The sequence below is a fragment of the Molossus molossus genome, unplaced genomic scaffold (assembly GCF_014108415.1).
Source record: "Molossus molossus isolate mMolMol1 unplaced genomic scaffold, mMolMol1.p scaffold_m16_p_8, whole genome shotgun sequence".
Classification (NCBI taxonomy): domain Eukaryota; kingdom Metazoa; phylum Chordata; class Mammalia; order Chiroptera; family Molossidae; genus Molossus; species Molossus molossus.
In genome coordinates, this window is record NW_023425402.1 from 8,792,874 (window position 1) to 8,934,994 (window position 142,121).

Consider the following 142,121-nt stretch of genomic DNA (forward strand, 5'->3'; position numbering starts at 1 on the left):
AATTCTTTAGGTATAATTTTCTTTTATTCTTTAGACATATTATAATTTAAAACCATTGTCTACTAGGTTCAACTTCTGGGCTTCCTCAGGGACAGTTTCTATTGACTGTTCCCCCCACCACTTCTCATGTATGGAACATACTTTATCATTTCTTTGTGTGTTGAAAACTGAATATTTTAAATAATGTGGAAACCATGGATATAAGACCCCCTCACACCCAGTAATCAGTGAAACAGTAGATAGAAATCAGCAAGGATATAGAAAAACTAAACAACATCATCTATAAACTAGATCTAATTGACAATTGTAGAATACTTCACCCAACAACAGAAGAACACACATTCTTTTCAAGTACAGTTTGGTTTTGCTATTTTTTAGTGATTTTCCTGAACTAATTCTGCAAAGTCTATATTCTTTGTCATGCATGGCCACTGAAGTTTCTGCTTGGTTAGCTTAATGATCAGCTAATGACTAGACAAATTTTCTTAGATGTCTCAAACCAATAAATCTCCAAGCCTTTATCAAGAGTCTGTAAGTTGGGATATGGCTTCAGTGCTCTGACAGGCTGTTTACAACTCTGCCTTTGTCAGCCCAGCCGGTGTGGCTCAGTGGTTGAGCATTGACCCATGCACCAAGAGGTCACTGGTTCGATTCCCGGTCAGGACACATGCCCAGGTGGTGGGCCAAATTCCCAGTGGGGGGCATGCAGGAGGCAGCCAATCGATGTTCTCTCTCATCAATGTTTCTATCTCTCTCTCCCTCTCTCTTTCTCTCTCTCTAAAATAAAAAACAAAAAACAACTCTGCCTTTGTGTTGTATAGAGCCTCAAAGTCAATCAGAGGTGAGATATTAGGGCCTTCTCACGTCTTTCCTGGGCATGTGTATAGCCCTGCACATTCATGTGACCTTCTAACTACCTAGGAATATTCTGGGACTCTTTGGAAACTTCTATGGGCAACTCACTCCAAATATTTCTCTCAAGGTTTTTGTTAGCTCCATTTGGTAATGCTGCTGCAGGCAGCTGCAATGTTAAACAACTACCACTTATTATTTTTGACATTGTCTTTCAAATAGCATTTTTTTGTACAGAGTGACCTCTGAGTCAGGTAAAATAAAGATAAGCTCTGAGAATGGAGCTTTTCAGTTGATCTTCCAGATAGGTCAGATAGTGACGTCTTGGGGAGGGGGGTGGGGCAGTTCCGAGCCTGTTTTGTCCTCTTCAGTGTTTACTGTTTTTTTCAGCTACCATAGTTGCAAGGCTGTTGGTTTTCGAGTCTACCACAACTGATAAGGAAATAGGATTGGGGCACATTAAAAACCACAAAGTTCATTGTTCTTACTGAGACCATTTTTCTTGAAGAAACACTCCTTGGAATGTTGCAAGTCTTTGTTTATTTCCAGAGTTCTAAAAAAGTTGATTTTCACAGTTTTGTCCATGTTTTCATTGCTTTTATGGAGAACTGTATTTCAGAGGTCTTTACTCTCACGTTATAGAAGTTGGAATTCCTAAATCTTTTTTTTTTTATCCTTACTTGAGGACATTTTTCCATTTTTTGTTCAGATAGAGTGGGAGGGAGGGAGGGAGGGAGGGAGGGAGGGAGGAAAGAGAGAAACATCGACGTGAAAGGGACACATCGAGTGGCTGCCACCCGCACAACCCAACCAGGGCCTAAATCTTTTTTTTAAATTATTGATTTTAGAGAGAGAGGAAAGGAGAGGGAGAGAGAGATAGAAAAATCGATGGGAGAGAAACACTGATCAGCTTCCTCCTGCACACCCCTCACTGGGGATCGAGCCCGAAACTGGGCATGTGCCCTGACTGGGAATCGAACCAGCTACCCCTTGGTGCGTGGGTTAACACTCAGCCAACTGAGCCACATCAGCCGAGCTCTTATTCTTTTTCAAGCGGTTGCTCTAGGGATTGCAATACAGGCATAACTCAGAGATTTTGCAAGTTTGGTTCAAGACCACTACAATAAAACAAGTCATAATCTTTTTGCTGGTGGAGGGTCTTGCCTTCACTTTGTGAAAAACACAACATCTGTAAAGTGCAATAAAGCAAAGTGCAATAAAATAAGGTATGCATACACACACACACACACATACATATATATTTAACTTTTCACAGGTTATTTAGAATTAGTATTTTACTACTTTAAGTGCAATGTGGAAACCATAACACTGTATAGGTTATTTTGCCCCATTTATTGTAGTTGTCATATGTAGTACATCTACATATATTGAAAATTCCATCAGACGGTGTCATACTTTTTTGCTTTCAGCTGTCTGATATATTTTAAAGAATGTAAGAGGAGGAAAATATTTACCTAGATATTAACCATTTTTATCGTTCTTTCTTAATTCCTGATATATATATATATATATATATATATATATATATAATATATATATGTATTTTTTTATCCTCACCCAAGGACATTTTTCCATTTTTTGTTCAGATAGAGGGGGAGGGGGGAAAGAGAGAGAGAGAGAAACATTGCGTGAAAGAGACACATCAAGTGGCTGCCACCTGCACAACCAACCAGGGCCGGGGACAAACTGCAACCGAGGTACACGCCCTTAGCAGGAACCAAACCCGGGTCTCTCTGGACCACAGGCTGACTCTCTAGCCACTGAGCCAAACTGGCCAGGGCTATTCCTGATATTTTTGATGGGAAATCTAAAGTAGTTCTAATCATTCTTTCTTTACATAGGGTGCATAGTTTTCTTCAGCTGTTATGAAAATATTTTCTTTAGTTTTCATCAGTTTTGTTTATTATAGGTTTGGGAATAGATTTCTTTCGAGTTTTCTCTGTTTGGAAATGGCTGAACTTCTTGAATCCGTAAGTTTCTGTCTTTTGCCGACTTTTGGAAGTTTGCAACAACTATTTCTTTAAATAGTTTATCTGCCTCAAGTATTTTTTCTTTTCCCTTTCCTTCTGAAACTGTTTTCTTGAGTGTTAGACCTTTAGGGTTTTTTTTCCCTCCACAGATCCTTGAAGTTCTGTTCAGTTTTCCCCCCCTCATTTTTACTCTTTGTTTTTCATATTTTATACTTTACACTGATCTATCTTCAAGTTCAGTGACTTTCCCTCTGTCATCTCCATTCTGCTCTCAAGATCACCTAGTGAAATTTTTGTTTTTGAAACTGTATTTCTCAATTCTAAAATTCCCATTTGGTTCTTTTTATATATTTTTTTCTTTCTCTGATGATACTTACTATCTTTCTACTCATTTAAAAAGTCTTCACTGCTTCTTGGATTATGATTATAATAGCTATTCTTTTCGATTGCGGTAAAAAAACATACAACATGCCCTGCCGGTTTGGCTCAGCGGTTAGAGCGTCGGCCTGCGGTCCTGAGAGACCCAGGTTCGGTTCCCGCTAAGGGCGCGTACCTCGGTTGCAGTTTGTCCCCGGCCCTGGTCGGTTGTGCGGGTGGCAGCCACTCGATGTGTTCCTTTCACGTCGATGTTTCTCTCTCTCTCTCTCTGTTCCTCTCTCTCCCTCCCACTCTACCTGAACAAAAAATGGAAAAATGTCCTCGGGTGAGGATAAAAAAAAACAAAAAAAACATACAACATAAAATTTACCATCTTAACCATTTTAAGGTGTACAGTTTAGTAGTGTTAACTAGATTTACATTGCTGTGCAACCGATCTTTAGAAACTTTTCATCTTGAAAAACTGAACCTCTGCCTATTGAACAATAACTTTCCATTTCCCCTCCCTCAGTTCTTGGCAAGAATAAGTCTACTCTCTGTTTCTATGATTTTTTACTACTATAGATACCACAGAATTTGTCTTTTTGTGACTAGCTTATTTCACTTAGCATAATTCCTTCAAGGTTCATTGATGGACACTTGGGTTGCTTCTACATCTTGGCTATCATAAAATGCTGCATTGAACATGGATATACAAATATATCTTTGAGATCCTGCTTTCAGTTCTTTTTAATATATACCCAGAAGTGGAATTGCTGGATTGTATGGTAATTCTGTGTTTGACTATGGCTGCACCATTTTATATTCCCATCAACAATGCACCAGGGTTCCAATTTCTCCACTCCCTCACCAACACTTGCTATTTTCTTTCCTTTTTTTTTTTTTTTTTTTTTTTACAGTGGCCATCCTAATGAATATAAGGTGATATCTCATTGACATTTGGATTTACATTTCTCTAATGTTTTGTGATGTTGAGCATATGTCCTTATGCTTGTTGGCAATTTGTTTTATCTTCTTTGGAGAAATGTCTGTTCAAGTCTTTTGCCCATTTAAAAATTGGTATATGTGATTTTGTTCTTGTTTTTGTTGTATAATAGCTGTTATCAAAACATTTGTCTCTTGTAAGATACAAGGTTAACATACAAAAGTCAATCACTTTCCTATGTACCAGTAATGAACAAGTGGAGTTTGAAATAAAAAACAATGCTATTTACATTAGCACCCATAAAAATGCAATATTTAGGTATATATCTAACAAAATATGTACAGGAGCTACATGAGGAGAACTATAAAATGTTGATGAATGAAATCAAAGATGAAATAAATAAATGGAGAGACATTCCATATTCATGGATAGGAAGACTCAATATTGTCAAGTTGTCAGTTTTTCCTAAATTCATCTATACATTTAATGCAATCCAAATCAACATGCCAGCAAGTTATTCTGTGGATATGGACAAAGTGGTTCTAAAGTTGATATGGAGAGACAAAAGACCCAGAATAACCAGGACATTATTGAAGGAGAAGCCACTCGACTTCAAGACTTATTATAAAGCTATAGTGATCAAGACAGTGTGGTATTGGCAAAATAGACAAAATCAATAGAACAGAATAGAGAGCCCAGAAACAGACTCTCATAAATATGGTCAACTGATCTTTGACAAAGGAGCAGAGTCAATACAATGGAACAAAGATAGTCTTTTCAACAAATGGCGCGAGAATAACTGGATATCCACATTAAAAAAATTAGTCTAGACACAACCTTATACAAAATTTAACTCACCCTTCACAAAAATGGATAACATAACTAAATGTAAAATGCAACAGTATAAATTCCTAGAAGAGAACATAGGAGAAAATCTAGATGACCTTGGGTATGATGACTTTTTAGAACACCAAAGGCATGATCCGCGAAAGAAATAATTTATATGCTAGGCATCATTAAAATTAAAAACTTATGCTCTGTGAAAGACAATGTCAAGAGAATAAGAAGCAAGTCAAAGACTGGGAGAAAAATATCTGCAAAAGACACATCTGATAAATAACTTATCCAAAATATATAAAGAGCTTTAGAACTTAACTGTAAAATAACAAACAACCCAATTAAGAAATGTACCAAAGACCTTAACAGACACCTCACCAAAAGGGAAAAAATACTTCATATCATATGTCATCAGGGAAATGCAAATTAAAACAAGGAAGGGGGCAGAATAGATGAGAGCCGCAGTTGGGAACTCCCAGAGGCGCCCTGTGATGGGGAAAGAAGCAATGAATGAGGAAGGACAGCAGAACTGCATTGCGTTGGGCGTGCTCAGTTGCACATACAAAAACTGTTGAATTCTTGCTGCCAGAGAATGATAAAGATGATGCCAGTTGGTCTCCTCTTCATATTGCTGCTTCTGCTGGCTGGGATGAGATGGTAAAAGCCCTTCTGGGAAGAGGTGCTTAAGTGAATGCTGTCATTCAAAACAGCTGTGATACCCTACACTAGGCAGCTTCCAAAAACAGGCACAAGATCCTGTCATGTTACTGGAAGGTGGGGCTAACCAGGATGCTAAGGCCCATTATGAGGCTACAGCAATGCACCAGGCAGAAGCCAAGGACACTAAACCTGTGATGAGGAGAGAGTGGAAGAAGCAAAACTGCTCGTGTCCCAGGGAGCAAGTATTTACATTGAGAAAAAAGAAGAAAAGACACCCTTTCAAGTGGCCAAAGGTGGTCTGGGTTTAACACTCAAGGGAATGGTGGAAGGTTAAGCAGTTTGGATTTATTCTTACTGTGTATGTTTTGTGGTTGTCCCCAGTGTCCTGGAAACAAATGTATTCTGTGCACAAGATATCATCTATGAATGATGAGGTTTTTTTTCACCTTTAAAGTCTTATAAACATTTTGAATATTGCTCCTGCTGAGATATTTGTTCTATGCTTACAATTTGCTTTCCAGGCATTGAATAACTGTTGAAATTGTTCAACTATTGTTGTGTATACAGTTTATACAAAACTTTGGTTAATTTTTTAAAATCCTCACCCGAGGCTATTTCTCCATTTATCTTCAGATAAAGTGGGAGGGAGCGGGAGAAAGAGAGAGAGAGAGAGGGAGAGAGAGAAGCATTGATGTGAGAGAAACATATCGACTGTTTGCTTCCTGCACCACCCTGACTAGGGCTGGGGACAACTGCAACCAAGGTACGTGGCCTTGACTGGAATCAAACCTGCTACTCCTTGATCTGCGGGCCGACGCTCTAACTGCTGAGCCAAACTGGCCAGGGCTAAAATATTTTTATTTATTTTATTAAAAAATATATTTTTATTGACATTTTTAAAGAGGGAGAAGGACACAGAGAGAAACATTGATGTGAGAGCCATTGGCTGCCTCCTGCATGACCCCTAGTAGGGATCAAGGCCGAAGCCCCAGGCATGTGCCCTGACTCGGAATTGAACCAGCAACCTTTTGGTGCATGGGACATAGCCCAACCCACCGAACCACACAGGCCAGGGCAATAAAACCAATTAAAAAACATCACTTTGGTTTTATGGAGAATGTACTAGAGGGATCACGACTGGAGATAGGCACCATGAGTTGGAGATTATTAGAGAAATCCTAGTAAGAGAGGGTAGTGGCAATGGGGTGTGAGAAGAATGGATAGGTCTGAGAAGTAATTAGGAGGTAAATTCAATGAAGTGGATATTGGAGGCTCTGGAAAATAAGATGGAGTCTCCTCTGATTTCTGTTTGGACCAACAGAATGAATGGTGGGAAAAGAGTAGGCTTAGGCTCCTGTAAGGTCATATTTGCATAATGGATGTGAAGTGACTGAGGATGTTGCCCACACTTTTGGTTATATTGGCCTGAAACTTGGGAGAGGGGTTGGGATGGGAAGCCATCTGTGTCCATATGGTGAGCTGCCAAAGAGGTGGTTCCTTCTACCTTCCCACCTTCGTTCAACATTAGTTGAGGATGTTGGGGGATACATCGGTGAATATGAAGACTGGGTTTCTGCCCTCAACCAGTTTACCTGCTACCTCTTTAAATGTGTTCTTAATTTGTAAAATGGATATAATGAGATTAGGTGAGAGGAGGAGATGTGACGGCACCTGTGTCTTTTAATTTTTGTTTTTCGAGCCGGAAGAGAAGATACTTAGTTACTTTCGCTTTTGTATCGTTTCCCAGAGGGCGCTCCTGCGCAGGCGCCCTGGACTGCCCGGGGTGGGGGTGGGGGTGGGGTGGGGTGGGGTGGGGTGGGGTGGGGGTGGGGTGGGCCAGAACCCTAGAGGTCTTCCCGAGGCCAGGACCCAGCCGGGCGGAGGGAGCGGCTGCCTCGTGACGTCATCAAGCTGCGCTGCCCGTAGGGCGGGACCTGAGCGCGACAGCGGGGCCGGCGCACCCCGACTGGCTTGGGAAACGAAAGTGAGGGAGGAGCCGGCAGCTTTGGCAACGGCAGGGCCGGGCCCGGTAGCGGCGGCGGCAGCGGTGGCCTGACACCCCCCCTCTCTGCTCCCTGGCAGCTTGCCCTCTCCCCTCAGTGTGAGTGCCGACGCGCGGCCCGGGGGGAGCGAGCGGGCGGGAGCGGGGCGCAGCATCCTTCTCCCCACCGCCGCCTCGGCCCCCCCACCCACGCGCGGTCTGACCCTCGCCGCCTCCTCGCCCCTTCTCCCTTCCCCTCCCCCCCCTCCAGCTCCCGGGAACCCGAGCTGCCGCTGACTTCGTCTCTGCGCACACGTTCACACATTCATGTTATCCTCAAATGAAAAGACTGTCCGGGGAGTTGGGAGCTCATCTCTCCCCTTGTGAAGAGGGTGGCGGTGGGAATCCGAGGCCCAGGGAGAGAATACAGTAGAGGGGACTATGAAGCCCTTCCCTGGGGAAGCAGCAGGTAGAAGCAGGCCTTCTACTCAGAAGTTCCTGCCAGAGCACATTCCGGCCTGTGTAGGTCACTTGAGCTGGGCACCAGCTAGCTGTGCGGCCTTACCTTCTCGGGCCTGAGTTTTTTCCAGTGGAAAAATCAGAGGGTTGGATTAGATGGTTTGGAAGGCCCTACCTAGTCTAAGGTGGTTTGGAGAGGAGCGTTAGCATCTCCTGCCTTTCACACACACAACTGTTTCCTCGCCTTTTCTTGCACCTACACAACACTTTCCACGTTGGGTTTCCCCTGCTCCCAGTGTCACCCAGAGTCACCAAGAACCAGAGGGGCCTTTTTGCTTTTGTATGGACCTCTTTTTGGTGGTAGTGGTGGGGATTTAAGATGGGTTTAAAGTGAAATATGGCTCAGGTTGGTCCTGCTTTCTGTTTGTTCAGTGTCTTCTGTTCGTCCTAAGGCCCCAGGATAGCCCCAACCTGCTCCTGGTTAAAGACTGCCTCCCTGGGAAGGACGAGATTATGCTTTGGGTTGACTAGCTCATCTTTGAGCTGGAGAAAAGTGAAACATGTGATTCAGGGTTTTGAGAAGTTGACAGGATCCCTGGTATCCTTGGATTTTGTTGCTCTCTTGCTGCTGTGACCCATACTAAGAAGCCTGTTCTTGTGCCTCTGCACCTCCCCTTCCCCAAGGATTGCAGCCCTGTTTGCTCCTGTTTTGAGTCCCTTTCCTGAGTCCTCTTACAGCCACTCGGTTGTGTATAAACTACACTGTATTTACTAGTACTCTTGCTTGCTCTTTAACTTGACCATTTAGTAAGATTTCAGGGTCTTCTTAATCTCTTTGTTCCATCTCATTTTTTTCTCATGCTTACCTCTCATGTACCTCTTGGCATGGATGAAGGTGGCATGGTGCCTGCTTGTGTTCATTCTTTTTTGTGGAGGTGGGTTCCTGTTCTTAAAATTACTGCTTTTGTACTTGAATCCTATGCTGTGGCTACATCCAGTTCCAATAACTCTCCCACTCTTTCATTTCCTCAGTCCTAAGCCAACCAGTGTTTCAATTCCTTACTCTGGTGAAAAACTTTCCCAATTTTTCATGTTTTCAAACATCTTTAAGTAAGCCAAAAACCACTATTTGTATCATATGTGATGTCTTAATTGTCTTGGTAAAATAATAACACTGATGGAACAATCATTCTGGGACGGTCTCTTCACCTTGGAAATTATTGGTTAATATTCATTAGGTTTTATAATAAATTTCCAGTGTACATTGTTGTTACTCATGGCCAGTGTTGCATCAAAAGTATAGACTAACAAGTCCCCAAGGCCTTAACTAAACCCTGTGGCGTGTGGAGTTGATCCATGACTTTTTGGTATCTGACAGCAGTGGCCCAGAGTACCACATTTTTCAGTGAAACTAACAGCTATTTTTGAAAACCAGAGCTTGGCTAGCATCCTTACTGGACCTCTTTGAGGAAGAGGCTGTTCAAGTGCTGGCACTGGAAGTTGTTTGGAGTTGCCAAATCCCATCCCATTTATGATTTGTACTTTAGAATCCTTACTCTGATCCTAGTGACTCTAACATAGAGCAGCTGATTGTTTTGTCTGGATTTATGGTTGCAGTAACAATGAAGAGGAGAAGTGATCCAGAATGCACTGCCCCTATCAAGAAACAGAAGAAAAGAGTTGCAGAGCTTGCCCTGAGCCTCAGCTCTACATCTGATGATGAACCTCCCTCCTCTGTCAATCATGCAGCAAAAGGTATGCTTGCCTGTGTGGTCTGAGGCCACTGGTCATCTGGTTATTTGAATCCCTGGAGCCTGATTTAGACAGAATACAGTCCACTGCTTCTTGAGGAAAATTAGACAAATTCTGCAGAGATGTGTTGACGGTAGACTCTCTTCCCAGGAATGCTGCCATTCTCCTAATAGGAATTGGGGACTTGTTTAAAATAAAACATTGGAGTTTTTACAGAAGTGCATTAGTTTTGTTGCTGGTCCTTCAGTAGGTGGCAGTCTTTTGCTGCCATAAACCAGGTGGAAGTATAGGCATACCTTGGAGATACTGCGAGTTTGGTTTTAGACTGCTGCAATAAAGTGAGTTGTAATCATTTTGCTGGTGGAGGGTCTTGCCTTCAATTTGTAAAAAAACATAGCATCCAGGGAGCGCAATAAAGCTGAGTGCAATAAAGCGAGGTGTCCCTTGCTCTTAATAGTTGTTAGTAATCCTGAGGCTCTTTGCTGCAGTGATCTGGCCTAATTCCTCTTTGTTTTTTGCATTGTTTTCTCAATTCCCTCAGCAGTTGTGATCAGAGATACCCAAATGAATTGGAACATTCCAGTATTCACTGTTTACATTAAGCTCAAAGGATTTGCTCATCTGGTTGAAAGTAGCATTTTACTTTGCTTGTTTCTTGGGGTTATGGACATTTACAGTTTACACAGATGCTTTCTATGAGAAATTGTAAAGTGTCTAGGAGCCTGCCTTAAATACCAAGCAATTAGCTCTCACTGGTGTGCTCAGTGGTTAGAGCGTCAGCCCTTGCGTGGAAGGGTCTCAGGTTCTATTTCTGGTCAAGGGCACATACTTGAGTTGCAGGTTCGATTTTCAGCCCCAGGTTGAGGCACATTTGGGAGGCAACCAATTCATATGTCTCTCTCACATCAATGTTTCTCCCTCCGCCCCACCCTCCATTCCCTCCCTTCCACTTTCTCTAAAAATCAATGGAAAAAATATCCTTGGGTGAGGATTTTTTTTTTTTTTTTTTTTATTATCCTCATCCGAGGACATTTTTCCATTTTTTGTACAGACAGAGTGGGAGGGAGAGAGAGAGAGAAACATCGATGTGAAAGGGACACATCGAGTGGCTGCCACCCGCACGACCAACCAGGGCCAGGGACAAACTGCAACCGAGGCACGTGCCCTTAGCGGGAACCGAACCCGGGTCTCTCGGGACCTCAGGCAGACGCTCTAACTGCTGAGCCAAACCGGCCAGGGCTCCTTGGGTGAGGATTAACAAAACAAAACAAAACCAAGCAATTAGAAGTAGCTGCATTTGCATTTACCTTGACTTGTATTAATTTCCTCTAACTGCTGTTACAAATTACAAATTGGGTGGCTTATAACAACAGAAATTTACTCTTCACAGTTCCGGAGGTCAGAAGTCTGAAATCAAGGTGTCAGCCGGGCCATTTTCCTCCTAAGGCTCTTGAGAAGAAGGCTTTTTTTTGCCTCTTTTAGCTTCTAGTGGTTGCTGGCAGTCCTTGCTGTTCCTTGGCGTATAGCAGCATAACTCCAGTCTTGGCCTCTGTGCCCGTGTTCAAATTTCTCTCTTCTTATAAAGACACCACTGGCACCACTTCTTCTTTTTTTTCTTATCCTCACCTGAGGACCGCAGGCCGATGCTCTAACCGCTGAGCCAAACTGGCCAGGGCGGCACCACTTCTTATAAAGACATCAGTAATTGGGTTGGGGGCCCACCCAAATATAGTATGACCTCATTTAATTTGATTACATCTAAAGATCCTATTTCCAAATGTCATGTTCCCAGACTAGGTGACATGACCTTTTGGGAGACACTATTTAACCAGCTGTCTTGCATTTGGGATCATCTTCGGATCACTGGTAAATTGGAATGAAATGTGGTAACAGGTAACCGTCAGGGTGCGAAGCACCCACTGAGGGTGGTAGAAAATAAAGGTTATTCATAGTGGTAAGCTCATTGAAGGGCACTTACTCCTCAGCTGTACTGAGAAGCTGGTCCAGGGAGAAGCTTGACAAGTGGTGTAGCACATTTGGTGTGTTCTAGCTGGAAAACAGACTTACAAACTTTTGTGTGGAGATATATGTGCCTTTAAAGTTCTCACAGTGGCCCCGGCTGGTTTGGCTCAACAGTTAGAGTGCTGACCCTTGGACCGAGGGTCTCGGGTTTGATTCCCGGTCAAGGTCACGTACCTGGTTGCAGGTTTGGTCCCTGGCCCTGGTTGGGGTCATGCAGGAGGCAGCCAATTGGTGTGTCTCTCTCTCTTTCCCTCCCTTCCACTCTATCTAAAAATATTAAAAAAATAAAGTTGTCACAGTGAATTCCAGGGTAGGTAAGAACTGCTATATGTAACTGAGGTCACTAAGTAGGAAGGTAGAAAACATATTGGATGCATTTGTTCTAGGGACTATTAAGGAAAGGGAGTTTTGGTTCTCATCTGGGATTTGAGCAAGTTGGTGAAGGTAAAGGGTCTCCTTGGGTAAGGCTCTGGGGTATTAAGAGAGAGAGGCCTACAAGAGGAAAAGGGAGAGTGTGTCTGGGAGAATAAATGACACTCAGGTGGTGGTGGTATCTAGTTCCAAGGAGATCTTGGGGAACATTGCTCTCAAGTAACATCTTTTTGAAGTAAAGAGAGGACCACTTCCAGGTAGAAGAAGGTAGGTGTATATGGTTAAGGATCTCTCAAGGGAACCAGTCTGATTTAAATTTCAAGCTTTTTAAAATTAATTAATTATTTTTATTATTATTTATTTATTTATCCTCACCCGAGGACATTTTTCCATTTTTTTGTTCAGATAGAGTGTGAGGGAGAGAGAGGAAGAGAAGGAAACATTGACGTGAAAGGGACACATCGAGTGGCTGTCACCTGCACGACCCAACCAGGGCTGGGGACAAACTGCATCTGAGGTACATGCCCTTAGCGGGAACCAAACCCGGGTCTCTCTGGACCGCAGGCTGATGCTCTAACCGCTGAGCAAAACCAGCCAGGGCTAAACTTCAAGCTTTTGAAAATATGACTGAATTGAGATTCTCTTCCTCCCCCTCACAGACTCCCTTTAATTGTACCAAATAGCTTTAACCTTTTCTGGAAGTAACACCATATGACTCAGGATTGACTGTTGCTGTCCTATATGCAGAATGGAAATCTAGAGGTGGCCAGTACGGTATATGCTTCTGGCAATAGGCCATTTGATCCCTTTCATTTGCAGAAAATGAGGCAGGAGACGGAGGCAAGCAAACATTGCTAGATTTTCTTTGGTCAACTTATTTTATGAAGGGTCAGCTCCACAATGACACAAAACTCTGAGGGCTAGTCTAGTGTCTTCAGAAAGATTGCTCCCTGTCTCCCCACCCTCCCCACCTTCCAATCCTATATGCTTGGCATGGAGTAAATGCTCAGTAAATATTTACTGAATAGAATTGATAGAAGGCAGCAGTAGTAGTATCTTTTCCAAGAATCTTAAAATGCTTCACCTCTTTCACTTTGCCTGCCCCCTCTTCCATTGTACAGAAGATCATTTCATTAAATACTTATACTCACTCATGTAACTTCTGTTCTGTATTGGCTCCTCTGAGGCATCCATCCCCTGGACGGTGTGCCCTGGCAGTTTACTGTCTCGCCAGAAACGACACATCCATTCAAGTCAAAGCAGCTGTGTTTCTTTTTGTTCCAACCACTTCTACCTGGACGTACTGTTCAAATGGATGATTGAAAAATGCTCTTTAGGGAGTACAATTAGAAAAACAAAAAACACTAGTTACTATTTCTGTCTGGGCCTTGTTTGTGCTGCTTCTGCTCGATCAATGAGATGACTCATTAATAGATCTATTTAGTTTGATCAGTTTATTTTACATTATTGACAAAGTAGCTGTATTGCCAGGTCAGAGACTGACATCATCTGACCAGAGTAAAGAAGAAAAGGGATGTTGTCATGGTCACCATAGCAGCCTGTGATTTATTTTTATTTTAAGAGTTTGAAGGCATTTTTTAAGTCTGAACTCTTGGATATTTTCTATTAAATAACACCCTTTTGAAGTAAGGAGAGACAGGTGGAAGTAATTTTGTTCTTTTTTGATTGTTTCTCACTGGGAAGCAGGTATAGACCCTAAGACGGTTTCCTTCTCTCCTCAGCTGTGTGCCCATTCTGGGCTTCTGGCCCTCCGACAGTGTGTTGCTTTGGAAGTTGCCAGGGTCCTTCACCAGCACCATGCTGAAAGTGTCTTCCCTTTACCAGGTTTAATTCTTCCCTAAATAGGCTATTTTCCCAAAAACACCATTGCTTTCCTGTCAGTTCAGATTCATGACCTTAATCAAAAACTTCCTTTATCGGTATCTGTTTAAATTGCTCTAACGTGTTACCATTTGTCTGGCATGAAGGAGAAGTTGAGTCTTTAAACAGGAATGAGTGTATTCCACAGCAATTGTTAGGCAGGATGGGATGTTTATTAAAATCCATAGTTTATTCTTTTATATCTTTGTGCTGCTCACCTTGGCCACTAGTGGTTGGATCTGCCCTTCCTTATGTGTTGCTGTCTTTTCTAATCTTGGTATGTTTACCCTACTGTTCTGTTGTCATGTGAAACATTTGCTAGTAGCTGGAAAACCTGATTCTTCTATAAAGTGAACCTTTCTTTAAAATGACTAAAGAGTAATGACCTCTATCAGGTAGGGAAGAAATCTTAAATGAAAACTCTACATAATGTTTTGGGCTCTCTGGTAGGTTTTAGAAGGGGAGCTCCTAGGAGGTAAATGGGAATGCCACCCAGCTTTGGCAAGTTCTTAATGAAACTAATGATTTTAATAGACTGACCTTATTACTCCCGTTAATTTATATCCTCATTACAAGAGTGTCTGTTCAGTGTTTGCTAAATTTTTATCAGTCTTGGGAGGCTAAATCTTCTCTTTAGTTTCTGCTGCAGCCATGACAATGGTCTCCTTTTCATCTGAAAAGAGTGGCACCAAAGGCCTGGGGTAAAAATGAGTAGTGGCTGTGATAGTCTGTGGACATTAGGACTGATCTGTGGAACTTTGTCTTAAATCATGTCAGGCTAAGAATTGGCTTCAAATACCACATGAAATAAAAGAGAATTAAGGTTTGTCTGTTTATCCATCACACTTCTTTTTATTTATTTTTTGTTAATCCTCATCTGAGGATATTTTTTCCAATGATTTTTTTAGAGAGAGTGGAAGGGAGGGATGGAGGGGGATGGGAGAGAGAGACATGAATTTGAGAGAGACACACCTGTTGGTTGCCTCATGCACGCTCCCCAACTAGGGCTAGGGATTGAATCTGCAACCCAGGTATGTGTACTTGACCAGAAGTTGAACCCTTGACCTTTTGGTTCGATGTTTTAACCACTGAGCTATCCTGACCAGGGTCCATCATACTTCTCGATATCACAAAGAAATGTGTAGTAGGGTGGTATTTTAGCTTCTATCAACCTCACTCTCAGGACAGGGCAGATAGATATTAGGTAACACCGAGGGAAGAGGAATGGAGTGGAAAGATCTTTGTACCAGAGTCATCACTGATTTGCCTAATGAACCTTCCACCCATTTGGTTCTTTCTGTCATTTTGGTCCAAAATGTTATGAAAACAAAGAAAACAAAAGATCTCTGTCTTAGATCTGAGGGTAGCAGGAACCCAGTATGCTCAGGAATGATATTTGTATCATTGATGGATGTACATCATCCTGACATCCTGACAAACCCCTAGAGCTGGACCAAGGGCACACTCTCCTTTGAGGCTACCAGGTTTTCCTAAACTTTTCATAGATAGAACTATGAATCCCCAGACAGCTGGTGAAAGAAATAATAACTGACTTAACATTATAGCTTCTGGTTAGTCAGGACCCTGGGTCCCTGGACTGCCCCGAAGGATACTATAGGACTAGCAGGGAGCTGCCCATATTCCTGGCACCACTTCTTTCTGCAGTAAGTAGTATACAGGTTAAAGGCATGGAGGCAACTGAGTGAAGAGAATCTGAATCTTTGGAAGGGTGGTTCTTAGCATGTGGGCACTCTGTTACAGAGTGTCTCTCTCTCTCCTCCTAGTGGGAGAGAATAGATGAAAGGCCCAAGCTCAGTCTTCAGCTGTTCAGGAGGTCTTTTTTCTCAGATCTGCTATCCTCTGAAGATTTCTCTGGAAAGGAACTAAACTCTTTCCAGGGCTTAGAATGGTACTTTATTTCTCTATAGTTCTATTATTATTTCTAAACCTAATTTTCAAATGGATATATTCTTATTTCTCCCATAGAAAAGTGCAAAACAAAATAAATATCACTTCATTTCTCAGTTTCCATGGTTACTCATTGTTAATGTTCTGGGTCTTTCCTTCTGAGTGGCACTCTGGCACTCTGTGATTGGTCCATGTTAGCAAGTCAGCTCCTGCCCTGGCTGGGGTGGCTCAGTTGGTTGGAATGTTGTCCCATACACCAAAAGGTGGTGGGTTTGATTTCTGGTCTGGGCACATGGTTTCGGGTTCTTTCCCCGGTCAAAGTGCATACGGGAAGCAACTGATCAATGTTTCTCTCTCTCCTCTCTTCCCCTTCCTTTCTTCCTCTTCCCCTTCCTTTCTCCCTCTTCCTCCCTAAAATCAATAAAAAAACAAAAACAAGTTGGCTCCTTATTAAGGGACTTGGATAGCCACCCGAAGGGGAAGTGGCAAATTTGATGCCTCATACAGAAATGTTCTCAACCAAAATTCCTCCTTGCTAACTGCTTAGGAGCCAGGATTTTGGTTTTAAGTTTAATTTGATTTTTTAAAATAAGTTCACCTGCCTTTTCTTTCTTTTAAAAAAAATTTTTTCCCTTTATTGATTTTAGAGAGAAAGTGAGAGGGAGAGAGAGATAGAAACATCAACGAGAGAGAACATCAATTGGCCACCTCTTGCATGCCCCCTACTGGGTACTGGGCCCACAACCTGTGCTTGTGTTCTGACCGGGAATCGAACCAGCGACCTCCTGGTGCATGGGTCGACGCTCAACCGCTGAGCCACACTGGCTGGACTGCCTTTTCTTTCTTTTGCAAAACATTATGTCCTTTAAAAATGTATATTTATCTTAACTATTAGATTTTTAAGCTTCTTAGGGTAGGAGTGTCACTTTTGGATAGTACCTCATTGTGTATAGCATGGATCTTTTATAGAACAGGTCCTGGCCCTGGCTGGTTTGGCTCAGCGGTTAGAGCGTCGGCCTGCGGTCCGGAGAGACCCGGGTTCGGTTCCCGCTAAGGGCACGTACTTCGGTTGCAGTTTGTCCCCGGCCCTGGTTGGTCGTGCGGGTGGCAGCCACTCGATGTGTCCCTTCACGTCGATGTTTCTCTCGCTCTCTCCCTTCCTCTCTCTCCCTCCCACTCTATCTGTACAAAAAATGGAAAAATATCCTCAGGTGCGAATAAAAATAAAAAAAAAAATAGAACAGGTCCTGAACCAAAGTTGTTGTCTATCTATTAAACAGTATCAATATTTTGGACTTTGGTGGATCTGACAGATTCTATATTTCAGCCTGCTGGTAGTGATGAGGTGGGACTACTAAATAATATAGTCTAATAGGATTCAGTTCTCTTTTAGGGTATACATATTTCATCTTCATGTTCAAACATTTTGTTAGTGTTTTATTTTTTAAAAATGTTTTTAAAGACATCATTATTTTTTTAGAGCAGTTTAAGGTTCACAGCAAAATTCAGAGGAAAGTACAAAACCGTCTCCTGCACCCCTGCCCCTACACATGCATAGCCTCCTGCATTATCAGCAAGGAACATCTGTCACCATTAATGAGCCTACATTGACACATCATTCACTCAGAGCCCATAGTTTACTTGAGGGTTCCCTCTTGGTGCTGTGTACTCTGTGGGTTTGAACAAATGTAATGACATGTATCCTTCTGCTTCAGAGGGCTGAATGCCTTACACTACTAGTACTTGGATTACGTATATGAGGTGGTAAAAAAGGAAATAACTTTAAAAAATTTATTGATTGAGTTTGTTAGAGAGAGAAAGGAAGGGAGAGAGAGAGATTTGTTGTTCCACTTATTTATGCATTCATTGGTTGATTTTTGTATGTGCCCTGACCAGGGATCAAACCTGCAATCTTGGCATATCGGGATGATGCACTAACCAACTGAACTACTTGGCCAGGGCAAGAGGAAATAGTTAAAAAAAAATTTTTTTTTCCTTTATTGATTTTAGAGAGAGAGGCAGCTATAGAAACATCAATGAGAGAGAATATCGATCAGCTGCCTTCTGCATTCCCCACACTGGGAATTGGGCCCACAACCTGGGCATGTGCCCTGACCGGGAATCAAACTGGTGACTTCTTTGTGCATGGGTTGATGCTAAACCACTGAGCCATATCGACCAGGCAAGAGGAAATATCTTAAGGAGCTGTACACTCAGTAGGTGCTTAGCAAAGATGGCAGCTGGATGAGAGTTTGCTTAAATTCCCTACAGTGAGGACTTAATTTCTGTTAAGTAGAAAGCCTCAGTCCAGGTATGGGAGATAGAAAGTTGACTGCCACAGCTCCTGATCTTCAGGAATGACCCTGTCTAAATAACTGGCTCTCCTGCAATGTGATGAGTCTGTGCTGATGATGTGAATACTGGTGCTGCTGGAGCACAGTGGAAGGGAGAATCAGGCCTGGGCGCTGGAGAAGGCTTCATTCTTCTCAACCCTTAGCAAGTTTGTGTTCTCCTAGGGAAATGGATGGATCAGTACACAGGAGTTAGGATGCCATGCTCATGCACATGGTCTCGCTTTTCTGTTGTTCATTTGACAGTGTGTCTGGGTGAGCTATTCTTTCTAATACATAGAGCAGAAGTTCCCAAATTTTGGCTGTCTTGTACCCTTAGTGTCACCCTAACTTTTTTCACCATGCTCTTAGGCCAAAAGAAATACCTAATAGTTCAGTTTATTAAGTATTTAGGTCTAAATAATAAGCATTTATAGCCTTATAACTAATAGATATTTGGATGAATAATACACATAAGTTGAAAAGCTATTTTATTCTTAAACAAGCACAATAACTTATTAAAGAGCTATGTATACTATTGAGCTCTATATAACTTCTCAAACCTTTGGTTCAGATTGGATACCACCACCCTAATTTCCTGTTTTGCATTTCTCATTGCTTGCAGTTTATACCATTGTCAATGGGAATATGCAGAAATTTAACCAAATATTTTAGATGTAGTCTATTTCCAAATTGGGATGGGTTTGTCAAAGAAACTATCTGAGTAAAATTACATTGGGTTGAAATAGCTTTCAAGTTAAGGGGTCATGTATCTATAAAAGAGTGAAAGAGCCAGTCACAGTGACTTTTGGCCAGGAGACCTGTAACCCACCACTCTGACAGCTGCTAAGGTGGGTCTTATTTGGAGTCCTTTGGCAACAAGGTTGTTTACAGGGAAACAGTGGCTTAGCTCACCTAGGCCACCAGCTCCCTCCAGCAACTCCTCTCCTCTCCACCTTAGTTGGTGCTGCTGCCTGAGCATCTCCCTCTTCTCTGTCCTTCCTCTCTTTCCTCCTCTTCCTTCTGTTTTTTCTTCCTTCTCTTTATTCCCTTCTCCCTTCTCTTCTCCCTTGCTCTTCCCCCTGTGAGCCAGCTCTTCTCTGGGGCTGTGCTATAGGACCCACCCTCTTACCTATAAATTTAAAGGACTGCGAAGACAAAGGAAATTAGGAGATTAGACAATCAGAAACTGTTCGTCTGACCATTATATCTTCAATAAATACATTTTATATTTAGCAATGTCCTTTTTGTTTTTTTTGGTTAATCCTCACCTGAGGATTTTTTTTCCATTGATTTTTAGATAGAGTGGAAGGGAGGGAGGGAGGGAGGGAAGGAAAGAGAGAGAAAGAAAGAGAGAGAGAGAGAAACATCAATGTTATCAGTGTGAGAGAGGCACATTGGTTGCCTCCTGTAGGACCCCGACTGGAGCTGGGAATCGAACCCACGACTCTTTGGTCTGCAGGCCAGCACTCTATAACTGCTGAGCCAAACAGGCCAGGGCTGCAATGACCTTTAAATACATTATTTCATCCTCTTGTGAGGAAGGTATTACCATCCTAGTTTATAGTGGAAGAAATTGAAAAGGTGGGAAAGGAAAACATATTTTTGAGTCCCCATTGTATGTCAAGTACCATTATGAACTTGTAATGACTTGTCCAAGATTACACAGTTAGTAAGAGGTAGAGAATACATTTGACCCTGGGTCATTTAATGAACTTTATGTGTGCAATGCATATATTAAACAATAGTTGAATAAATGAAATTGGACTTCTAGAGGTTATTTTGTGCCGTAAACTCACCTAATTATTTTCCTTTTTTCTTTTCTAGTATCTACCACGAGCCTCAGTGGGTCTGATAGTGAGACTGAAGGGAAGCAACGCAGCTCTGATTCTTTTGATGATGCATTCAAAGCAGACTCTCTTGTGGAGGGAACTTCCTCCCGCTATTCCATGTATAACAGCGTCTCCCAGAAACTTATGGTATGTCAGCACTTTGGTTGGGTTTCTAAAGCTCCACCAGCAGAGTGAGAGAAGGGAATTGGTTTTGATTGGTGTGAAAAGAAGAAATGCTAGAGTGTGAGTTTTTCCTTTGTTTTTCAGCTACTGATATGTAGTAGAGTGTGGCCCCCTTCTCAACAGAAGTATCAATCACATTGGAGTCATCCATGGGAAGTGGCTGCTCAGGCCTGCTTCTCCTGTCCCATCCAGAGCTTGATCTCCCTTTGGTCTTCTGAGTAATGAATTCTATTTTATTTTATTTATTTATTATTTTTTATTAGCATGAAGGAGAGAGGGAGAAAGAGAGAGAGAGAGAAACATCAAAGTGAGAGAAACACATCGAGTGGTTGCTACCCACACGACCCCAACTGGAGCCGGGGACAAACCACAACCGAGGTTTGTGTCCTTATTGGGAACTGAACCCGGGTCCCTCTGGTCCATGGGCTGACACTCTAACCGCTGAGCCAAACTGGCCAGGACCTGAGTAATGAATTCTTATTATGAGCACAAGTGAACATACTTCCCTACATGTAGATGTGTGTGGATGGGTAAAGAGGCTTCATGCTATGAATTTTTGTTCTAGTGAATGATCTCAAAAGAAATGACTAAAATCCTGCTCACTCCCAGGTGCCTAAAGTAAACGGGAGTAGTATAGTCTTCTGTATTGCTTCGAGAGGTGACCTGTTCTCCTTCTCAGCTTCCATACACCATTGAAGGTGAATGGGAAGACCTGCTTACTTTCTTCCTCAAACTTGAGTGTATGTGCCAAGGTTAGAGAAATCCAAGTTTGCCTTCCGACTAGGTTCAGGGATATTATAGGTGAGTCCTTCATTTTATGTTATATTCATTTAAGAATGAGAACCACTTCTGAAGCCATAGTCTGGATTCTAGTTTTGGTGCCATAAACTTTGGGGCAGTAGAAGATGGGGAGGTTTGTGACTCAGCCTCTAACCTGGGGAAAGATTTGTTGCTACTGTAGGAATTCCATCCAGCTCTTGAGCTGGTAATGCCCCTTCCTGAGGAAATACAGACCCTCTAGGGGGAATCAAATCTTCTTAGGATTTGTCTTCCTATTAGAGACAAATAGGAGATCCTTGTCTCCTATTAGACAAGGATCTTTGGGGTTTGGGATTTAGATCTCTGATTTTTGGGGTATATAAGTGGACCCAGTGACTCTAGAGTTCAGTATGAGCTTATAGACAGTTGTGACATTTAAAAATGATTCTGTCCGACATCTTATAGTACCTCTCATACCTCAGTTTTACACAAAGGGATTTTTCAGTTAATCTCTTGATTTGGGCTCCTATAGGCCCTCATTGTCCTTGCATAGTAAGGCTCTTTGAGTAGCTGAGGGTAAGGCAGAGAAGTAGCTGTTTGAAGTGGTTCCATTATTTTTTTCTTTTTTGCCTTTTTTTTTTTTTATTGTTGACAGAATTATAGATGTCCCCCATTCCTCCCTCTTTGTCCCCTTCCACCCCATCCCCACCCCACCCCAGGTCTTTATCACACTATTGTCTATATGTCCATGAGCTTGCATATATGCATATATGTTCTTTGGTTAATCTTTTCTGTCTACCCCCACACCCCTCCCCTCTGAGATCTGTCAGTCTGTTCCATGTATCCATGTCTCTGGACCTATTTTGATCATCAGTTTATTTTGTTCATTAGATTCCACATTAAGTGAGATCATGTGATATTTGTCTTTCTCTGACTGGCTTATTTCGCTTAGCATAATATCTCCAGGTTGATCCATGCTGTCACAAAGGGTAAGAGAGTCTTTTTTTATTACAGTTGCATAGTATTCCATTGTATTAATGTACTACAGCTATTTTATCCATGTATCTACTGATGGGCACGTTGGCTGTTTCCACATCTTAACTATTATAAATAACACTGCTATGAACATAAGGGTGCATATGTTCTTTCTGATTGTTGTTTCAGGATTCTTAGGACATATTGACATATCCCAGAAGTGGGATCACTGGGTCAGATGGCAGTTCCATTTTTAATTTTTTGAGGACCCTCCATACTGTTTTCTACAGTAGCTGCACCAGTGTGCATCTCCACCAGCAGTGTACTAAGGTTCCTTTTATCCATATCCTCGCCTGTACTTGTTGTCAATTTATTGATGATAGTCATTCTGGCAGGTATGTGTTAATACCTCATTGTAGTTTATTTATTTAAAAAAAAAACACTTTTTTTCTTTATTGGTTTTACAGAGAGAGAAAGTGAGAGGGAGAGAGAGAGAAGCGTCTAAGAGAGAACATCGATTGTCAACCTCCTGCATGCTGCACACTGGGGATCAGGCCCACAGCCTGGGCATGTGTCCTGACCAGGAATTGAACTGGCAACCTCTTGGTGCATGGGTTGATGCTCAACCACTGAGCCACACCATCTGGACTCACTGTAATTTTAATTTGCATGTCTCTGATGATTAGTGACAAGTATTTTTTAATATGTTTATTGGCCATCTGTACGTCCTCTCTAGAAAAGTGTCTATTTAAATTCAATTTTTTTATTGGATTGTTTGTTTTTCTGGGGTTTCAGTTGTATAAGTTATTTATATGTTTTGGAAATTAACCCTTATCAGGTGTATCATTGGTGAATTTGTTCTCCCCTGTAGTGGGTTTCCTTTTCATTTTCTTGGTGTTCTCTTTGCTGTGCAGAAACTTTTTAGTTTGATATTGTCCCATTTGCTTATTTTTTTCTTTGTTTCTCTTGCTCTAGAAGATATATCAGTGAAAATTGTGCTATGTGAGATGTCTGAAATTTTACTGTCTATATTTTATTCTAAGATTTTTATGGTTTTGTGACTTACCTTTAAGTCTTTTATTCCATTTTGAGTTTATTCTTGTGTATGGTGTAAGTTGGTGGTTTAGTTTCATTTTTAAAAGTGTACCTGTCCAGTTTTTCTAACACCATTTATTAGAGAGACAGTCTTTTTTTTTTTTTTTATCCTCACCCGAGGACATTTTTTCATTTTTTGTTCAGATAGAGTGGGAGGGAGAGAGTGGAGAGAGAGAAACATCGACGTGAAAGGGACACATCGAGTGGCTGCCACCTGCACGACCCAACCGGGGCTGGGGACAAACTGCAACCAAGGTACGTGCCCTTAGTGGGAACCGAACCCGGGTCTCTGGACCGCAGGCCGACGCTCTAACTGCTGATCCAAACCAGGGCTAAAGAGACATTCTTTACTCCATTGTATGCTCTTGCCTCCTTTGTCAAATATCAGTTGATCATAATGGCGTGGGTTGGTTTCTGGAGTCTCTGTTCTGTTCCGTTCCATTCATCTATATGCCTGTTCTTGCTCCAGTACCAGGTTGTTTTGATTACAGTGGCTTTGTAGCATAGTTTGATATCTGGTATTGTGATCCTTCCAACTTTGTTTTTCTTTTTTTTAATCCTCACTCGAAGATATTTTTCTGTTTATCTTCAGATAGAGTGGGAGGGAGGGAGGGAGGGAGAAATATTGATGTGAGAGGGACACATCAACTGGTTGCCTCCCACATGACCCTGGCCAGGGCCTGGGTCGAACCGCAACTGAGGTACGTGCTCTTTGCTGGAATCGAACCCGTGACTCATTGGTCTGCAGCCTGACACTTTACCACTGAGCCCGATGGGCAAGGGCCCAACTTTCTTTTTCATTCTCAAGATTACTGAGGCTAGTCCAGCTGGTGTGGCTCAGTGGTTGAGCATTGACCCATGCACCAAGAGGTTGCCGGTTCGATTCCCTGTCAGGACATATGCCCAGGTTGTGAGCCCGATCCCCAGTGGGGGGGCATGCAAAAGGCAACCAGTCGATGTTCTCGCTCATTGATATTTCTCTCTCTCTCTCCCTCTTACTTTCTCTCTCTCTCAAATCAATAAAGGACAGAAAATTAAAAAAAAAAAAGGTACTGAGGCTATTCAGGGTCTATTTTGGTTCCATATAAATTTTTGGAATATTTGTTCTAGATCTGTGAAATATACCATTGGTATTTTTTTTTTATCCTCACCCAAGGACATTTTTTTTCACTTTTTGTTCAGATAGAGTGGGAGGGAGGGAGGGAGGGAGGGAGGGAGAGAGAGAGAGAGAGAGAGAGAGAGAGAGAGAGACATTAATGTGAAAGGGACACATCGAGTGGTTGCCACGGCTGCCACCCACATGACCACCTATGGCTGGGGACAAACTGCAACCGAGGTACATGCCCTTAGCGGGAACCGAACCTGGGTCTTTCTGGACCGCAGGCCAACGCTCTAACCGCTGAGTCAAACCAGCCAGGGCTGTATCATTGGTATTTTAATAGTGATTGCATTGAATCTATAGATTGCTTTCGTTAGTATAGTCATTTCAGTGATGTTAATTCTTCTAATCCATAAACATGGCTTATGCTTCCACTTGTCTGTATCTTCCTCTATTTCTATTTTTTTCTTTTTAAATTATATCTTTATTGTTGAATGTAGAATATATTACAGATGTTCCTCATTTTTCCCCCATTGACCCCCTCCTCCCCACTCCCGCCCCCTCTTGTCTTTTCCCACACTGTTGTCTGTGTCCATTGGTTATGCATATATGCATATAAGTTCTTTGGTTTATTTCTTCCCACCCCCCAAACCTCCCTTCCCTTTGAGGTTTGTCAGTCTAGCAACCAATTTGTTCTTCTTAATCCCTTCACCTTTTTCACCCATTCCTCCAATCCCCCTTCCACCTGGCAACCAACAAAGTGTTCTCTATCTATGAGAATGTTTCTGTTCTGCCTGTTCATTTTGTTTGTAGATTCCATTGTCGATAGATATGTATTCATTGCCATTTTGTTTGTTCATATATTTTATCTTTTTCTTCTAAAAGACCCTTCAACATTTCATTTAATAACGGTTTGGTGGTGACGAACTCCTTTAACTTTTTCTTGTCTGGGGAACTTTTTATATGGCCATCGATTCTAAATGACAGCTTTGCAGGATAGAGTAATCTTGGTTGTAGGTTCTTGCTTTTCATTACTCTGATAATTCTTGCCACTCCCTTCTGGCCTGCAAAGTTTCTTTTGAGAAATCAGCTGACAGTCTTATGGAAACTCCCTTGTAGGTAACTAACTGCTTTTCTCTTGCTGCTTTTAAGATTCTCTCTTTGTCTTGAACCATTTGCATTTTGATGATGTGTCTTGGTGTGGGCCTCTTGGGGTTCATCTTGTTTGGGTCTCTCTGTGCTTCCTGGACTTGTATGTCTGTTTCCTTCACTAAGTTAGGGAAGTTTTCTGCTATTATTGTTTGAAATAGGTTTTCGATTTCTTGTTCTCTCTCTTCTCCTTCTTGCACCCCCAAGATGTGAATGTTGGCACGGTTGAAGTGGTCCCAGAGGCTCCTTACACTATCCTCATTTTTTTGGATTCTTTTTTCTTTTTGCTGTTCTGATTGGGTGTTTTTTGCTTCCTTATATTCCAAATCGATGGTTTGCTTCTTGGCTTTACTTACTCTACTATTGAATCTGTGTAAATTATTCTTTATTTCAGTTAGTGCCTCCTTCATTTCTGACTGGTCCTTTTTTATGCTCTTGAGGCCCTCACTAAGTTCGCTGAGGTTCTCACTAAGTTCATTGAGCATCTTTATAAGCAGTATTTTGAACTCAGCATCTGTTAGGTTGCTTATCTCCATTTCGCTTAGTTCTTTTCCTGGAGATTTTTTCTGTTCTTTCATTTGGGACCTGTTTCTTTGTCTCCTCATTTTGGCTTTTTCCCTGTGTTTGTTTCTATGTATTACTTAATGGGAGGTATGGGGCTATTTGAGACCAGATGCTGCTAGTTTGAAAGAATTTAGGAAAACCTGAAGCAGGATCCAAGATAGGCCAATCCTATGCTTAAGCAACTGGCAAGAGCTTGGGTGGGGCGGGGCCTCAGGGAATCACCAGGGCGGGGCTACTAGTGTGAGCCAGGTTGCTGGAGTCCCAGATATGGCAGCTGTCTGCCACCCCAGGGAAGGGCTCACCAAAGGAGCAAAGGCCTCTGACAGCATGTTTGTCCAGTAGAAAGCCCCCTCTCCAGCCCTCGCTCCAGTGCCAAACAGCTCAGTTCTTCCCTGTATGTCTCTGGTGCCCCTCGAGCTGCCTCCCCTCCAAGCTTAGAGGGAGAGAGTCCGATAAGTCCGTGCGCGGGCCCTTTAAGGAGCTGCCTGGGGCTCCAGCCGCCTCAGCCTCCCTGAGCCTCAGTTCCCGCTGGTTTTTCCAGCCAGAAGGTATGGGGACTTTTCCTGGCACTGGAACCCTGAGCTGGGGCACCTGGTGTGAGATGGGGACCCCTCAGTCCTCAGGGAGGACCTTCCCAGCTGAGGTGTCCTCCTGATTTTTATCCGCCACACATGGGTGTGGGACCAGCCTGTCCGCCTCCTCCCTCCTACCAGTCTTGATGCAGCTGCTGCTTTAATTCCGTAGTTGTAGGACTTCCATTCAGCTCGATCTCAGGTGGTTTTGAATGATGGTTGTTCTGAGGTTTAGTTGTAACTTTGATGTGGTTGTGGGAGGATGCGATACAGCGTTTACCTATCCGCCATCTTGACCGGAAGTCCTCTCTATTTCTATTTTTAATGTCCTATAGTTTTCTGAGTACAGGTCTTTTTACCTCCTTGGTTAAGTTTATTCCTAGGTCTCTTATTGTTTTGCAATGGTAAATGGGATTATTAATTTTTTTCTCTCTGAGAGTTCATTATTGATATATTAGAATCCCATCAAGCCCTGGCTGGTTTGACCAGCGATAGAGTGTTGGCCCAGGGACCAATGAGTCGTGGGTTTGATTGCAGCCAAGGGCACCTTCCTCAGTTGTGCTTTGTCCCCGGTCCTGGTTGGGGTTGTGCAGGAGGCAACCAGTCAATATGTCCCTCTCACGTCATTGTTTCTCTCTCTCCCTTTCTCTCCCTCCCATTCTGTCTGAAGATAAATAGAAAAATATTCTCAGGTGAGGATTAAAAAAAAAAAAATGCCATCAATTTTTGGATATTAATTTTGCATCCTGTTACTTTGCCGAATTTATTTATTAATTAGTAGTTTTTTGGTGGAATCTTTAGGGTTCTCTATATACAGCATCATGTCATCTGTGAGTAATGACAGTTTGGATGCCATTTATTTTTTCTTCTTGTCTGATCTCTGTGGCTCGGACTTCCAGTACTATGTTGAATAAGAGTAGTGAAAGCAGACATCCCTGTCTTATTCCTGATCTTAAGGGAAATGCTTTTAGGTTTTGCCCATTGAGTTTTTGCCATTTGTCATATATGGCTTTTATTATGTTGAGGTATAATCCTTTTATTCCTACTTTGCTGAGAGTTTTTATCATAAATTGGTGCTGGATTTTATTGAATGCTTTTTCTGTGTCTATCGATATGATCTTATGATTTTCGTCTTTTATTTTGTTTATGTGATGTATCACATTTATTGATTTGTGAATATTGTACCAGCCTTGCATCCCCAGAATAAATCTCACTTGGTCATGGTGTATAATCTTTTTAAAAAAATTTTTTTATTACTCATCCGAGGATACTTTTCTATTTATCATCAGATAGAGTGTGGGAGGGAGAGAGAGAGAGAGACAGAGAGAAACATCGATGTGATAGAGCCACATCGACTGGTTACACGATCTGAGCAGGGCTGGGGATGAACTGCAACCAAGGTACATGCCCCTGACCAGAATCGAACGTGGGACTCATTGGTCCACGGGCCGACGCTCTCACTGCTGAGCCAAACCTGCCAGGGCGTGTATGATCTTTTTAAAAAATAATCTTTATTGACTTTATTTTTTTTCCTTGATTGATTTTAGAGAGAGAGGAAGGGAGAGAGAGAGATAGAAACATTGATGAGAGAGAACATCGATTGGCTGCCTTCTGTATGCCCCCAATGGGGATTTGGCCCACGACCTGGACATGCACCCGCAATGGGAATTGAACAGGCGACCTCCGAGTGCATGGGTTAATGCTCAACCACTGAGCCACACCAGCTGTGCTATATAATCTTTTTAATGTATTGCTGGATCTATTTGCTAATATATGTGTTTTTAAATGTGTTTTCATTGTTTTTTTTAGAAAGAGAGGAAGGGAGAGAGAGAGAGGGAGACATTGTTGTGAGAGACACATCGATTGGTAGCCTCCTGGACAACCCCAACCAGGGCTGGGGACCCTACTGCAACCAAGGTAGTGCCCTTGACCTGAATCGAACCCACGACTCTTTGGTCCATGGGTGGACGCTTTTACCACTGAGCCAAACCAGCCAGGACTGTTTTTTTTTTAATCCTCACCTAAGGCTATTTTTTCCAGTGATTTTTAGAGAGTGTAAAGGAAGGAGGGAGAGACAGAGAGATAAAGAAACATTGATGTGAGAGAAACACATTGATATTTTTGCCTCCCTCATGTGCCATGACTAGGGCTGAGGATTGAACCTATGACCCAGGTATGTGCCCTTGACTGGGAATTGAACCCGTTACCCTTTGGTGTGTGGGCTGATGTTCTTAACCACTAAGTCACACCAGCCAGGGCTGCCGGGAGTTTTTTATTACTGCTTCAATTTCATTAGTTGTTATTTGTCTATTCAGGTTTTCCAATTCTTTCTGATTGAGTTTTGGAAGATTGTATGTTTGTAGGAATTTGTTTATTTCACCCAGGTTGTCCAATTTATTGACATATAGTTGTTCATAGTATTTTTATTTTTATCCTCACCCGAGGACATTTTTCCATTTTTTGTTCAGATAGAGTGGGAGGGAGAGACAGGAAGAGAGAGAGAGAGAGAAACATCAACGTAAAAGGGACACATCGAGTGGCTGCCATCCGCACCACCAACCATGGCTGGGAACAAACTGCAACCAAGGTACGCGCCCCCAGCGGCCCCCAGCGGGAACCGAACCCGGGTCTCTGGACCGCAGGCCGATGCTCTAACTGCTGAGCCAAACCAGCCAGGGCCATTGTATTTTTTTATAATCATTTGTATTTCTGTGATGTCAGTTGTTACTTCGCCATTTTCATTTCTGGTTTTATTTATTTGGGTCCTCTTTGTTTCTTGATGAGTCTGGCTAAAGGTTCATTAGTCTAGTTTTTTTTTTTTTAATATTTTTTTTTAGAGAGTGAAAAGTTGATATGAGAGAGAAACATCTGTTGGCTGCCTCCTGCACACCCCCTACTGGGGATTGAGTCTGCAACCTGAGCATGTGCCCTGACCAGGAATCAAACTGGAATCTCTCAGTCCATGGGATGATGCTCAATTCACTGAGCCACACTGGCTGGGCTCATCAGTCTAGTTTATGTTTTCAAAGAACTGGCTCTTCGTTTCATTGATGTGTTGTATTTTGTTTGTTTGTTTGTTTCTATCTATATCACTTATTTCTGCTCTGATCTTTATTTTCTTCTACTTAATCGGGCTTTTCTTGTTGTTCTTTTGCTAATTCTTTTAGTTGTATGATTAGATTGTTTGAGATTTTTCTTATTTCTTGAGATAGGCCTGTAATGCTATGAACTTCCCTCTTTGGACTGATTTCACTGTGTCCCATAGATGTTGGGTTGTTGTGTGTTCATTTTCATTTGTTTCCAGGAAGTTTTTGATTTGTTCGTTGAGCTCATTGGTAAGATATTCATTGTCTAATAACATGTTATTTAGCCTCCGTGTGTTTGAATGTTTTTGAGGTGGTTTTTTTTTTTTTAATCCTCACCCAAGGACATTTTTCCATTTTTTGTTCAGATAGAGTGGGAGGGAGGGAGGGAGGGAGGAAGAGAGAGAGAGAGAGAGAGAGAGAGAGAGAGAGAGAGAGAGAGAGACATCAACGTGAAAGGGACACATTGAGTGGCTGCCTCCCCGCACAACCAACCAGGGCCGGGGACAAACTGCAACCAAGGTACATGCCCTTAGCGGGAACCAAACCCAGGTCTCTCTGGACCACAGGCCAGCACTCTAACCGGTGAGCCAAACTGGCCAGGGCGAGGTTTTTTTTTCTATTGTACAGTCGTCCCTCATTTATCGCGGTTAATCTGTTCCAGACTCTAGTGGTTATACCTGGCGTTGAAGGATTCCTGGGGTGCTCGAATACATAGGCCTACGGTCCATACGTACAGTCATTTTCATTTTAATTGTAATACAGGGTGTATAATTGACTCAGACAACTGAGTGCACGCTGTATCATTTTCACTGTCTCAATCAACTTTTTAATGAATATATTTGAAAAAACCACGATAGAGTGAAGCTGCAAACGAGATGAAGTGTGAAGTGGTGAGGGACAACTGTAGTTGATTTCTAGTTTCATTGTCATTGTAATCCAAGAAGATACTTGATATGATTTCCGTCTTCTTGAATTTGTTAAGATTTACTTTGTGTCCTAACATGTGGTCTGACTTTGAGAATGATCCATGTGCACTTGAGAAGAATGTATATTCTGCTGTTTTGGAATGAAATGTTCTCTAAATATCAATTAAATCTATCTGATCTAGTGTGTCATTTAAGGTCACTGTTTCCTTGTTGATTTTTTGTCTGGAGGTTCTATCCAGTGATGATAGTGGGGTATTAAAGTTCCCTACTATGACTGTATTGCTGTCAATCTCTCCCTTCAAGTCCTCCAAGAACTTTTTTATATATTTTGGTGCTCTTGTATTGGGTGTATATATGCTTACCAGATTTATATCCTATTGTTGGATTGATCCTTTTATTATTATGTAGTGACTTTCTCTTTCTCTTAGAAAATTTTGTTTTTGGCATTGAAAAATGTTTTTAAATTTTTTTACTTTCATCCTATGTGAGTCTTTTGTTGAGGTGGGTTTTTTTGTGGACAGCATATATGTGGGTCATGCTTTTTTATCCATTCAGCTACCTTATATCTTTTGATTGGAGCATTTAATCTATTTACGTTTAAGGTTATTATTGATAGGTACTTATTTATTACCGTTCTAACTCTTTTTTTGTTTTTAATTCCTCACCCAAGGATATTTTTCTACTTATTAATCAGATTGACTGGGAGGGAGGGAGGGAGGGGGGAGAAAGAGAGAGAGAGAGAGAGAGAGAGAACGCGCGCAACATTGATGTGATAGAGCCACATTGACTGGTTGCCAACCGCACGACCCCACCAGGGCTGGGGATGAACCGTATCCGAGCTATGTACCCTTGAGTGGAATCAAACCCGTGACTCATTGGTCCACAGGCTGATGAGCCAGACTGGCCAGGGCTACTGTTTTAATTCTTTAGGCCAGCAGTTCTCAACCTGGGGAGTCGAATGACATTTTCACAGGGGTTGCCTAAGACCATCGGAAAATACATATTTCCAGTGGTCTTAGGAACTGAGACATCACTCCTCTATCCATCTCCAGACGGGTCTGCCCACATGCAGATACACCCACATACAGATTTGCCCACATATGAGTATCTGGCGTGATGACATCATCGCACCAACCCCATCACATACACCCCATATAAATACAGGTATATGTGACAGGGTTGGTGCCATAATGTACTTATGTGGACCAGTCACACGTGTGTAGAGAGAAGCTACTGTGTAGAGTGCAGTTACTCTGTTAAAAGCAGCTACTGTGTTGAGAGCAGCAGTATTGGAGGTAAAACGACACTTCATGAGTTATAATTACTGGGTAAATGTAAAATCATGTACTATAAAATCATAAACTACTGCAAAAAATATATCTGTACCTTGGGAACTTAATCTGGGTGCTGATTGGTCTTTTTATATTCAGCTGTGGTTGATGTGAATACTGTCCTCTTGTGATAGTAACAGGTATATAAAAAAAACAACACAGCCCTGGTCGGTTTGGCTCAGCGGTTAGAGCGTTGGCCTGCAGTCCTGAGAGACCTGGGTTCGGTTCCCGCTAAGGGTGCGTACCTCGGTTGCAGTTTGTCCCCGGCCCTGGTCGGTTGTGCGGGTGGCAGCCACTCGATGTGTTCCTTTCCCATCAATGTTTCTCTCTCTCTCTCTGTTCCTCTCTCTCCCTCCCACTCTACCTGAACAAAATATGGAAAAGTGTCCTCTGGTGAGGATTAAAAAAAACACAGACTGGTAAATCATAGGAAACTTTAATGAACTGTATTGACCAAACTATGCCATGTATTATCTTTTGTATTATTAAAGCTATTGTTATATATTTTCATTAGCAGTTCATCCCATGACAGTGGATCATGTAGAGAAGGACGTTAAGAAAAGAAAATATAGTGAGGATTTTTTACAGTATGGTTTTACCTCAATAATTACAGTGGGGATTGAGAAACCACAATGTGTTATTTGTTGTGAAGTTCTGTCAGCCAAATCTATGAAGCCAAACAAACTAAAATGCCATTTTGATAGCAAGCATCCGAGCTTTGCTGTCAAGGATACCAACTATTTTAGAAGCAAAGCTGATGGACTCAAGAAAGCTAGACTTGACACTGCAAACAAAACGTAGCAGCCGTTGAAGCTTCATATTTGGTGGCACTCAGAATGGCCAGAACTATGAAACCCCACACCATTGCTGAGGATTTACTGTTGCCAGCGGCCAAAGACATTGTTCGAGTTAAGATCGGAGACGAATTTGTTTCCAAATTGAGTGCAATTTTCTTATCTAATGACACTGTCCACAGAAGAATAGATGACATGTCTGCTTATGTTCTAGATGAGGTAATCCGAGAAATTAAATCTGCTCCACTTCCAATATTTAGCATCCAGCTTGATGAATCTACAGATGTTGCAATCGATTCACAGTTATTGGTTTATGTGAGGTATATTAATGATGGTGACTTTAAAGATAAGTTTCTTTTTTGAAAACCTCTTGAAATGACAACTACTGCACATGATGTATTTGACACAGTTGGTTCATTTCTGAAAGAGCATAAGATCTCTTGGGAAAAGGTTTGTGGTGTTTGCACAGATGGTGCTCCAGCTAGGCTAGGATGTCAATCTGGATTTCAACGTTTGGTACTGAATGAGTCACCAGAAGTTGTCAGAACTCACTGTATGATGCATCAGCAAATATTAGCAACAAAGACGCTGCCACAAGAGTTACAAGAAGTAATGAAAAGAGTTGTAAGTTCTGTCAATTTTGTAAAGGTGAGCACTTTAAACACTCGACTGTTTTTGCAACTGCAACGAGTTCGATGTGCCGAACAATGCTATTTCGCACTGAAGTGAGATGATTGTCGACAGGAAAAGTTTTAAAATGTGTTTTTGAGCTTCGTGATGAACTCAAAACGTTTTTTAATCAGAGAGCAGGACCGCAGTTCGAAGCACTTTTCAGTGATAAAAGTGAACTGTAGAAAATAGCTTACTTTGTTGCCATCTTTGCCATCTTGAATGAGTTAAATTTATCACTGCAGGGACCAAATGCAACATGCCTCAATTTGCCTGAAAAGATCCGATCATTCCAAATGTAACCTCACCTTTGGCAAAAATAATTGGATGAAAATAAAATTTACATGTTGCCTACCTTATCTGCTTTCTTTGAGGAACATGACATTGAACCAGAGAAAAGGATTATGATGATAATTTCTATGAAAGAAGACTTGCACATGCTTTCAGACGAAATTTCATTGTACTTTCCAAATCTACCTGACACCCCATTTGCACTTGCCAGAAGCCCATTCACAGTCAAAGTTGAAGATGTTTCTGAGACAGCACAAGAGGAGTTCATTGAACTTAGAACAGCGATGCAGCAAGAACTGATTTCTCTACAATGCCAGTTACAAAATTCTGGATCAAGTGTTTGCAGTCATATCTTGTTCTGTCTGAGACTGTGTTGTGCCTTCTTCTTCCATTTCCAACAAGATATCTTTGTGAAACACGGTTTTCCAGCTGTTGGTTATCAAGTCTAAATACAGAAGTAGACTTGTTGTGGAAGATGATCTTCGTTGTGCTCTTGCAAACACTGCCCTGAGAATTTTTGATCTGGTGAGAAAGAAGCAATCTCAACCTTTGCACTGACATTGGCTTTTTACGTATACTGTCACAAAATGTAGCAATGTAGTTTACTGTTGTTAATAATAAGACTGTTACCCATGCTACACCATACTTCAAGACAAAATTTCATTTATTTGTAATTAGAAATAAATATTTCACAATATATAAGTATATATTGTTTTTGTGATTAATCACTATGCCTTAATTCTGTTCAATTTGTAACAATGAAAATACATCCTGCATATCAGATATTTACATTACGATTCATAACAGTAGCAAAATTACAGTTATGAAGTAGCAATGAAAATAATTTTATGGTTGGGGTCACCACAACATGAGGAACTGTATTAAAGGATCGCAGCATTAGGAAGGTTGAGAACCACTGCTTTAGGCCTTTGTTCCCCTCTGTGTCTATCTCTTCCTCTTACAGCAGTCCCTTTAACATTTCTTGCAATACTGGTTTGGTGGTAATGAAGTCCTTTAGCCTTTTTATTTGGTCTGGGAAGTTCTTTATTTCACCTTCAATTTTGAATGATAGCCTTGATGGATAGAGTAGTTTTGGTTTCAGATCCTTGCTTTTCATTACTTTGCATATTTCTTGCCATTTCCATCTGGCCTGTAGTGTTTCTGTTGGGAGGTCAGCTGACAGCCTTATGGGAGTGCCCTTGTAGATAACTGACTGTCTCTCTTTTGCTACTCTTAAGATTCTCTTATGGGAGTGCCCTTGTAGATAACTGACTGTCTCTCTTTTGCTACTCTTAAGATTCTCTCTTTGTCTTTTATATTTTCCATTTTATTTATGATGTATCTTGGAACTCTCTGTGCTTCCTGAACCTGTGTGACATTTCCCTTCACTAGGTTAGGGATGATTTCAGTCATTATTTCTTCAAACCAGGTTCTCTATCCCTTGCTCACTTCTCCCTCTGGTGCCCCTGTGATATGAATGTTGTTATGTTTCATGGTGTCCCAAAGTTTCCTTACACTATCCCCTTGCTTTTTAATTACTTTTTCCCTTTGTTGTCCTGATTGATTTTTTTCTACCCTGTCTTATAATTTACCGATTCGATACTCTGCTTCCTCTGATGTACTGTTTATTCCTTCCAGTATGTTCTTTATTTCAGCTATGTCATTCTTCATTTTCAACTGGTTGTTTTTCATGGTTTCCATGTCCTTTATCATGCTGTTGAGTATTCTTTTTTTTTTTTTAATACTTACCTGAGGGTACATTTTTATTGATTTTAGAGGAAGGGAGAGAATTAAAGAGAAACATTGATCACATTATACCCACAACCTAGGTATGTTTTCCCGACCAAGAATTGAACCCATGACCTTTGAGTGTAGGGGACAATGCTCCAACTAACTGAGCCACACCAGCCAGGGCTGTTGAGCACTCTTAAAACCATTACTTTGAACTCTGTTTCTGATAACTTGCTTGCCTCTATTTCATTTAGCTCTTTCTGGATATTCCTCCTGTTCTTTTGTTTTGGGCCTGTTTCTTTGTTTCCCCATTTTTGCTGCTTCTTTATGTTTGTTTCTTTGTATTGGATGGGACTGCTATGACTCCCAGTTTTAGTGGGGTGGTCTTTTGTAGTGGGTGTCATGTGGGACCCAGTGGTGTAGTCTTTTTAATTCTGAGCTGGGTGCTGTAGGAATGCCCCTTGTGTGGGTTGTATGGGTCCTCCTAATGTATTTGGGTTTTGATTGCTGTTGACCCCTTTGTGGGTGGCCCCAGCCCTCGGGCTTGCTGACTGGGAGGCTCAACTGTAACCACGTTGTCCCAACTGTTATACAGGTGCTGACAGAACAAAACAAGACCAAACTGAAAACTTCTGAACAACTATTCCTTTTAGCAAGAATCTGAAGTGGTTCTGTTTTAAATTGCATTCTCTTTATCAACTCTGCTTAGATCTCCTTCTCACTTAATGAGACAAATTAGCTGGAAGGGTAGTTGTGCAAATGTCCAGTAATATTCATTAGGTACCCTTGGTACTTTTAATTACACCTGTGAGGTCCCTTTTTATCCAACTTCTGTCTGTCCTAGACTTTTGCCTCCAGAATAGACAGCCACTGGTCCCACAGTTCTACAGTTATTTATTTATGCTTTTTTTTATTAGGTTAGAAGGGAAACTTTAGGCCTTTTTTATTTTATTTTTTTAGAGTTTAGCACAATGTCTAGCACATGATAGGGCCTAAATAAATGCCTTTTTTATATAATTCTCCATTTTATCTGTTTATTTTTATAAATGCAACATTATTTCTTTCTTTCAGGCCAAGATGGGCTTCAAGGAAGGTGAAGGACTGGGTAAATACAGCCAGGGTCGGAAGGACATCGTTGAGGCCTCTAATCAGAAAGGTCGAAGAGGCTTGGGTCTGACATTGCAAGGCTTTGACCAGGAGTTGAATGTGGATTGGCGAGACGAGCCAGAGGTAACTGGTGTGGGGAGGAGGAGTCAGGGAAGCCACTTATGGTTTTGGGTACATGCCTTTAAATCATCATATTGATAAACTAGAAGCCTCCAGAGACAGTATTATCAGGGTGGTTAGTGGGGGTTGAACTAGTTTCTTTCATGGAAGATTCTGGCAATGTCTAGAATGGAAAACACTACTCAGGGAGGGGGAACTGATAGGATGTGGATTTGCTTCCTGGTGCTTCATAAATAGGACTAAGACCATTGAGTTGAAGATGCTGGAAGGCAGAGTTTGCCTCCACAAAGAACTTCCATAGATACAGTTTTCCACTAGTGACTAAGATGCTTTGCAAGGCAGAGAGTTTCCTCTGCTGAAAGGATCCAAGTGGTTAATGGGGACCCACTCTCCCATTGTATGAGTGACTGGATTAGGTGCCCTCTGAGGTCCTTGCACCTCTGCAGGTTTATGGCATCCTGGTTCTAAACAGGTGTTTGTTTATGCCATATGGCTTTTTTATTGTGGGTTTAGTCCGCTTACCTACTTGGCTACCAGTTTGTTTGAACCCTGAATACCAAATGAGACTCTTACTCCTTTTCATGGCACAGATAATGTTGAGATTTTATTTTTATTCATTTATATATGTCCTGCCTTATTCCACAAAGGATTTGAAGTAGGTATAATAAAAGCCCCTAAAAATAATGATGAAATATTACTATTATGGAGTTGAAACTGGAGAAAATAGAAATCAAATGTCTTCTACCTAGTTGCTGTAATTTAGCTTCAGGTATAGCTCTGAACTCTGGAAAATTGATATTTTATTTGTCTCTCTGATGTTTCTGTTCAGGAAAAACTCCCATGAAGCTGTGCATGATAAAAGCCTAATAAGGCTTCAGAGTAAGAAGCTGACAAGCCAAGAGCTAATGGGTTCTGGGGTGGTCCTGCTGTGTTGCTTCGTAGTTGTGAGGAGACGAGACCAGCAGAATAGCAGATGAGACAGTGCAGAATAGGGTAAATATTTGTAATTGGGTGCTAGATGTAGGTTTTTACCTCAGAAATGCTGGTGCTTTCTTGTCCTCATTTGTGTGAAAACAAGAAGTCCCGATCCTCTCAGTGAGGCAGAATTAGAACTAACTTTGCTAAACTTGAAATACGAAATTTGCCCATAAAATCTCTGCTTTTAATGGAGATAGGCTATTGAAATTTTTTTTTTGAGGCAAGGCTGTCCTAATTACCATCTACCATAATTCAGTGTTTTCTCTTATGAAAGATGCCTTATCTTTTTTGGTTAAGAGTTTGGCCTATTAAATGGTGGCCACTTTCTTAAGGTAGATGAATCTGGGTGGCCTGAGGTGAATATCCTATTCCTGGAGTCTCTGCTCAGTGACTTCTGTAGCCCAGGAGTGGAGAGTACGAGGTTAGAATCTTTGGACAAAGTCCACTTTGCAGGTAGCCTTATATTTAGACTTCCATGGGGAGATTGTCTGCTTTTTTCCTCCAGAGTGGTATCCAAAGTGTATATGAGCTTCTTTTTTATTTTCTTAAAGAGTTTATAATATAAATCACAGCTATTTATGCTTAAAGGTGATGGATTTGACCAAGGGGAGAAACCATGATTCACTGCCAGATTCATTGACAAAAGGCTTCAGTAGTTTTTCTTTTAAACTTTTTCTCTGTTGATGGTGGTTGGCTTGCCATCGAGACCTTGCATTGTGATCTATTCTATGCCTTTCAGAGCATGTAATACTACCTTTAGTCACATTGCTTCAGTTTACAACGCGAGTCTCTTCTCCACACTTGCTCCGGAGGGAATGAGCAAAGCTGCTCTGCAGGTTAACCACCTGTTTAGGTTCCATAATCCATGTCTCTAACCCAGAATCATATACTCTGAGGGCAGGGCCCAGGCATCAGTACTTTTTTAAAAGGACTACAGATGCTCTTAATGTATAGCTGTTTTAGCTTGATAAGGAATGTAATTGAAAAATTAAGAGGAAGCAGTACATTAGAGATACCAGTTTCTGCCCTATCTTAGAATGGGTGAGGAATCCTATTCATTTTGTGAGCAACACTTTGAAAAGCATCAGAAGGTGAGACTCATTGTTTTGTGTCTCCTGATGTAATTACCTTATCACACACATATCCTATCCCCACTTTTCTGTATCCCCACTGCCTCTTGGGTCAAGGACGTTGTCTTTTTAACTCTGCATTCTGAGCACATAGGCCATAGTAGGTATTCATCAAAAATATTGGAACAAATGAAAGACACTTTGAATGTTTGGGAAGTTTATAAGGACTCAAACCAGAATTGGACCTGGCCTTCAGAAATTAAACTTTAGCATTTTAGCTCTCAATATTCCTGTCTCACCACTGCCTTTGGCCTCAGCTTCCCAGACTCTTTCCACTCGGAGTTCGTCTTGATTGTTTTTGGGAAGCCCTGATGGAGTTGCAGCATAGCCCTGAGGGTCTATCTACCTGACTGACTTGCCTCTCTTTTGTTTGTAGCCCAGTGCCTGTGAGCAAGTGTCATGGTTCCCAGAGTGCACCACTGAGATTCCTGACACTCAGGAAATGAGCGATTGGATGGTTGTGGGAAAGGTAGGATTTCAGGAAAATGTGCCCTGAAATTGTCACTTACCTCCTAACTTTTCTCCTCTTCAAGTTGGTATGTCTGTCTTGGTATTCACCTATAAAAAGATGTGAATCTGACCATTCTGGCAGGAATGAAACTGTGTTAAGAGGATGTATCAAGGGCTTTATAGATAAGCCCCTGGGAGATGTGGCAGACAGAGTTTTTGTTTTTTTCTAGTCATTTAACTTGCAAGACAACACAAAATGCATAACGTTTATCTCCCTCACGGATGCTTTTTATGTTAGCTTATTATACATCTGTGTATATTTTGGTCATTGCTGGGCACTGTTCCAGGTAGATGAAAAGACACTGTACCTGTCCTCAGAAAGTAATGAGGGAGTTGTTACAGAGGGAATTTGTTTAATATCCTTCTGGAAAATTGTAAGAATAAAGTAGATAGCTACTAAATCAGTGTGGTCTAGAGAGCAGTTCTCAAAGTGTAGGGGCCCCTAGGGATCTCCAAGATACTTCCAGGGGGTCTGCAAGGTCAAAGTTATTTTCATAATGATACTGAAAAGTTTTTTCACTCTCATTCTCTCACACAGTGTCCAATAGAGTTTTCTAGAGGCTATGACATGACATGATGTCAAAACAAATCGAATGCAAAGGAGAATCTAGGTGTCTTCTAGTTAAGCCAGATATAAGAGATTTGCAAAACTGGATAACAGTGCCATTTTTTTCACTAAATTATTTTTGGAAATATAGTTATTTTTCATAAAAATGTGTTATTTATGTTAAAACATATTGTTCTTTTACACTGAATAAATATTTTAAATTTTCTCAGTTTTAATTTCTAGTGATAAACCTATCTTAGTTTCTAATAATAAGTTTGAATATTTTTAAATTTTCTCAATTCTCATTTCTAATAATTACACACATCTCCCACCTAAATTAAAAGCTCTTTGGTGTCCTCAGCGATTTTGAAGAGTGTAAAACCTGAGAACTCCCAAGTTTGAGCAACGCTGGTTTAGAGGTAGCCTAACTTGGAGATGAGGTTGGACTTGACATCTGTGCGCTGCTCTCTTGAGCCCTTGTTTTCTGTGACGCGGTCGGGTCAGTGCCTCGTGCTATGCATTCACACTCGTCACCAAGCAAGAGGCTCACGGTTGAAGGACAGGCTTCTGTCATTTGGGGTAGTCCCATCCTTCTGCCTCCTCCCCAGGGACAGAGAGCTTGAATGCCTCCTTCCTGTTTGCTTTTCTCAGCCTCAGCTTTCATGAGTCTTGTATCCATATGGTGCTCTAGTCAGAGCACCCAAGGGACTGCTTCATCTCATAGCCATCTGGAGTATAGCCAGAGGGATTCAGGATGTTCTCATTCTGCCCCTCAGAGATTGATGTTCTTGGGCAGGGACTCGAGCCCTTCTCTACTCACTCGGAACCCTAGTTTCCTCCTTTCATTCCCCCAAAATGCAGTCACACGTGGTCATTATTGACTGTTTCTTCTCCTTGTAGAGAAAGATGATTATTGAAGATGAAACAGAGTTTTGTGGGGAAGATCTGCTTCACAATGTGCTGCAGTGCAAGGTAAGGCCTTGTGGCTAGAGCTGGAGCTGAGGGGCTGTGCTGGCCTTTTCCATTTCTCTTGAGTCATGTGGGGAACTGAAGTTTAGCTCATGTTTTCCTGGAGATCAGATGTATAGCTGGTACATTTCTTCAAGATGTCCTTTTACCTGGTGACTGCCCCACCTTGTAATGTTGTGCTGTCCCTGTGGTCAGTAGCCAGGAAAGGATTCATTTAACCTCAGTGGGTAGGTTCATTGTAATCCTGGGGGAGGAGGGGAGGGCTAGTGTAATGAAAGGTTTGGAATCATGCTTTAGCATCACGTAGACCTAAATTCAAATCCTAGTTTTGCAACTTTATTTGTTGTGTGACCTTGGTGTAGTTGCTTTAGTGTCACTGAGTTTGATAGGAAGAAAATACGTCCCAGGGTTCCTGTGAGAATTAAATGAAATACTGTGAGGCTTTTAAATTTTTTTGTTGTTAATCCTCACCCAAGGATATTTTTTTCCATTGATATTTAGAGAGAATGGAAGGGAGGGCTGGGGGGGCGGGGGGCAGGGGGTAGTGGTGAGAGAGAGAGAGAAACATCGATGTGAGAGAGACATATCAGTTGGTTGCCTCCTGTACAGGGATTGAACCTGCAACTCAGGTATGTGCCCCTGATTAGGAATCAAACCTGTGACCCTTTGACATTCTAACCACTGAGCAAAACCATCCAGGGCTATTTATTATTATTATTTTTTAATTGATTTTAGAGAGAGGAAGGAAAGAGAAAGAGAAACATTGATATGATAGAGAAACACTGATTGGGGATTGAACCCACAACCTGGGTATGTGTCCTGACTCAGAATCAAACTTGCAGCCTTTTGGAGTATGGGGACGATGTTCCAACCAACTGAGCCACACCAGCCAGGGCTCGGAGCTTTTTTTTTTTTTTTTGACAGGCAGAGGGCTGGAAATATTCTTACAGTGACTGGTGCTCATGTGAAGTGAGGCTGGTTTTTTGTGTTTTTTTTTTATCAGAGAGGAATTTGGAGGACAGAGAAGGGATCCCTACTGTGTGGTGGGTGCCATCAGAAAACCCTGGTTTGGTTTATTTACCCTCTCTCAGTTAGGCCCAGTCTAGAACTCTGGTTCTTTGGAAAGTTGCTGCTGGAGTGGAGAAACAGATTTGCAGTGAGGATTAGCAATGCCAAGAGGTGGCCCTGTGCATAATTACAGGTGCCATTTATTAACCACTTACCATGTGCCAGGGACATGCTTACATTATATTTTTTACCATTTTACAGGTGATGTAATTGAGGTTCAGAGTCATTGAGTAACTTGTCTAGGGTCACACAACTGGTCATTTTAGGGTTGGGATACAGCAGGAGCCTTGCTCTTTGGAGGCCTGTTAGTTGGGCTCCTTAGGCTCTAAAGAGCCCTGCCCCATCCTGGAAGGTGATGCTCACCTTGAGGTTCTGATTCTCTCTGGGCAGAGTGTTTTTGATGTCCTGGATGGGGAGGAGATGCGGCGAGCTCGGACCCGGGCCAATCCCTACGAGATGATCCGAGGAGTCTTCTTCCTCAACAGGTTTGCTGACATTTCTCTCTCCTCCCCTTACATGTGCACCCTTCCACCTTTTCTTTGAGCCTCAGCTTTCCATACGTCTGGTACTGAGTTGAGCTTCTCTGTCTGTCTTTGTTGCAGGGCGGCAATGAAGATGGCCAATATGGATTTTGTATTTGATCGCATTTTTACAAATCCGCGGGACTCTTGTGGGGTGAGAACAAGTTTCTGCTTCTGAATTCATGATGTGAAATGGGCTTAAGCTTCATTGGCCCAGAAATTGACATTTGTACAATGTAATTATACCTGCTATGTGTTAGAGATACATTTTATGTTAGAGTTGTGTTTTGCTTTGAGCTCCTCAGATAGGGCCCCACAGTGCTTCCTTTGGCCCCAGGAGGGCCCCAATAAGCATTGTCTTTAGGGCTTCAGGCCCAAAGTCCCAGCCCCCAACTCTGCAGATCCTGTTGCTCATTCCAAATGGAGGCGGGCAGGGCTTGCAGCAGTGGAGAAGGGACATTCCTGGGCAAAATCAGTAACTGCGGCCTCTACAGGCCTAGGGAACAGGGAGGTGAGGCCACGAGTTAGAGTGTGGCCCCTCCTGCTTTCATTAAACATATATTTATCTAGCCCCCACTTTGTGCCAGGCACAGTGCTGGGCACCCGAATATAAGTTTGAATGAGATAGATGTGATCCCCTTCCCCATGGAACTTGGGTTCTGAACATTCTGGTGGACTTGAGAGCTGGTAAGGGTGCAGGGCTGGGATGTTTGTAAAGCCTTTCTGTGCTCAGACGTGTGGAGGCCAGTTGCCTCCAAGGGCGTTAGCCTGTCCTCGTTCTGCCATGGATGAGGTAGAGTAGGAGGGTAAATGCATAGTCCTTACAGTGAGCTTGTTTTTCTTTTCGAAACTGACATCGGATTTGGGTGCTGTTGCTGGTATGAGAGGGGAGTGCTTTGGGAAATGTTTGAAAGGAATGAAATGTGGGTATCTGGAGTCTTCCATTGGTCCATTTAAAATTGGTGTCGTGGCTCTGTTGTTCAGTGAGGTGGGCAGGGAGTGGACCACTTACATTGCAGGTGGTGTCATTTAAGTTCACACTTTTGGATCTCAGCTGCCTTCCCTCTGAAACTAGCCTTACTGACCTATGAGAGGGCCAGGGTAGGACCAAAAGGCTAACAGTTGTTCCAGCTCTCAGATTTCAGATGTGGCACTTCCCCTTCCTGCCTCTTAGAACAAGCTTTATGTGGGACCATAGTTATCAGGCTTTGGCCCTTCTCAAGAAATGGTAAAGCAAAATGATTTTCTACTCTGCTGCATCTCATTTCTCTGAACACAGACCCTCCATGATGATAGAGAAAGAATAAAGGAAATTTCAATTCTAGCATTCCCTTCAGGGTTTCAAAGCATTTTTATCCAGTTCTAGAAAGTTAGTTCTCTTTGCCTGTTTCTGCTTCACTTACCCTCCTTCTGATTATCCACTCACTAAAGAAACTTCTTTTTCAAATTCTTTAATGCTTCAGCTCCACCTACCTCACTGTCTTCTCCTTGCTGGCAAAACTGGCGTGTAGACCCTCCAGCTTTTAGTCATTTCTCTCTCCTATGTCTCCCTCCCCATTTTCCATATCAGCAGGCAGCACAAAAGGGCTCTTGGAATTAGCATCTTGAGAAAATTAGGTTGATATAACGTTGATTTAATTTTCTGAGCTCCAAATGATTTTAAACCCCTGCCTGGCAGAAGAGCTCTGTCAAGCTGATGGGAAGTCGCAGCGTCATTTTGGGCTTTTGAATGAAAATGCCTCCAGCAGCTAGTGTCTGGTTATTGTCTTTTGCTGTCAGGAAAATGAAGAAGGCACCAGGGTTGTACCGTTCAGGTCGAGGGTGGAGATGGTAGTTACATAGGAAAAGGCAGCTGTGTTTGTAATGCTTCAGGCAGCTTTTTGACCTGAATTGATTGTTAGTGGCCATGGAGAATTCCTTTTTCAGAGATGTTTCTCTACACTCCACTATAAAAAGTGATTTTTCTCCAGCCCCTCGTGTTTTCTTCTCTCTTTTCATCTCTGTTTCCCCCTGAGGACCAGAGTGACAGCCAAGGCCAGCAGCCTTGGCATGTTTTTCAGGTGAGCAGAGATGCTCTAGAGCAGTTTCCAGGAGAGAGGGGAGTGGCTGAAGCCCCAGCACACGCTGGGTTGTTAGGGTCTCTGGCTTTTAGATCAGGCAGATCACAGAACACAGGTGGATGCAGAGCTTGAAGCTTGGGGTGGTGTGGAGAGGTTAGTGGTGGGAAGTGGAGGGGACCTGACTCAGGTTTTTCCATGTGCTGGCTCTGCAGGTTGTGGTGAAAGTTGAAAAGAGACTGGGGTAGGGAAGTAAAGACATCATAAACAAGGATTAGAAGAGACAAGGGAAAGAAGGGAATTCAGATTCTTTGGGTATATGGAAGTATATTTCAAACCATAACATTATGTGAGGGATCTGTGTGCCTGGGGATATTGTTGAGGTAAGAAAACATGTTTTGAAGTGTAACAGGAGACAAAAACTGACTGTAGATCTTTAAGTTTCAGTGCTGTCTTAGAGGGAATTAGTTAGTACTTACAAAGTGCCCACCGAGGCATTGGAAAGAGAAAAAGATGGAAAAGGACAAAAGTTTTGACTCCAAGATAGTTCATCTAGTTGAATATGATATCTTACATTTGTTTAGTATTTTATAGTTTATAAAGGTTTTTGATGTAAGAAATAACCTACAGCCCTGGCCAGTTGCTCAGTGGTTAGAGCATCGACCTGAGGACCAATAAATCGTGGGTTCGATTCCAGTCAAGGGCATGTACCTCGGTTGCAATTTGTCCCCGGACCTGGTTGGGGTCGTGCAGGAGGCAACCAGTCGATGTGTCCCTCTCACGTCGATGTTTCTCTCTCTCTCCCTCCCTCCCTCCCACTCTATCTGAAGATAAATAGAAAAATATTCTTAGGTGAAGATTTAAAAAAAAAAAAAATAACCTACAGCCCTGGCCTGATGGCTCAGTTGGTTAGAGCGTTGTCACATACAACAGAAGGTTGCAGGTTCAATTCCTGGTCAGGGCACATTCTAGGTTGTGGATTTGATTCCTGGTTAGGGTGCGTACGGGAGGCAAGCAATTGATGTTTCTCTCATATCGATGTTTCTCTCTTCTTATTGTCTCTCTAAAATCAATAAAAACATATCCCGGGGTGAGGATTTTTTAATTTTATTTAAAAAATTTTTTTCTTTATTAATTTTAGAGAGAGAGAAAGGGAGAAGGAGAGAGAAATAGAAACATCGATGAGAGAGAACATTGATTGACCCCCTTCTGCATGCCTCCCACTGGGGATTTGGCCCACAACCTGGGCATGTGTCCTGACCGGGAATCCAACCGGTGACCTCTTGGTGCATGGGTTGACGCTCAACCACTCAGCCACACCAGCCGGGCGGGTGAGGATTTCTTTTTTATTTATTTATTTTTATTTTTATTTTTTTTATCCTCACCCGAGGACATTTTTCCATTTTTTGCACAGATAGAGTGGGAGGGAGAGAGAGGAAGAGAGAGAGAGAAACATCGACGTGAAAGAGACACATCGAGTGGCTGCCACCCGCACGACCAACCAGGGCCAGGGACAAACTGCAACCGAGGTACATGCCCTTAGCGGGAACCGAACCCGGGTCTCTCCGGACTGCAGGCCGATGCTCTAACCGCTGAGCCAAACCGGCCAGGGCAGGATTTCTTTTTTAAAGAAATAACCTACATTAGTACCAGTTTACAGTTGAGGGAGTGTGAGCTTAAAGACATAAATTGTGTGCTCGCCCTTGACTGCACAAGCAGCAGGTGGAGTAGGTGAGAACCCCAGCTGTCCTTTCTGTGAAAGGACCTTCTAGCCATGGCCTGTGAGGGCCACATGTCTTGAAATCACAAAATGAAATGCCTTCTTTTTGGAGGTGAGATATTTTCATTGATTCTTTCCTCTTCCTTCCCCTAGTCTTCCTTTGGGCCAGCAGCTCACTGGGAGAGGCTGGAGTCTGGGGGAACGGGGCTAGGGCATGCCCTGTGGTGAGGAACATTATTTTCCCATTTTCTAGCCTGTGCAGGCCTTAAACTTGTGACCCCTGCCTCATTACCACCGCAGTGTCAGGAAAGTGCTACATAATGTTCTTGGGCAAATGCCATTAGGTCTTTTTTTGTGTGCAAATAAATAGAATCCAAAAATATAAACAATTGATGGCTCAGGAACAAAGAATACTGGGCTGGAGTGGTGGGGAATGGGAAAAATAATTGATATATCCCAGCATGCCTGGGTGGGCTTGTCATAGGATGACGAAGTTTATTTTTAGCTAAAGCCACTTTATCCAGAAACTTTTTTCACTGTTTTGATAAAGCTAGACAGCCATCCTCAGAGGGAAGGGCCTTGTCACCTAGAAATGGACTGGACTGTGAACATTAGTTTTTCCATTTCTTTCTTATATCTGTTTTTCCTAAAGCTTTCTGACCTTTATCTAGCAGTTACAGAGCTCAGAGCGAGCACTCAGCCATGTCTGCCTGCAGAGAGCGAGGCCGAACTGCCTAAGCCCTCCTGCTGGGTGTTCATCAGGGTCCTCCTCTGTCACCCACATAGAGCTCAGCCTCTGGTTGTCACCAGGGTTGATGGCACCTCCTGTCTGCTCTGGAGGGTCAGGACAAATAGAATTCACCATCTAGGGCCCAGGTGTGTACCAGAGAGTTGTAAACACACAATGTAGGTCAGTGCTGCGTTCAGCATAAATTTTAGATTAAGAGGTAAAGTTGCTCGAGTGGCCAAAATGATAACACGAAAAAAATTCAAATAATTATTGTAATATAGTTATTCCTGAGGTGGGTGCTCTGAGGGCTGCCTGGAAGTTGCACGCAGGTGTCTGCTCTTCTTTCTGTCTTGTCAGTTCCCATCTGTACACCATCCCAGGTTCCCGCTAGTAGAGGGGCAAAGGCAGGAGAGGAAAGGGGTGTAGAAAGTAGGAGACTAAATGCACTGTGATATCTTGGATTGGATCCTGGAACAGAACAAGGACTCTAGTGAAATCTCAGTCAAGCCTGGAGTTTAGTTAATAGTAGTACACAAATGTTGGTTTCTTAGTTGTGACAAATGACAATTTAAGATATCAATAAAACTGGAACTGGGTGAAGGGTATATGAGAACTCTGTCTTTACAACTTTTCTGTAAATCTAAACTTATTCTAAAATGAAAAGTTAATTGAAAAAAAAAAAAAGGAACACCTAGGAGGAAGGGAGCAGGGGAGCAGAGGGTGTGGTCTGGTAACATAGGCACTGTGGCCCAGACGGGGTGATGTCAGAGCTCCCAGATGGGTTGGACCAGAGTCTAGCAATCAGGCTGACTGGACTCTGAGTTAGCTTTGTTGCAGACACTAGAAACAGGATGCTCTGTGTCTCCTTGTCTCTTTTTCCCTGTCTGTAATGTGAGGAGATATAGCATCTATTCTGCTCAGGAGGATTTGTTAGGCAGGATATGGTGAAGAAAAAATGCTGAGAAACAAAAAATGCACACCCAGGGTGCCCATTAAGATGTTTTTATTAGGAGTCTACGCTAGCTAGGCCTGGTGGTGCAAAAGGCCTCAGGGTATTTTGAGGTGGGATGGGCAGCTCCAGAGGGTGATGCTCACAGAAGATGCATTTCCTGGAGGTTGTGGTCCTGCTGGGAACTCTGCATTGTGCTGGGGAAAGGCTGATTTCACTCTCCATTTTCTCCTTCCTGTTCCCCATCTGAGCCATCTTTTTTCCCTTCCTCCCCTGTCCTCTACTTGCCTTTGCAGAAACCACTGGTGAAGGACCGGGAAGCTGAGCTTCTGTACTTTGCTGACGTCTGTGCAGGCCCAGGTGGCTTCTCGGAGTATGTGCTGTGGAGGAAGAAGTGGCACGCGAAGGGCTTTGGGATGACTCTGAAAGGCCCGAACGACTTTAAGCTGGAGGACTTCTACTCAGCCTCCAGTGAACTCTTTGAACCTTACTATGGTAGGGACACAGAGAAGGTTACTAGGGGCTGTGGGACAGTCTTCTGTGGGGACTTTAGGTCAGAAGCAGGTATTATCCACTTGCCATGTTTTCTTTGTTAATCCTTACCCAAGGATATTTTTCCATTGATTTTTTTTTTCCTTTTTGGAGAGAGTAGGGGTATGGAGGAGAAAGAGAAACATCAATGTGAGAGAGACACATTGATTGGTTGCCTCCCTCCTGTGCTCCAGCTGGGGCAAGGTATCTAACCTATAACCCAGTTACATACCCTTGACCAGGAATCGAACCCACAACCCTTTGGTGCACAGGCTGAGACTCTGTCCATTGAGCCACACGAGCCAGGGCCCACTTGCCATATTCTTTCCTAGGTCTCTCAGCCTGGGGTTCCCAGTCCATGTCATGAAGGTCGTGTTCCCCCTAGTCTGCGGGATACAGGTTAAACACTCCACTAGGCACACTTTCATCCAAGCCCTGTTCACCCCTCTTCTCCTGTCTGTGGTGGCAGGAGATAATGGAACTGCCTGATCTCTGGCTGAGAACCGGCAGAGTTGTTAACATACAAACCCCATGCCCATCTCCAGCCCTGTGTGGGGTGTGGAAAGTACTGGTAACAGGCAGCTCAGCTACCCCGCAGCAGTCCCCACCACTCTGTTTTGATTCTTGTGATTTGGCAGCAGGTCCCAAGTTCTTTCTTAACCATCCTTATTAAAAAGTTGATATTGGTTCTGAAAAGTAGGTGCTTTAAACACAACTTTGGTCTTGAGGAGGAAGGCCCTCTGTTTCAGTTGATAACTCTTGGCTGATTAACTCCTTTTCATTTCTGCTTTATTATGTATAGCAGGGCCTAGTGTTTGCCTCCTGGTCCATCACTGCAAGGCAGCCTTGCAGGAGGTGCTGCCATGAGTTGCTCCTTACAGGGGCTTTTCTGCTGGACCTCGAGAGCCACCTGGCACCTTTTTCACAGCCCCAGAGAGCTCATGTCCCAGCTGTTGGGATACACAGAACCAATGAGATTAATGTGAATCTTGTGTCCTGCAGGTGAGGGTGGGATTGATGGAGATGGAGACATCACCCGTCCAGAGAACATCACTGCTTTTCGGAATTTTGTCCTGGATAACACAGACCGCAAGGGTGTCCACTTTCTGATGGCTGATGGGGTAGGTGATCTGCTCTCCATAGGCAGATGCCTTAGGGATTTATCACATTAGAGACTTGAGAATTGGTTTTGTTTTGTTTCATTAGCCCTTTAGCTGCCCTGGAAGGTGCTGGCTCACTATTCAGATCTCAGGGGATGTATGATTTATGTTTTATTATTATTATTTATTTATTTATTTATTCATTTGTTCATTTATTTATTTATTTTAAATCCTCACCTGAAGATATTTTTTCATTTATTTTCAGAGCAAGTGGGAGGGAGGGACGGAGGGACAGAGAGAGAGGGGGAGGGAGAAAGAAACATCAGTGTGAGAGAGACATATTGATTAGTTGCCTCCCGCACTACCCTGACCAGGGCCAGGGCTCGGACCGAAACTGAGGTACATGCTCTTGACCTTCAGAATTGAACCTGCCACTCTTTGGTCCACGGGCTGATGCTCTAACCGCTGAGCCAAACTGGCCAGGGTGTTGTTATTTTTTTTCATCGTTACCTGAGGATAGTTTTCTATTGATTTTCAGATAGAATGCAAGGGAGGTAAGGAGGGAGAGAGACAAGAGAGAGAAAGAAACATTGATGTGAGAGAGACACATCAGTTGGTTGCCTCCCACACGACCCTGACCAGGACCAGGGCTCGAACTGAAACCAAGGTACATGCCCTTGACTGGAATCAAACCCATGACTCTGGTCTGAGGGTCGATGTGCTAATCACTGTGCAAAACCAGCCAGGGCTCTGTTATTCTTTTATACATATTTTCAATGATACTTTTGTCAAAGCAGTGATGTTGTGGACACCTTTGCTTGGAGCAGGTGGCCCTTCTCAGCTCACTTCTTCAAAGGGCCACAGTCGGCTCTGAGGACCATGACTAAGATGAACTAGGCGAAACTAACTGGGAAGAACATTTCCATCCTTTGTCACTTGAATGCTGCTCCTGGCAGAGGCTGTCTATACATGGCCACTTGCAGGCCTCTGGATGGGCTGAGCGATGACCATATAACCAAAGGCGGCAGCTCTGGGGAACCACGGGAGGCTCTGTTAGTGGCTGGGTGAAAGTGAGTGTTTGAGGAGCCTTATTCCTTGGGGAGCTGCTTGAGGCGCAGAGGGGAGCCCACTGCAGCTTTCTCACCCAGTGGTCTGATGTGGCAGGTAGTCTTTTTTGGAGTGAGCCACCACTAAGTCTAGAGCAGCGGTTTTCAACCTGTGGGTCGCAACCCCTTTGGGTGTCGAATGACCCTTTCCCAGGGGTCGCCTAAGACGACATAACAGTAGCAAAATTACAATTATGAAGTAGCAACAAAAATAATTTTATGGTTGGGGGTCATCACAACATCAGGAACTGTATTAAAGGGTCGCGGCATTAGGAAGGTTGAGAACCCATGGTCTAGAGGAAGGACAGAGAATGTGGCAGTTGCTCCAGGGTCACATGGGTAGAGTTGAGTGAAACCCCTGGAGCAACATGGGTGGCCTTTCAGGTATTAGCTTGTGGGAAAGTGAGGGAATGTGCAGGATGTCAGCATAGGGTCCCAAAGCATTGTGCACAGCAGGGAGCAACTCCCAGTGAGCAGGTATGGGGGCTGATAGTGCTTGGGAGGCAGCCATTGCGATCTGGCAGCTAGGGTGGCAAACTCAGTGATTGTCTTTCGGCTTCAGCAATGTAGACTGGTAACCTGGGCTGGGTTTTTCTTTTCTGATTGACCCTATAAATAGGCATGCATTTCGAGGACCATCTATAAATTTGGAAGACATTGCTAAACATTTTTTATTCTGGGTCATTTAGCTATTACCTTCATAGGACTGAGTCAGGGAGACCTGGCCTGGCTGGGGCTAGCTTAGCAGGCGACAGGCTCATTTACTTTTTTAAAAAATTCCTCACCCAAGGATATTTTTCTATTTATCATCAGATAGAGTGGGGAGTAGGGGGAGACAGAGAGAAATATCCATGTGATAGAGCCACATCGACTGGTTGCTTCCTGCACGACCTGACCAGGGCTGGGGATGAACCACAACTGAGGCACGTGCCCTTGACTGGAATTGAACCTGCGACTCATTGTTCTGCGGGCTGGCATTCTAACCGCTGAGCCAAACCAGCCAGGGCCTCATTCACTTTTTAAATTATTGTGGTAAAAAACACATAACATAAATTTACCATCTCAACCATTTTTACGTGTACAGTTCCTTAGTGTTACATATATTAACATTGTCCTGAAGCAGATCTTGAGTGTTTTCATTTTGCGAAATTGAAACTACCCATTAAACATTGGCCCCCTCCCCCTCCCCCAGTACCTGGCCTCCTTTACTTCTCAGTGAGTGAGCTTGGCTCTCTGCTCCCTGCTGGGTTCTCACAGGGAGGGCGACCACTCCAGGAATAGCAACGTGCATTCTTTGAACTAACACCCTGGCCAGAGGCCCTGCCAACTAGAGGGAGAGGCTTCATGGTCCTGGGATCGGAAAGTGGGTTTTGTGAGTAAATCTGTGGTCAGCAGAGAAAGAGAGATCACTGTGTGTCAGAGTTCTGCTAACTTTTCTTCTGTCACCAAATGGGCCTGTTCAGTGGTGAGCACAGAGTCTGAGTGGGCCCAAACAGAGCAGCCACGCCACATGAACTTCCCGGCCCTTGTCAGTCTCGCCAGTGCATTCTGTTTCCTATCCTGTAGTTGGCCTGTGACTAGCCAGCATTTTGCCTTTGTTCTGCCTTAATCTTCCCTTGGAGTCTTAGGTGAGTTTTATAATTTTCTGGACCATCTCCTTGGAAAAGCAGAACTGGTTCCACCTCCTGGGAATGGCACTGGTCCATTTGTAACGAGCCATGTGACCATGCCAAACAATTCAAACGCTGAGCTGTATCTTTATCATTCAGGTGGTGGAGATGAATGAAAACACTTGCAGAACTCTCAGTAAAGTTGAAGTAGGGATGCCTTTTCAGTCTTCATCACTACTGTTTCTCACCCCGATCCTTGTGCTCCCATTTCAGGGTTTCTCTGTGGAGGGACAGGAGAACCTTCAAGAGATCCTCAGCAAGCAGCTGCTGCTCTGTCAGTTTCTCATGGCGCTCTCTGTTGTCCGGACAGGTGACACTTCTTAGCTGTCTCCCCACCCCAGGACCCACTAGAGGCCCTCCCTGTTGGATAAGAGCATGCCATAATGGTTGGCTCGGATGTTTAAAAAAATCTGCTTAATCAGGTGACAGGTGCTTGAATGAGGAATTTAGGGAAGAAAGTGCTGTAGAATCCTCAGAGTCCTCCTCCAAAGCTCAATCTCCTCCTTAAACTGCCTCTGATTTTTAATGGACTCAGGCTTTGAGTCCCTGACTTAGTCATAGTTACTCCTGAGATTACTTTACCTACCTTCTGGACTAGAACCCACTGACTTCTATTGGTGTTTTCCCTCTAATCCAGGAGGCCACTTCATCTGTAAAACCTTTGACCTGTTCACACCATTCAGTGTGGGGCTCATCTACCTGCTATACTGCTGCTTTGAACGAGTATGTCTCTTTAAGCCGATTACCAGCCGTCCTGCCAACTCAGAGAGGTGAGGTTTCCCTCTCCATTTTAATCAGACTAGTTGGCTAAATGTCAGCACACAAATCCAGAGAGCGCCATGAGGAACTGACAGAGCAGCATCTCTCTGGCATGGCCACTCAAGCTACATGAAAAACCTTGACTTCAAAGAAGTGATTAAAGCCAAGAGGAGTCAGGATTTGTATCTTACTGGTTCTGTAATATGCCAGTTCTGCCTCTGCCTCCTTCTCTATAAGCCTATTCACCACACTTATTATGGAGGATCCTTGGCTTGCCCCAGGAGGGAGAAGTTGATCATTAGAGAAGCGACATGGATTGGGGCAGGGCAAGGGGGTCACCAGCCATAAGCACTGTGGGACACAGTGCCCATGCATGATGTGAGAGAAGATGCGGCCAATCCGAATTGCTGGTGGCTTGTTAAAAACACAGTTAGACTCTTCCCCCCATACCTGGAGAGTCTGATTGATGAGGTCTATAGTTTCATAGACTCCCCAGGTGATGGTGATCTAGGTGATGGGAACCACTGTAATAAAGAGTAGAAATACAGCCCCACATAAAAGGGAAGGATTTGAGGTGAACTTTTGCAGCATCGAGTCTGTGCTGTTCTTTGTGCATGGACTTAAGGCTATTGAGCTTCATGACTCAGCAAGGGACTTGGGGAGGAGGAATGTTGGCGGGGAAGTCCTTGCTCAGTTGAGTGACAAGGTTTCTCCTGCCAGGTATGTGGTGTGCAAGGGCCTGAAGGTGGGCATAGATGACGTGCGGGATTACCTCTTCTCAGTCAATATTAAAATCAACCAGCTTCAGAACAGCGATTCCGATGTCAATCTTGTGGTTCCCTTGGAGGTGATCAAGGGAGACCATGAATTTACCGACTACATGACACGGTCCAATGAGAGGTAAGCAAACCAGGTGGTTTTGTACTACTAGGGTATCAAGGAAGACCAGAGAATGAAGGACTAAATGACTGGATCTTGGTATCACTTTGTCAACCCTGAAAAATTGGTAACTGGGATTGGTCTGCTTGTTCCAGGGCTCCCTGGGACTTAGAGTACCTTGGGGACCCTCATCTTGCTCCCCTGCCATGTCACAAGGGTGCTGCTTTGTGAAGCCTCTGTTTCAAGGCAGGAGGTAGCTAGAAAGCAAGTATATGACATGCTTTGGACGTTTCTGATACTAAAACTTTTGCCAGTTCATGAGTTCCCCAGATGGGTGATCTGAGTGCAGTTTTTTTGTTGTTGTTAACCTTGTTTAATTGTTTTTCCTCCTTCCTGTTAGCGGTAATAATGTAAAGTTGTAACAGTTGGCTCAGTGTTCTTTTTTTGCATTTATCTTCAGATAGAGCAGGAGGGAGAGGGAGGAAGAGAGAGAGAAACATTGATTGGTTGCCACCCACATGACCCCAACTGGGGCCGGGGACAAACCGCAACTGAGGTACATGCCCTTAGCAGGAACTGAACCCGGGACTCTCTGGTCCGCAGGCCGATGTTCTAACTGCTGAGTCAAACCGGCCAGGGCTTGGCTCAGTTTTCTAGGTGGACAGACATTAAGAAAAAGTTTTTTGAGGTAGGCTGGAGAGTTATATAGTAGTAATGAATCAACAGAAGTGCTTTCTTAGGGGGCCAAATAAGGTCATTTTATCCATTTATCTGTCAGTGGATATTTAGAATGTTTCCACATCTGGGCTATTTCGAATAGTGCTATAGTGAACACGGGGATGCTAATGTCTTTTCAAGATTCTGACTTCAGCCCTGGCTGGTTTGGCGCAGCTGTTAGAGTGTTGGCCTGTGGACCAGAGAGTCCCGGGTTCGGTTCCCGCTAAGGGCACGTACCTCGGTTGCAGTTTGTCCCTGACCCCGGTTGGGGTCGTGTGGGTGGCAACCAGTCGATGTGTCTCTGTCACATTGATCTTTCTCTCTCTCTCTTCCTCCCTCTCTCCCTTCTGCTCTATCTGAAGATTAATGCAAAAATGTCCTCAGGTGAGGATAAAAAAAAAAAAAGATTCTGATTTTGGTTCTTTTGGATAAATACCCAGAAGTGGAATTGCTGGATCCTAATGGTAGATTTTTTTTCTTACCTCATTGCACTTACTGGTTCCTCCAGTATGATATTGAATTGAAGTGATGGGAGCAGACATCCCAGCCTTGTTCTTGATTTGAAGTGTAAAATAATTAACCATTAACTATGATGTTAGCTGTAGGTTTTTTGTAGATATCTTTTATCAGGTTGACAGTTTTCTTCTATTCCTTATTTCCTGAGGTTTTGTTTTGTTTTTTTGTTTTTTTTTCCACGAATAGATGTTTAATCTTGTCAAATATATTTTATGTATCTATAGAAATTATTTTTCTTTTTAATTTCACTTAATAGTGAATTACATTGATGATTTTCAGATGTCAAACAAATCTTGCATTTTTGGATAAACTTGGGAGCTGGTCATGAGTTACCACTCATATATTGCTATATTTGATTTACTAATATTTTATTGATTTTTGTGTCTTTTTTAATAAGGGATATTAGTCTCTAAATATGTATTCTTTTGAAGTTCTTGTCTGGTTTGAATCTATATGAATATTTAAATGAAATAAGTTTCCCTTAATAATTCTGTTATTAATACATAAATATACAGAAAGAAAAAGAGTTTAAAAACAAAGTAGCTAGAAAAAGAAGAGCAAATTAAGCCCAAAGTAAGAGAATAAGGGAATTAATAATTCCCTTTTATTTAATTAATTATAGCATTTAAATATATCTATATTAAATTTTCCTTTAAGAGCCGCTTAACTGGATCTCCTACATTTTGATATGTTATCTTTTTTCATCGTTACACAGTTCAAAATATTTTTAAAATTTCCCTTATGGTTTCTTCTTTGATTTATAGATTATGTAGATGTGTGATATTTAATATCCAGATATTTTGAGATTTCTAAGATACCTGTTAGATTTTGTTCCATTGTACTCAGAATATATTCTGTATGATTTTCATCTTTTGAAATATATTGAAGCTTTTTTATGGCTCATCCTATGATCTGTCTTGGTGAATATTCCATCTGCTGTTGTTGAGGATAGTGTTCTGTGGATGTTAATTTGGTCAGTTAGGAGGAAGAGAGAGGGAGAAAAAGGGAGAGAGAAAAAAACGATGTGAGAGGGACACATTGACTGGTTGCCTCCCGCATGACTCTGACCAGGGCTGGGGATGAACCGCATCCAAAGTATGTGCCCTTGACCAGAACTGAACCCTCTACTCATTGGTCTGCAGGCCTACGCTCTACTGCTGAGCCAAACTGGCCAGGGCGCAAATTCCGTACTTTTTAGTAGTATTTCTTTTTATCTCCTTGGGCTTTAAAATTTTTTTATGCCTTTTGTTTGTTATGTTTTAGTTGTTAACTCTAGAGAGATTACAATAGGCGTCTTTAATTTATCGTAGTTTACCTTCAAAAAGTATTCTGCTGCTTCATGAACAGTGCGAGAACTTTGCCACAGTAAATATGCATTTACAATTTTTCTTCCTTTTTGCTCTTGTTTTATAGAAAACTTTACATTGCCATTATTGTTATTTTATTTATTTTTTAATTTTTTTTCTTTATTGATTTGAGGGAGAGAGGAAGAGAGAAGGAGAGAGAGAGAGAGAAACATTGATGAGAGAGAACATTGATTGGCTGCCAATTGCATGCCTCCCACTAGGGATTTGGCCCACAACCTGGGCATGTGCCCTAACTGGGAATTGAACCAGTGATCTCTTGGTGCAGCTTTGTCTTTTGAAAATATTTTATTTTTCTTTCACTTTTGGAGGATATTTTCATTGATACAGATTTCAAATTTGGCAATGCCCCCCCCCCCCCACACACACACCCCAGGACTTTAAAGATATTCTCTGCTTTCCTTGTTTTCTGATGAGCAGTCAGCCATTATTCTTCCCACTGCTTGCCTGTGTCTTGTGTCCTTTCTCCCCTGATTGCATGATTTTCTCTTCATCTTGTTTCCAGCATGTTGACCATAATATGTTTATATGTTTTTGTTTGTTTGTTTGTTTTTTGTTTTGTATGGATTCTGCTTGGGGTTCTTCTACCTTGGGTTTATAGATTGATTTCATTCATCAGGTTGGGGAAATTCTTATTGACTTGTTAATATTTTTTTCCAATTTCTTTCCACTGCTTCTGAGATTTCAATTATATTTGTGTTAAACTTGTTGTTATTGTCAACAGAGCCCACATGCTCTGTTAGGTTTTTCACTTTTTCTCTTTATGTTTCAGTTTGAGTTTCTGTCTGTCCTCAAGTTCACTGATTCTTTCCTCTACTGTATTCAGTCTGCTGATAAGTCCATCAAAATCATTCTTTATCTCTAATATATATTTCATGTATATAAGTTTTATTTGCTTTTTGTTTTTTTGGTTTATAATCCTTACCCGAGGATATGTTTATTGATTTTAGAGAGAGAGGAAGGGAGAGAGAGAGACAAACAAACATCGATGGGAGAGAGAAACATCAATCCATTGCCTCCTGTATGAGCCCTTACTGGGGATCAAATCCACAACCTAGGTATGTGCTCTGACGAGAAATCGAACCTGCAGCCTTTTGGTTGTACAGGATGAGATTCCAACCAACTGAGCCATCCTGCCAAGGCTTACTTGCTTTTTAAAAATATAGTTTCTATATTTCTGCTGATATTCTCCATGTTTTTATGCATGTTATACACCTTTTCCAGTAGGTCCTTTAACATGTTTTTTAGCTATTTTAAAGGCCTTGTCTGGTAATTCCAACATTTGGAGCATCTCTGGGTCTTGTTCTATTGAATTGTTTTTTCTCTTGTCAGTGAGACACATTTTCTTGTTTAATCACACCTCATGTTTTTTATTAAATGCCAGACAGTGTATGTAAAAGAACAATGGAGACTAGAGTAGAAAGGGCAGTTGTTAATGGAGGTGGGTTGAGTCAGTTTAATCTGTAGACTGGGTCTGGGCTTTGTTGTTGCTTTATTTAGAATCAGATCACCACTGCTTTCACATTAGTAAGGATGGGGTCAGCACCTTCCTTTTATCAGGACTTGGGATCTGAGTGTATGAAGGGTTTGACTCATTTCTCCCGTGTGAGTGTACTTTGGGGTGTGGTTGAGGGGATTCTCTTTGAATTCTCCAGCCCTTCCCCCAGATATAGATGCTCCTGCTAAACTTCTCTGTCTTGATGTCTTTTGGCTATCTTTTTTGGTAATCCTGAGATCAATTTTGTTTCTTTTCTTCTAGCTACTGTAGTCTGCAGATCAAAGCTCTGGCCAAAATCCGTGCCTTTGTTCAAGACACGTGAGTCTTCTCACTTTCCAGAATTCACCTACTTCAAGGGAAGATCTCTTCGTTTTGCTCCTCCCTCTGAGCTTGGTTTATGTCATTTCAACAAACATTTAAAAATATGTACTCTTTTATCTCCTACTCTGCTATGATCTGTGAAGCATGCCAGAAAAGGGCATGAACCTTGCCCTCAAAGACTTTGTGATGTCTTTGGGAAGATAAGAGTATCCTAGGAAAAGGATACAGGAAATGTTATTAACAGTGTACCAGAGGGTGTAGCATACATAATGCAGGAGATACAGCATACAGAGTGATCAGAGAGGAAAGTTAGGACTGGTTAGGGAAAACCTCTGGTAGGGGTAAGCATAAGCTAATTCAGCTTTCTGAGCTATAGTGATGTCCACTGGGATGGAGTTATCATGGCCTGTGTCATCAGAGGAGGAGCCAGAATGTACCGCTGGGTCATTGGAGGAAGGGTGTGTGAGGAACCCTGGCATCCAGGTGGCAGGAGGGCAGCCTCTCCTTTCCCCCTGTGGGGTAAGGGGAGGTCGTCCCATTTGTGTATACCTGTATTCCCATCTTCAAGAGGCAGAGTCATGCGCATTTGATGAGCACTCGGCTAGTGGCCCTGTGGCCTGTGTGTGTGCACACATGTTCATGCACGTGGGCTTCCTCTCTCCGGGCTCCTGAGGGACGCACAGGAGGCACACTCCTTGTGCCTCGTGGAGGTTTTAATCACTTACTGACTTCATTTTCCTAGGACTCTGAGTGAGCCTCGGCAGGCAGAAATCCGGAAACAGTGCCTTCGTCTTTGGGGGGTGAGCATCTCAACCCCAGCCTATTGTTCCTCCAGGGCAGGGAAGCTGTAGAGAAGAATAGGTTTGACTCCCAGCCATGTCACCTTAAGGTCTTCCACCCCATGAAAATGTCCGCGTGCCCTCCCAGCGTTCCAGAGCTGCGAGTCCCAGCATTGCTGGTGCCAGCTGGCCCTTCCACTGCCCGTTTGGCTCTGCAGCTGGCTCATAAAGGAAAAGGGTGGTGTGTGAACAGGCCTCCTTTTGCTTCTGGTGGCCCTCAGCAGCGACACTTGACCACAGTCAGCCCCAGAGGACAGGAAGTGGCACTGATGCTGCTGCAGGGCCTGAACGGGAGCAGCGACTGCACTGTCCACCTCCGTTCGCTCTTCTAGCCTCCTGTGCTGCGTGCCGCTTCCGCTTCCCCAGTCTGACCCGTCCCCTCGCCTGCAGAGACGAACACAGCCTTGGTCAAAAGTACATTTGAAAATCAAAGCTCTTTGCTCTCTCTTTTCAGATCCCAGACCAGGCTCGAGTTGCTCCTTCTTCCTCAGACCCAAAATCTAAATTCTTTGAGCTAATCCAGGTAAGTTTGGTATCTGGTGAAAATAAAAAGTTAGATGTGGAAGGAATCACTGAGACCCAGATGCCTGGCCTCCAGAGGGCTTGTGCAGGCACCACTAGGCCGGGCAAAGGTGGGGGCCTGTGGTGTAGGGTGTTGAGTTCCCCTAGGGCCAGTCAGGCTGCCCGGAGTCTTGTCCTGAGGTACACTGTGCTCAGCATTCCTCCCGCCCAAACGATGGTGCAGACCGTCACCCTGGTGAGTCTAGGGTCCCATGAGATTTGCCTGTCGGGGAGACACAAAGTGTGGGAAGGTCCGGGGCAGGGGCGCTGGGCAGAGGGCCAAGAGGGCTGCCAGAAGAGCTCTGCAGTGGGTCTGGCCTAACGCCGGGCTCCCTGTCCCGTTTCTGGTGAGCTGGCCCTGGGAGTTCTGTCCTGTTTTCCTTCTACCATCCAACTTCCAGCTTTCCTTGGGGTTTCATTTCAGTCTGGCCCAGGTTGAGGGTCATTGTGCTGGTTTTGTGAATGAGGTTGAAGATGGCCTCAGAAGAATAGTATGTGTCCTTTTTCTGAATGGGGTGGAGAGATCACTTAATTGCTCTCAAATCCATTGCTGATGAGTCCTTGCCTCCAGTTTTATTGAAGGGGTGACTTTTATATTCTGGTGATTGGAGACTTCGCATTGTTACCTTTTCCAGCCTTCCCTAATCGGTCCTAAAGAAACACTCCAGGCAGATGGAATTGATCCCAGTCAGTGCTTGGTTAGAGAGAGCAGGGGTGCAGGAGGGGATGTTTCAGAGAGCAAGTTGCTTCCTGTCCCTCATGTCTCCCTGCCTGCGCCGCTCCTATACAGGCACCCATACTGAGCGCCTGTCCCTTCCCCCAACCCAGCCGTGTTTTCTCTGACCCGGGGCTGCAGGGCACTGAGATTGACATCTTCAGCTATAAGCCCACGCTGCTCACCTCCAAAACCTTGGAGAAGATCCGCCCAGTGCTCGACTACCGCTGCATGGTGTCTGGCAGTGAGCAGAAGTTCCTCCTCGGCCTGGGGGTAAGTCTGCAGCTGACTTCCTGCCCAGTGGGGGCGGCAGAACCTGCCTCTGTCCGTGGGAATCTGGACGGCTGCCCGCACACTCATTGCATGTTCTCCTGGTGGAGGAACTTGGGCTTTGACCTCAGGGAAGGTAGTTCTTGAAACCACTTCCTTTCTTCCTCTGAGATAGCCAAGTGTTTTCATTCTTTCTTTCATTTATTATGTATTGGCTTATTCATCTCTGTGCGTTGCTCAAGGGAACACTGCCTGTTTCCGGTGGTGTGGAGCTTCCTAGGCTGGAGGAATGGCCAGCAGGCTAATCTGGCTTGAGCCTGTGTAGCTGTTTCTTTGCAACACCACCACCACCCCATGTCACCCCTTCTTGCAAAGACATGGCCTGTCCTTTCTCTGAGGCTTTTGGAGTCTAACATGAGCTGAAGGAAATCCTTGGCAGTTTGCTCTCTTTCGTGATTGGGTCAAGTCATCATTGCTCTTTCTTTCCACTCTGACTTGTCTTTTCTATATAATTTTATGTTGTCTTCCTCACTTACTTTCTCTGTGTCCTCTCACACTGTATCTTCTTCTCTTGTTACTTGCTCTTCCCTTCTCTGCTCTCTGGGCCCTTCACCAAACCCACCTCAGACATACACACTAAGCTGGATCTTTCTCGAGGGCTCAGACCTTTTGAATGGTGCCCTGGGTCTGTTCCCTACTCCGACTCCTGCGGGCTCCACTTCTCTTCCACCGAGGCTGTGGAGGACAGCACCATCTTCCCACCAAAGTACAGCCAACTGATCTCTCCTAGACATTTTCCAGCCTCGTCAGCTCGTAGCCACCAACTAAAAGCCCTTTTAAGAACTAAGCCTCTTGGACCTGGAAAATGTCATCCTAAGCGAAACAGCCAAACAGAGAAAGAAAAGTATCATATGATCTCACTTATTTGTGGAATATAATGAACATAACAGTCTGAGGAAGGGGGTAGTCCCAGAGACATGGAAGTGGGGTACAGACTGACATTCCCCAGAAGAGGGGGTGGTGGGGGAGAGATAAACCACAGAACTTGTATGCATGTGTGCATGAACAATGGACATGGACAACAGAGCTGGGGACAGGGCAGGGAGGGAGGGGAAGGGGGGAATCAGTCGGTGGGGAAAAGGAGAAACATCTGTAACAAAAATTAATTGATCAATTTTAAAAAAAAAGAACTGAGCCTCTTGCCCTGGCTGGTTTGGCTCAGCGGTTAGAGCGTTGGCCTGTGGACCAATGAGTCGTGGGTTCGATTCTGATCAAGAGCACAGACCTCGGTTGTGGTTCATCTCCGGCCCTGGTCAGGTCAAGTGACACGGAGGGAACCAGTCGATGTGTTCCTCTCACATCGATGATTCTCTCTTTCTCTCCCTCCCTCACACTCTATCTAATGATAAATAGGAAAATATCCTCAGGTGAGGAATAAAAAAAAAAGAACTGAGCCTCTCACCCCTCAGTCTCCATGCCTGCCTGACCCCGGCCTTTCTCTCTGCCCACAGAAGTCACAGATCTACACATGGGATGGCCGTCAGTCAAACCGCTGGGTCAAGCTAGACCTGAAGACAGAGCTACCCCGGGACACTCTGCTCTCTGTGGAGATTGTCCATGAGCTGAAAGGGGAGGTCAGAGGTGGTCCTGCTTGCGTGTCCTGTCCCTGCCTGCTAGGAAACTGGGGCGCAGCTGAACCTGCCCTTTTCCCTGAGTTACTGGGTTACACTGTATGTGGTGCTTGACAGGCCCAGGGCCAGGGGAAGGCTTGGTGATTACTCCTTCCCCTCATGCAGTGGGCACGGTAGGTTCAGGTAGGAAGGACCACAGTCTCCATATGTGAAGGAGGAGACCTCTGTTGTCTCTGTGCATCGAGGGCCCCGGTGGGCCTGCTGGGTATTTTTTAGTTGCTGCTTTAGTTTTTGACCAGGGATCCCTTTGGAAAGAAGTGACTTTCCCATGAGCTTTGAATGTTACAGCCATATAGGTGACCTTCAGAACAGTCAGTGGGAACAGTGGGCAAGGGTGGGAAGCCAGGCCCTTGGCTAGAGCATCATGGTAGCAGCCTCACTGGGTTTGAGATTCAAGGAGGCTCGTCACCCACAGCCTCAGATCTGCATGCTCAGAAGCCTGGGCCGGGCTAGTGCTGAGAATAAGCTGGGAGGGAGGCCAAAGAAATCCTGTGTTTGGAGCCCTTCCCTTACTGCGTACAGGTACAGTGGTGGGCAGAGTGGGCCCCAGGCCGATGCCTGGCAGGGTGGGCAGTGTACTTGTCTTTCTAGGGGAAGGCCCAGCGGAAGATTAGTGCAATCCACATCCTCGATGTCCTCGTGCTGAACGGCAGCGACGTGCGGGAGCAGCACTTCAACCAGCGGTTTGACCTGGGCCCTGGGGGAGGGAGGTGGGGTGGACCAGAGCACCTCTGTGGCAGCAATCTCCAAGGCTCGGCCCCTCATCCGGGCCTTCTCTGCTTAAGGACATCCGTAGGGTTTCCTTCCTCCACCCAGGGGCTGGTTCCAAGGGCAGGGTGAGAAATTGGTGCTGGCACTTCATAGTTTGCCAGGGCTTGGGCCTTGCTGGTCATAGATACCAGCACACTCCTATTTTGCCACAGCTGTTCAGATCACAGGTGGTATTTGTGTTAAGATTGAGCAAGAGGTAGCCTTAAGGAGAGAAGGGGAGGCTCTGAAGAACGTGTTTTATGCTTGGGCGGTCCCATTTACGTCGGTTCATCTGGATCCCTGAACTCCCATAGAGGCACCTTGGTTGGTGGTGCCTGCCGAATCAGTTGCGAAAAGGAGGGGCGTCTTGCACTGCCACGATGCTAACGTCACTCCTCTTGTTCATCTGAGTGAGGGCTCTGTGGTATCTGTAGTTTGGGGTGATGTTTACAGTAAAGATGATATTGATGTTCTGGAGGAGGTGCCTGAGTGCAGCTCAGGGCACAGTCCAAACAGAGTTTGGTTGGTGAGGGCACCAAGATACAGTGGAATTAGCAGCATCCAGCGAGAGGGAGGGGCGTGCACAGACGGCAGTGGAGCTGGGCGGGGAGCCTCCTGAGGGACAGGAGTGCTGCCTCTTGGAGCAGCTTGGCTGCAGATTCAGGAGTGCGCCCTGCTGGTGCTGTGCAAATGCCCTGGGGTGGGGGTGCTGCTGGGGCATCTTGCTTGTGTCTGAGTATTCTGTTTGGATTGTAGAATTCAGCTCGCTGAGAAATTTGTGAGAGCTGTTTCCAAGCCTAGTCGGCCTGACATGAATCCCATCAGGTGAGCATATCTTCTTCCCCTCCCAAAACCCCTTCCTTATTACTTCTTTCTGGCCAAGGCCTCCTTCCCCATCCTGTAGGGGATGGGAGGGCTTATTGGAGAGGACCCAGCAAGGTTGGTGTTAGAGAGAAGACTGCCCTTGACAAGTGATTTGGGGGTGCTAGGTAGGTGGGCCCTTCACCCCAGAGTAACCCCATCCTGCTTGTCTCAGTGGGTGCACCTGCATAGGAGTCATTCCTAGGGCTTAGGTGTCTTCATTTCGGATGCACGTGGTTCTGAGAGCGTTTACACACCTGTGAGGCACACATTCACACTGGAGTATCATTAGCATATCACCTGGCCTTTTCCATTTTTTTCCCAGTGAGAAAAGGGCTGAAGGAGTGGGAGTTTTTGAACATGAAAAAGAGGAGGATGGTTTGAGGGAGGGATCCTTGGTGCTTGGGAAGAAGGCCAGGGTGAGCTGCCACGTCATGTTGTGTGAAAGTTCCAGGACCCTGAGGGAGGAGAGGAGGATGAGAACAGTCGGTGGGCAGACAGATGGAGAACAGGCTTTTTTTGCTGGGCCAAGGTCTGTAGTTAGCACCTCTGGGTCTTCATGTGACTAGAGACGGAAATGTCTATTTATACTTTGTCAAAATAGTTTTTATTATTCTCTTTAATATGAATTTACTTAGTTAAAATTAAACCCAGTACTGAGAATGCACTGTATGGATGTCTTCTGAAACTCTAAAAGAAGTTTCTTTCTGCACTTGCGAATGTCCTGCCTGCCTGGTCCTGAGAGGCAGCTCCCAGGGACCTTGCCTCTGTTGCTAGTGGCCTGGTAGCTGGGTCTCTGGGGACCTTCCCCACTGGCAGTTCCCAGGGTGTGTTCAAGGGCCCCCAGAGGTGGAGGGCTGGGCATCAACAGACCTGCATTCTGGGAAGGAGTCCCATGCCGCCTGCGGCAATGGGCCTTTGGCACTATTTGGCAGTAACTAGTACAGGAAGGCCGGAAGTCCATGAGGCAGATGTGGGCAAGAGCCTGACCTGTGTTCTGGCCTCTGAGAACAGTAATGACGAACGGGTGGGATGCTGGCGGAGACATCTTTGTCTACCAGCCCTTCCACTCCCTCTTGTCTTCCATAACCATAGTTACACTCCCTGGTTGCCCTGGGTGGGCCCGGGAGGATGCTTGGCAGCTCTGAAACCTAGGGTTTGCCCGTGTAGGACAGCAGTGCCACAGGCTGGGCGTTCACTTTCTTGAAGGGTTGGGTGGTGCCGGGGCCGGAGGCAGAGGGCAGGGACAGGCACAGGCTCCTGCCTCCCCGCTGCTGTCTGGACAGTCATGTATCCCCAGGAAGCCTTTGTCATCCTCTCTCCATCCCTCTGCTCTCAGGGTGAAGGAGGTGTACAGGCTGGAGGAAATGGAGAAGATTTTTGTCAGGTGAGTGACTCAACCAGGGTAGCTCAGGGTTTGAGAGGAGTTGATGTGGGGTCATACCAGTGGCCAGGATTTGCTATTTTTTTGTAGAGATTGGGGTGGGTGGTGAGTCACCTGGCAGGCGCCTTTACCCCTACCTCCCTTGCCTCGGTGCAGTGTGGCTCCTCTGCAGCCAAGAGCCCCGGCTGAGAGCTGATTCAGCACCGTCAGGAGGGGAGCAGGCGGGTGTGTCAGGCAGAAATATGAGCTCATTGATGCTGTAATAGTTACGATTGTCCCTGTGAGGGGCAGAGCAGAAAGCTGCTTGAAACACTATAAATCCCTGCTCCTGGTGCTGACAGATTGAGCCTGGAGGGGCAGGGGGGCATAACTGCTTCCTTGGATTTTTAGCTGTGTTGGGGGTGCTCAGATCTGTGGGTCTCATCCTGGGTGTGCACCTGCTATGGCCTCAGCTCTCAGTGACCTCTTGTTAACTCTTTACTGGTCACAGTGATGCCATGGGTGGTGGACTGTAGACCAGTGGCACTGTGGTGTCAGATCTTATCCCTGAAACTTCAACAGCAGCAGTCTGTCAGGGACATCTGCCACTCCCCTGCCTCCATTACTTAGTTGGAAGGTCAGAGCCTGAGCCTGAGCCCGAGTTCTGATTCCCAGCCTTGTACAAACGCACTTGCAATGTGGCTTGGAACAGTTGACTCATGTCTCTGCCTCAGTTTCTTATGTTGAACTGAGATAAAATACTGTGGTTAATGTGATTTTGATAATAGCAAGAGACTAATGTTAGGCCTTTCTCCTTCTTATGCACACTCACACTTCCTGTTTGCACGCCTGCTTGGAGCACTCAGGTTAGAGATGAAGATCATCAAGGGCTTCAGTGGCACACCGAAGCTCAGCTACACAGGGCGGGACGACCGGCACTTTGTGCCCACTGGTCTCTACATCGTCAGGACAGTGAACGGTGGGTGATAGTGACTGTTCCCTGTCCCCACCTCCATCAGTCAGGGTGATTGGCCCAGATCCTGCCTGTGCCAGAGCTAAGGGTTCCCTATGAATGTGGGTAGCAGCCAGGCTGGCATTTCTTTGAGGTGTATAGTGGTGGGGAGATTGTGTGTCCTGAGCCTCTTCTGGTCAGTGGATCCTGGGGGTCAGTTGGGGGCTGGGAAGAAAGCCCACTGTGTGCACATGGTGTGCTCATGGCAGGAAGAGGATGTTCTCAGAGGGCAGCAGCACATCCAGAAAGTCAGGCTTGGCCATTGCACCGCCTAGAGAATCCCCTTCTTCAGCGCCCTCTGGTTAACTGAGTCCTGCTCCCTCTGCCAGGGCCCCAGAGATGTTGCCCTGGTGCAGGCTGGCAGGACTGGGTGGGGTTGTTAAGTAATTATCTTAGTCCTTCTGGCGCCCCTGTGGGTTGGTGGTGAAGGCTGCATCCTCACAGGCTGTGCTCTGCCTGCACTTTGGGGGAGGGGACTGCATTGGCCTGACCTATTGTCCATGGGTATTGTGTCCTTTCTGGGCTGCTTCTCCTCTTCCTCCTGTCAGAGCCATGGACTATGGGATTCAGCAAAAGCTTTAAGAGGAAGTTCTTCTATAATAAGAAAACCAAGCTCTCTACCTATGAGCTCCCTGCAGATGCCATTGCCCCATTTCAGTAAGTAGCCCTGTTCCAGGCCTGTCCCTCAGCAGCCCCAGGTCCGTGACTGCCAGGATGCTACAGTCCTTTGGGGCACAGCCCAGGTCCTGAGACCGACTACTGTCCTTGCAGGGGCTTCCCTGAGCAAGGGCCAGGCTCCTCCCCATAAGGGTGCAGAGGGTGTGGCTGAGCCTGGGTAGTAGGCTGGGTGAGGTGTGATGCCAGGACCTGCTGTGATGGTGGGGGTCTGGGTGGAAAGGGTCCCTGCCCCCCTTAAGAACACTCACCCCCTAAGCCATAGTTGCCAGGGGCAGGGTGGTGGTGTTCTCTTGGTCATGCTCCACCTGGGTGCAGCCCTCTGACCTCCTTTCTCCTTCCCAGCATCTGCTACTATGGCCGGCTCTTCTGGGATTGGGGGGATGGCATCAGTGTACATGACTCCCAGAAGCCCCAGGACCCAGACAAGCTGTCCAAGGAGGATGTCCTCACCTTCATCCAGACCCACAGCGCCTGAGGCCCAGGGACGCCCACTCCTGCTGAACGTCCTGTTGTTCAGAGTCAGGGTGCTCTGCCTGCACCCTCCCTCTCTCGAAAGAGACAGGGGAGCACAGTCACTGCAGCCTGGCCATGAGGGGTGGGCGGTCTCTCCATATCCCCTGAAGATCTCAGTCGGGGACCTTCAGAGGACACTCATATGTTCCTTCTGGGACACCTTTTAGACTTCCCTCCCCGAGACCTGCCTGGGAACTGTCTCCCTGCCAGGACTCGGCCTGAAAGACGCTCCTATGGCGGGTGTGCGGTCAGGGCCCGGGGCACGTGGGGCCAGTGGAGGACGTGTCAGAGGGCAGCAGGGCTTTAGCTCTGATGTTTTCTTCTGTATCCTGTAGACTCACTTTTCTGAGTTCTGTGCACTGCCCTGAGGGCGGCCATGCCCCAGCTTTGCCCACCTTTTTACTGGGCCACCCTGAGTGGGTGACGGCCTACTGTCGTGAGCTGGCCAGGCGCAGCTGCTGTACAAATCAAGGTTTTGTTTCTTTGAACTTGCTCTGTTTTGATGCCAAGTTGGAAAAGATTTCCTTTCCCCCCACCCTGTCTTGGTCTTCCCTGGACTTCTCAGCCCAGACCTCTGACAGTCCCGCAGGCCGGGAAGGGAGGTAGTGGATATGACTGCCTCCTGGGGTGATAGAGCCTTCCCTGGGCCCCATCCCCTTTTGACCCGAACCTTGGAATGCTCTAGAAGGGAAGGAGCACCCTCCAAGCCCTGCCTTTCCTTCTCCATGCCCCAGCAGCAGTGGCCCCACTGCAACAGAGGGTGCCTCTGGGGTGGGATTGCACCCTACCCTCTGGCAATCATGGCACCCTCATTTGCTACAGCCACCTTGCTACCCTTTATCCCTTCCCCAAAAGGGGTACAGTCACCTTTGTCATTTTATAGTCACTCTATTTCCTCTATGGTGGTGGCTGAGGGGGAAGAGGGGAAGCTGGGCTGTAGCTTTGGGTGGGGAGGGCATGGGTGGTTGTTTTTACTGGGAAATACCTGTCAGATGTTCATACAGGCTCCCGAGGGCCCCGTCCCAATGCTAGACTGGTTTCCATGGAGACAGGGCACTGAGGCTCCCTGTAAGGTTGGAATTGGCTCCACCTCGGGGTGGGGGGTGTCTCCAGCCAGTATCCAGTGCCCCCTCTCATCGGGTTGGCAGCAGCACTGCTAAAATGTTGTATTTCCACCCACTTCTGGGCATATCTGTGTGTCTTGCAAAATCTTGGATCATTAAAGATGAACATATTTTTAATGCCTGTGTGGCTCTGTGCTGGGGCTGCTACTGGTTGTCCTTGGTGCTTTGTGGTCTGCGACTGGCTTGGATAAAGCAGCTGGGGCTGAAGGTGAAGGGGAGGAAGCTGTGCTGGGAGCAGCGAGGGTTGGTTTGGTCAGAGCCTCGTCCAAGCGCAGGGCTCCCAGAGCTGCTGCCTGCTGCCTGCTGCCAGAGAGGGGCCCAGGGAAGTGGGGAAGTTATGCAGCTCATGTAGAAACCAGCGCTGGAGGATGAATGAGCCGACGGCCCAGCAGGGTAGGGAGGCACCTTCCCCCTTACATAAATCACCCAGCTCGCTCTGGTGGTACTGTGACACTCCAGGATCGGTCTGTGTGACTAAAATAACAGAGGTGTCAGACCAATTAGTACCACTAGACCAGAGGAAGGGAGGGAGGGAGAGATGGTTTCGCTGACTCCCAGCCAGCATCCCTCCTTTCTGCATCTGCACCTGCACTGGGGGTTGTCCTTGGGGGTGGGGGACATGCAGGTGCTGATGGCACCTCCTGCTCCCTTCCAGGCTAGTTTCTTCACCAGGGCCGTCACTGGTGCTGGTTTCCTCCTGTCTGCTGCTTGGCTCCTTCACCCTGGTTTCATGGGTCCTTTCCTGAGCTCCCAGGGCAACTCCCTTCCATGTTCTACTTAAACGGGGTGATCTCCATTCCCGAGCCCTTCGCCCTTTGGTTGCCCTCTTCTGCTCTGCTTCCCACTCTGGACTCCTGGGCCCTGTGCTGGGAGTAGGGTTGGGGGAGGTGCTCCCAGGCTGCATGTGATGTCACTGTTGGTGGCTGCGGCCTCCCCTCCAGTCAGCCCACCTCTACTGCTTCTCCCAGCAGATCCTGCCTGATTTACTGGCCACACTGTCACCATAAGTCTGGCTGGTCATTGCCATGGCTCCTGTTGCCCACTCACTCCACCAGACCACCAGCCTTGTCTGCCTCTTGAAGATGGATTAACTTTTTGCCTCTGTGGGACTGCCAAGTGACCGCTTCAAGTCCCCGGGTTGCCCTTCGCTGCATGGCTGCATTTTTTCTGCCATAGTTACAGACAGTGGCCCTGATGAGGGTGAGACTGTGTTTGGTGGAGGTGGTGGACCCATGGCACGACGCCCAAGCCCTGGAAATGACTCCCGGTGTAGTTCTGGCTTGGAGAGGGCTTCTCGTTGTCTCTTTATCCCCTGCTTAGGCTGGGAGCTCACCTTCACAGCCCCCCTCCCCTTCTCCTTTCTGAGTTCTGAGCCAAGAGCTTTCCCTTGAACATCTCTTCTTCCTTGATTCCCGAGTGCCGCCCCAGCGCACCCCCACTCACAGCTGCAGTCAGACCGTGACATTTACTCAGCACACAGGAGCAGCCCGGGTGTTCTTTATTGCCTCTCCCTTGGGCTAAGGGAGGAGCATGCCAACATCCTGGAGACCCAGGCCCCCAGCAAGACCGAAGGCAGGAGGGGCTGGGCCAACAGGAAGCCCTGCTCCGGTGTCTGGTCGGTGTCTAGGTCAGGTAGAAATGCCCCTGCACCTTGGTCCTCTTAAGGCCTGAAGGGCCTGCTTGGTTGTGAGCAGCCTAGGTTGCTGACTCAGGAGGAATCTCGGGCTCACATGGTCCAGTAGGCGTAGACGAGGCTCAGGAGGATGAAGATGGCCACAGAGAGCAGCATGTTCTTCCGGTTCTCCTGCCGAAGCAACTTGAGCTCCTTCTCTGGGAGGAAAACAGGGTGTTGGGCATAGTTCAGGCCCACCTGCTATTCTCTGCCTCTGCCTCTCCCACAAATGGGTACACACACTGCTGAGAGCCGAGATGTTCAAGACCCGCCATTTCTTTATCTATGAAAATGACTGCCCTTGATCCTCGCCCCCTTTTGGCTACAGACCCCAACCCCAGAAAAACACTCAATGCTGCTCAACCATTTCTCTTCAAATGCATGTGAAGTTGAGGATGGAATATGTGAGGGGGTCACCAAAAGGCCACACATGAAACCAAGCTACGTGGTGGCATGGCATCACCAGGCGAGTCCTCCGCTTGTGGCTGGGTGGGCTCCGTGGTGCTCATCCTTCCAGGAGTCTCATCTGGCCAACTAGGGATCCTGAAGGCCGCTGGGAACTCTGGGCCTGACACTGGGGCGGGTATAGGGTAGCATCACACCACCAGTGCTTCTAGTCCTGCCTCTGCTGGACGCCAGCCAAGGAATGAGGGATGCTAAGAGAAGGCAGCTTGTGCCATGAGGTGGCCGGGCCTCTAGAGGAAGCCAGTCCTGCCCTACATTCAGTCTCCGTTCATCCCCTCGTGTGACACGCAGGTGGGGGATACCCTGAGGGCTGAAATCAGTGGTGATGCTGCGGTTGTGTGTGGAAATTGCTAGGCTGGAGGGGGAACTGATGTCCCACCTCTGTCTGTGTGAGAGAGAGACCTGCAAACCAGCTCTGGGCAGGCCAGACAGCCCAGGGCCCAGGTAGGGGTGTGTGCACGCACATGCCCTGTGCTTAGTGTTTCTTCAAACTGGTCCCTCAGGAAGGTTACCTGCCATGTGGACTCTTCTGGGCTGGTTCTTGGCCGGGTTTGCTCCCTCAGGGAGGACAAGTCAGAGGAGCCTCTGCAGACCATCTTCCTCCCAGACTGGCAGGGGCAGGGTGGGGGAAGGGGGGGGTGTCCAGCAGCCTCCCTCTAGCTCCGTGCCCTGCCTGGGCTCTACATGGTTCTGCCCCCAGTGCCCAGAAGGTGGCAGCATTGCTCCACTCCAGTAGCCCTACAGCACCCAAGTGGGAGGTTCATCCTTCACCACGGCCCCTACAGCCCCACTCCCATCACGGTTTTCCTAGGGAAGTGTAAGTCTGGGAGAAGGGGGCAGGGAAAACAGACCTCCCAAGTCTGGGTGGATGTGAAAATCTTTTCTGGGCATGGCTACAGCCCTTCATCCCAGGGAGAACAGTCTCACCGGCCTCTCCATCGCCCTTGGCACAAAAGAACAAAGCTGCTCTTCCAGGTTGCTGGGTCTATAGTGGGTTCTTGTGACTGCCTGGAGGCTGACCCCCCCTGAAGGACCCCCTGGATTCCTGTCCCTTGTGGGCTCCTTGAGCTGTCTATCCCTCCTGATCCTGGGACTAAAGAGTGGGGCAAGTAGCAGAAGGGAACTTTCTTACCATAGTTGGAGGCTCTGTTTATCAGGCTGTTTTTCTCCTTCTCCAGAGACTTCCTGTGAGGAGGAAGGAGTTTCATGGCTCAAGCCCTTTTCCTTCTGCCCACCTGAGGGGCAGCTGGCATACCAGGGCAAATTGGAAAAGGGCCCAGGTTTCTGGTGGCAGTTGGAGGAGAGAACAGAAACTCGGGGCCAGGGCCCAGGTTAGATATGGGGGGGCTAAAGAAGGGCTGGGGCAGGAGCATTACCTGGCCTCTGGGCTCAGCTCCGCACCACAGAGCCTAGAATTCACAGCCTCCAGGTCCCTTCGACATTGTGACAGCTTCTCCTCCACCCCATCGATCTGAAACATACGGCACACCAGCAGCTAGCGATGGGCAGCAGAGCCTTTCAGCTTGCAAACAGTCAGGATTCTGGGATGGAGAGGAGGAAGCCTCTAGGAGTCTTTCTGGACAACCCCATCATCCCTAACATTTCCGTTATGCTGTCCTCTACCTCCACATGGTACAGCCTGAGCCCCACCGGAAACGGCTGGGGGTGTTGCTCAGCGTCTCACAACGGCCCTGACCCAGGGGGCCAAATCATGGCTTGGAGGCAGACAAGGGCAGCCTCTCATTGTCTCCCCAGCACATGCCCCGGTGGGCCCCCACCACAGGGCTGACCAGAGCTTTGAACACGGCAGATGCTTGCCACGCAGCATGTCCTGCAATGAAATGAGATGCTTCAGGAAGGCTCTGCCTTGCCACACACGTGAGGGAAGGGTGATTAGGAATCTAGGGGCAAAAATACAGAGGTATTTTTCCCACTGATAACACTTCATCTTAAATTAGTCTAAGTTGTAGGAATATATATTTTTCCATGAGAATCAATAGAAAGTACTGAGTGTAAAAAAAAAAAATGCAGCTCAAAAACACTTGTTTCTTTCTGATTGGGTTCTTGAGCAAAAGTATATTGCCCATCATCAAGGTAGCTGTAAATTGTGGGGAAAAATAGCTTCTGAAAGTCTGGTTGCCAAAGTTATCTGTTTTCCTATTTGTTTTGATTATAGTTTTTGAGATGTGTACTTGGTAAAATAATTTGAGTTGTGGGAAAATGTCACACATAAAATACTAGACTGGATCATCCAAGCCTGGGTCCTGGTATCATGCATTTGGCCTTGAAAGTTCATGTGTCCATTTGTCCCCAGGTGTCTGTCTAAATGGCCTCCTCTCCGGGCCTGGGCCTGCTCTTCCCAAACCACTATCCTGCTGGCAGGAGCCTAGATTTCGGTGGGTGGGAAGGTTCAGAGGGCCCCGTAATGCTCAATTTTCTACCTGACTTAACTCATTCTCACCACGTCCCTGGGAGGAATAGCAAATATGACCTCTATTTCACAAATGGGAGAAAGGGCTCCCCAAACAGAATTAGTTCTCTGAAGAGTCAGAGTGGGACACCACTCTCTCCTTATCGGTCTGAGTCAGTTCTCTGCTCCAGTCCCTTTCGGGGTGGCCCCTGAAGAGTTGGTAACCAGTGATTGCAAGTACGAATCTGAGTCCCAGGCAGGTGTGGGACGAGTGTCAGAGTTGCACTAGCAGTCTCTGCCCCTCCCCCTGGCCTGCACCCATTCTGAGTCAGCCATTTTCCCTCATCCCCATGCCCAGCACAGATGATACACCATCTATCCCCTTCCCTGCAGCCCAGCCTGCTGCCAAATCGACCTGCAGAAGCAGGGCCCTGTGGGAGGGAGCAACCGCACAGCGTTGAGTTAATTGCCTGGTTAATTGTGTCATTTCTCTGCTAATGGGCACCAAAGGGACGGCCGTCCTGGGAAACAGCCTCCACCAGGAGATGGGGCCTGTGCCTGGGGAGGCCGAAGGCCATCCCAGAGTAGGTGCCGTAGGGAATGAGCTCGGGGAGCCAGCTCGGGAGCAGCCTGATGCGAAGGGCAGTGGAGCCAGGGAGGCGGAGCTGAGAAGAGCAGGTGCTTCAGGCTGCTGAGGCCCGCCCTTCACAGCAGCACCCCCAACACCTCAGGAACCCGAGACTGGCTGATCCCACTCCACGGTGCAGAAACGCCGATCAGAGAACCAATTCCATGCAGGGTTCCAAAGTTTAATTCTTAAAGCTCGACCTCCTCCGTGTGGCCTCTCTGCTGGAGGGTTACTGCCTCCTGCCCCAGCAAACTAATCAGTCCTCTCATGAGGCCGAGCACACACTAGGTCACTCCGGCTTTGTGTATCCAAACCTCTTCTTCCCAAACTCTGGGAGCCCCAAGGACAGATGGTGTAAACTTGCAGTCTGGGGTTCAAGTCTAGCCCAGACTGACCCATTCCACTCATGTATGTGACTGGCCCCTAGAGATGCCTGACCCTGTAGCTCGTGTCCTAGAAGGCACGTTGGCCTTTTGTCTCCTCTTTATGGCCACACGGCCTGGCCCGCTGCAGTCTTTGTAGGAGTAGGGTGGGCATGGCTGGGGCCAAGGGGATGGACTTAGGCCTCCTATGCCCATAGAAGGTGGAAGAAGTTAGGAGAAGCAACTACACATGCACAGAGATAGGGACTTTGTGGATCATCTAGTGCAAGTATTAGTCCTAGGTTAGATTTCTCCTTGCCACCCCTTGGGTCAGGCCACGGTATGCATGTCATTCTTGGAGGGAAAAGGGTTGGGGGTTTCCATCCCTAAACGCCCCTAGAAGGCTACCAGGTGCCCAAACAAGCGCTAACTGGCCGGGAGCAAGGCCAGGGACTCCTGCTAAGCAAAATCTTTAAATTGAGGTTGGCAAACTACAAGTAGCCAAGCCAATCTGCCGTTGTGCTCTGGGCAGGGCCTGTGGAGCTGGCAGTCAGAGGCCTTTATCTGAACAAGCCCAATTTATCTGCAGTTCCACTGAATATCCCCACTTTCATTTACTACTTTTTAATGAGGCTTAAACGGACGAACACAAATCAAGGTTTTAGGGACTCAAGTTCTAACCTCCCTCTATGAATATTTATGTCCTGCTGACAGCTCTTTCTGGTTCCCTTCTAAATAGCAAGTTCCCCTTCTTTATAACCCAGCTGCTTGATGTGGGCTCAGCGAGGGGAGGCTGAGACTGTCAGGCGGCTGGGGGGCTCTTCAGAAGGCCACAAACCCATCCTCAGAAGGTGACCCCGCTGGCAACCCCCCTGCAGCATTTGCTGAAGCAGAAGCTGGCTCTCCAGCAGCTATAATAATGGGTGCAAAGAGTCCGGGTGACCTCTGGCTGCAGAGAAGGCAGGAAGGGTCAGGATGCATCCTTTAGTTGTGACTGGGGTCAGGAGTGGTGGCTACAGAGTAGAACTGACAAGATGGGCCCAGAAATGGGAGAGAAGACCCAGAAAGTGGGCCTTAAAGAAAGTTCCTAGTTGGATTTTCAGTCAACTCAATGCCATGCACATACTCTGCAGATTCCCCAGTGCAAACCTGTAGTCCTTAGCTTTCCTCTGCCAGCAGGCTGAAGGCAACAGAGAACAAGATAGCCAGGGCCGGGAGAGAAGACATGGGGGTTAGGACCAGAGTAAGGAGACAAATGTCAATAAGATTCTAGAAATGTTAAGGGTCAGAGCTGGGCAAGCAGTTGGAAGCCCAAGTGCCTAGGAGGAGTGTGGGCTGCAATCAGGCGCCTCTGCTTGTGGCTCACTCGCTGTATCCCTTAATCCTGTGTTTCCGTTTATTCCCGTGTAAAACAAAGAAAATGTTTCATATTTCAGACTTGTGAGGATGATGTTAGGCAATACATGTAAGTTGCCTGAACAGTACTAATACACATAGTAGTTCAGTAAGTGTTTGCTACAGTATCAGAAATTTTCACTGGATCTTTGGGGAATGAAAAGAAAAGTTAATTTGTGGCAAAAGTAAGAGGAGCCAGAAGTGGGGTGTGATGGACAGAAATCCATCCTGGTCACTGGCTGGTAGCAGTGGGAAGAGGAACCCCTCTATATATGGCCATCCTCTGAGTCAGGAGGGGTTCAGCAGGGGTGGGGGCCTGCACGGTAGACCATCAGAACAGCAGCACCTGTACAGGCCAGCCCATCTCGCTGGCTCAGGACACGCATGCTAGGCCCCGCAGGACTGGCCTGGGGTGAAGCTGGGCTGGGGCACTGGAGCCAGCACCAAGTTGTAGAGGTTGAGCCTGGTGGAACCCAAGGATGACAGACTAGAACAGAACAGACTCAGGTGTGGTCTGGGCACTCTGGGGAGACATGGAATGGCAGGTGTAGACCAGGTTCACCTGCACTATGGCTCTAGGGAGCCTGGCACCCAGCTAAGCTGGGAGCAGGAATGCAAAGCCTCAGGACTAAGGCAGAAAGTCCCTGTCCAAGAGATCCAGCCAACACCAGTGGAGAAATTACACTCTGGAGGCCATGGAGGCTCCCAGGACACCTGCCCAACAAGCTGGACAGCAGGTCAATTGGCAGGAAGAACGTGGTGGGCCCAAGAGTGGTTCCAGTCCTGGAATTTTCCTGGAGCTGTAGGTGGGTAGCAAGCTGGCTGTGACTGTCACAGGCAAAGTGGTTACAGCCAAGGTGGGGACTGAGACAGGGAACTCATTCAGACAGTGCAGGGGTGGAGAGTAGATGCCCCCGACGTACAATAATACCAAGAAGTGTCCATACATTACATTTACATTCAGAAGACCAAGAACCTGTTTTTATACAGGGAAATGAACACTTTAAGTCACTAAGATGACAGCAGGTGCAGCACGGCTGCGAAGGACCCCGAGGAAGTAAAAAGGCAGCGGTGTGAGCTCCCTGCAGTTAGCAAGCTGCGCCTGGTAGGTGTTGTGCAGACTTGTATGCAAGCAGTTCAGAGGACCAAGAAGTAGGCGGAGAGTGTGTAGGGTGTCCTGGTGGGTAAGTCTGTAATTTGACCCTGAGACCAGCAGTGGCTGAAACCTGCCTTGGGGACTGCTGGCCTGAGCCTAGACAGGGAAGATGCAGAGCCGAGAACGGAGAAGGAGAAAGGAGAAAAGAGGTCTACAAGGTAGGGAGTAGGAAGGAGCATCCCTCAGGTAGGAGGGAGCTGACGGCCCCAGGGGAGGCCCAGAGCCCGGGTCCAGGAAGTGTGCACCGTAACAGGAAAGGCCCACAGAGCCACTGCCTTCCTTATCCGAACAGACTGGGGATCAGTGCCTGGTCGGGGGCTTCAAGAGTGAGCAGAGGAGCAGGCTCCGTGAGAAGTTAAGGCCAAGGATTCTCCAGAGGCAGGGAGGTTTCTGCAGAAGAATGTCAAGATCTGAAGTCAGCCCAACCATCAAGGTCAGCATGGGCCGTGACCCCAGCCAGTGGGGCCCAATGCTCCTGCTGGCAGGTGCCAAGGAAAGAAAGGATGTCTTCGTTTTCAGTCGTCAGGGGCAGGACTCTCCTGGTGGCCTTTGAGGGCCCTTCCTTCTGGCGCTCTTCTGGCAGCTCAGTAACCCCGAGCCAGCTAAGCAAAATCTCTGCCACCTGACTTGGGGAATAACACCTTATTCTCAGAGCTTTAGGGAAGTCTCCCTGGGGTCCTATATGCCATAAAACCACTGTGTTAAGAGAAACTGTAAAATTCGTCTCAAATCCCCGTGAGGCATCTTTTCAGGCGTATGGAGCCTCCTGGAATTAAAGTCCTCAACGAGATCTCTTTGGGGGCAAGAAGCATGAGTACAGCTCACATACAGACTGCCCAGCACAGCGGTCAGGCCAGGCCCCACGGGGCCAGCTCCAGGTCTGGCTGCTGCCAGGGCCTCCTGTGTGGCTTTGTTCGCCGACAAGAACAAGCCACAGGAACCTATTGAAGGTGGCTAAATGGTGCTCCCATGAATATCCTGACAGTCTGGGAGGGGGCTGTCACTCCCTCGGTAGCCACTGTCCAGGGCCAGTCTTTCTTCTGGGAAAGGGCAGAAGGCACCCTCAGGGCTTGGCACTGGGCACTGCTTTCTAATTCAGGAAGGTTGTTTCCAGTCTTGCTGGCCTTGCTCCTGGGAGCTTCGAACCAGCGAGTGAGGGAAGTGGCTGGGAATGAATTAAGCTCAAGAGTCAGGCAGTGGTTACAGGGCATATCCTGCATCTGCCTGGCCAGGTCCTTGCTGGGCACCAAGACCTAATAAAGAGCATGGTGTTGGGGTACCTGAGCCCAACTCAAATCACCAGGTTTCGAGTCCCTGGATGGCACAGAATGGGTCAAAGCAGCCTCGTGGAGGTCAACAGTCCACACAAAACTAAACCAGAACAATCCCAGGAGCAGCCACCAGCTCGGGAGCATGTGCTCCGTGCCAGGCACTGTTCTGTGCTTCTCTCGGATTCCCTCCTGGAATACTCACAATTACCCATGGCCTCACATGGGACAAGCAGGCAATCCGACTCTGCTGGGAGCCACCAGCCCCGAGCCACTCAGCTCCTGGATGCAACCTGCACTCCTTCTACCCTGGGCCAGGCAGTTTGAGGGCAACTTTGCTACCCAAGGTCGACATCAACTGTATAAGGAAGGGACTGTCCCCATTTTATAGAGGGGCAAACACCAGGCACAGAGGTTTTAAGCAATCTGCCCAAAGTCATGTAATTGGGAAGTGGCAGAAGTGGGGTCTGAACCTGGGTTTTTCTGCTCCAGAGCTTATGCTCTTTCTTTAAAATCCATGAAAATATTCGTGACAAAGAAGGGTTCTGTGGAACAGCCATTCCCCATCCTGGTCCAAGTCCATCTAAGCCTGTGATCCGGCTTCCCCAGATTCTCCTTCTGAATAAGCTTGTACAAGGGCTTTGCTTGGTCTCTGTCCACATAACAGATACTCTCTGTGAGGGAAGGACCTGACTGAGTCCGACTGCTCAGATGCGAGACTGGAGCCGAGCATCTGTCCTCACATGACGGCAATTACCCTCTAACTCCGGCTGCACAAACACCCCACGCGTCCTCCCCCAGACTGCGCAACCGGCCAAAGCACCTTCCAAAACTTCACATAGAACAGACCCAGTTGGCCTACTTCCACCTCCCCCCACCCCCCTTTCCAGTGTGCAGATGATGTTTTACTGAGTTGTACACGTGAAACCTGTATGATTTTATTAACCAACGTCACCCCAATAAACTCAATTTAAAAAGAAAGGTGGGCTAGTGGGCCAGTTTGGAGAAGGAAAAAGTGGGCTAGTGGGCCTGATGAGCGCTCCTCTCCCCAATGGGTAGCAAAGCCTTTCTCTTCACTTGTTAATTCCCAGCCTGGGCGTGGTGTCAGCTGTTTCATCTCCGGCCCCAGCAGCCTGGGAACTGGATCTCTGGAAATCCACTCATTTTCACATGGCAGGATGTTTATTATAATGGGTGAAGAAGCCAGACCGCCTGCCCAGAAGGTCTTTGGCAACAGCACTGGGCCTTTCCACCTGGGGACTTTAGGCCACACAGCCAAGTCACATGGGGGTCACGGGCCTCAATTTTTCAGGTGAGTGGCTTCAAACCCCAAAGGGCTGATTACTCTGACACTACTGAAGGGGTGTTTTCTGTGGAGGAGGCTCATAGGGCTCCGAGGGGCAGGAAAACCTCTACCCATGGCTTCCCAAAGCGTGAGGCCCTGGGAGAAGTTCCTCTCCCGGGCTGAGCAGATGAAGATAGGCAACCTTTCCGGTTTTTAATCAATGAACAACTTTCAGGAAAGGCAGAGAGCCTAGGGGCTTGTCGTTTCTTTGGAGAGTCGCCCTCACCCTGGGCCAGGAGCACGAGGGCCCTGCTGAAGCCACGCCTGCTCGGAGAGGGTCTGAGGCCTTCCGCCGAGCGGCTGCGGGGAGCGGCGTGCCGCTCTCCCTTCATCTGTCCCTGGCCAGAATGTTGTTGGGCTTTGTTTTCTCTTCTTTCCTCAAATATATTTTTTGATAAATTAGAAAAGCTTCTTCATCGCTGAAAGGCTGAAAGCATTTTTCAAGAACTGGCATCCACCCTGCGCCTTATGAATTCATTAATTAAGATGCTGGCAAACAGCCACTCCACACATGCTGACATCCAGCCGTGTTAGGTAATGAGGTTTTAGTCTCCTGACCCCCGTCAAGTGGAGCAGAGCCAGACACAGGCTGCCAAGAGAAATCACCTGCCCAACGGTGACCTGTCGCTTGCGCCTGGCAGCAGGTGAGGCTCATTTAATGGTCAGCGGCCCTTGAACAGTCTCCACATGTTGCAAGCCTCTCTCTCAGCCCTTGGCTGGGCAGCACCCCAGCAAGGCAGCACCCAACTGCCTGCTCCACTGTGGTCTCCTAACCTCTAACCAGCAAACCACTCAACTGGGCCCAGATGTCAGAGACAAGGGTTCAAGTGCCTCCTCCAGCCACTCAAGCCAATTCGGTAAATATTTATTGACAGTCCACTAAGCTGCTTCTAGCTCTCCTCTCAGAAAACTGGTAGGCTCCTGTCAGCTTCGTGCATAGCTGGCTGCCAAACTGAGACTGACTTCATCCACTCCATGCTTCTGCCCCTCCCTCCCCTCAGGGAGCTTACAGCAGCAACTAACATTAAACAAATAATTATAAGTGTCAAGGCTCCTTTCCGCTGGCGTTCATCCCGTCGAGGCCATTTTCTCCTCTCAGCCCACACCTCAACTTAATTGTCACTGATCTTGGCCTCTTTTTCTGATAAGGATTCCAGTAAATTTTAAATGACTCCCATTAACTTTTATTCCTATAGCAAATGCTATTAGTTGGCCAACACGGCATGGATTCCCAACACCCTCCTTTGTCTGATTCCATTACAGATGTTAGAAAAGCTCAATAGATGCTCTACCAGCCTAGAAGTCAGCTAGGACTTCCTTTCTCCCTCTTTCTCAATTGAAGTTGGATATGACGACTGGAACTTGGGCAGCTATTTTGTGACTACGAGGAAACAGCTAAGAGAATGCAGAAATACCAGCCTTGATATAGTTGAGCTTTGCAACCAATGCTCCAGGAATCAACCTCCAGATTCCCTGTTATGGGGGAAAAAGTATACTTCTGTTTGTTTAGGTCACTGAGGTCAGTTTCTGTAATTTATAGCCAAAAGCTTTCCAAACTAATAGATTTTTGTATTAGGGAACAGAGTCAATCAAGTGTCTCCTTTAAGATGTCAGCTAAGATACCGCACATCTGTTAAGACAACTGGCTGCTGAAACATCTAAAGACATCAAGCTGAATGGTTCAACTTCAAAAGAAAAGCACAATGACCAAGTAACAGCTCGTTACTATCAGAGATTTAAAAACATAAACAGGTTTTACATCAGCTAAAATCCTATCAATTGAGGCTGAAGTGCAACCTTTCCCTCAGCCAGAATCCACCTATCAGTTTCAATGGTTCTCAACCTGTGGGTTGCGACCCCTTTGGGGGTCAAACGACCCTTTCACAGGGGTTGCCTAAGACACAACAGTAGCAAAATTCCAGTTATGAAGTAGCAACAAAAATAATTTTATGGTTGGGGGTCACTACAACATAAGGAACTGTATTAAAGGGTCGCGGCATTCGGAAGGTTGAGAACCACTGGTTTAGACTGAAATACAACTTCTTCCTCCTCCCACATAACATTAAAATCAGTACCAGGGTGTTGACTTCTCATCTGAATTGTAATTCTTTCTTGCTATTCAGAATTAACTCTCAGAAGCTAAAACTTATAGCCATTTTTTTCCAACTCTGAAATCTCACAAGGTGGCAAATGAGTTGGATAAAAAGGTCTTGAGGGGAGCCATGAGTAGGGTGGCTAGGAGGTCCCTTGGTTGTCCTGGGAGGTGACTGCCCGGTTCAGCTGGCCCAAGCCAGCCCTCGGGGTGAGTGCCGCCTGCTCTGTAATTGCTTCATTACAACAAGCGGAGACTGTTTGCAGGTGCTGAGATCACTCACTTGAGGGGGTTTTATTGCTCTCGTCAGATTAACAAACATTTTTGATTAAATCACCACTTCATTGGCTCTAAGCACACGACTTTTAATGAGGACAGTATCTACTGCTACTGAGCATCAGTGCACATTCAATACTCGGACCCGCTGGGGGCAACAGAGAAACAAGGTGAGGAGACAGCCTGATGCCAAGCTTTTTTTTCAAAGGCACACAGTTGCAGATTTCAAATTTTAGAATATCCAAGAAAAAGTAACCTTAGAGATCAAGATGACAAATATAAATACCTATATTGGTATTGATACATAAAAAAATATATTGGCAAATGTGACTGGTATAAGGTGGTATTAGAGCATATGCCCCATCAAATTCAAAACAATTTTAAAACAGTGTCAGCCAAACCAAAGACATCTGTCACCTGTATTTAGACCATAGTGAGTCTGTAACCCCTGGTGAATGAAGTTACAGGTGAGGAAATTAAAGCCCAAACAAGGGGGATGACTTAGCCATGATAAAAAGTGCAAAAGAACCACAAAAGTCGCTAATAAAGAGCACTGTTTGTTGATCATAACACTGCCAGGCACGTGTTAGGCACTTTAAATAGATTTTCTCATTTAATCCTCAAAACCACACTGTGAGGTTAAGCTGCAATCTGTGTAGACTGGGTGATGTCCACTAAAACACACGAGCCCCTTCTTTCATAGCAATTAAGCTATGGCTTCCTAGCTGATGAATGTATTTCCCAGCCTCCCCTGCAGTTAGGTGAGGACTCCCTTGTTAGCTTGCATCTTGGCCAATGGAAAGTGGGCACTTTAGGGCTAGGATTCTTTTGTTTTTAACCCTAACCCAAGGATATGTTTCTATTGAGCTTTTTTAGGTGGGGTGGGGGGAGGGGAGAGAAAGAAACATCGACATGAGAGAAACACATCCATTGGTTGCCTCCCACAAGGGCCGGGGATCAAACCTGCAACCCAGGTATGTGCTTATGACTGGGAATTGAACCTGAGACCCTTTGGTCCTCAGGCTGATGTTGTAACTGCTGAGCAAAACCAGCTAGGGCAGGCCCAGGACTTTTAACACAGTGGTTGTGCTTCCTCGACTTTCTCCTTCCCTGTCAGTGGACACACCAATGGGGTGTGGCCTGGTTTCATTCATGAGGTGACAATAGGTCCTAGGTAAAGGCAGAGCCACAAGATGGAAGGAATACAGCAGAACCACCAGTGTCCTAGTACTCTAGACCAGGGGTTGGCAAACTATAGCCTATGGACCAAAAATGGTCCACCAACTGTTGTGTAAATAAAGTTTTATTGGAACATGGCCACACCCATTAATTTACATACTATCTGTAGCTGCTTTTGTGCTAAGTCAGAGTATAGCTGATTCATGTTATTTGTAATAGTTATGTTCTATAAAGCTGTCACCAAAAATGAATTAGCATATACTGAGCCAGGTTAGGTTCTTATGAGCCTCTGGTCACATTATTATCAACTGATCTATACAAAGCCTTGTTTTGAGTGTGTTTCTATTTAAAAAGACCTAATGTAATATATATTCTTGATTCATTAACACTGAACTCACAGCCAACAGCACAATAACTCAGACCTGAACAAAGTAACACACAGTTTCTCTGTAAGGCACATGAAGCCTTCTTGCACTTTGGAAAACTAGATGGCACTTCAGCACTACACCTGAGAGCTATTTTAAACAGCAAAATCACCAATGAAAAACAAACTTACAAAAAATGTGGCATGAAACAGACCACAGAAAAGGACACTTGTTTACCATATAAGCACTGAAATAAGAAGGCAGAGCACTGCCTGGCCAGTGGTGTGGCTCAGTGGTTGCGTGTCATCCCACGTACCAAGAGGTTGCTGGTTCGATTCCCAGTCAGGGCACACGCCCAGGTTGTGGCCTTGATCCCGCATGCAGCAGGCAGATCATTGATGTTTCTACCTCTCTCTCTCTCTCTCTAAAATAAAAAAAAGAAGGTAGAGGTCTGGCTTGGTTTTGCTCAGCGGTTAGAGCGTCAGCCCGCGGAGACCAAAAGTCGCAGGTTCAATTTTGGTCAAGGGCAGTACCTCGGTTGCGGTTTGTCCACGGCCCTGGTTGGGGTCATGTGGGACGCAGCCAGTTGATGTGTCTCTCTTACATCGATGTTTCTCTCTCCCTCCCTCCCTCCTATTGTATCTGAACAAAAATGGAAAAACATCCTTGGGTGAGGATTAAAAAAAAGAAGGCAGAGCACTGCCTTGTTTAACCTTAGGGCCTCAGGTGACTCAAATTTTTTTACTGCTTCAAGTGTGTCCATGGATTACTGCAAAAGCACTGCAAGTATTGATTTTGGGGTTACACATACATTTTAACAATTTTGGGGTTACACATACATTTTAACAAGTAGGCAAATTCACAGACTCCATGAGTAATGAGGATCAACTGTAGTTGCAACAGAGAATGTATGGCCCCAAAACCTAAAATGTTTACCATCTGAACCTTAGAGACAGTGTCTGCCCATCTCTGCTCTAGCATGTTAGAAAAAAATTTTGTTCTTGAAGCCACTGACTTTTGGGGTTTCTGTTATAGCAGCTTATCGTGTCCTAATACAGACTATAAAGTCTATGCTCTTCCCACAACTTAGTGCCTTCTCATTTTACCATCTTCATTTTGAAGGAGGTTCATATTTACATCAAACTTTTTCTCCTACCAAGTAGGCTGATATTTCTCAAGGGGTGGTACTTAAAACCTGCTTCAGCATGTAAGAGTAGCTTGTTAAAAGCAAATTATTTGGCCCTAACCAAAGCTCATTTGGTGAGAGTGTTGTCCTGATATGCCAAGCTTGCAGGTTCCCCTGATCAGGGCATATATAAGAACCAACCAATGATTGCATAAATAAGTGGAACAACAAATTGATGTCTCTCTCTCTCTCAAATCAATCAATAAAAAACAAATTATTTGGCCCTGGCCGATCTGACTCAGCAGTTACAGTGTCGGCCAGTGGACCAGAGAGTCCCAGGTTCAGTTCCCACTAAGGGCACGAGCCTCCGTTGCAGTTTGTCTTAGCCCCAGTTGGGGTTGTGTGGGTGGCAACCACTCGATGTGTTCTCTCACATCGATGTTTCGCTCTCTCTTCCTCCTTCTCTCCCTCCCACTCTATCTGAAGATAAATGCAAAAAATGTCCTCGGTTGAGAATTTTAAAAAAATTATTTGTTAAACATACCCCCCCACCCCAAAATACACACCCAAGTCCTACCAGGTGGGGGAGAATTCAACTCTCCATTGTAAAAAGCTCTACAAAGGATTGTTAATGCAGCCTTAAGTTAGAGAAGCACTGAACTGACAGCAAGCTCAAGAAGACTATTTCTCTCTCCTTTTTTAAAATCCTCTCTGGAGGATATGTTTTCTTCATTGATTTTGAGAGAGCGAGAGAGAGAGACATCGATGTGAGACAGAAACATTGACTGGTTGGCTCCATATCTAAGGGAATTGTAACATATGAGAACAAGATGCACTAGAAGACAAACCACCCGGCTTGATTCTCAGCTCCCCCACAGCTTCAACCTGGGCTCTACTTGACACCTCAGTTTCCTTATCTGTAAAAATCTTACAGGCTTGTCGCGATTAACTGAGAATGCAAAGCAGCATGTAGCCGTTGCTTAATATGCATCAATTTTCTTTCCCTTCCATATGCAGCAAATTAGTTTTATTTATTTTTTAAATCCTCACCTGAGGACATATTTTATTCATGAGAGAGGGAGGGGGGAGATGTCGATGGGCTGCCTCCCATACTCGCCCGGACCAGGAATCAAACCCGCAGCCTTTGGTGTACCGGACGACACTCCAGCCGACTGAGCGACCCGGCCAGGGCGCCTCTAATATGTGTTCGCAATTCGGGAACGTCACCATTCCACACTTCTCTACAAACTCCCGCAGGTCCCCCAGTAATTTTCAAGCGCCAAGCTTCAGTCTAGAGGAAAGTTTTACCATCTCGGAGGAAAGTTAAGCCACTACCAACACACTAACCAGTATGGGCTCCCTTACCTTTGGGGGTTCCTCATCTACAGCTCTCTACCCCTCTGGGATCCCCCTCACCTCTGACTACAGCCCCTTTGGGGTCCTCATTGAACGTTCCCCTTAGGGCCTCCTTATTTCCTTGTCCGGCCCTCTTTGGGGGCTGCCGTTCACCTCCACGTTTCTACCCCTCTGGAGGTCCCCTCGCCGCTGGCTCCCATCTCTGGTGCCCCTCGGGCTCTCCAACACTCGGTCCCCCCATCGTGCCCCTCAACTCCAGGTACCCATAAGGGGGCCCTCTCACGACCCTCGCGTCCCTCTCCCAAATCCGCGACGCCCTTAGGCCCCTCCTCCAACCTGCAGCGGGGCTGACTCACTTCCCCGCCGCGGGGAGTAGGCACTTAATGAGGTGGCCCACCCCCACTTCTCCCCTCACCTCTAGAGCGACGCCCAGATTCTCCCGCTTCTTTTTAGTCATGTTACTTGCCGGGATCCCCCTCGTCATTTTGGACACGCCCATTGCTGGCACCGCGCATGCACACACACTCGTACGTCTCCCTCATTGGCCAGCGAGGTGGCAGGAGGTGGGGCTACTGGTGATCGCCATCTTGTTGAGGGGCGTGGCCAACGTGGCGCGGCCATGTTTATGAGGGGCAACCTCTGGTTTGCGGTCTCGGCCAGGGGCTGGGGAGAGGCTAGATCACTAGATGCCCCGGAGGAATACCGGCCGCCCAGGAGTAGAGTTGCCCCTTTCTTACTAATTCAAAGCCGCTTTACGGCACTGAGAGACTTTCCCTCCAACTGTTCTTTTTCATGCCCTTCATCCCTTTTATTTAAAAAAAATTTTTTTTTCTTTATTGATTTTTAGAGAGGGGAAGGGAGAGAGTGCTAGAAACATCGATGAGAGAGAACATGGATGAGTGAACATGGATGGGTCACCTCCTGCATGCCCCTCACTGGGGATCGCATGTGTCCTGACCAGGAATCAAACCAGCGACCGCGTGGTGCATGGGTTATGCTCAACCAGTGAGCTACACCAGCCGGGTGCCCTTCATCCCTTTTAGTGGCTATCCTGCACACTTTGAGGCCCACCCTTCATTTAAATCCTGTCCAACCTTCAAAGCCCATCCTGAAGCACTACTGCTCCAGAAGCCTTATCTTGAGTCCTTTGGCCTTTTGGGATCTGATAATGATCTTCTGCTGTTAGTCCTTTTTAAAAATTTTTTTTCCCTTTATTGATTTTTAGAGAGAGAGGAAGTGAGAGACAGAAACATCAATGAGAGGGAATATCAGTTGGCTGCCTCCTGCATGCCCCTCACTGGGAATCAGGTCCATCCATAACCTGGGCATGTGCCCTGACCGGGAATCAAACCAGTGACCTCTTGGTGCATGGGATGATGCTCAACCACTGAGCCACACTGGTCAGACTCCTATTCCTCCTTTTTGTCTTGTGTTCTTATGTTACCCACAAACATCACAGAAACCTAAGCAGCATCCTTTTTTAAAAAATCCTCACTTGAGGATTTTTTTCAATTGATTATTTTTTTAAATTTATTTATTTTTTGTTACAGATGTTTCTCCTTTTTTACCCCATTGGCACCCCCCTCCCCACCCCACACCCGCCCCATCCCCGGCTTTGTTGTCCATGTCTATTGGTTATGCGTACATGCATATAAGTTCTGTGCTTTATCTCTTCCCACCTCCCCCACCCCCTCTTCTGACAGATGTCAGTCTGTGCCCTACTTCCATGTTTCTGGGTCAACCCTATTCCTCAGACTGTTATGTTCATTATATTCCATATATAAGTGAGATCATGTGGTATTTGTCTTTTTCTGCTTGGCTTATTTCACTTAGGATGATACTTTCCAGGTCCCTCCATGTCGTCTCAAAGGATAAGAGATCTTTCTTTCTTACAGCTGCATAGTACTCCATTGTGTATATGTACCACTGCTTTTTTATCCATTCTTCTACTGATGGACACTTGGGCTGTTTCCAGATCTTAGCTATTGTAAATAGTGCTGCTATGAACATGGGGGTACATATATTCTTTCTGATTGGTGTTTCAGGCTTCCTAGGGTATATTCCTAGAAGCGGGATCACTGGGTCAAATGGAAGTTCAATTTTTAATTTACTGAGGTAACACCATATTGTTTTCCATAGTGGCTGCACCAGTCTGCATTCCCACCAGCAGTGTATTAGAGTCCCCTTTTCTCCACATCCTCACCAACACTTGTTGTTTGATGATTTGTTGATGGCGGCCATTCTGACAGGTGTGAGGTGATACCTCATTGTTGTTTTAATTTGCATCTCTCTGATGATTAGTGATGTTGAGCATTTCTTCATATGTCTCTTGGCCATTTGTATGTCCTGTTTGGAGAGGTGTCTATTCAGCTCTTCTGCCCATTTTTTAATTGGGTTCTTTATCTTCCTTTTGTTGAGTTGTATGAGCACTCTATATATATTGGAAATTAACCCCTTATTTGATATATCATTGGCAATGATGTTCTCCCATACAGTGGGTTGCCTTTCCATTTTGATGATTGTTTCTTTGGCTGTGCAGAAGCTTTTGAGTTTGATGTAGTCCCATGTGTTCATTTTTCCCTTTTTTTCTGTTGCCTTAGGTGATGTATTAGTGAAAATTCTGCTCCATATGGTGTCCGAAATTTTGTTGCCTACATTTTCTTCTAGAATTTTTATGGATTCACAGGTCACATTTAAGTCTTTTATCCATTTTGAGTTTATTTTTGTGTATGGTTTAAGTTGATGGTCTAGTTTCATTTTTTGCATGTAGCTGTCCAATTTTCCCAACACCATTTATTAAAGAGGCTGTCTTTACTCCACTGTATGCTCTTGCCACCTTTGTCAAATATTAATTGAGCATATTGCCTTGGGTCCATTTCTGGGTTTTCAGTTCTGTTCCACTGGTCTATCTGCCTGTTCTTGTGCCAGTACCAGGCTGTTTTGATTACAGTCGCTTTGTAGTATAGCCTGATATCTGGTATTGGGATCCCACCTACTTTGTCCTTCTTTTTCAAAATTGCTGTGGCTATTCGGGGACTTTTTTGGTTCCATATGAACTTTTGAAATATTTGTTCTAGTTCTGTGAAATATGACATTGGTATTTTGATGGGGATTGCATTGAATCTTTAGATTGCTTTGGGTAGTATGGACATTTTAATGATGTTAATTCTTCCAATCTATGAACAAGGTATGTGCTTCCACTTTTTCAATTGATTATTTTTAGAGAGAGGGGAAGGAGAGAGAGAGAGAAACATTAATATAAGAGGGACACATCAATTGGTTGTGTCCAGGGGCCTCCTCACAATCCCTACTGGGGCCAGGGCTCAAACCACAGGGAGTCGAACTCACAAACCCTCAGTCTGAGCACCAGCGCTCTAACCGCTGAGCAAAACTGTCCAGGGCGTAAGAAGCATCCTTTATTCTACCACTGTTAACATGGTTCCTGTCTTTGTTTCTGCATGTTCCTCTCCAGGCTCCCTCTCAGGTTGTCATCCTATTATACTGTTGTCATCCTATTGTACTGTTGATCTGGCACTTTGAAATGTTTTGACTGTGACCCCATGGTAACAAATGTTATTCTGTATCATAGCCCAGTCACCCATGTAACTGAAACAAAATTTTCCTGATAAACACCTTTACCACCTGTGATGCATTCTGATATTTTCTATTCTAGCTATTTTATTTTTTTTTTAAAGTTGAGCCCTGGCGGGTATGCTCAGTGGTTAGAGCATTGGCCCTTGGACCAGTGAGTCTCGGGTTCCATTCTAGTCAAGGGCATGTATCTTGGTTGCAGTTCATCCCCTGCCCTGCTTCGAGAGGCAGTGGTCAATGTCCTCACATCGATGTCTCTCTCTCTCTCTTCCTCCCTTCCACTCTATCTGAAGATAAATGGAAAAATATCCTCCGGTGAGGATTAAAAATAAAAAAGTTGGTGGCAGGAGACCTATTAAGTTTATTTCATGACCCATTAATGGGTATTCAACTGCAATTTGTAAAACACTGCCATGCACATTTCCTTATGTCTCCGAAATAATCATTTGTGATGGCGGTGTATGGCACCAAGTGAATACACCCCATTCTTATATTAGACATTACCTCCAAGTAACGCTAAAGCAAACATCTTCATACACATAGTTCTGTCTTTCTGAATTCTTTAAGATAAATTTGTGCAAGTGGAAGTATTGGGTCAAAGAATATGAGACCAGAATCAAAGCTTCTTATTTTCTGACCAGTTATCTCTCCATGGAGCCTGTTGTTTCCTGTGTGAATGTTTTCAGACCTGTGGTCTCGTCTTGATAGAGTCATTGAATGATGGAGCTGGAAGGGACCCGAGATAACATCTCGCCTGGCGGCCTGGCTGAGGCCCACAGAGGAAACGTGTAGTAAATTCTTTCTAAACAGTAAGCAGGCTGTTGAGCAGTTGCTTAGTGCGGATCTCATCTTAACACCCAGCACAGAAGAAACTGACTCAAGAACGTTGTCTATCAACTGTCAATCAACAGCATTTATTGTCGGAACACTCTTCACAGCATTGGTTCCAATCCCAGAAAAACCAGACTCTGTGCTTCCCAATTATCACAGGCACAGGCCCAGGGGAGGTGAGAAGAGGAAAAACACTGTGTTCTTTTAGAAGTGGCTCCTTCTGCGTTTGTTTGGCACCACGAAAAGCCACGGAGATCTGGGTGAGCTTCATGTCGGTGCCTTGTCTTTCTTCCCCAACCCCCTGTGAAATGATGCGCTCGCTGTGACGCTTCTTCCCCAAGAGCCTCGGATTTTCTGAGACTGTGCTGGAATGAGTAACCAAGTGGGTTGTGTGAAAGGTTTTTTTTGTTTTTTAATCCTCACCTGAAGATATTTTTCCATTTATCTTCGAATAGAATGGGAGGGAGAGGTGGGGGGGAGAACCATCGATGTGAGAGACACACATCGATTGGTTGCCTCCCGTGCGACACCGACCAGAGCCGGGGTTGGAATCGCAACGGAAGTACATGCCCTTGACCAGAATCCAACTCGAGACTCTGGTCCAGGGCCACCGCTCTAACCACTGAGCAACACCAGCCAGGGCTGAAATGGGGGTTTTGGAAATGAGACTGACCTGTGTTCCAGTCCCAGCTCTGCCTCTTAGCAGGGGTGGATTGGGGGCACGGTACTTACGTTAGCTGAGCCTCGGTTTCCATGTCTGTAGAACATGCTGGTGGTGCCAGGCTTGTGGGGCCATTGTGAGAGTTACTAAGTGGTCAGTGCTTTGGTTTGTGAGTGACCAGGAGAGGTGCAGCAGAGCTGCTGTGCCCGCTGCCAGTTTTTCATTATAGGGTTTCTCTTAGCAATTGTTGCCATTAGTATTTTGATTATTGCTTTGATATTGATTTCTATCAGCTTTGACACTTTGTAAAGCAGCTGTTGTTAGGAGTTAGGGACAAATACTTGGATTGTTTCCTGCTATCAAGGGTGCTTAGTTCACTGCAAAAGGCAGCCCCCAACATCCAGAAGTGTCTCTCTCTAGAGAGGAGATGCCCTCTCTACCTTTACTCATCCTTCTTGCTGAGACCATCAATCATGGGTTTCATGTGCAGACATTACGGACAGTGCTGACCCCTGTGGTGCTGGGGGAAGCTGAAAGAGCCCCAGATAACCCCGCAGAGGTCCTTTCATCCTCCTGGTACATACAATGACCAGCTTTGATACGCACGGGGCTCTTTGCTGAGCCTGCTGCAACTTGGCCTGGCTTTGCACTGGAAACTCTGCCCACAAGCAGATGGATTACTGTGGACCAGCTGTCTGTCTGTCTGTCTGTCTTTGTTCTCTAGTGAGCTGTGGTTCTGAATTTTCTATTCGGGAGTTTTAGAGCCAAGTGTTTAAGGGAATTATAACATTCACTGCATTAGCAGACAGGAGAATTGGGTTTATCCCTTATCCTTTATTCCTGGGTAGGCCAGGTTCTCGCTGTATGACCTTGGGCAGGTCAAACCTCCTCTTTGGCTCTCCATTTCCTTGTCTGTGAAATGGGCAGAGAGAAGAACTAGACAGCTTAGACAACCTCGAATTCTGTTTTTAATGACCTTGTTATTTGTAAAGTGCCCAAACATAAGGCACCCTTGTTGGCTATATCGTAGTCATACAAAATAAGAATAATCATTACCCTCAAGATATCTGCAATCTAGTTAGAGAGACAGACTGACAACATGAAATAGTGAATACCAGATATCATATAATTAAATGCCAGCTGTCTGGGATTTTCTGTTGATGGATTAGGAGCTCAGAAAAAAAGAGAGTGCTGTGGGTATTGCCGAGGCTGGGGGTCCTGGAGGATAATCAAGATTGGATCACCCCAGGTGAGAACCCAAGGGGCTACCTGTGCCTACAGGGGGCTCCCTTTTCAACAACAGCACAGCCCTGCCTTATCCTTCATGAAGACCCATGGGTCAATTCTTCTGTTCCTTGTCCCGTCCTGGGCTTGCCCGACCTGTGGGGCCCGACCTGGACTCCCCCTGCGGCTCTGAGGGCACCTTCTCAGACCAGGAGTGGGCAGGAGTGGATCGTTCACGGTCAGAAACATTCCGGGCAGGAAATGAAGAATTTCGTAGGTGGTTAAAAATACAGTGGAGGCTGATTTATGTTTGAATTTTGTTCCAGGGCAGCAGATTATAGTCCAAGTTCTGAGGCAAAGGCAGTGTTTTTATGGCCTGCTTGGATCCGTTTTATGTCTTGGTGGTTTTTATGTCTCAGCTTAGCCAAGATGCTCAAACTTTTTGTCCCACACTTCACTGGGGACCTCAGGTACCACTCCTGGCACTCAACCTCATTTTACCATACAAAGAAAAGAAGGCAGAAGAGATGAAAGGAATGTGTTTGCTTGATATTTAATTGGTATCCCGTTTTCAGCTAAATTAAATCAAATCATAAATAGACGAAGCGTCCACATGAAACCCTGGAGTAGATGACATCATCAAAACAGAAGGACAAGGATCTAACTACTGTTGAGTAGGCATATTCATAATATCTTGCTGTCCATAATATCTTCTTGATGTGAAAGGAGTTTGTGTAAAACATTAGTGCCGAGGCAAGCTCTGCAGTCTTCCCGTGTGCTGACACGTTTTGTCTTATGGCTACAGTGCCTTTTATAACTGATCATGCTTCCCACTTTGTTCAAGAGGAAGCTCAGATCTGAACTTGTTCCAGAATTTGGGGCATAGGTTTCCATGTGCTAGCATTTTTCCTGGCTGTTTTTTGTTTTTCTACTCTTGTTTTCCCTTTGCTCTATCGCTTTATTTTTATCCCACTGTAGTGTGTGCATTTTGGTGAACTACCTCAAATCTTTTTTTGGAACACACAGGAGCATAATAAATCAATAAGCACATCCTGTGTTTGTAAACATGGCACTTTGTTCTTTCTAGAGCAATTTTTACATGTATTAGCTCTGTGAGTCTTTACACAGCTCTGTAAGGAAAGTCAGGCAGGCTCAGTTGCCCCCATTTTACAGACAGGGAAGCTGAGGCACTTCCAAGAATGACATGGTTTGCAGGAGAGGACAGACCCACCCCTCCATCTATATAGAAGACCACCTAAACCCTTCTCAAGAAGGAGGCAGGAAAATGACACTAACAGCTCATTCGGTGACTTTGTATTAGTAGATGTGGATTGACAAGGAGGAAACCAAGGTTGGAGTCACCAGTTAAACAGGACATAAATTGGGATGAACACTCGATTCAGAGATTCCCCCAGAATCCACATCTGTGTTGCCATTTCCGCCCACCATCCCTCTTTTCTGAGAACCTCTCTCACTGGTCACGTGGGTGGGTGGCATGTGACCCAAGCTGGGCAGCCAATCACAGAACCACACTCTGATTGGTTCAGGGGCCAGGACTTGAGCTGGGTCAATCGGAGTTCTTCACTGAGATTTTTAATCTCTAGCTGGAAAATGAAATCCCGTCTCCGCTCTGGGTGCAGAGCTGCTGGGATGTGATCCTGGACCAGCTGGGCAGCGTGCTCCCTTCCGTGAGCAGGAGGCCGTGGGAGGTGAGAGCAGGCGGCAGCAAGCACGGGCAGCAGCCCTGAGAGGCGCGCGAGTGCCCTGTGGATGTTTGGAGCTCAGGCGGCAGGTGCCTAACTCTTGCCCCAACCAGGATGAAGGCCAATACCACCCCCCCCCCTTTTTTTTTAGTAAGCTAGATTGAGCTGGGTTTCTTTCACTGATAGCCCAAAGAGTTCTTAATTCATGTAGTTTGTAGACTGATTTTTTTTCAGAGGGAGTAAACCCCCAAATTCTGCTTCTGAAATCTAAGTTTGGGTCTCATAGTTCCATGGGTCTATAACCTCAATGTTTAGCTTATCTAAGGGGGCCTACATCCTGGGAAGCAATGATGATAACTACCACCCCATCTTCATGCATCTCTTTATATTTTTTATTTTTATTTTTTTAAATCTTCACCTGAGGATATTTTTCCATTTATCTTCAGATAGAGTTGGGGGGGGGGGAACATTGATGTGAGAGAGAAGAGAAACATTGATGTGAGAGAGATACATGGACTGGCTGCCTCCTGTACAACCCTGACCAAGGCCGGGAACTAAACCACCACCGAGGGACGTACCCTGGACTGGAATTGAACCCGCTACTCTTTGGTCCGCAGGCCAACGCTCTAACCACTGAGCAGAACTGGCCAGGGCTTCATGCATCTCTTCATAGCTGGTCTATAAACAAAGGCAGTGGAGCTCAGTGCTTTAGAGTGTGGCACCTGACTCTGTTGCTCATCAACTGGGTGACCTTAGACAAGTACTTAACCTCTGTGTCTCAGCTTCCTCATCTGTAAAATGGGGATAATAATAGTAGGTACCTTGTAAAATTCTTGTGTGGATTATACAAAATAAAAATCTTAGTTAACATACTATAAATGTAGTTCAATTTATTTAACAATCAACATTCCTCAAGCACTGCTGTGAATGAAGCAGAACAAATATGCTCATATCTGTTTGGCCAGTGAAGATTGATGTTCAGAGGGGTTAAGGGACCCACCCAGGTCACACAATAAGTAAGAGTCTGGATTCTAGACACTGGATTCAAATCCAGGGTCCTCTCCTTTGGACTATATTTACATATGGCCCTGTGCTGGCCCTGGTCAGGAAACCAGCTTAACAGCTTATGAAGGTCACCATCTCTCTAGGGACAGAGTCTATTAGAGAAGCCAAATTCCATCCAGAAGGCTGCTCGGTAAGGACAGAGGGTTGGCAGTAGAAAGATGCCCAGAGAAAAGCCTGCTTAAATTGGCTTCCTGGGGCGCCTCCAGCCAGCATCTGCCCACCCTCCTCACCCTCCTCACCCTCCTCGTCCTCACCGTCAGCTCCCAGCCCCCACACATCTCACACGTGAGAGTTCTAGAAGATAGACGATCAGAATCAGAATGTAACAGAGAGAGTGCTCTAATCCAGTCATTAATTCAACAAGCATTTGTTAAACATCTAATATGTCAGGCATAGTAGATATAACGGTGAACAAGACACAGATCAAATCTCTCATTTTACAAAGGAGAAAACAAAATCCCAGGAAGGAAGATGACTTCTCTGAGGCCCACAGTGAATTAGTAATGTTAGACACTGTCTAGGGATATCTGTGTAGCTCACAAGGGCCCCCATTTTCCTGAGGTTTATGTGATCTCACCTTCCTCTTCACAGCTGATTGGACTGGAGGAAAAGACCTGACTGAAGCTGGGCCAATCAGATTTCATCTCGCAGGAATTCGAGCCTGGAATGAGTTGCTGGTCTTAGCCCAGAAAGGCACAGAATGAATGCAAGGTGCTATCAATGGTCCAATTCTTTGTTCAAACCCTGGGTGTCCCACCAGCACCACCCATCCCTTATACTACAGCTTTTCTCTTCATTTGAGGAGTTTTGAAGTTATTAATTTTTTTCCCCTTGCAATAAAAATAACCTAAACTAAGACTGTGGCTGAGCTTGGATTGAAACCAGTCTCCTGGGTCCAGACCTGCTTTCTTTCTATCAGGCTGACTGGCAGGAGAGATACCCTTCTCAGGGGTCTCTCAGAACTCCGACCTTTGGCTATGACCTTGGATATACCAAACAAAATCCGTGCCATCCAAAGAGGTTCTCAGTGCTTCTGGGAAGGACTCTTTGGGAGGCGCCAGGTTTCTTCAGGTGTGCGTGATGATTTTCAGAACAGCAGCAGAGAACGATGATTGAAAAGTTCAGACCCCGAGGCCAAACCGGTCCGAGTCCTTCACTCCCCACTGCGTACCTTGGGCAAGTTGCTTTTTTTGTTTCCTTCTCTAATATTTACCCTCATAAGGTTGTTGGAAGGCTCTAAATATGTGTAAAGTGCTTAGAACAGTGCACAACAAATGCTAGCTATCTGTTATTGCCTGTATGTATGTGTGTGTGTGTGTGTGTGTGTATATATCCTCACCTGAGGACATTTTTTTATTTATCTTCACATAGAGTGGGAGAGGGGAAATAAAGAGAGATAGAGAAACATCGACGTGATGAGACACATCTATTGTCTACCTCCCGCACGACCCTAACCAGGGTCAGGGACTGAACTGCAACCAAGGTATGTGCCCTTGACCGGAATTGAACTATGACTCTTCTGTCTGTAGGCCAATGCTCTAACCACTGAGCAATACTGGCCAGGGCTTGCCTGCTTTTTTTAGATTGCGTTTGCCCACAAAACATTCCCAGACCCTTAGGGTTTAACTTTCACTCACTTCTCTAGCTACTGCTACACTAGCCGATCACATTTTAGCATAAAAACAAATAGAATTGAAAGCCCAAGTCAGCCCAGCCGGTGTGGCTCAGTGGTTGAGCATTGACCCATGCACCAGTAGGTCGTCAGTTCAATTTCTGGTCAGGGCACATGCCCACCTGGGCCTAATCCCCAGTCGGAGGTCGTGTAGGAGGCAGCCAATTGATGTTCTCTCTCATCGATGTTTCTCCCTCTTCCTTCTTCTCTAAAAAAAAAAAAAAGGAAAGAAAGCCCAAGTCAGATGCCCATGTGAAAAGCAATCAGTTTCTGACCTTTCACCCACCTTGGTGTGTGTATTGTACCTGTGATGAGTTAGTTGTCTTAACTAACTTGTACATTCCCCTAGGGCAGGAGCTGACCAGCTTGATTAAGGTTTCTCATCAACCTTTATGCAACAATTACTAAGTGCCTGCTATGTGCTGAGCTCTGTACTGGGGCTGGAGGACAGGGGTTCTGTGTTTGGTGACAGACTAAAAGATAAATACAATGCCATGTTACCAGCACTGTAAGAGAGGCAAGCTTAAGAGCTATGGATGTGTTGAGAATCTGGGTCTAGTTCAGGCTGGGGAGTTAGGGAAGGAGGTTCAGAGCAAAAGAAAGATGAACAAAAATTAGACAGCAATGCAATTTCACACCCATCAGATCAGCAGACATCTGACAAAACCAAGTGTTGACAAGGATGTAGGGACACGGAAACTCTGAGACATTGCTGGTGGAGTGTAGATTGGTACAAAACTTTGGAAAACAAATCAGCATTAACTAGAAAAGTTGAAGTTGCACTGGTGTACCAGTTGACATTTACAAGCATGTACTTTGTTGTAATCCCAAAGAATTGGAAGCAGCTTAAATGTCTATTGTATTAGTTAGCTACTAAGGCAATAATGCTGTGTAACAAACAATCCTAAAAGAATCTCAGTGATTTACAATAACATTTACTTCTTGCTCACAAGATTTCAGATTAACTAGGGTGATTCTGCTCAGGTTCACTCTGTTCCATGTATCTCTCATTTGGGGCTCAGGCCAGAGAGATAACAGCTTGCTGGGAACATGCTATTCTCATGACAAATGGCAGGACTGTGACAGGCCGAGCCAAACCATACAAGTACATTTAAAACCTCTGTTTGCATGCATCACATTCTCTAGCATTCTGTTGGTTAAATTCTGCTAGGCCAAACCCAAAGTTAATGGGGCAGAGATATGTTCTCCAGCTTGCTGCCTGTTTTTGTAATTAAAGTTGTATTGGAACACGATCACATTCACTGATTTACATATTATCTATGGCTGCTTTCACACTATAATGTCAGAGTTGAGTAGTTGGAATAGACTGTTGTGCCCACAAAGTTTAAAATATTTATTATCTGTCCCTTCCAGAGAAGTTCGCTGACCTCTGATCTACAATTATACACATCAACGTGAATAAATCTCACGAACCCTATGTTGTATGAAGAAACAAGTTGCAGAGGAATGTAAACCATATGATGCTATTTCCCTAAAGTATATTTTCTACTTTTAAAATATTTTTATTGATTGATTTTTAGAGAGAGGAAAAAAGAGAGAAACATCGATTTGTTGTTCCATTTATTTATGCATTCATTGGTATTCATTGGTTGCTTCTTATATATGCCCTGGCTGGGGGTCAAACCCACAACCTTGGCCTATTGGGAGGATGCTCTAACCAACTGAGCTACCATGAAGTTGAAAAACATTAAAAATATTCAGAACAAAACAATACATCGCTTAACTACCCAAACCTGTGCGGTATAAAATAGTAAACATCAAAAGTAGGATGATGACCATCCCAATAACTGGGGAGATGGATGTGACTGTGGACAGGTACCAGGTGCCAAGGGCCTTCTACTGTTTGGTAATATTTTATTTCTTAAGTTGAGTGATGGTGGCAGGACAAGGGTATTGATTGCATTATTATTTATAGCTTTTATTAGGTCCTAAGTATTTCATAATAGAAAAAAGAATTGAGGTAGGGGAGCAGAGAAGATGGGTGAAGAGTGTCTAGGCCCAGGACCCAGCGTGAAGACCAGAATGACTGAAGCATGAAATGCATGGAGGAGGAGGAAACGAGAGGAGGCTGGGAGACAGGTGGGGTTTCTAGATTATTCTAAAAAGTTTGATTTCTTGCCAGGGCGGAGAGGAGCTCTTGGGCAGTTCTGAGCTTAAATGGCACCATGATGAGGTTTGGATTTTAGGAGCATCCTCCTGGTTGCAGACAGTGAGGAGCAGATCAGCAACATGGCCCTGTGACCGGGCACCTCCTTACATTTTGCCCCCCCCCCCCCCAGGGCCTCACTCACCTCCTTGACTCCCAGCCCTGGTCTGGAAGAGATGGAACTGGAGGCAGGGACCAGGGTAAGAGGTTGTGGCAATGGTCTGGGGATGAGCCAAAGTAGTCACAGTGAGGGTGAAAGGGAGGTGACATTTTGAAGAGCTATGAAGGAGGAGATTTAAAAAGGGATGTGGAGAGTAAGTGAGGGGGAGCATCAAGGAAGCCACCCACCTTTCTGGCTTGGACCAGTGGATGGTGTCGCCATTTGCTGGGACACGAAAGCCAGGCAGAGTGGCTGATTTGGGAAGAACAATGGTGAGTTCACTGGAGGGGTAACCCTGGAGGGCTTATAGATGGGGTGGGAGGGCAGCTGGGTGGTTGAGGGAGCCTGAAAACCTTTGTTTTCTTTGTGCTACAAACAAGGTGCCTCGGGGATCCGGATGGGCAGGGCAGACAGTCCATTCCATACCCTATAGCATTCCTCCTTCCTGCTAGGAAGAGCCCAGTTTCCTCCAGGAGTCAGTGTGCTCAGCCCCACGATGTCATAATTGGTACAAATCAATTATGATCATCAGCACCTCTCTGCCACTGATTGGCATAGGAGTAGGCACGTGACCCCAGTGGCCAATGAGACATAAAGGAGAATTTGCTGGGTCTTCTGGGAAACTGTTTTCCTCCATGATAAGAGACATATGTGAGGAGAAAGTCTGCCTGTTCTCTCATTGTACACATACTTTTCTCTGCCTGACCCCTTTATTTCTATTTGGGAAGCTGTTGGGAGGCAGTGTGAGGTTTGGAACTGCAGCAGCCACCTTGTCACCACGAGGAGACACACTGAAGATGGCAGAAGGAAAGAACAGGAAGAGCCTTGGTCCTTGATGACATCTATGAACTGTTAAACTAGCTTTGTGACCCACTACCTTTAGATACTTGTCCAGTACAAATAACGTCCTTATGATTTAATCCACTGCCAGTGGTTTTTCTGTTACTTGCAGCCAAATGCACCCTGGCTGGTACAGGGGATTTGAAATTTTGAAATAATTGTGTGTCTAGAAAGAGGGAAACCAAACAGTGTGGAGGGTCCAGTTGAGGATGAGGATCCTACAGTAGCCTACAAGGTCCTCCACACTGATCCCTACTAACCACTACTAACCCTCTTACTGCTCTCACTTGCTCACTCTGCCCCAGCTGGCCTGCTCTACGCTGGCCTTTCACTATCGGTCAGACATTCCAGGCACATCCCCACTCAGGGTCTTTGCACCTATTGTTCCCACCTAGAATGCTTTCCCTCAGGGTGTCTATTTGCTTCCTCTCTCACCTCCTTCAGGTCTTTACTCAGAAGTCACCTTTCTGATGAGATCTCTGTCTACTCTCTTCAGATTGGATCCTCTCCCAAGTCTCCTTATTTTCCTGCATAGCATTTACTATATATTTTGTTTATTGTCTCTCCTCCAGAATGTAGCTCCATTTTATTCATTGATGCATCCCCCGGGGCCTAGAATAGTGACCATAAATAGTAGATGTTCAAAAAATATTTGTTGAATGAATGAATGAATTTGTAGGACTTCAGGACTGACAGGAAGGTATCGTTTTCTCTTGCTGACCTCAGCAGCCTTAAGAATGAAAACAAACGGCTGGACTTGGCTCAGAGGGTGTAACAGAAAGACAGTAAGCGCAGCAAGGGCTTGGAAGGGCTTCTCTGGGGTAGGGTCTCCATCTGTGGCTATGAAGACACAGGGTGTGGCGTTGAGAGCGTGGACTCCAGGGCCTGTATCTGGCCCTTCCTGCCAGCTCGCGCCAGCACGCAGCTCCCTGCCCTGTGTCCCTCCTGGGTGACACTCCCGTTCCAGGCTCTGCCTTCCACCTGAAATTCTGACTCACCGGTGCACTGAGCCATCTGCCCTGTCTTCTCTGGCCTAATCTGCCCCTTCTCGGAATTCCTGTCTGCTGAACCGGTTTCCCTTCCAGAGTTCTCAGATGTTTCCTGTTTATTTGATCTCCAAGCCAACTGCCACCTCCTTCCCCTCCCATGCTCCAGGGCAGCCCCCAAGGCTGGCCCCGGGAGACACTCAGTAAACCCTTAGGGAAAGGTCCTGTTATTTCCACAGACAGTTTAGAGACAAGTATTCCTTCTGGGTGTTCCGTAAAATGGCACTTGCCCACCCTCCTCCCTGTCTCCTGGGGAGGAACATATGCTTTCACAGCGTCGTCCTATTTCCTCTTCCAAGAATCCCAGTGAGTGGGTGCTGTTACTGCCACTCTCCAGATGAGAACACTGGGCCCGGAGAAGTGCAGGAAGCTGCCTGGAGCTGCACCGGGGATGGCCTGGGGGTTCTGAGTCTTCCCAGGGAGGAAGGAGACAGAACTCCCTTCCCCTTCTCTGCCAGCTGCCTCCGCCCCTCCTCTGGCTCCGAGTCGTAAACACCAGAACCCCGGCTCTGGAGAGGAAGCCAGAAACTGATCTGTGTTTTTTGCAGTGAACAAAGGCACGGGAGCTCTTCCTAACAGGCTTGCTGGAGGCACCCGCGTTTTCATCTGAGGCCTCCCGTCTCCCTCGCCACGGCTCTGCGGTTGTAAGGGATCAGAGAGCCAGCATGCTCCCTTCCCACCTCCTTCCTGGCTTTCCCTCCATGGCCCGGAGTTCGCAGGGTCACTGCTTAGCGGCCTACCCTGCTCTGCCTGGGGGAGAGCTCAGACTTCTTCCTCGGGCATTTCATGCGCGCCAGGCGCCCCCAGCTCCCTCCTCCGGTCTCCACCCACCTTCCACCACTCCTCGGCTGTGTGACGCTGGGCTGTGGTTATCCCTGAGGAGCTCGGGCAAGGAGCCCTGTGGATAGAGGCCTGGCCTTCTCCAAACAGGGCTGTTTTCCATGCTGTGCGGGAGACCTTCTCTTGTCCATCCAGATCTGCACCCCATCTTTCAACACCCTGTCCCCTGCTGGATGGCTGCCATCTCCCAGGGCTCCAGTTGGTTTTGGGGGAAGGGAAGGGAGTGAGTACAGGGAATTTATTACCTTAGCTCCCTCCGTGCGAGGTCACCTGGACTTGGCTGTTTCCTCTACCCACAGTTACTCATGGCCAGGCAGCCCTGTCCACACTGCTGCTCTCTGCAGACTCCCCACTCTCGCTAGCTCTGGGGTGCTGCATCACCTTGTCGGCTCCCCTAAACCCTGCCTCCTCATTGCAACAGGAGATGGGGCGGAGGGGGCTGCCTCCGTCAGTGCGGTGGAGGGAGCCCTGGGGAGCCACAAACGGGAGTTCAGTCAACTCCATCTCCTCCTGAAGCAGACCTGCTGAGTGCCCGCTGCTCCCAGGCCTGGAGGGCGAGCAAACGCCACTGCTGCCTTCGCTTCTCCACGGGAAGAGGAAGGCCGCCCTGGCGGTCCGGGCTCGGGGCACCAACTGAACACAGATGGGCACCATACAGTGCGATACACTGTGATCTCCAAATGTTTTGATCACACACCCCTGTGGGTAAAACATTTTTGAGGATGTGCCTGTGTATCAGTCAGGAGGCTTATTCACAAAGGGCTCCTTATAAAGGTGTGGGCGTAGAGAAGCCACAAGGGACAGTGCAGGGCTGTGACCAGCCCTCAGTCCACAGGGCGGTTATCAAAATTTGGAAGGAGAAAGCCAATCTGCGTGCAGCTTCCCAGGAAGGGACCCAGCCACCTAAGATGGCCCTGCGGGGAGGGAGCCCTCGAAATAAATTTCCCGCTTGCATCTCCTCCCGGTGGCCCTTCCCTTCTCCAGTCCCACCTGAACCCGCAGGGGGGGGGGGCAAGGGAGCTGGCAAGGGTGGGGGGAGTGGGGGGGTGGGGGGTGGGGTGGGGGGGTGGGGGGGAGGGAAGAGCAGGAGATATTCAGCTCTTATCTCCAGCTAATGTATGTTTATTTAGTAATAAATTCTAAACAGGCACAAATGTGCTAATATATTATGTATATTATAAAGTCTACACAAAAAGAGAAATTGAAAAGGATGATAGCCCTGGCCGGTTTGGCTCAGCGGTTAGAGCGTCGGCCTGCGGTCTGGAGAGACCCGGGTTCGGTTCCCGCTAAGGGCACGTACTTTGGTTGCAGTTTGTCCCCGGCCCTGGTTGGTTGTGCGGGTGGCAGCCACTCGATGTGTCCCTTTCACGTCGATGTTTCTCTCTCTCTCTCTGTTCCTCTCTCTCCCTCCCACTCTACCTGAACGAAAAAATGGAAAAATGTCCTCGGGTGAGGATTAAAAAAAAAAAGAAAGAAAGAAAAGGATGATATAAAACAGAAGTGGCACCCCGATAGATTATTTCATGCCCCCTTGGGGTGAGGGCCCTCAGCTCTGATGAAGACCGTGTTAAAGGCTAGCGTCCCTGGAGGGACATTCTGGGGCGACAGAAATGCTGTCTTGAACTGCATGCCAATTGTAAGAGTGTACACATATGTAAAAACGGATCGAGCTGTTCACTTAGGATTAGCACATTTGACTGTGTGTAAATCACACATCTGGGCCCAGTGGGTTCCCGCGTGTCTTCCTTCCCTCTCCCAGGAGGCCGGAGCAGCCAGTTGCTTCAAGGCTACTGCTCTCCCTGCGCCCACAAGCTGACTGGCAGCCCAGGGCACCTCCCTCTCCGGAGGCCCAGCCACCTTGTTCTTTCAGAATAATAACAAGTCACACTTCCATAGCTCTTACTGTGTGCTGGGGACTGCTCCGGGCACTTTACTGCGCATTAACTCATTTAATTCCCACAACTCTGGGAACACTGGCACTACTCCACCTTCATTTTACAGGTGAGGAAACTGAGGCACGAGAGAGGAAGAGACCTACCTAAGGCCACACAGCTAGTGGAGCTAGGATGCGTCCCAGGGTCTGCGCTCTGACCCTCAGCAGGCGGCTTCCCTTGGCTTCAGGCAGCGGACTTGGGTCTGTCCTCACATATCAATCTGTCCTTGAGCTTTGACGCTGTTCTGTGGGCTAACGGCGGGTCATCAGAGGGTTTCAGCACATCATTTCCTGACCAGAATGCTCCAAATGTCCAGGGTGTTTGGGGCTGACACCGTCCCTCCCTTCTGAAGAGTGTTTGCTGGAGCTGGAGCAGTTTGACAAGACCCCTTCCAATGGCGGCAAAAGAAGCAGTGAGCCCAGGCTCATTAGCCCGAGCCGTGCTAGCAGACAGGGCAGTGCTAGCAGGGCCGGCTTCTCTGTCTGCGGGCGCTGTTAGTGCCCACCCAGGAGAGCTGCCCCCCTCCCAGGTCTCCAGACAGCCTCATGTCAGAATGCCCTGGGCAGACTGAACTCTGTCACCTCACAAGACAGGTCATTTCCCTCCCCAGCTTCCAAGCCTTTACTGGAGCTGTTTTCTTGTTCCTTAACTCTGTTGGTATTGAAGTCTGGGCGGCCTGACAGCCCTGGCAGACAGCCCAGAGGCCAGCGCCCCAGGCAGACACTCTCTGCCTTATAATTCAGCCTCAGCAGCCTCTGCGATTGGGTGGCATTTGTGAGCACAAAAGAGAAGATGTGGGCATTCAGGAGGCTCTTTCAGAAAAGGGCCCCGCAGATCTCCTGGCTGAAGTCTCCTGAGGTCTGCGTGAGTCTGTTTTCAGCCGTCCAGGCTTTTCTGTTTGCATCCTGACCCTGGCTGTGGGCACTGAAGGGTGGGCCTCTGCCTGCCTGGTGAGGGGCTGGCGCGGAGGTTTCTGCCAGGGCCGCCCTGCCTGGAGGCCTGGGTGGTGGCTGCCCAGAGCTGGAGTACAGTCCTGCCCAGGTCCAGGCACCCTACTTGCACATTCTCTCTCAAATGGGGTGACAACAGTGGCATCCACAGGGGTCAGTCCCCTGCGGTGGTCCCCTGCACCGCCCTGGCCTCCCTCTGCAAGCCCCACGGAGAGGTGAGCAGAAGTTGCTGTAAGTAATTGCAAGTCAGCAATAAAGGGCCAGGTCCCTTAATTGGTGCTTCGTGTGATTCGGGGCTGCTCTGTCACCCACATCATCATCCGAAGCGCCCAGATCAAAGCTCCTTTGCTGTGCACCAAGCCCCGCTCTGGGCGGGAAACAGCGCTGGAGCCAGCGAGGACAGATAAGCCTGGCGGAGAGGCCTTTCCCTCTACCACAGCCGGGCCCCTGCGGCTCCCTGGCCTGGCCCCCAACCTTGTTTCTGGTCCCTGGAGAAAGGTGCACTGGTTCCCAGCATGCCCTGTGGCCGTCTGTTGCTGATTTGAAATCTGTTTGCCCGGGAGTCCCAGTTCAGCTCAGCAGACAGCAGTATTTGCTTATTAATTTGTTTATTGATTTACTGGGCTGTACTTGGGGCTTCTCCTGGGAAGAACTCCAGACGTGCAGACCGCCCGCCCAGCGTCCAGCCAACAGTCAGACTCAAGTTGGGCTCCAGATACCACAGGGCCTGGAGTAGGCAGGTTTCGAGCTGGGGCAGAGCCCCAGAGGGCTGCTGGGCAGGGCCGTGGGGCACCGAAGGCCTGCAGCCAGTGGGTGAAGAAATGGGGCAGCAGCAGCAGCTCCAGGGACCAAGGCACAGTGCGCGCTGTGGGAACGGCGCCCCCTGGAGTTGTGCAGTGTGGCACTCCTCCGTGGGCCTCGCCCTGCGGAGAGGTTACTGTGGCCAGAGCGAGGGAAGTGCACATCCCGTCTCAGGAGCTGCTCTCTTCCGCTCAGCTCAGCGGTGTGGAGCAGGTTTCCCCCTGAGGTAGGATGGAGAGCGTCCAAGGTCTTTGGTGCCCGAAGGTGCTCAGATGCATGTCTTAGGGTGGCTCTTCCGGACGTGCCAGGACTGAGTAAGGCAAAGGGTGTTTCTAGCAATGATTTTCTCAGCTCTTGCATAATAATACTACACTTTAAAAAACCTCTGAGGACGTCGGTGGCTTGTTGCCTCTTGGAGGCATATGTCGACCACAGATTGTCGTAGCAGGATGGGGAGCGGGGCAGGCCTTGAGGGAGGAGGTGGCAGCGTCTGAACAGAATTCTGTCATGGATGTAAAGGTCTCTGACAGAGAACTGGTAGGAGGTAGGTGACTGAGTTTGGGCTTAGGGGTCACATAGACCTGGGGCAGGTCCTGGCTCCATCAGTGGTGAGCTGGGCAATCTCAGGCAAGTTACTTACCCCCTCTGTGCCTCATCTCATTTCTAAAATGAGGGTAAGACGCCAACCACATAGAATTGATGTGCATGCACAAACGGGGTACTGTAAGAAGTGCACTGATATATAGATGACCGCCTTCTCCCTGCCATGTACACAGATTAGATAGTCGGTGTTCCCTGGTGGAAGTCTCAACCCTAAAATGGAAGGAATAAAGCCCACGTCCCTTTTCAGACATGCCTTTCTCTGGCTGCTCTGGAATTCCACGGGCCTCCCTGGAGTCCCTTCTCTTCCCTTTGGGACAAAGATTAAAATCTCCTGGTGTTCCTATAAGTCATCCCAGCACTAATTTGTGCCTGCAGGGACTGACAGGTGTGTATGTGGGGGATGGTGGAGGAGGGGCATGGTGGGTATTGGAAAGGGCTCGGTGCCCTCCGAGAAGCCCACAGCTCTGTGAGAGTGTATAGGGACCCAACGGAGCGCACAGGCTGAGGAGTCCCGCTGAGGAGTCCCACCCAGCCCGGCCATTCACTGTGCTGCTCCCGGGAGCAAGGGGTTCAAGCTCCCTGTGCCTGGCTTCTGCATCTGCAAAAGGAGATGATAAGAGTACTTGCCTCAAAGGGTATTTGTGAAGTTAAGTGAGTTTATACATTTTACACACTTGAAACACGAGGGTCCTGGTATCCAGATTCCAAGTCTTACACCACACAGGGTTTAAAACACTCATAACTCATCTTCCGTTACTCCTCGCCGCATTCCTGTGCACTCTGCTCAAACCCTGCCCGTCAGGCATGGCTGCTTAGCCGTTGCACATGCTGTTCCTCAGCCAGGAATGCCCTTCCTCCCAGCCTGGGGCTGTGAAAGTCCTTCTCGTCGAAGTCTGGCTCCATAGTTCTGGAAAACCATTCTTGGTCTCTCAGGACAAAATCTCTCTCTCTCTCTCTCTCTCTCTCTCTCTCTCTCTCTCTCTCTCCAGAGCTCCCCAAACTTTCAGCACATGTCTCACTTTTAGTACATTCGGCCCTCTCCCCCCACTCTCCCCATCTTGAGAACTCCTCTCTAATCTTTGGGATTCATGTGTGTGTGGGGGTCACTCCTTCCAGGAACCTTCTTGGATCCCTTCTCCCACCCCAACCGCGCCCCCCAGTGCTGTCCCCACAGTACCGCATGCAGACCTATTACCACCACACCTGGCAGAGCTCGTCTGTTGTCTTGTGTGACCCCCCCCCCCACCTGACTGTGAGCTTCCAGTGATGGGGTCAGTACCAGTTGGGATCGAAATGGGCTGCAGGTCATAGCAAACCCTCAAATAGTGGTTTAGACCATTTAGAAATTGTATTTCTTTCCCTCTTGAATGTCTGGAGTCAGCAGTCTTCTACTATCTTGTTGTGCTGTGATGGGTAACTTCCCTGACTAAGGTCCCCTCACAGTCCAACATAGCTGCTCCAGTTCCGGCCGTTACGTCCACTTTCCTGCCAGCTATCTTCTAAGAGAGTTCCAGGAGCTATCAACTCACACTTCCCTTTACACTGTATTGCTTAGAGTTTAGTCACATGGCTATGTCCAGCTGTAAGGGGGCTGGGAAATGCAGTCTTTATTCTGTTTGACCATGTGACCAGCCAGGAGTCCCAGGACTAGGGAAGAAAAGGAGAACGAAATGGAGACAGCTAGCAGCCTCTGCCATAGGGCCCGGGCCTCCTTCGTCCCTTTGTTGTGCCCTGACCACCCCAGAGCACATTTCTGGGCAGGTAGACAGACGCGTATAGACAGTCACAAGATGTGTGTGTTTGCCTCGCCAACAGAACAGGTGTGTGGCAGCCTCTGCGGGAGCTGTGCGTTCCCCTCCCCCACTCACTCACTCAGAAATATTTGTTGATGCCTCCTATGTTGTTCTAGGTGCAGTGATAAAGCACAGGCTAAAAGTGACAAAGTCTGCACCCTTCTGAGCATACATCCCAGTGGCCTCTACAGGGCCAGAAAGCACTGTGCTAAGTTCCTTCTGAAGATTAACCAGCTCGAGAGGGATGCCCACAGTGGTCCTCTCTACACCAGGAAGCTGAGCACAGGAAGATCAAGTGACTTGCCAAGGTGACACAGGTTAGGAGAGAGTGAGCTGGGGTTTAAACCAGGTGGTCTGGCTCCAGAGCCTGTCCTCTAGCCTCTGCCATCATGTCACCTCTCCACATTTCGACACTATGTTACTCTTACCGCACAGACTGTGCTGTGTCCGCTTTCTGCACCTAACTGCGCCATGGACACCGTCCTGTAATTTTTGTAATCGCCGTTTGTGGGGGCCACACGCGGGTGGGCGGGGCGGAGCAGCTGTGGTCGCTGTGTAGGGTCAAGAAGGGTGCATCTGACAGGGAGGGGCCTGCTGGTTTGGTAACCTTTGCTTTCTATTCCTCTGAGCACATCTGTCTTCCCAAACCCTTTCCCAGCCCGGGGACGGGGGGAAAGCGAGAGGGCTCTGGAAGAAGGCAAGTGGTACCAAAGAGAAGATGCTGGGGCTCACATCTCTCCACCGTCTCGTTCGCCTCTCCCCAAGTCGTCCTCTACTGTGCCTCAGGGAGTGGGACCAAAAAGACAGGGGTGAATCTTTCCAAACATTTGTTCCCATGAGAATGCTACATTTTATTGCGAGGCCACTGGAGATCAAGGAGGCCTGTTCTCTGGCCCTATGTCCCTGGCTAGTCAGTGACAGGGTGGAGATTGAAGCTCTGGCCCTTGCATGGTGGGAAGGACGGGTCAGAAGGTGGGTGCCCATTTTGCAGATGGGCACATCAAGGCTTAGTAATTTAGTTCAGCTGTACCCAGGTCACAGGTTGCACAATGAGTCAAGGATGGAACTTGGGTCTTGGGGACTCTGGTCCAGAGCAGGCTCATCTGACTCCACCTTTGGCCCCACAGGTTTGGCTTCTAGAAAATCCCAGAAATCTCAAAGCCTCTGGTTAAACCTGTAAAGGCCTGGCAATCAGCAGGTGTCTGTAGCCAGGCTGAGTCCTGGCAAGAACTGGGTGAAGTGCTGCGCGGGATGCAAAAGGAATTAAGATGTGATTCTCATTTGGAGGCAATGGTGGGCATTCCAATTGGATTGGGGAGATGAGCTCTTGGAAATAGGAAACACATCTAACTGTCGATTATTTCAGTGTGTGGTAATGCCCCTGAGTGCCCCAAGAGGTGGCGTGGACTGAAGCAGTGAAGAAAGCTTAATGGGAGAGGAGGATTTGAGCTGGACCTTAAGAAGTAGTAGGAATTAAGGATGGAGAGATAGCAGGAGGGTAAAGGATACCAGCTTGAGTAAAGGCACAGAGGTTGTTCTGAGGTGGCACAAGCCAGGCATGATGTGAGTGGGTGGCCTTGCTGGAGAGCAGTGGGCCATGGTGCGGAGAGGGGCCAGAGGATGGAGGGGTTTGGAAGAGCAGCCAAGGCTTGTGAGCTTAATTCTGAAATCCAAGGGAGACATCTCCTGCACAGGTGCTTCCACTCGCCCCTTCCATTCATGGGAGGCACCACTAGCAGCCACTACATTCTTCCTTTTGAGCTACGTAGGGCCTTCGGGTCCTTTTCAACTCAAAGCTCTGCCTACCACTTGCAGTAGAGAGGAAACTTAGTTGCTGTGGGTATTTGGGAGCCACTGCAGGTTCTTGAGCAGAGAGTTTCAGAATGGGTTTTGTATTCCTGGAGCCTGTGTGGACTGCTTGCCATCAGCATAAGCAGCTTTGAGTCACAAGTGTGGTGGGGTTGAGGTCCCTGAAGACCCCAGGGCAATGGAGCATCTATCTTCACGCCTATAAACCCACCTAGCTCAGGCCTACCCCCTGGGGAAAGGACCCAGCTTTTCTCATCATGGAAACTGAGCAGAGAAGGAGAGGTAGTCACACCGTTTAGGTGAGATTGAATTCTGAACAAAGCCCCGGTTGACTGCCCCCACCCCCTGCTGAGGGAGAGGGGAGGCCGGGTCAGGGTTCGGTGGGTGCCACCACAGACCCAGATTCTAATTTAGTGAGTTGAAATGCACCTTTAAAATGCATAGAGGTCCGAACAAACTCATCTGTCATGGTTTTCAGTGTGAGAGAGATCCATCCATCCACCACAGATATATGTGCGTGTGTGCGTATGCGTGTTTCTTTCCTAAGAGTAAGTATTGATTCTCTGTGACTGTAAACAGGCCATAAGAATGCTCTCAGGCATCCCACCTTCTGATTTCATCCATGCAGATATGACTCTGAGATGACATTCCTCCTGTGGCTCTGGTCTGTTTGTCATTGCCGGTGTGTGTGTGTGTGTGTGTGTGTGTGTGTGTGTGTGCGCGCGCAGTGGGCTGTGAGAAGCATGGGGACCAGAAAGATGGGGATAAAAAGAAAATGATCCCGTCTGCCCAGAGCTGCTGCGGACACCGAGTGCAGGTGTTTGTTGCGGGTCTTGGAGGCTGGCAGATGGGGAGGGAACTCTGACGCACCGAAGTGGGGAGCTGAAGGTTTCCTGCTTTGCAGACCCTGGGCCCCCAACCCCCTTCCAGGCTGCAACTGTATCCCCAGTTGGGGAGGCGTGTTGAAAACCCAGCTTCCTGGCAAGCGCTGGACCCATGGCGCCCCGCGTGCGTGAGCAGCTGAGAGATATGTTTATTTCTTTTTAATGTTGTTCGGGGTTCAATTTACCCAGTGACACGCAAGTAAATAAATAAGAAAACCAAACCTTTGACGGGGAAATATGAAGTTTTCCTCCTATATTTCTGAGTAATATCTCAAAACTTTTGTGACTCATGAGGGCCTGCTGTGTTTGGCTAAAGGAAAAAAAAGAAAAGAAAAAGAAAATCTTTTGTTTCTTACATATTTGTCAACAGCTTTACAGCAAGTGGAGAATATTCTATATAATGTGGCCCCATGCACCATCCGTGCTGACGCCAGGTTCCCCGAGGTCTGTGGCCAGGCAAGTGTAACCTGCATAATTGTATCTCTGTAAAGAGGCCGTTTTCTATTGCCCAGAACCCATTACCCACCAAATCTCCTGACACTAATCTCCCAGGCTCCAAAATCTGGGCGTTGGGGGTGGCGAGTTATTGCACAAAAATCGTTCGAATGCGCCGGCTCAGAACAGAGCAGTAGTTAAGAAAGAGAAAAAAAGGCAAATGAGAGGGAAGCTGTCACAGGCGAATGAGGCAGTAGGAGGGGAGACCAGGAAGGTGTGAGTTATGACTCTGCATTCCATCGTGCGTTTACCTGGAAGGCTTTGTTGAGACCCTCTGTGCCAAGCACTGGGCAAGGCATAAAGAGAGGAGGTAGCAATAATGATGGTAATGCACTCAAGATAATAGTAATAATAGAAGGGCCATTTACTAGGTGCTGGGTGCTATGCTGAGCATATTAGCTCAGAGTCGAGTAGCCAAGCTCCTTGTTCTCGGCAAGTTTACAATCTGATGGAGGATACGGGAGCCTGCTGCCCACTGAAAATCCTTAGAGTTCTGCTAGTGAAGGGTAGTGAGGAAAACCTCAAATTGGAGAATTTTTAAAATAAATTTTGAAAATTGGGCTTTGATTGATGTTGGAAATCTTAGCCCTGTCTCTTTGAAGGACTCTGGTAATTTAGGTTTTTATGGAAAAGCTTGCCAAATTTAACAAAAAGGGGATAGGCAAAAGGGCTCGGAGGGGGCTGAGGAAATGTGAGGGGAAGAACAGGGGACATTTAGGGCACAGAGAAAGGCAGGGGGCATGAAGAGAGGAATGGGGTGGGGAGACGGCTGACCACCAGGGTATGAAATGACTAAAACCTGTAGCTTGAAGATGAAGCCTGGGGGACTTGGACTCCCCCAGCCCATGGCACAGTTTTGAGAAGGAGGCTGATGAGGGCCCTCGAGCGGCTGTCTCGGAGCCGGGTTCAGTGGTAACTGACGTCTTCTGCATCCTGAAAGGAATCAATGAAGGCAACTGAGAGTGAACTTTCTCCTTCAGTTGCAGGACACAGTTTGAAGATGTGCCTCCCAGGCAGGGAGAGGGAAAGGAGGGGTCGTAAGCAGAATCCAAGGGGCAGCAGATGGGGGGAGATGGTGGGGAAATGGTCCTCAGAGGGCTCCTGTCTCAGGCCCGGTTGGAAGATAAGCAGCGAAAGGAGATGCTGGGAGCTGTCCAGGCCCCTGAGTGCTGAAACAGATTCTTGGAGATACCTCCTTTTGGCCCATAGAAACTGACAATCTCCTACCCAGTGGTTCTCAAAGGGCATTCCCTGGACCAGCAGCATCAGCACCACCTGGAAACTAGCTAGAAATGTAAATTCCCAGGCCCCGCCCCAGGTTTAATGAATCAGAATTGGGTGGATGGTGGGTAGGGTATATGCAGCAGCAATTTGTTTTTAATAAGCCCTCCAAAGGATTTCAATGAGACTCAATTTGAAGAACTAGTGCTCTAACTAATAGCTTTCCCTGTTCCCAAACCCAGGCCCCAGTATTTTCCACCTCAGCCAAACCCTGTGCACAGCTCTGCCATGGCACTTGACACCCTGCCTTTATAGTGTCTCTGTGTTTCTTTTCTCATCAGTGCTAAGCTCCACGAGGGGACCATCCTACTCCACTCTGAACCACCAGTTCCTAGCATGGTTGGCAGAAAGTAGTCGTGCAGTAAATCTTGTTATGAACAGACTGAAGGATACATGAATGAATTCTAGAGAGGCAGCTAAAGTGACTTTTGAAAACATAGATAAACTCTTGCTTTAAATCCTCCACAAGATCACAGAGCATTTAGAATAAAGCCCGACTCCTTATGAGGCCCTTTGGTCTAGACCCTGCGCCCTCACTACCCTGATTTATCCTGTTGTCTCCCTCAGCCAGTCTTCCAAATACCCCAACTTGATCCTCATCTCAAGGCCTTTGCACGGCTGTGCCCTCTCTCTGTTGTGCTCATTGCTCAGATGGTCTCACCCCTCAGGACTTGGCTTGCACACCTTCTCAGAGAGGCCTTCCCTGAGTACCCATCTAAAGCACCGCCTTCCTTCCCATTCCATTACCTTCTTGGTTGATTGGTTGGTTGATTTTCCCTTTCATGGCCCTAGTACAAATTCCAAAGGTGTATTGGGAGGGATTCTTCTCCACCATTTCCACATGTCCCTCCCAATGTCTCCCCATATAAAAGAAAATCATCATTCATATAGACAACTGACATTGCCTCAATTTAAAAACATTTCTTGTATTTATTTCAATTTTAAGTGAAATCATTGCGTATACTGAGCAAACCCAGCTTCAAGATGAGTTTCCTTCTGATCCCCTTGCGGTCCCTTTGGATGGATCTGGAACAGCCGTAAACCAAGCCCTATTAGTCCCCCATGGTGGTAGTTATAAGCTTAGGACAAGATGAATCCTATAACCTGGGGTGTTTCATTTTGCAAGAAGAAAAATGGGCCACCCAGGAGGACACAGAGATTATGAATGAAGACTTCAACACACTCAGAGAAATGAGGGTGGGATAGGTGCTTTGGGATAGGGGTGCAAGTTTCATTATAGATAACCAGAGAAGGCTTCCTGCATACCTGGGAATTTGTGTTGCACTGGGAAGATTTTCAAGAGACAAAGGTGACTAAGACCACCATAATAACAGTTACTCTGTTTAGTGCTTTACCCCATGCCACGCACTGTTCCAAAAACTCATATTCAATGAATTCTTAAAGGCCCCTGTGAGGTAGTTGGTATTTTCACCCCCATTTTACAGATGTGGAAATGGAGGCACAGAGACTTGAAGTAACCTCTCCAAGGTATCCAGATAGTAAAAGGTTAGGGCAGGAGATCCAGTCTGAATCCCAACCACCACCCTCCAAGACCGACATCAGCAGTACTTCAAGCTTCTGTACAGTTTCCCAAGTCTGTCCCCCACCCTGGCTGGCACTGAGTGCCCCTGAAGTAGCCAGGGCAGACCGTTCATCTCCATGTTCTAGGTGGAGGTGCTGGAGGTTAAGCAAACCACCTGAGGCTCCACAAAAGAGAAGAGGCAGAAGTGGGACTCACATGTCTGTCCCCAAGCCTGGCCACCTGCCTGCAAGAAAGCCAAAGATGTCTGTCCTCCAACCGCAGTCAGCAAGCCCTGGCCTTGGCAAGAAAGGGCATTTGGGAAGTGACATTGAAAGCCAGCAGGCAGGCGGCGTTCTGCTCTTTCCCCAGCCCACCCTCTCCCAGCCGTAAGATATATATAGCACCAACGGAGAAATGAATCGCGTGTTTGTCTGCAGCCCCTTTTTGCAGATCCATCACGGAGCAGCGCTCAGTGCAGATTTTGCAAACAGCTTGAGATTACTGAATTAATTAGAATAAAATTAATCAGAACACCCACCACAAAGGAACTTAAGCGTGTGGAGTGTGACTTGGGTGAGGGAGGAGGTGCAGCAGAGACAGGGCAACGCAGGCTGGGCTGGCTGTCCGCCCAGAGCCCGCTGGGGCAGGCCCAAAGCCACTGGGGTGGGGCTCTGACTCCTGTCAGTACTCTCGTTGCTCCCCAGTCACCATGCTGGGCCTCCAAAAGGAGAGGACTCTGCCCCTTCTATCCAGGCTTTACATTTCGTAAGAATTGAAGCTTGGCTCCTATAAGAACGTTCAAGGAGGTGATGAATGGGAGGGCGGGGGAAAGGCAGGAATAATACAACAGATCAGAGGTCAGAAGACCTAAGACTCTGAGCATCGTTATCCCATTTTTCAGCCCTTGCAAGCTGTATAAAATAGACAATAGGTTAAGAGCATGGACCTTGGGCCAGAATGTCTTGGTTCAAAGCTCGACTCTACCACTTACCAGCTGTGTGACTTTACTCTGTAATGTATAATTTCTCCAAGCCTTACTTTCCTCATCTGCCAAATGGGAATGATAATCATTATCTATCTCCCTTAGGAAGTCTGGTATACAGTGAGTGCTACATAAGTGCAGCTGTTATTTTCATATCTAACCAGTCAAGAGGCCCTGTCTATCTTCCTTCAATTTGGCTTCACATTTCTTTTTTTCTTCCTACTGCCGCTATCTCAGGCCTTCATCATTCATTCATTCATTCATTCATTCATTCATTCATCCATCCACTCCATTACCATTTATGGAGATTCCACTGTATACCTGACACTGGGGATTCAAAGATAAGACCTAGCCATTGCCTTCGGGGGTCAGGGGTTGCCTATTTTCCCATCTAACAAAGGGGTGTGGATACACCAGGTCAAACTCCAGGGTCAGGGAATGCTTCACAGAGAGCTTTCAGTGTGTTCTCCTGGGAAAGGCATTCCGGACAGGGGAAGAGCATGTGCAAAGCAACCAGCGTTAGTGTCCTAAAACACAAATTTGATCAAGTCACATCTGGCTCAAGAACCTACAATCACCTTGTTAGCTTACTGGGTCCATGTCGTGGTCAACATAAAGCCCTCTGCTTGGGTTCCAGGCTTCTCCCCAAATCTTCTTGCTTACATACTACCGTGCTCTCCAACTCTCAGAACCCCCCTTCTTCAGCCGGGGCTGGTGGAACTATAGGGTTATCATGGAACTTAAATGATTATGTGTATGCAGCAGGTGCTTAATAAGTGAGCCCCCTACCTCATACACTAATACACCAAGCTGCTTGGTCAGGTTCTCTTGGTTTAAGTGTGTGCAGGAGACGGCAGTGGGCAGTGTTCAGAGAACTGAGCCAGGGCCTGGGGGTCAGCAGAGCAATTTCTAGTCCTGGCTTTGCCTCTTAGTGAACCCAACTGTATTCCTGTCCCTGCCCCAAGTAGATCCTCCCTTTATTTCCTCCTCTGCAGAATAAAAGGTGCCAGAGCTTCTCGGTAGGGGCCCTATGGGCATTTTCAGGGGAGCAGTTCTTTGCACGACCCTCCCATGAAGGGTGGGACAGTTTAGCATCCCAGTGAACCCCGAGGCACCAGGCATCGAAGGAGAACCAGAAGAAGGACCATCCTCTCACATTTCCAACCCTGCCCTCCCTGGCTCTGGGCAGAGACCTCCTTTTAAAAAGCAGTTGTGTGGTTCTTTCCAGGAAACTCAGCCCTTCTCTCAATCTCTGGCTTCTCAGTGATATGGCAAAAGCCTGAGGGGAGTCTGCTTGTGCACCCCTCACAGTGATTACAGCACTCGAGGGGCACACAATAAGGCAGTAAACAGGAAGCCAGCGAGAGCCTCCTGGGAGAAGCTACAGCCCAGGAGCCACGCTGAAAAACTTCAAATCTGGCTCTGCCGGTTACCTGCTGCGTGATGCTGGGAAAGCTTCTTAACCTCTCTGAGCTCTAACACTTGGTTCCTCTGTAAATGAATGATGATGGTAAGAGTGACCACCTCATAGTATTACTTGGGAGGTTAAATAAGATGACGAATGTAAAGCACTTAGCACAGAGCCTGGCATATAATTAAATGCTCAATAAAAGGTTTATTGGGTCATCTCGGGCAAAATTGAATCTCTCTCAATTTTCTCATTAAACAAGGATAATGATATGCCACCCTCCTAGGGCTGCTGTGACACCCAAGTCAGCAAAGCACATACACACACAGTTGGCTCTCAGCAGGGCACATGACTACTAAAAGTGTAAATGACTCACCGTCTTTAGAGGTAAGTTTGGCAGCATCCTTACATTACAAATGTACATATCTCTTGTCCCAGTAATTTCATCTCTAGCTATTTTGCCTATGGATATACTTCCAAATGTGCACAATAACATATGTACACGGTTGGTATTAGCAAAAGTTTGGAAATAACTCAAATATCCATCCACTGGGGATTGGTTAAATCAATTATGGGACAAAAATGCACTGGAATACTAGACAGCTATAAAAAGGAACGAGGAAGTCCTCTCTGACTTATATAGAGAGATCTCCAAGATACATTGTTCCAGAGGGAAAATCAAACCACGGGCTGTTGTAATGCCTCAATTTGTGTGCTTATCTACTAGAGAGTATCTCTGGAAGGATCACAGTTAATCAGCAACAGTGGCTGTTGCGTTCAGCGGGGAAAGTGGGGTACAGGGAAGGGAGGAGGCTTTGTGAATTTGCGACCCTGTGCATATAAGGGCTATTGATAAGTATAACGCCTGACTTGAAACTTCAGGAACAATAATGACCCCAAGTCTGAAGTGAGATCCTCGCCAGGGGAAAGGCTGTGAGGCTGGGCTCCTCCAGGCTCGGGCAATGGCCTAGCGCTCGTGATGTCAGCTCACACTTCCAGAGGCCAGCGGGGGGCCGGAAGCAAGGCGCCCCCTCAGACAGGCGGCAGCCAGTCCATCTCCAGCACCTTGGGAGGCCACTTTCCCACAAGGGTCCCCACATGTTACCACTTATGCTGGGGCTGTGATGCCAAGAGCCTGATTGCTCTGCCCAGGACCGCACCCCCCAAGGGCTCTGTGGGTGTCTGTGTAATTGGAAAAGGGGTCCTTGTGGGGGGGCTCTCAGTGGCTGCCAGAGAAGAAGTTTCACAGATGGCCCTGGCCCAGCGCCCTTGTCCCTGCCTGGAGCAAAGGAGCTGCCGCTGGGGTTCTGAAGGAATGAGGTGTCGTCCCTGAAGCAGGCAGATGGAGATACAGAGCCTGTGGACTCAGACACACTTGGCTTCAGATCCCAGATGGGCCTCTTACCTGCTGTGAGATCTTGGGCGGGGCACAACCTCCGCGGGCCTCAGTTTCCATAGCTGTAACATGGAGCGGCACACTCACTTCCAGGGTAGTAACAGGCGAGGATTGGAGTGCAAGGAGTTTTTTTGGAGGTGACCTTGGGAAACCCTGGGCAAGGGAGTCAGGGAAGGAGGGAAGCCAGTAAAGGGTCTGCTGAAGGGCAGTTACCACCCTGATTCTGGGGTCAGTCCTGCTGGAGCTCTGGGAGACTGGAGAAGAAGCCTCAGATCTCTCAGTGAGGATGTCAGGGTGTTTATATGTCAACTCCCAGCCTTCGTTGGTTGAAGGCTGTTCTGGGCACTTAAACTCCTTGCACTTCCAGCCTGTCTGGAGCTCAGGACAAGCGGCCTGGGGCCGGGAAGAGGGGATCAAACTGTCTGGCAGGGAAACACAGGTGCTGGGAGCTGGAGGAAGTCCAAGAGCCACGCACAGGACTAGTGAGTGCCGAGGGCATTTGGCAGGGCCACCAAGATCTCTGTCATAGCTGCTTTAGCATGTGCTTGGCACTTTACAAATATTAACTCACTCAATCCTTACTGCAAACCAGTGAGGTAAATGAAGATGCTGGGGCACAGAAAGGCTAAGGAACTTGCCCAAACCCACCCAGCTAGAAGGGGAAGCCAGGATGTAAGCTGAGGAAGTCTGGTTTATTGTGTCTAAAGGGACCTTAGATATCACGAGGAGGTCAACCCTTTCATCTGGTCCAGAGAGAGAAAGCAATTTGTCCAAAGTCACACAGCTAGCTAGTGACAGAACCAGGACTTGAACTTGGATCTTCCATTCCTTCTCTGACACCCTCCCCCTACAGCGGCACCCCCAGCTTAACTTTAGCCTTTTCTTCTCTGGGTTAGCAGCCGCAGGTGGGGCGGAGGCAGGTGGGGGTGTGTGGCGTCTGCAGATCACTGGGTGCTGCAGTGCGGAAGCCAGGGGGCCATTAATCGGCTGGGAAGGCGGGCATGGCAAAATCAGATTACGATCTTAAAGATGCATGCTTTGAATCTCAAAATCAGCAAAGGAATCAGGACCCAGAGGAGGCAAGTGTTGCCTGTCCCTGCTTTTTAACCCCAGGCTGGCATCAAAGAGGAAGAGAGGCGCTGGGCTCACCAGGGTGTGAAATTTCCTTGTTGTCTCCTGAGGTGGGGAAGGAGAGATGAGAAATCGTGATGTACCCCATGTGTAATTAAAGGCTCTAGAATTTTTTGAGGATTATGTTGCTCAAAGAGACACAGGGAGCTCTGGGTGGTATAGCTGGGTCCTGGCCGATGTGCCTTTAAATAGATTAAAGAAGGTAAGGAGGTGTGTGTGCGTGTGCGTGTGCGTGTGCGCGCGTGCACACATGTGTGCTTACTTGGATCATGAGGAAATCATAACTGGCAAGACATAAATTAACTCTTGTAGCTTCTTACTTCTCAACAAAGCCAGAGCAGGGGCTGGCTGTCCTTGCCAAGAGACAAGCTTCTAGAATCTTTACCCTTGAGTTGCGCAGGGGTGTCCTTCCCAGACTCTCAGTGGGTTGCTACGGACATGGCTGGCATAAGAGTGACCGCGTCCCACTTTGCCTAAGACTGTCCCAAATTTAGTTCTGAAAGCCCTGCATCCTTGTAACCCTTTCAGTTCTGGACAAATCAAGATGGTTGGCCATCCTAGGCATGACCCTTCGGTCCCCACCCCTGCTAAGGCTGGGTGAAGAGAAGCCAGCTGTATCAGAAGACTGGGCCTATCTGGGCTGGATGAGTGCAGGGTCATGGGCAAGTGCAGGCCACCCAGCCAGGTGTCCAAATTTGTCTCCAACTCTTGTCTTTGGTTCCCCTTGTCTTTATCTGATTGTTCCCTCAAGTCAGGTGACACTCCTGTCAGGAGCCCTTCCAGCTGTGAGAAGGGGTTCCATGACTCCCTCGTGGGCCTGTTGAGCCGGGCTGGCAGGGCTGTGTGCCTGGGAAGGAGCCTGGCATGAGGACAGTGTGGACAGGGACCAGGCCAGGCTGTGAGCACTCTGCAACCCGGGAGTCCCTTTGCCTCTCTGGGTTTAAATCCTGGCTCCCCCTTCTAGCTGGGTGGATTTCTTTTTCTTTTTCTTTTTTTTTGGGGGGGGGAGATTTATGTTTAAATTATGAAAGTAAGGCAATTGTTTGTTGAGAAAATTTAACATTACAAAATCTAAGTGTGAGAGGTTAAAGTCCCTTTCTCCTCATCTCATGGGACAACCACTGTTAACAGTCTTTTTATCTTCAGACATTTCCTATGCATATGCAAGCAGGTGAGTATATATAGCCATCATTTAAAATGTAACACAGCGAGATCCTTCTCTACATGCTACTCTGCAACTTGCTTTTTCTGTTGAACAATATATCCCAGACATCTTTCTACACACATGTAACTCTCCCTCCTTCTTGCCGGCTGTGGAATGTTTGCTGTAAGAATGCACCACGGCGTGTTTATCCAGAACCGCTGGTTTCTAAGGACCCTTCTGGCTCTCAAGCTCACTGCCCGGCTAAAGAGAAACAACCAGAGGGTGGAGTGGGGTTGGGGGAATATCAGCAGATTGTCAGTTCAGAAAAGCCTGGTGTATGTCGCATCTCTTCAATGAGAGATGAGAATGATTTGGAGAGGGACCAGGAGAAAACGGGAACTCCTGGTCCTGACAATTAGGCCAGGAGCTGCCGGCTTCTGAGGATAGACAAAACAGCTCCCTGGCACAGAGGCGGGGCCACAGACACAAGGCTCTCTGCTAATGCCATGTGACAGGGCTGCAGGGCCCAATAAGTTTTTCCATTTCTTTGTCTTTCCTGAGAGAAGCTCATGATTATCACCTTCTGGGTCACCAGGAGCGGAGCCCCAGAGGGGCAGCACACAGCTCCCGCGATTCCAGCTGGCTCCCATCAAGAAGTTAGAAGGGAGCCTGCAAATACATTTCCTGTTATCATCTCTCCACCCCAGAATGACTTATCCTGGCGGGACTGGGGGAGGGGAGGAGGGCAGTATGCCTCAGGAGAACCTGGGCAGGAATATTAAATACCCCCACCGACTTCCAGGGCGGCAGGGTGGGGATGGCCTCGGCCCAGCTGGGTCCCGGAGGGCCTGAGAGACGGTTGCTGAGCAGTCCGTGGGAAAGACAGATCTTCCGGCAGGGACGGCCCAAGTCCTAATGGAAACATCACCTCGCTGCTGGCAAGGCGCCCCCAGCCCACTGCCCGGGCCCCTCTCGGCTACCTTCAAGGGGATGGGTGCAGCTCGTGGACACCCACTATGTCCAGTGGTGCGCAACCAGCGACATCGCTTTGCTCCAGGACCGGCATTCGTCTCGCTGGATCTAGATAGATAATACAATCTCTCTGCCTACACCCCATTTGCTATGAGACAGCTTGGGCTTCTGAATTTTTTATGGCCTCACTTAGCTTGGAGGAAATCCAGAGGTCAAAGCCAGCGCAGACGCTCCAGTCACCTTGCCCGTCCCGCCGCGCAGCCTTTCCGAAACCGGCTCACCCATGGGGCCCTAAATTACGGCGATTACACTGCAATTCGCGGCGCGGTATTACTTTGATACACTACCTGCTGCAGCCGGGCTGGAGGCGTGCATTATTTACCCGGGAGGCTGCGGGCCGCGCGCCGCCGCCAGCGCTCCGAGAGGCCACCCTGTCCAGGCAGCCCGACCCGCCCGCAGGGTGGGGGTCCTGGGGAAGAGGGGACGGGAGCAGCCACCCTCTCTCTGAGTGACCCTTTCCTGGCTGTAATATAGGCCGGGAGAGGAAGGAGTGGGAGAAGTGGCAGCTGGCGATGAGGTTGGGGGTGGGTGGATGGGAGACGTGCGGAGCCGCGGCTGCTCCTGCTCTCAAGCACACCCCGGTCCCATTTAGCTGGCCTATAGGAGCACTTGTCGCGGGCGTCCCGGGAACCAGCCGGAGGGCGCGCCCAGGGCGCACAGCTGGCTCCCGGACCCTGGCCAACTGCTGGCAGCCCATTAACTCCTTAGCCTGGCTTGGCGATTCGATTCGGCCTGTCCAGCCCAGTGGCAGGATGGAGGGAGATCAGGTACCCCCTTCCCTAGGTCCCTGAAGCCCAGTCTGCCACAGGGAAGCCTGTTTTCACCCTCGCTGGGGGCTGGGGACTGGATTTGAGCAGCCGACTTCTCTCGGGCTCCCCCATTATGGCTTGGCATCAGCATCTAGATTGCAGGTTACTCCTGCTCTTATCCAAAGCAGTCCTTATGGGAGATGGATTTCTGATTGAAATCCAGTCAATTGGTACCGAGGCTGCAAGGCGCAGCATGAGCACACTTCTGGGGAAATTGCCCTGGGTCGGGGAGGAATGGTGGGGGAGGGGATAGGAGCCCCAGACCCTGCTCAGGAGCCTGTGAACAAGCTCTGGTGCGCGGATGGTATTGGTTGATATCTTAGGATTCCCGACAGAGACTCTGCTCTGCTCTTCCAGCTCCTGGGATCCAGGGAGCCCAAAACCTCCAGCGGGGACCCCTAGAGGTTGCTGCATCTAGTCTCTCGCGTCCAGTCAGTGTGTGGTCAGTGGACCCCAGGGGGGGCCCAAGTGGGTGAGATGGGGGTGCCTGTTTTGGGGGGTGAAGGAAGATGACCTGCAGTGGGTCATGGTGGTCATCTGTCCAGATGGGCATTAGTGGTGAACGTCCCCCTTCCTATTCTCCAGGGTTTACCAGCAAACAGGGAGAGGAGCTTGGTACCCGTGGAACATGCCTGGCTGAGGACGGTCCTGCCATTGGTGCTTGGCCGAGGGGTTGCTCCCAGTCTTGGCAGTGTGCCCAGGTTCCTGGTTATTTGCTTCCCCTCCTGGATAGTGCCCCCCTCCAGCCCAGCCCTCCTTCCCCATTAGGGAGTAGCCGAGGAGCCCAGGGGGACATCTCCCACCTGCCCCCACCCCTCCACTTCTCCACATCATCCTGAAAGTCCTCAATGCCAAGGCTCTGGAATCTGGACCGAGCCTTGCCCGCTAGCACAGCCTGGCTTAAAATGCAAAGTCTCGCCCTGCCGGTTTGGCTCAGCAGTTAGAGTGTCGGTCTACAGACCAGAGAGTCCTGGGTTCGGTTCCTGCTAAGGCATGTATCTCGGTTGCACTTTGTCCCCGGCCCTAGTTGGGTCGTGCAGGTGGCAACCACTCGATGTGTCCTTTTCACGTCGATATTTCTCTCTCTCTCCCTCTCCCTCCCACTCTATCTGAACAAAATATGGAAAAATGTCCTTGGGTGAGGATTAAAAAAAATGTCCTCGGGTGAGGATAAAAATAAAAAGCAAAGTCTCCTGGAGGATGGGGTGGGGTGCGCAACACTTTGAATCTCCACTCCCTTCCAGTGGAGTCTGTCAGCCCATCTGATAGCTGGGGAGCTAGGTGTGAGGGGCTCCTGGAAGGAAGCGAAGGCACAGCAGGGTGAAAGATGACATGCTTCTCAGTTGCTCAGAGAGAACGTGGCGTAAGGAAGAGCCATGGAGACTGGAGGGTAACACATTCCTGGTATTCCAGAAAGGCCAGGAGCTCATTCTTTGCTCCTGGGTCAGCAAAGAACACATATATCATATATACACTTGGGACTTGCCTGAGACTAACATAATTTTTAAAAAGGAATCCCAGCTGCTGCAGGAGCAGATGGTGCTGTGGGGACGGACAAGGGCAGGGAAAGGGCACTGGCTTGCAAGTGGGGAGCCCTGGGGTTTTGCCCCACCCCTGCCCTCACCACCCGTGTGACTGCGGGCAAGTCACTGCCCGCTCTGGCCCAGGTTCTCTGGTGAAGAATGAATGGGTCCCCTGCAGTGAGCTGGGTGAGCTGAGGCCTTGCTCCCCTGATGCAGTGAGGACGGAACACTACGCTGGTCAGCGGGGAAGATTTAGCTCCTATTTATGTGTCCATCCTGCTGCAGACAGTGGGGAAGTCTCCCAGGCCTGCAGCAGCAGCGCTGTGTTCATCCCTCCCTGTCCTGGCTGTTCCGTGGTCTCCCTGGCTGTGGCTGGGTCCCTCCTGCCCACGTGCCTCTGGCCCCTCCCTGTGGCTAACAGCTCTAGGGGTGAGGGTGGATGAGGTGAGAACCTCCCCACCGCGCACTGACTCGGGTTTGGACAGCAGGCCACCTAGTCCAACTGTCCCCCAGGGCTTCAGGCCCTTCCTCAGAAGTCACCTCTGAGTGGGAGGCTCACCACCTCCCAGTAATCTGCTCTCTTAGAAAGTTTATCCTTTTCCAGAGCCAAAACCAGGTCCCCTGTGTCACCTCCCCTTAAGTCTAGTTCTTCACAGGAGTGAGTTCTGCAGGAGTCAGAGGACAGCCCTGCTGGCATTTCAGGGCAGCCATCCTCCATGTACCCCACCCGTCATCTGGGGCGAACCCTGCCCAGCGTCCCCACGTCCCCACGCGGCTGCTTCCCAGTGGCCTCGTGATCTTAGCTCAGATAAGAACTGATTGAGCTTCTAGGCTGACAGCCGAATCCCTGACCTTCAGGGAGCTCCCAGTTGGGGACACAGTCTTCCTAGGACCAAAGCAACAAATGACAAAATTACACAGGCATCTGGGGCTCTTGGATTTCCAGCTGGCAATGGCCAGTTTCTAGGCTGCTGGTCTAGAAACATCCTCAGAGGTCAGTGGGTTTAGTCAAGTCAACCAGGAAGAAGAAGTTTCTAGTTCTCTCTGAAACATTCCTCCTGCCCTTTCTCTGAGAGGGTGTGATCCTCAGGGCTCCCGGGGGGCTGGGCCTGCTCCGGCACCCCACTCCCACCCTCCACCAGGAGGGAGAAAGCGAGAGTGGGAGAGAATGCTCCCTTCACTTCTCCCCTCCCCCACCTAGCTCTCCTGGGACGGGACCTACGGGCTCTGTACCACAGAAGTACAGGGTCCAAGGAATCCGCCTCAGCATCTCAGGCCTCAGCACTGCCATGATTTCGCCTGACTCCTGGGTGTTCCTGCAGGAGCTGGTCTTCGCTGGCAGAGTGGGCCTCCCATCTAGTCCTCCTCCACCTCCCCGAGCTCGTAATTTGTTACTAACTCTGGAACTGACTGAAATTACAGAGGACCATGTTGTTTTTTCCCAGGCATCTCTTACGGTCCCCGAGGGGAGGGGAGCGGAGAGCACCTGATACACAAATGTGCTGTGAAGCCCTGCGGATCTGCCGGATTTGCCGCTCTGGCAGGGGAAGGAAATTAGTGTAATAAGCTGCTGTCACCTCACCCGAAAGCCTCCAACGCAGACCTTCGCAGGAGCTCCTGGGTCCCGTCCTCCGCTCTCCCCTGCCTGGCCGCCTCGGTCCTCACGTCCCCCTGCAGGACAGTGGCCTCCTTCCCACCTGGTCCTGTGACATCATTGATGGGGATCATCAGTGTCCTCCACACCTGGGAGGAGGAGGAGGCGGCCACAGGCACAAAGAAGCTGTTCCTGGCCTCTCCCGAAGCAATTACCTTGACTGGTAGGAGAAGCAGGTGGGAGTCAATTTTCATTCTCCTAGAATTACTGGAAGAGAGGGGGTTATTTGGAAGTTTCTGAGAGGTGAAAGGCATTCATTGGCCTTCAAATAAAAGGATCAATAGGTATCCGGCCTTTCCTTTTCCTCTCCTGAGAACCAAGGGCTAAAACCCGTAAGGGACTACCCCATAGCAGCAGCGGCACTGGGGCAGAAAACAGACCTAGGCTGTGGCTGGGGCGATGAAAGGAGCTGGTTCTAATCCTCCTCTACCTGCCCCAACTGGCTAACAACGTGGCCCAACACAATCTGGCCTCTGGCTTCCTCTCTGGCTTCTAGTGCAAAGAACATAATTCACTCATGTGGCAGATGTGATCTAGTGTTCATTGAACTGAGTGGGTTAGGTTTTCTTGCTAACTTGCTGTGTGACCTCTGACAAGACACCTAACCTCTCTGGGCTCCAAGTTTATTTGTATATGAAAGGAGAACACTGAGATGAGTGTGCCATTCCTGGGAGGCTGGGGAGTTTTATAACTGTGACCCAAACACACTTTCTGCCATGTCCACCAGGCAGCGTGATGTGCTGTCTGCAAGGAAAGTTTTATATCCAAAGGGATAATCATGATTTTTCACAACTGTTATCTTTGTGATTTAAAACCGAGACACATCGATTGGTTGCCTCCCGTGTGACCCCTACCGGGGCTGGGGATTGAATCTCCAACCCAGGCACTTGCCCTTGACCGGAATCGAACCTGCAACCCTTCAGTCCATGGGCCAATGCTCTAATCACTGCGAAAACCAGCCAGGGCCCAATATCTTTTTTCCTTTCTTTAAAATGTGCTATCCACCCCCTCTTCCCCCTGCCTCCGGAGATACGGTGGGATGTGGTGGTGAAGAACTTGAGCTCAGGAGCCTGACTACTTAGCTGTGAATCCTGGCTTGGCCACCTACCAGCTGTGTGACCTTAAGCATGGTCCTTAACCTCTCTGCCTCAGTTTTCTCATCTATAAAGTGGGGGGAAGTGATATATCCCAAAGTTGTGACCTGAAGGGCTGGCTGTGCATAGTAAATGCATACTGGTAAGTGCTGGGTGTTATAACTGGAATCACAGAATGCCTTCAACTGCTTCTCAGGGAAGGTGAGCTCTTTGTGTTTATCATGTTGGGTCCTGAATCTTTGCTAGATGATCGATTAGAAACATACACTATCTGAAATCCTGAGGACCACCCACAGGATGGTGTTTAAGGTATGCTTCCAGCTAGAGTGTTGGGGATGTGATGTATGTTCCTGGTTAATAGAATATTCTGGTTAACCCGTTGCTTTTAGTTTCATTCCCTTTGCAGTCGGAAATTTATTTGAAATGCACAGACCCCTTCCCTTGCTTTAGTCAGCAGGGTGATTAATATTCCTTCCTGTGAAGGCCTCAAGATATTATTGGAAAGAGCTAGGCTAGGCTATGGGAAGTCTGCAACTGCCTGCACCCCTGACTTCTGCATTTTCCAGTGGGGTTCATGGCACCTGGAGGAATTGAGGGTACCCCAGAGTGTGCATCATCCTTACCAGGGATCCTCTGACCCCAGGAAGCCCACTTCCGGGACAAGAAGTCCCCTTATTCCAGACCACTGGAGGGGAGGCCCAGGAGATGGCTGGCCTTAGGGTGCTGAGCCTGGGACTTCACCCCAAGAAATGGGATGTTTTATTTATTTGCATTTATCTTTAGACAGAGTGGGAGGGAGAGAGAGAGGAAGAGAGAGAGAGAAACATCGATGTGAGAGAGGCACATCGACCAGTCGCCACCCACATGACCCAACCAGGGCTGGGGACAAACTGCAACCGAGGTACGTGCCCTTAGGGGGAACCGAACTTGGACCTCTCTGGTCCATAGGCCGAGGCTCTAACTGCTGAGCCAAACTGGCCAGGGCTTTGTTTTTTATTTTTTATGTTCGTTTCTGATCTCGCTTTATCTGAATTCAAACATAAATCCATGCAAGGAGCAGTCCTGTGAGCTGAAACTGCAGGCTGGATGTGTGTGCAGAAAGCCTGCAGCGTGTGCTGTGGCATCTACGTGCGCCCGACCCTGACCAGCGTCGTCCAGAGGTCATCCTCACGTCCGGTCAGTACCGCGTGCATGTTGGATGTAGACGTTCATTCACTGGACAAGAACTTATGGAAACACAGCCAGATGTCATTCTGGGGCTGGGGAGACAGCGGTGAATGGAACAAGGTCTGTGCCCTCGTGAGACCCACTCAGTGGGGAGAGCCCGGCACTAAATGGAGAGAGAAATACGGGGTTAGGTTGTGATGATCCCTGGAGGGAGGTGCCACGGCGATGTGTGGGGACTCGGGGCTGAGGGCACTTCTGTGGGATGGTCAGGACAGGACAGATTCTGCTTAATGGGCATCTGTATTGTCCTAAGTCCTTTCTCCTCACTGGAACTACCACTACCACACATAATAATAATGCCAGCAGTTAACAGGCGCTGCGCACTTGCTGGTACCACACCCTGTTCGGAATGGTTTATAGGAATTGATTCATCTAATCTCCCCAACAGCTCCATGAGGAGGGTATTGTTACCCCCACTTTACAGGTGAGGAAATTGAGGTACAGAGAGGTGAAGGAATTAACCCTGGATTTGAGGGTTCTGGCAGATTTATGAATACTGTTGCTTTGGGGGCTACAGTATAAGTATTTGAACTGTCCCTTAAGTAGTTACACCCACTAAGCAGACTTTATTAAATTTGACCCATTTTCCAAATGCATTTGGTAATTATAGGGGTTTTTTTTGGTTAATCCTCACTTAAGGATATTTTTTTCCATTGATTTTTAGAGAGAGTGGATGGGAGGGAGGGAGATAGAGAGAGAGATCTATGTGAGAGACACATCAATTGGTTGCCTCCCACACAAACCCCAACCAGGGCCAGGATTGAACCTGCAACACTTTGGTTCGTAGGCCAAAGCTCTAACCACTGCTCCATACCAGCCAGGGTGGTAATTGTAGGTTTTATTTCATTTTACTGAGCAGGACTTCCCTGGGAATTGGAAAGCTGGTGATTCCGGGAGGTTGTGGCTTCCAGGGCTTAGAGGTAGCCCAGAGCGGAGGGACAGGCAAACTGCGGAGGCTGCACAGACCATCGGGCCCAGGTCACTGACTTTGTAGATGGAGACAGTGAGTCACCCAGAGGTGTGTGCGCACACAGACACATCACACATGCACGTGCACACACCGCACACACATACATGTGATATATTCACGCACACACATCACACACGCACACATCTCACTTTGGGTCCCCCTCCCTCCAGCCTCTCGTACATTTTGAGGAGTGTGTCAGGTTCTGTAAGAGGAACCAAGCGCGGTGTCCAACACGTTCTGGCCTATTCACCCAGGACACCGCAGCTTTGGAGGCAGCGAGCATGCCCATTTGTTACTATTTGCAAAGAAGGTGTATGCCAAACACACGCTTTGTGCAAACAAATGAAAAAGTAATAAAGTGGCTCCGTCTGCATACTCGAGCACGGTGCTTCCGTTTTAATGGAGCTTGCTAACGCGAGGCCATCCTGATGGCTTGTCAAACATGCAGCCCATGGCTAAACACGAAAGCGCGCTGTCATCGGCGGGGCACCTGCCGTGTGCGATGGGGCTGCTGGGGAGCTGGCCCAGCCCCTGGCCCGCCTGCTGTGCTAGGGGGGCCTGACACCGTGTGCACCAACATTGAAATGCCATGTCAGACGTCACCAGGTGAACCACATGAGACACATGAACAGTAATACAAGTACAGTCGTCCAGGACCCTCCACAGATACCAAAGTCCACGGATGCTCAAGTCCCTATATAAAATGGTGTAGTATTTGCATATAAACTATGCACATCCTCCCCTATACTTTAAATCATCTCTAGATTACTTGTAATATCTAATACAATATAAATATTATGTAAATTTTTCTACTGTATTGTTCAGGGATCAAGTAGTCTGCAGCTGATTGAATCTGAAGATGTTGAACCTGTGGATACGGAGGGCCGACTGTAATAATATTTAATCAGTATTTTCTATATATCGGGGTGCTGAATATCATCAGTCTGCTCCTCCAAATCCACTGTCTGTCCTCTTCCGCCATGGGGAGGCTGGGCTCTGTGGATTGCGTATTGGGCTCCTGGGACTTCCCCTGGCTGGCACTGCCTGGTGGGAGGTACCACTGGGCGAGAGGAGGGGAGGGAGTGAGGGGAGGCAGGTCTTTGGGATGCGGTGGCTGCTCAGTGCTCGTGGTGTCTGTCTCAGCCCCTCTCCTACAGCACAGTCTGTCTCCGGACTCCCATGACCGCTTCCTACCCATGCCCCTCAAGGCCCAGGGTGCTAACAGTGCCGTGTTGCCAGCCCTGGGGTCCTGCGCTATCCCTTACTGTTTCATTCAACTCTGCCCGCATCTGTGCAAACAGCCCCTCGCCTCAGTGGTTTTCTGCCAGGACCCAGATGAACACAAACAGCCTGAGCGACATCTCAGAACAACTCCCAAGTAGCCCCATTTACAGATGAGGACACTGAGGTGCAACTTGCCCAAGGCGGAGCAGGTGGCAGAATTTGAACTCAATCTGTCAGTCGAGAGAGATGTGCTCTTAATCACTGCCTTGCCTGCTGGAACGGAAGAGCGACTCTGATCCCGTTTACCTTCAGCACCTTCGAGACTGGCCCCTGTCACGCCACCACGAAACATGCCCTTGTTAACGAACATTTCTGGAGCACCCACTATGGGCCAACGCTCAACCCACTGAGCCATACTGGCCGGTCATGTTCTGTTTTATTTTTTCAATCCTCACCTGAGGATATATATATTTTTTTATCCTCACCTGAGGACATTTTTGCATTTATCTTCAGATAGAGCAGAAGGGAGAGAAGGAGGAGGAGAAAGAGAGAAACATTGATGTGAGAGAGACACATCGACTGGTTGCCACCCACACAACCTCAACCAGGACCGGGGACAAATTGCAACCGATGTACGTGCCCTTAGCGGGAACCGAACCTGGGATTCTCTGGTCCGTGGGCCGACGCTCTAACCACTGAGCCAAACCGGCCAGGGCTGGGTTTTTTTTATTGATTTTAGAGAGTAAGAGGAAGGGGGAGAGAGAGAGAGAGAGAAAGAGAGAGAGAGTTCAATGTGAAAGAGAAACATCAAATTGTTGCCTCCCCACACGCTCGACTGGGGATTGAACCCGAAACCTGGGTATGTGCCCTGATCATAGATCAAACCACCACCTTTGGGTGTACGGGAGGATGCTCCAACCCACAGAGCCACCCGACCAAGGTATGTTCTGTTTTATTATTAGTTATTGATAATCTCTTATTGTGTCTAATTTATAAATTAAACTTTATCATAGGTGCATATGTATAAGAAAAAATTTAGTGTATATAAACTGTATCCACATCGTGATGGTTTGACTTAACGACTTTACAGCTTTAAGCCTGTGCAAAAGCAGCACATGTTCAGTGGACAGCAGGCTTCACATTTTGAACTTGGATCTTTCCCCCGGGCCAGGGCTCTGCTAGTAGGATGCTGTCCTGATGCTGGACCAGCTCCCCACGGCCCGCGGCACTCCAGGGTGCTGTGCTGCGGCAGTTTGCGGCTATTGTGAGAAGTGTGTGTGTGTGTGTGTGTGTGTGTGTGTGTGTGTGTTTGTTTTTAATCCTCACCCGAAGATATTTTTTCCATGGATTTTTACAGATAGTGGAAAGGAGGGAGAGAGAGAGGAAGGGAGAGAAACATCAACGTGAGAGAGACACATCGATTGGTTGCCTCCTGACTGGGGCCGGAGATTGAACCTGCAACCCAGGTATGTGCCCTTGATCAAGAATCAAACCCGAGACCCTTCAGTGTACGGGCTGATTCTCTAACCACTGAGCCCACCGGCCAGGGCAAGGCTGCTGTGTTTTGAGCACGTTTAAGGTAGGCTAAGCTGTGATGTTCGGTAGGTTAGGGGTAGTAAAGGTGTTTTCAACTTGATGGATTTATCGGAACGGAACCCCCTGGTAAAGTGAGGAGCATCTGTGTAGAGTTTGATACTATCTTTGGTTTCAGGCGTCCACTGGGGGTTGGAACATATCGCATAGATGAGGGGGTGCTGCTGTAAATGTAACACTTATCATTCCATCCCTAGAGCACCAATGAGGCTAAAGTCTTAGTACAGGAGATTAGAGAGGTGACACCCGGGAGGAAGACACAGTCCTGCCCTCAGGGAGCCCAATCTGAGGGGACACGGCCCCGTCCTCAGGGAGCCCAGTCTGAGGGGGACACGGCCTTGTCCTCGGGGAGCCCAGTCTGAGGGGGACATGGCCTGTCCTCAGGGAGCCCAGTCTGAGGGGGACACGGCCCCATCCTCGGGGAGCCCAGTCTGAGGGGGACATGGCCCCATCCTCGGGGAGCCCAGTCTGAGCGGGACATGCCTGTCCTCGGGGAGCCCAGTCTGAGGGGACAAGAACAGTGACTATGTCTTCAGAGAGCTGGAAGTCTGTGTGAGGGAACCTCACCTTTATGTACAGTTGGCACAAGATGCCTTTTTATCAGGGCCCCTCTGGGTCACCCCTGGTTTCTGCTCATCAGCCCACTTTTCCCTACGACAGCGCCTGTGCTGTCCTGATGGTCCTGGGCCAGCCCGTCCAGGGCAGAGACCAGGGGAAGGGCTGGTGGCCTGACGCCAGCCCTGCCAAGGGGAACACCCGACAACAGACGAGTTCCCTTGGTGTCTGTTTCTCCTCCAAGAGTGGAGCAGGAAGGAAAGAAAGCGGAGACTGAAGGAGGGGAAGGCAGCAGCCAGGTCAGGCAGCCTCAGCCCAGACTGCGACTCCTGCTACGGATCCTTGGGGACACCCTCTGCCCCTCTTCTTGCCACTTGAGGCCTTCTGCCATTATCCCGACCTGCTGCACTCAATGCCTCCCACCCTCCGGGACGCCTTGAGGCACGGCTGCCTGAGTTTCTATATCCTGACCCCTCGTGCCCACAGGGATGCCAGATGGGCCAGTAGTTGATAATGACAATTGAGCATTTAACATGTGCCTGGGATTGTTTGAAATCTTTATGTGTGTTATTATTTAATCTTTACAACAGCACTGGGAGGTGGCTTCTACTATTATCGGGTTTACAGATGAGGGGACGGGCGCAGAGGGGTGTGCACCTTGTCCAAGGTTGCAGAGCGGTGAGCCCCAGAGGCGGAGCCAGGCGGTCTGGCCAGTGCCCGTGCCGGTCCACAGGGTGTGAGTCCGAGGCCTCGACGGAGGAGGTAAAGGGAAGCAGGCCTCCCTCCGTGTCCCTTTGCCTAACTGTTCGTGGGGAGGAAGGACTTCTGCTCCCCTCTCCTTCCCCTGCTGAGAGGCTGAGGGTTTGGGGGACGAGGCCCCTCTGGCTCGGTAGAGACCCAGAGCGGGGCTGGTTATGAATGAACCGCACTCTGAGGCTGGCAGCACCCGCCGAGCACGGATGGCACTCCAGGGCAGCGACAGGAGACGGTTAGCAGCTCCGGCTCCGCTACACCAGGAGGCAGGGTCAGCTCCTGCATGCTTCGTCCACCCTGCCCCGGGCAGCTTCCAGGCTGTGTACCCAACCCCACCAGAAGGGTCACCAGGCCTTCCCTGGTGCTCGGATGTGTGCATTCGCTCGCGGACTCCTCGCCGCAGTCCTGCGTGGGGAGGAAGGTTGGGTCTGGCTTCGATGTGAGCTCAGAGAGGCCGAGTCCCTTGCCTCAGTCCACACAGCCCTGCAGGGCGCGCTTGTCTGGCAGCCTGGTCCGCCGGCCTGCACGGCTGAATCTGTGCCTCCGCTTCTTCTCTGAGCCTTCAGTCTCCAGTGGACACAGGGTCCTGCCTGGGACCCCTGCCTCTATGCCTGGGGTCCTGACCCGCTTTGCCCAGCTCTGCCCCCTGCTCCTGGTCTTGCACCCCCCCGAGGGATAGGTCGTAGCCTCTTTGGATGCCTGCACCTGAGTCTGCAGGCGCCTGAGACAGAGCCTAGCACGGTGGTTCAGAGTTTGGGCCCTGGAGTGACATTCGGGTTCCACGGTGTGGTCCTGGGCAAATTACTTAGCCTCTCTGGGCCTCAGTTTTCACACCTGCCAAATGGGATGATAATCTCTGATGCGGTGACCCAGGAATCTGAATTTTAATTTTTTTTTTTTTTTATCCTCACCCGAGGACACTTTTTCATTCTTTGTTCAGATAGAGCAGGAGGGAGAGAGAGAGAGAAACATCGATGTGAAAGGGACACATCGAGTGGCTGCCACCCGCACAACCAACCAGGGCCGGGGACAAACTGCAACCGAGGTACATGCCCTTAGCGGGAACTGAACCCGGGTCTCTCCGGACCGCAGGCCAACGCTCTAACCGCTGAGCCAAACCGGCCAGGGCTTAATTTTTTTTTTATTTTTATTTTTTTTTCCATTTTTTGTTCAGGTAGAGTGGGAGGGAGAGAGAGGAACAGAGAGAGAGAGAGAAACATCGATGTGAAAGGGACACATCGAGTGGCTGCCACCCGCACAACCAACCAGGGCCGGGGACAAACTGCAACCGAGGTACATGCCCTTAGCGGGAACCGAACCCGGGTCTCTCAGGACCGCAGGCCGACGCTCTAACCGCTGAGCCAAACCGGCCAGGGCAGGAATCTGAATTTTAAAATGAGCTCCCCAGGTGGATCTGATGTCCACTGAAATCTGAAGCATCTGTGGGGGGAGGGGAAGGATAGGGTCATAGGCCTGTTAGGATGGATCAGCCCTGCTAACCGGAAGACTCTCTGACCTCTCACCCTTCACGCTGAACTCCTGCTGAGGAAAACCCGAGAAATCCGCCTTCTCCTCACTGCAGGGCCTCTGCAAGTTGTACATGACTTTCCAGTCCCCTCCTATGCGACACCCAATCCGGCCCCGAGCCTCCCTCAGGAAGCAGGCGCAGTGGGTCCCTCTGGCAGGGCTGTGTAGGGGTGGTGGGCACTCCTGAGGGTGTGTGCGCGCCTGTGTGCGACTGCGTGTCTCCGGGTCTGTGTGTGCGCACGCTCTCTCAGCCTCCCGTCTTTCTGGAGATAAAGGGGCTCGGCCTGGTGTTCCTTGTCTGGGTGGCAACAGCTCCCTCCACAGCCCAGATGAGCTCAGCCCCTGGCACCCATAGCCAGAGGCCTGCAGACCTACTTCTGGCTTTTGTGCCCTCTTGAGCTGAGACTACTTTCCCTTAATTATTTCCTGCCTGGTCTCTGGACTGGAATCTTTACTTACTGCCTAACAGGCCAGCACAGAGCCACAGGCTGAGGCAGCAGAACAGGGGCCCTGGGAGCAGAGTAGAAGGGCCATGGCATCCACTCTTGACATCTATCCGGTCCCAGCTGTGTGACTTTGGGGCAAGCGATTGGTTCATTGCTCTGAGCTTCAGCGTCATCATCTCTAAAATGGAGACAATAATAACTACGTCATGAGGTTGTTATGAAGACATGAGAAGCCCAGAGCCCACGCTCTAGTTGGGGAGACAGACTCATCATCAAATTAAAATATAGTATGGTGAGGGCTTACTCAGTGTCACACCCTGGGCTAAGCACTTTACAAGCCTCATGTAATCCCCACACCTATTCCATGCAGTGGTTTCTGATATTATACCCATTTCACAGGTGATGATACTGAAGCCCAGTTAGGTGAAGCGACTTGCCGGAGGTCACACAGCCAGTAAGTGGCAAAGCCGGATTGGACCCAGGCAGTCACCCCGAGCATCAGGGAAGACAGGGGATCGGCAAGGATGGAGGAAGCCAACTCAGGAAGCCTGTTCTAGACTCTGCTTTGGGGTGGGGGTAGGCACGCCTCCAGGAGGCCAAGGATGAGAGCAAAGGCCTTGCTGGGTCCAAGTCGTCGCCCCACCTGTGACCAGAAGTTGGCGGAAGGGTGCGGCCCGAGGCCTGATGAGGTGGGCCCTGTCTCCTGTCACCAGGATGGGCATTCCGGCTGAAGCATCCCTTTTTGCTGAGGTAATAAACCTGCCTTCTTATCCTTCTCCAGAGAGGTTGTTTTGTTACTCCTCGGTTCTCCCGTCACCATAGCGCCAATAAGCTGTGTCTTTATGGCCGACGGCAGACGCATTGAGCTGGTTAGGGACGCTCCCTTGCCTGGTGTTTGCCCGGCATCTAAGAGGAGGCCTGGGCCCCATTCTCACTCCTCCTTTGCAGAACTGAGTGGCTTCCTTCTTTTTTAATAGTTCTACTCCAGGAACCGAGTCCCCTAATCTCTTTCCAATCTTTGGTTACAACACTTCATTAATTCTATGACCATATGGTGTGTAAAAGGTCTCCAGCTTCCTGGCTGCGATTAGACTCCTCGAGGTGCTGACTAAATTGGGGGGAGTGGGCACAGATGCTTATTGAGCATCCAGCCCACTACGTGCCAGGTACACAATGGATATCGAATCCTTCCCAGTGACAGCCCTTCGAGGGGCATGACCTGGGCAGGTTACTTGGCCTCTGTGGGCCTCAGTTGCCTTATTTGTCGGTTGGGGATAATAATAGGACTCACCCCGCAGGGCTGTCATTAGGAACAAATGAGTTGGTTCAAGTAAAGTAACTTAAAATAGCCCTGGCCAGTTTGGCTCAGTGGTTGGAGCGTCGACCTGCGGTCCGGAGAGACCCGGGTTCGGTTCCCGCTAAGGGCACGTACTTCGGTTGCAGTTTGTCCCCGGCCCTGGTTGGTCGTGCGGGTGGCAGCCACTCGATGTGTCCCTTCACGTCGATGTTTCTCACTCTCTCTCCCTTCCTCTCTCTCCCTCCCATTCTATCTGTACAAAAAATGGAAAAATATCCTCGGGTGAGGATAAAAAAAAAATAAATAAATAAAAAAAAAATAAAATAAAATAAATAGGATCTCGCCCTGGCCAGTTTGGCTCAGTGGTTGGAGCGTCGACCTGCAGAGACCAAAGAGTCGTGGGTTCGATTCCAGTCAAGGGCACGTACCTTGGTTGCGGTTTGGTCCTCAGCCCTGGTCGGGTTGTGTGGGAGGCAACCAATTGATGTGTCTGTCTCAAATTGGTGTTTCTGTCTCTCACTGTCTCTCTCCCACTCTATCTGAAAATAAATAGAAGAATATCCTCGGGTGAGGATTAAAAAAAAAATCATCATAATAAAAATAAATAGGGTCTCCAAAAGCAAGCCCTAGAGCATGTTAGCTGTGATGATGGTGGTGGGAGGGGTGATGGTGGGTGAGGCTCAGGGGCCTGGCAGTACTTGCCCAGGTCACATAACCAGGATTTGGACCCAGGCCTCTCGGGCCTGTTCTGTTCCTCTACACTGTTTTGACATCTAATCCAAACCCTACATTTTACGGGCAAAACAGAGCCTGGAGAGGTGCAGCGACTCCCCCGAGAGAACACAGCAGCCAGCCAGATGTGTGGGGCAGTGCCCTGCACAGGTGACAGGCAGGTGGGTTTAGAGGCCCAGAGTAGACAGCTCACAAGGCACTTCCCCTCTCTGGGCCTCAGTTTCCTCATCTGTACGATGGGTGAGGGAGTTGGTCGGACTTGATGGGCTCTACGGCCCCTTCCAATTCTACATCTGAGTGGTGGAGGCTGGATCGAAATCCAGGGACCGTCTGTGGCGGAGGCCCAGAGCTCAGCCACGCCGGGGCAGGTCTCGGAGCTGTGCGCAGCCCACCGGCCCCTCCCGTTTGGCCCGCAGAGTGTGAATTTACACTTGCATTTGTCTACCTGGTCTGCTGTCTTGAAAGAGGCTGCTCCACTGCCCGAGGTCTCACCCCTGGTTTCCTCACACACATTCTCTGGTCTCAACCCCTCGTGGTGCAGAAAATAACAGTGATGGTTACTGTTGTTGCCACGGCTGAATTTACTGAGGTCTTCTGTGTCAGACCTGTCTAGGCCCTTTTGTGTGACTGTCGCCTTTAGCATCACCCCTGAGGGTGAGCGTCGCCGGCTCCATTTTGTGGATGAGGAACACGAGGCCCCACACCCACAGCAGGACTGAGGCCCCGACGTGGGGCATCATTTGCCCAAACTGGCAGAACAGATTCTCTTAATTCGCTGTTCTGTGCTCTCTGCACTTCTGAAACCAATACAAACTATATGGAATGCAAACTGACTGAAAAATAAAATCTAAAAGCAAACTGCCCCTCAGCCAGGGCGGCGTTATCTTGGGGGCGGGGCTCCTTCGGGCCCTTCCCCTTGAGGTTGGGGGTACAGGGAGACAAGGGGCTTGCCCCCACCTCCACACTCTCTCCGCCAGTGACCCCCACCTTAGTCTCTCCAGGGGCCCTCCATTCTGATGGCTGCAAAGGATCAAAACAGTGACTTAAAAGCGAAAACCCACAGCATTTTCTCCTAATTCCCTCGGCTCTTGAGGAAGAAGGCCCCCGTGTTCCTGGGGCTTTCAAGTTGTCAGGAACAGAAGCAGGACCCTTTCGTGGCTCTTCCTCTGAGATGAGCTCCGTGCAACGCGCTATTATTAGCTTTGCCTCCCTATCTGCCAAACAGGCTTCCCCTCGAAGAAGTAATTAAATTCGTTATTTGGTGCAAAATAAAAGCATACATCTGCATTTGCAGCCTCAGACACCATCACATTCATTCTGCAGTTTTTGCAGTTGGGAAGCCTTGTGGCTATATCACATCTAATACGGGGTTAGCCCTGGGGAGGGAGGGACGGAGGGAGGGACGGAGGGAGGGACGGAGGGAGGGACGGAGGGAGGGACGGAGGGAGGGCAGAGGGCAGGCCCTGCTGAGGTGGTTTGGTTTTGGGTTTTAAGGCTGGAAAAGGGGGCCTTGGGCTGGAAGGACTGAGGTGACTGGGTTTGCGCCAGGCAGGGCCGGGCTGTCTCTCTTGGTGGCTAGGTGGCCACTGGCCCCCAGGGGACCTGATCTTGGCCTCTGGAGGCTCTGCCTTCTCTGAGCTGAAGCCTCCTCTCTACATCTTATCTACCAGAGCCAGAAACCCGGCTTCTTTCAGCCTCCATATCGAATCTGTTTCCTAACCCTGCTGGTTTGATTTACAAAATAGTCTCAAATCCATCTGCTTGTCTTGTCGGCCGCCAGGGCTTGGTGCAGATCCGGTTGGAGTGGAGGGCAGTGGCAGGCTGGGGTTTGAATCTGGCTCCACCATTTCTTGCTCAGTGACCTTGGACTAGGGTGGCCAGATTAAGCAAATCAAAGATACAGGATGCCCATTTGAATTTCATATGCAACATTTGGGATATACTTTAAAAATTCCTTGTTTATCTGAAATTCAAATTCAGCTGCTCATTCTGTACTTTATCTGGCAACTCTACATTATTTAAATTTTTTTTCTTTATTGATTTTAGAGAGAGGAAGGGGGAGAGAGATAGAAACATTGATGAGAGAGAACATCGATTGGCCACCTCCTGCAGGCCCCCCACTGGGGATCAGGCCCACAACCTGGGCATGTGCCCTGGCCAGGAATTGAACCGGTGACCTCTTGGTGCATGGGTCGATGCTCAACCCCTGAGCCACACCGGCTGGGCTGGTAATTCTACCTTAAACAAGCTCCTTAACTTCTCAGCTTTCTTCTCTATAAAGTGGGGATAATAATAGTACCTACTGTAGAGGTGGTTCTGAGGGTTAAATGAGTTAAAAATATAAAATACTTAGAACAGGATGATAATAACCATCCAAACGAAATGCATGTGTTTGGGAGTGCTTCTCCTTGGACAGTGCCTCGCAAGGCCTTGAGATGTTCTTGGCTGTGCCCCCCTCTGCCCACGCCTGCTCAGAGCCAGCAAGGCCGCCGAGATGAAGACGGGTGGGAAGACGGAGGTTAGACCCAGGTGCACTCCAGGCAGGAGGGGGCGGGGCACCTGCACAGGTGGCCGCAGCAGTCCATAAACCTCCTTGCTGAGCCAGGAGCAGGTAGTTAGTCAGGGCAGAGCAGTTCATTCATCTGGAGGGAAGGCAGGAGGGAGGGTATGAGTCTGGGAGGGGTCTGTCAGCCTGCAGAGTCTCAGAAAGAGACACACGTGCCAAGAGCCAGTGCCCTTGACAGCTGGAAGGAAGGGAAGAGGGACTGAGCTAGAAGCCTGCTTGGAGGGATCGCAGGAGGGTGGTCATTCATTCACTCAATAAACACCTACCAGGCAACAATTAGGCATCAAATGCAACAGTTGGGCACCCGGGAGGGTAGGAGACCTTGGGTTCAGTTGGCCCCCAGCACTGTTCACTGTGCGATCTGTCTGCAGAGGATCCTGCCCAGTCAGGCCGCAGGCGGCTGCGAGGATCAGTCACATCCCCACCGCGCAGGTGGCCCAGAGCCCTAAGGTGCTGCAGCTGGCGAGAGCCCGGCTGGGGGCACGGGCGGTGGGGCTGCTGCCGCACACAGACAACCACAATCTCTCTACGACAATGAGAATGAATAAACTGTGACCACACGAACCACACAGATGAGTTGCACAAACACCACCAGGTCGGCTCAAAGAAGCAGACACAAAAGAATAGATAACGTGATTCTATTCCCGTAAAGTTCAGAACAGGCCCTACAACAGTTGATTGTGTTGACGGAGCACAGACTGTAAAGAGAAGCGGGAAGCGATCGCCTGGGAGCTCAGGGGAAGGGGAGGCGAGTGGGGAAGCGGCCCGTGGGGTTGCTGGGTGCTGGCAATGTTCTGGCCCTTGGCCGACGTGGCGGCCATCCTGGTGCTGGCTTTAAAATGATTTGTTAAATGGAACGTTTGTTTCATGCCCTTTTCTGGATGTGAGATTTATTTGGCAATTAAAAAAAAAAAAGGTATGGGAGCGATAGGAGCCAGAGAGGGTCTACCTTCTTCCAGAGAAGGGCCTCCAGGGAAAAGTTGGAAACTGACCTCTCCTTGCCCCCAAAAGTTAGAAAGGGAAGCTAGAAAGCAAGCTGGTTCATCCCTCTGGCGTGGTGGCCCTGGCTCTCTGTCCTGGGTCAGACTCATTATGATTCCTCCTCGATTCTGCCCTCAGGGTCCACTGAGGCAAAGAGAAATCCATGAACCATGAACCACGAACCACGCAGACAGCTGGGGTGAGAAAGATTGGAAGGAAGGAGTGGGGGAAAGGGAGGGACAGAGAAAGAGAGAGGGAGAAAGAGATGGGGGAGAGGAAGTTGCAGAGAGACAGAGGGACAGAGAGGATCAGGTGGGGATGAGGACCCCATGGTGTCCAGTCTAATGACAGCTTTTCACGTCTGTCCCTGCCCCCCACACCCTACAGGAGCAGAGGTCTTTATTGAAGATAGTGATCACCTGGGGGGACAGGAGGGAGAGAGAGGAAGAGAGAGAGAGAGAAACATTGATGTGAAGGGACACATTGAGTGGCTGCCACCTGCACGACCATCCAGGGCCAGGAAAAAACTGCAACCGAGGTACATGCCCTTAGCGGGAACCAAACCCGAGTCTCTCTGTACCACAGGCCGACGCTCCAACTGCTGAGCCAAACTGGCCAGGGCAAGGAACACTTTTCATTAACCCTGGACCTACTGTCTGCCCTCCCCAGAGGCTGACCTCGCCCCTGCAGCCCTTGTCTGGGGCTGTGCCAGTGGCAGGTCCGTCTGCCTATCTTCACATTAATTCCCGGCCAGTGACATTTAAGGGCGAGCTCTTCTTCATCAGGCCATAACAATTTACAAGCCGTGCTGCAGTGCATAGTTCTGGGGCCTGCTGGCGGGCATCACTCTCTATCATCCTCTTGGGTGGCCCGGTCAAGTGACACACGGCCCCTCATTAAAGCCACCCCACCCTTGCCGACAGTGATGATGCAGCTGCAGAAGCAAAACATTTTACAGCCCATTCACTTTTCATTCCCAAGTCACCCTCCCACCAGGAAAGCCGCCTCTGACAGGGCTGCTGGGAGATGTGGGAGCCTTTAAATGCCCTATTTCTGCCCTGGCCAGTTTGGCCCAGCAGTTAGAGCATCAGCCTGTGGACCAGAGAGTCCCGGGTTTGGTTCCTGCTAAGGACACGTGCCTCGGTTGCAGTTTGGTCCTGGCCCTGGTTGGGGTCGTGTGGGTGGCAGCCACTCGATGTGTCTCTCTCACATTGATGTTTCTTTCTCTCTCTTCCTCGCTTCTCTCCAGCTTTATCTGGAGATACATGCAAAAATGTCCTCGGGTGAAGATAAAAAAATAAATATAAATAAATAAATGCCGTATTTCCATCCTCTCCTGGGTGCAGATCCAGGCTTTTCCACCTCACCTAAGCCTCTCAGCCTCCCTTAGCGTCCGTTCTCCTGGCATAAAATGGCCCAAACAGTCTACATTTGAAGGGTTGTTGTGGAGAACAGAACAAATTACACTTGGTAAAAGGCCTGGCCCCGAATAGATGTCCCATAAATGCTGGCGACGGAGGCTGAGCCGGCCAGCCCTCCACTGCAGTCAGTACTCCCTTTCCATGCTGTGGGGTTTGGGGCTGGCAAGCAGCTGCCCAGGTGGGGACCTCATTTTTCAGACTCCTTTGCATCTAGGTGGGACCACATTTCTCGTCCTCGCCAACAGAGTGATGCACCACTTCCAGGCAGAAAGACTGAGAGCCGGCTGCAGTCCCAGGTGTCTGTCCCTGCCTGCTGGCTGAACGAGGAGGATCAGCGATCTTGGGGGACAGAGCTGAGAATGGACAAAATTAAAAAGGGTGACACAATGAAATACTAGTGAAAACGGGAACTGGAACATTAAGCAGTGAAATGACATAATGCCTTTGAAAACTGTTGGTCAGTGTCTTACACAGTGAAGCACATGCACCATGATGCAGCGATTCCCACTTTCACGTATGTGTCCAGAACACGTGAAAACGCGTGTCCACACAAAGGCCTGTACAAGCATGTGAGTGGCATCATTCATAGTATTTCAAAGGTAGAACCAACTCGAAGGTTGGTTATCGACTGATGAGCACATAAGCTAATTATATTTATATAATACAACACTACTCAGCACTAAAAAGAAACAACTAACTGATATACACAACATAAATGGATCTCAACACATTAGGCTAAGTGAAAACAGCCAGACACAAAAGACTACATAGTGTATAATTCATTTCTATGACCTTCTGGAACAGGCAAAATTAATCAAAGGTGATAGAAATAGACTAGCTGTTGCTTGGGGGAAATGGAGACGGAGCGTGAAGGGGAGACTCTGGGGCATGAAAATGTTCTGTGTCCTGATAAGGGTGGTGGTTACAGAGGTGTACACACTTATCAAAACTAGAGCGGACAGTAAACATGTGTATATTATTCTATGTAAATTAGACTTTAATAAAGTTGATTTAAAAAAAAAATAGAGGGGGCCCTGGCTG

The 142,121-nt window shown here is 47.6% G+C and overlaps 3 protein-coding genes and 1 pseudogene across 5 annotated transcripts in view; 2 read left to right on the top strand and 2 right to left on the bottom strand.

The window, feature by feature from the left end:
- Positions 1-5,493: 5,493 nt before the first annotated feature.
- On the top strand, positions 5,494-5,977 carry LOC118621353 (annotated as a pseudogene).
- A 3,728-nt stretch (positions 5,978-9,705) lies between these two features.
- On the top strand, positions 9,706-68,765 carry CMTR1 (cap methyltransferase 1). 2 transcript variants are annotated; one of them, XM_036248886.1, is made up of 23 exons: positions 9,706-9,838; positions 20,176-20,327; positions 36,476-36,634; positions 39,116-39,208; positions 40,697-40,768; positions 42,224-42,318; positions 42,436-42,508; positions 48,107-48,305; positions 49,344-49,462; positions 52,431-52,527; positions 52,855-52,987; positions 53,697-53,876; positions 58,212-58,268; positions 59,014-59,071; positions 59,565-59,633; positions 60,528-60,659; positions 62,168-62,290; positions 62,939-63,030; positions 63,854-63,922; positions 65,298-65,345; positions 66,188-66,300; positions 66,882-66,990; positions 67,354-67,566. In XM_036248886.1, the coding sequence occupies exons 1-23, from the start codon at positions 9,706-9,708 to the stop codon at positions 67,484-67,486; spliced, it is 2,508 nt and encodes an 835-aa protein (XP_036104779.1). In that variant the 3' UTR covers positions 67,487-67,566. The 2 variants fall into 2 exon arrangements, with proteins under 2 accessions (XP_036104779.1, XP_036104780.1); XM_036248887.1 differs by lacking the exon at positions 9,706-9,838 and adding an exon at positions 12,694-12,746 and having other exon boundaries at positions 60,462-60,659; positions 67,354-68,765.
- A 1,345-nt stretch (positions 68,766-70,110) lies between these two features.
- CCDC167 (coiled-coil domain containing 167) lies at positions 70,111-86,238 on the bottom strand. 2 transcript variants are annotated; one of them, XM_036248799.1, is made up of 4 exons: positions 86,159-86,238; positions 72,162-72,256; positions 71,918-71,970; positions 70,111-70,478 (listed from the first exon to the last, which is right to left on the bottom strand). In XM_036248799.1, the coding sequence occupies exons 1-4, from the start codon at positions 86,225-86,227 to the stop codon at positions 70,375-70,377; spliced, it is 321 nt and encodes a 106-aa protein (XP_036104692.1). In that variant the 5' UTR covers positions 86,228-86,238; the 3' UTR covers positions 70,111-70,374. The 2 variants fall into 2 exon arrangements, with proteins under 2 accessions (XP_036104692.1, XP_036104693.1); XM_036248800.1 differs by having other exon boundaries at positions 72,162-72,326; positions 86,159-86,220.
- Positions 86,239-124,618: 38,380 nt separating this feature from the next.
- MDGA1 (MAM domain containing glycosylphosphatidylinositol anchor 1) overlaps positions 124,619-142,121 on the bottom strand; it is a 139,278-nt gene continuing 121,775 nt past the window's right edge. The window contains 1 exon segment of the mRNA XM_036248668.1: positions 124,619-124,783. Within this exon segment, the coding sequence (XP_036104561.1) occupies positions 124,619-124,783 (165 nt within the window).

Excerpts from the sequence above, each read along its gene's own strand:
- CMTR1 (XM_036248886.1), top strand. The coding sequence starts at position 9,706 with ATGAAGAGGAGAAGTGATCCAGAATGCACTGCCCCTATCAAGAAACAG. Across the intron at positions 59,072-59,564 it reads AGTGCCTTCGTCTTTGGGGG|ATCCCAGACCAGGCTCGAGT; the intron begins GTGAGCATCTCA and ends CTCTCTTTTCAG. Across the intron at positions 60,660-62,167 it reads AGTTCCTCCTCGGCCTGGGG|AAGTCACAGATCTACACATG; the intron begins GTAAGTCTGCAG and ends CTCTGCCCACAG.
- CCDC167 (XM_036248799.1), bottom strand. The coding sequence starts at position 86,227 with ATGACGAGGGGGATCCCGGCAAGTAACATGACTAAAAAGAAGCGGGAG. Across the intron at positions 72,257-86,158 it reads ATCTGGGCGTCGCTCTAGAG|ATCGATGGGGTGGAGGAGAA; the intron begins GTGAGGGGAGAA and ends CGTATGTTTCAG. Across the intron at positions 71,971-72,161 it reads GAGCTGAGCCCAGAGGCCAG|GAAGTCTCTGGAGAAGGAGA; the intron begins GTAATGCTCCTG and ends TCCTCCTCACAG.